The following is a 144,179-nucleotide window of genomic DNA, read 5'->3' on the forward strand; positions in this document are numbered from 1 at the left end:
CCTTTATTATTTCATTAAATACATTTTTAAACCCAGTTTCTCTTTTTGCACCTTCTGTGAATCCCATAACTCTTACATTTGGCCTTTTAATAGTGTCTTTCAATTCTTCAATTTTTTTTTAAATTTTTTTTTTTGGTGGTGGTTGGGGCTGATCCAGCTCTGCTTCCAGCTTTTTGTTTGGTTCCCCATGGTGACAGCAAATATCTTCTAATTTTCAATACTTTCTTCTGCCTCCTTCATTCTATTTTGGAAACTCTCCATTGTACTTTTAATTTGCTCCACTGTTTTCTTCATTTCTGATATGCCAGCCTTCATTTGATTTATAGCCAGCACGACATATTCCTTGAATTCCTTGAATGCCTACTTTACATGCTTCTCATTGTTGACAAGCTTTATAACAAGTGTTTTGAATTCTGTATCTCCCAGTTTCTGGATGTCTTCCTCAGTTAATGCTGAGGTTGGCAAAGGGTTTTACTCCATTGCAGGGGGGTTTTCAGTAGCATTCATTGTGCCTCTGTCTCTTCCCTGGCTTTTGGTCATTGTACTTCTGGTTATCAGATTCTTCTCCTTGGGGCAGGTTTCTAAGCTGTGTCATCCACAGGTCTACAGTTTGATTTTGCTTATTACAGTTGGTACATGGCTCTTTGTTTGCAGTCACTTGTGTCACTCCCTCCAGTGAATTCAAGGTCTGGGTTCTTATGTTAAGATTTTCACAATGTTCCACCATGTCCCACCAGCTCCTGGCTCACCACTTTCTACCCCCTGTGATACTGTTCTGAGGCTGCACTATTGTCTGTATAACCTTTCTTGCACTTCAGGTTGAAGCAGGTCCCAGGATTAGGGAGACACCAGGTGTCCTATAAAGCTAGCTTGTTAGTGGTGCTGATCTTGCTAGAACCTGTTGGCTGTTAGGTCTAAGGGCCACACGGATCTATTTTGACCAGTGTGATGCCATAGTCTATTATTTTCCTGTGGGACGAGTGCAATACACTGAACTTAGTGAGTACTCACTGAGCTCAGCTCATGCACAGCTCACTGTTGTCCCCTTCAGTCTATTATTGTTATTAATTACATTGCATTATGTGAAACAGTTTTATAGGTACTGGGATTCCCCCCACCCCTCCCCAAATCCCCCTCCCATGGTGGGTTCCTCTACCTTGTTGCAGTACCACAGTTCAAGTTCACTTGAGATTCTTTCATTGCAAGCATCTTCCAAGCATAGAGTCCAGCATCTTATTGAACTTAAGTTCAATGGCTTGTTGGAGAGACCATCTCTGGTTTGAAAGTAGAGCCAGCAGAGTATCATCCCGATCAATTAAAAGCCCCAACATAACATCAGCAACAATTTATAACGTTATGGAATTAATTGACATAGTATTGAGTAACCAACATGCTGAAAAAAATGCAAGTTCTTAACCACATTCTGCGACTCCTTCATTAACATTTCAAGTTTAGTTTATATACAACCTGGTTCTATAGATCTTAAAATGGCTATAGATTGCTATTCAGCCGTCTCTTGTCTATTTTCATTATAGTATTTAGCATTTTATAGCGTTGAAGCATAATTTTGCTGAACCTGGCTTTTTTTTTCCAGGTACTCTAGACTGACTTATAACTCTAACAGGACATACGTCAACAGTTTATGTGCAGAACAGTTTTAGGAGGGGTGTGCAGAGAAATCCTCACTACCTTAGTGAGCAGTATCTAATCCTTCTTTGTCACACTGTAAGAAATGGTGCGTGATGTGCCACTACTAGAGTTCTTGATCTGCTGGCCGTCAGGTATGAAGGCATCCTGGACCTGTCTTGATTAGAACCTCTAGGATGCCAAGTTGTTGCAGTTCACTGAGCCAGAAAGGAGTTCACTCCCAGCTCTGTGCATGCGCAGTGCTGCCCCACAGCCCTTGCCTGCTTAAACAAAATGAGGCACGGTTTGACTGTAGGAGGAGGACTGGACCCTGAAATCTACCCTGTTCTTGCACTGTCCATCTGGGATCTGCTGCTCTGTCTCTGCTCCTGGTCAAATCAAACAGATCAGCAGGATGGGCAGTTCTTTGGGTTTACCTCCAGAGCTCCCAGTAAACGTCCCTTCCTACCTTATTGCTGGTTGAGTTGCGGCTGCTGATGGAGTTCAGATCATTGTTCGCTGAATGCCGTTGCAGCATCAGTCACTCAGTCACTCTAACACCACACTGTTGCTTTTGCTGCTTTTCTGTGTCTGGCAGTCTCTAGGTACACCTCTGCTGTCATTTGTCCTCTCCTATTTCCTGGAATGTGCCCTTTCTGCTTCACACTGGCTAACATTTCTCTGTCTGTTTATATGTATCCTTACCCTATTCTGCCATCTTGATTATACATACACAGGCGTGTGCGCACACACACACACACACACACACACACATATATATTATATATATATATAATATATATATATATATATATATAACTCATCACAGAGCATTAAAACTATAAATGATATCAACCTGGCACAAAAGCTTCTGTGGCTAAATTCTAGCCTTGCATATGCCAGGATCTCATATGGGCACCAGTTCATATCCAGGCAGCTCCATATACTTCCAGCCTCCTGCTTGTGGCCTGGGGAAGCAGTCAAGGATGCCTTGGTACCCTGCATCTGCATGGGAAACTCAAAGAAGCTCCTGGCTCCTGGGTTTGGATTGACTCAGCTCTATCCATTGCAGTCACTTGGGGAGTGAGCCAGGAGATGAAAGATCTTTCCCTATATATCTCCTTCTCTCTGTATATCTGCCTTTCCAATCAAAATCTTAAAAAAAAGATTTTTTAAAAGATTTTCTGTATTTGGATAAAATGGTCATTTTTCTTTTCAGCTGTTTTTTTGTAGTTCTTGCCTATATTTGCACTAAATTGGACTCTTTTGTTTTTAACTGATTAAACTTCTTATTTGCTGGATACTTAAGTCATTTTACTTTAATGCAAGTTTAAAATATATTATTCGAACGATGAAAGAAAAATGAGATAAGAGGAAGGGAGTGAGAAATGGATAAAAACAAGAAGGAAGGGAATATCATAATATTTTAAAAATTGTATCTATAAACCATGTTAAATCTGTAAAATTTAAATAAGATTTAAAAATTCTAAAAATGTAAAAGTGTATCCTATCATCAACCTAAAAGAAATATGTAATCGTAATACCCCTGTCAGGAAGGAGTGGGTGTTGGCTGACCATTATCCCATAAATCTGCTGCTTTTTTCATCTCATAAATTTGCATCAATGGCTTCTCGACTAGAGAACCATTTCTAGAACCAGCTAGAAACCAGGATACAGGGAATTGTGAGAAGTGCAGCTGGACAGAACTCAGTACCTCTTCCCTACATTTCTTTGGTTTCTCCCTCCAATTCAGAGACAAACAAGGCCAAATTGGCCAGAAGAGCCTCTTGGTGGAAATGGAGCTAGGAAAGGCTACAATTGCCAGATAAACCATACCTACTACACGTTATGTATCCCTTCTGTGTTGATTCTTCATTATACACAACCATGTGGAATGTGGCCACAAAGTACCAGATTTCTGATACTTTTTTTGTTTAAATGCTTCTTAAAATTAATTTTCAAGAAAACGATATATTAAAAGCCTTTCACCCCCCCCCCCCAGAAAGCTCTTCGCATAAATCCATCATTCAACTACATTTTTTACTGGAGCAATAATCCGTCTGACTGGCTGCAAAGTCAGAGTGAGTCATGGTGCTCAGCCTAAAACCAGCAACTAACGGGAAAAACAGAGCGTGACAGGGCTTTGAACTTTGTACTATTTACTTCTGTAAGTGCAGGCACATTTTATATTCATATTGTTTGATTACCAGCTCTTGGTTAATAGCATTATAAACACTAAAAAGAATTCATAAGCATTTTGCTTTTCTTAATTTCCTTTTTATTCGACTTGAAAAACTGCATATCTAATTCATTGGCAACTGGACCTTACAACTGAAGGAATAATTTATAAATATGATGGACAAAATCCATATAATACAGGATGTGGGTATGGGTTAGGTCAGTTTGATTTAGTGTTTAAAATCACAGCAAGTACAAATAAAACAATAGTTCTAACCATAGCTTAGTTAATTTTTTTTTTAAAGTACATTGTTAAAACACAAGAACTTTTCATGATTTGCCAGGGGTCATGAAGAGAATGAGAGGAGATAAAGGCTTTTAATTCTCTAATTGAAGCAAGTATATTAAAGCTTAGTTTATCTCATCTCTCATAATTACCTCAGTGAACAGATATCAAAATTAGATATATTATTAAAGAATGTGCATTTCACCTAAAATGTGTGTTGGAATAAAACTTAACTCTAGGGATCCATATTACATTCACATATTATCATAAATTTACAAATAAAATATATTCTTTTTTTTATCCTGTTAGACATGAAATAGGTTACTTGATTAATTATCCAGAACTGATTGTAAAAACAAAATTGATGATGCAATTTTAAACAAATTCTCAGAAAAATACTTATTAGCATAATTCTTTTTTTTTTAATGATCTTATCTGGTTGATTAGAGTACAAAGGGTCAAGGGCTATAGGAAAAGTGGTAATACCATTGTTTCCACACTAATGTCATTTTTTCCCTGTATCTGGGGTCAGGAGAGAAAGGGAAAAGCCCAACCCAACCTACCACGCATCCCAGGTCCCCAATGTGAGGCATGCTCCAGGGGTCCTGATCAAGCAGTTTTGATAGTTCAACAGTTCTGAATCACTGCCATTGTTGCCATTCCAATCGCGATGAAACCTATTCAGAATCCACTGGCTGACATAATCTCTTCATGGTTGGGGTTCTGAGATCAGAAGTTCAGTTGGAGGGATCCCAAAGAAACTTCATTTGAGATGATCCCAAACCTGATTCTTGTGTGAATTTGCCAGTACAGGGTCTGAAACTGCCCGTTATCCCAATCAGCTTATGCACATGCTGGTCATTGCAGTTGCTGGGTCAGTTCTGTTTTCAGCCCTGTCATCCACTTGAATCAGTGGGTGTTGTAGTCCAGCTCGATCCTACCCACTTCATACTCGGTCCTCACACACCAGTGGGAGCTGCAACCTAGTCGGGGTGACTCTCCCATAACCCCCACTAGCCCTGCCCCCTACCCTGGTTCCCATGTTTGACAGTATGTACGCAGACTTGTTCAGTCTGTCCCACATCCCATTTAGCTCTGGTAGATGTCAATGGACATTGAAGCCTAATACAACCCAACCAACCCTACTATCCAGCCCACACACATACTGGCTGGTGCCTTTCTGTCTAGCCATCCCTGCCCTTGTCCTGGTTTTTATGCTCTCCAGTGGGAGTGGCAACTCAAGAGGGAGGTGCCCACAATCTCCCTGCTAGGCCACTCCAACTTCTGGATTGTGCACTCTCCAGGTGGTTCTGGCATTTAACTTGACAGAATTGGCCCCCAGTGCCAGCCTCTGCCCTCTGATGATGTGGCAAAGCCCAACCAACCCTCCCCCACTCTAAGTTTTGCTTCCACCAGTCGAAACAATCAGCCCAATCTGGCCCTTCCCCAATCTGGCCCTTCTAGCTCCCATGAGGCCCACAGGTGTTGTCGCCCTGCCTGGTCTGTTCTGCCCCCATCCCAACTCATGGCTTCCAGTGGAAGTGGTTGTCCAGCAGGGGAGCCCACAATTTCCCCTGCCAGCTTTGCCTCCTCCCTCCTTGGTTCTCATGTGTGCTGTTTAGGCACTGCAAACCACATCTGGTATGGCTTAATTCACCTTTGGATGTCTTAATGTGCACTGGTATGTGTTGTTACCAAAACTAGCCTGACCCATACTCTGTGCTGGTGCTTGGATTCTCCAGTGGTTGATGTGAACGGGTTCAGCCTGGTCAGCCCCCAACCGATGCGATATGTATGATGGTGTGTATCTTCCTCTGGCCTGGTCTGAGTTGCTCTATGTGGTGGTTCTTGCGCTTACCTGTAGGGGCTGTGTTCCGACAGAGGAGTTTCCCAAGCTCCTCCTTCACGACTTATCCCTATGCCAGGTCTTGCGCATACTGGTAGTTCCATGGGCCAGCCCTCCTTGCTGGCCTTCAGTCCATTCCAGTTCATACTGTTGGATGTTTCAGCCCAGCCAAGGCTTGTGCATACCAAGACACTGCTCACACACGGCTCAGTAGGGGCAGAAATCCAGCCTAGTCCATCCTACATCTACCTAGGTTCTCCAGAGCACCATATGGTGCTGGAGTCTAGCCCAACTTGGTGTATCCAGCCCCAATTCAGTCTCGTGCCAAGGCAGATTGCAGCCATATCCAGGTATATCCCCCGCACCCTCCCGTGGGAATCCCAACCCAGCAAGGGTGTACTCTCACAGCTCCCAACCAGACCTATTCCCAGCCCTAGATTGCACATATTGCAGTGGTTGCTGTGACCCATTTGGCTTAGGCCCTCACCTGTTTTAGCCTTTGCCTTTGATGCTATGGCTTAGCATCTCTGCCTCATGCAGACCAGTCAGTGTAGAGCCTAGATCGGAATGACATGTGCTCCATCCTGGTTTCTGTTCTTTTTTTGCGAGTTGAGGAGTGCTCAGTGCTACCTAGTCTTCCCCCTTCCAGTTGCAGCTCGGCCCACCCAACATCCTGTTTTAGGATGCACATTTGGGCACTGCTGCCTTGACCTGCCCAGACTGTTGTTAGTTCCTTTACCCGTAAGTGATGGCAGGTGCTATGGTCACACCTAGCTCAGCCCATCACCATCCCAGCTTGTGAGCTCACCAGTGGGACTTATATTTCCACATGGTTGGACCCACACTTCCCCCATAGAGTTTACCCCCAGACCAAATTCTTTTGCGTGCTGGTTAGTGTCTTGACCCTGCCAAGTGTGACCCGTCTACTGTTCCACCACCCAGTCAAGTAATGGTACCCTAGCCCTGACAGACAGGCCCCTATCCATAGCTTTGGTGTGGACTGGTGTGTGATAGTCAGTGATGCTCTATGCTAACAGCCCATCTCAGGATTCCTAATTTGGCTGGTGAATCAGTCTGGCCCAATAGATCTTATGGACAATCCCCTCCAAACCATCATGTCTCAGTTCCCATGCTTGCCCGAAAGTTTCATGACTCTCTTACTGGGAATCACCCAGGATTCACCTCAGCAACACTAAAGCTGGCCTTATTCATGGGTGTCCCTAAAGAGCAATTACATATCCTAAAAACCCCAGAGTTCCCCTCTGTGTGGCCAGCAGGTAAAGCCTGGCACCCTTTGGTGCACTAGCCACACAAAGCCAAGGACTTAGTCACTGCTTTTTGGCAGAGGCTTTGGCCTGAGTCCCCAGCCTTGGATCCGGCCAGGCAGGGCACCCCCCACAGCCTCCACACTGCAGGGACATGCAAGCCGCCCCTAACCCCAAGGCCTGGACGTCTCCCAGACTTGTCCTGTTATAATGTTTCTGTGGCAGGGTGTAGCTAGGACTTTAATCCAGTTCCCAAGTTCCCCCCATGGTGTACTCACCCTGAGGGAAGATTCCTCTTTGGCTTGGAGAAAGCCAAGGAATCAGTCACTGCCTTTTGGCAGTGACTTTGGCCTGAGTCCCCAGCCTTGGATCCGGCCCGGCAGGGGCACCCCCCACAGCCGCCACACTCCAGGGAGCTGCAAGCCGCCCCCAACCATAAGGCCTGGGCTCCTCCCAGACTCCATGATTCTTAAAAAAAAAACTAATCTCTTAAGTGTAACCCTAAATAGCAGAATGAAGGACTTGTGATTGTTTATGAAGGACTATACTATTGCAGAAATATGGGGGAAATCAGAGAAGGCAGTGGATCTGGGGGGGAGGAAACCCCAGAGCCTGTGGGATCACATTGTAAAACAATGATTATCATCATCATCATCATAAAATATAGTAAAACGCACTAATCACAGGGCCTATAACACTTAGGAGACAGTATGATAGATGCATGTGTATTAACATAAATATATTATTATTTTCTTCTTGACCTTCTGTTCATGAAAACTTTTAAACAGTGTACTCATGTTGTGTCCTGGAGTTCTTCAGTGCTTACCAATCAAACTTTGAACAATAACAACAACAACAAAAACACCATTCTTCATCTTTTCCGATAATTCTTCTGTTGTTGCCTTTGGATCATATGAAATAGTTTTACCTGATTAAGTTTTTAACTTCAGCTGATAACCTACATACACTGGAGCAAGTGGATTGCAGAATTTTTCATAAAGCCACCTAAGTAACCTTTTTCTTCAAAGTGAGCTAAATTTTTCTAATATGTTTTGTGTGAACATGTGTATAATGGGCACTTCTGCATCAATCATGACCTGAGCAAAGCCGTTACAATTACTTCATAGATGTTCCAGGTGTATTCTCTAATGAAAGCTGCTGGAGCTGTGCCTTTTGAGACAACTAAGAAATGACCACTCTGAATCCCAACACATTTTTTCTCCTGGTCCATGTAGAGCACAAAATGCATAAAGTAACAAAGTAAATGTTGAAATTTTAAAGACAAGGCGATCAGCCACTATTTGGTGAGTTCTACCTTTGTGAATAAAAAAACATAACTAAGAAGTAATAAAAACGTATGGGGATAGCTCCAGGACAAAATATTACTTGTGCTGATCCTTCTTCTGATAGTTTCTTTCTTTTTTTTTTTTTTTTTTTTTTTTTTTAATTATTTATTATTTAACTTCAGTAATTACATTGTATTATGTGACACAGTTACATAGATACTTGGGTTCTCCCCACCCCTCCCCAAACCCTCCCACCATGGTGGATTCCTCCACCTTATTGCATAACCACAGCTCAAGTTCAGTTGAGATTTCCCCATTGCAAGCGTATACCAAACATAGAGTCCAGCATCTTATTGTCCCGTCAAGTTCAACGGTTTCTTAGGTATACCCTCTCTGGTCTGATGACAGAGCCAGCAGAGTATCATCCCAGTCAATTGAAAGCTCCAACATACCATCAGCAAAAATTTACATCATTATGGAATTAATTGACATAGTAATGAGTAACCAATATGTTAAAAGTAAATGCGGGTTCCCAGCCACCTTCTGTGACCACCTCACCTATACTTCAATTTTAGTTTATACACAACATATAACATTCAAAACATAACATGTTATACATAACATCATATCATCTTAAATTAAGGCAAACATGTGGTATTTAACCTTTTGGGATTGGCTCATTTCCCTTAGCATTATGGTTTCCAGTTTGGCCCATTTGGCCACAAAGAACTGCATTTTGTTTTTTTTAATAGCTGAGTAGTATTCCATGGAGTAGATGAACCATAGCTTTCTTATCCAATCCTCTGTTGATGGGCATTTTGGTTGTTTCCATGTTTTTGCAATTACTGATTGTGCTGCTATGAACATAGGAGTACATGTTGGTTTCTCATAGAACAAGTGTTCTGGATATATTCCTAGGAGTGCTATTGCTGGATCATACGGTATGTTGAATTTGAGTTGTTTGAATATTCTCCATACTGATTTCCATAGAGGCTGTACCAGCCTGCAGCCCCACCAGCAGTGGAGTAGGGTTCCCTTTTCCCCGCAACCTCGCCAACAAGTGTCGTTGGTGCTTTTATTCATGTGGGCCAGTCTTACTGGCGTTAGGTGGTACCTCATTGATGTTTTAATTTGGATTTCCCTTATTGCCAGGGAACTTGAGCATTTTTTCATATGTTTATTTGCCATTTGGGTTTGTTCCTTTGTGAAGTGTCTGCCCATTTCCCGTGCCCATTTCTTGAGTGGCTTGTTTGTTTTGACATTTTGGTTGTTTTGTAGCTCTTTGTATATATTCTGGATATTAGCCCTCTATCACCTATGTCGTGTGCGAAGATCTTCTCCCATTCTGTGGGTTGCCTTTTTACTTTGTTGATTGTTTCTCTAGCTGTACAGAAGCTTCTTAGTTTGATGAGGTCCCAATTGTTTATTTTGGTCTTGATTTCTACTGCATCTGGAGTCTTTTTTAGGAAGTGAGGGCCTACCCCTAAGTGTTCCAGTGTGTTTCCAACATTTTCTTCCAAAAGTTTGAAGGTTTCTGGATGTAGGTTTAGATCTGTTATCCATTTAGATCTGATCTTAGTGTATGGTGAGAGATGTGGATCTATTTTTTTGTTTCTGCAGGCTATCAACCAGTTGTCCCAGCAGCATTTATTGAACAGACCTTCCCATTTGCCTGGGTTGTCGTTTGTCTTTTTGTCAAAGATTATTTGGCTGTATCTGTGTGGGTTTCCTTCTGGCGTTTCTATTCTGCTCCATTGATCTTCCTCTCTATCTTTGTGCCAGTACCACGCTGTTTTGATAACCACTGCCCTATAGTATGTCCAGAGGTCCGGAACTGTGATTCCCCCTGCTAACTTCCTGTTCTTCAGGATAGTTCTAGCTATCCGTGGTTTTTTGTGCTTCCAGATGAACCTTTGGATCATTGTTTCCAGATCTGTGAAGAATGTTTTGGGCAATTTGATTGGGATTGCGTTGAATGTATATATTGCTTTTGGCAGTATAGACATTTTAATGATATTGATTTTACCTATCCAGGAGCATGGGATATTACTCCATCTTTTGAGGTCTTGTTCAATTTCTTTTTTAAGCAGATTGTAGTTTTCTTCAAATAAGTCTTCTACATTTTTGGTTAGATTTATTCCCAGATATTTCATACTTTTCTCTGTTATTTTGAATGGTATCTTGCTGGTTAAGTCTTTTTCCATCTTGGGGCTGTTCGCATACACTATGGCTGTTGATTTTTGTTCATTAATTTTGTACCCTGCCACTCTACCAAACTCTCGTACAAGTTCTAGCAGTCTCTGTATTGAGTCTCTTGGCTCTTCTACATAAAGAATCATATCATCTGCGTATAGTGAGAGCTTGACTTCTTCGTTTCCCATTTGGATTCCTCTGATTTCTTTTTCTTGTCTTATGGCCTCAGCGAGTACCTCTAGGACTATGTTGAATAGTAGTGGAGAAAGTGGACATCCCTGTCTTGTTCCAGATCTCAGTGGGAAGGGTTCCAGCTTTTCTCCATTCAGTATGATGCTGGCGTTGGGTTTTTCATATATTGCTTTAATTATGTTGTGGATTTTTCCATCTATGCCTACCTTGGTTAGGGTTTTTAGTAGGAAGTGATGTTGGATTTTGTCGAAAGCTTTTTCCGCATCTATTGATACTATCATGTGATTCTTGTTTTTCAGTTTTTGGATGTGGTGTATCACATTTATAGATTTTCGAATGTTGAACCATCCCTGCATTCCAGGGATGAATCCTACTTGATCTGGATGAATGATCTGTCTGATGTGTTTTTGAATTCTGTTGGCTAGGATTTTGTTGAGAATCTTAGCATCAATGTTCATCAAAGAGATAGGTCTGTAGTTTTCCTTCTCTGTTAGTTCTCTGTCTGGTTTTGGGATTAAGGTAATGTTGGCTTCATAGAATGAGTTTGGAAGGGTTGCCTCTTTTTCTATTGTTTTGAAGAGTTTGTAGAGGATTGGGGTCAGCTCTGTTCGGAATGTTTTGTAGAATTCTGGAGTGAAGCCGTCTGGGCCTGGGCTTTTCCTTGTTGGGAGGTCTTTAATCACTGATTCAATCTCTACTTCAGTTATGGGTTTGTTCAGGTCGTTTGTTGCCTCTGGGCTAAGTTTTGGCAAGTGGTAGAAGTCTAAGAACTTTTCCATTTCTTGGTGATCTTCTGATTTGTTGGAGTACAGTGCTTTGTAGTAATTTCTGATTATGGCCTTAATGGATGCGGTGTCTGTTGTTATGTTGCCTTTTTCATCTTTGATGCTGTTAATTCTTGCCTTCTCTTGTTTTTTCTTTGTCAGTCGGGCCAGTGGAGTGTCTATCTTGTTTATCTTCTCAAAAAACCAGCTTTTTGATTCATTGATTTTGTGTATGGTTTTTTTTATTTCTATCTGGTTGATTTCCTCCCTTGTTTTGATGATTTCTTGTTTCCTATTGTGTGTGGGGCTCTTCTGCTGTTGTTTTTCCAGTTCCTGGAGGTGTGTGTTTAGTTCCTGTATTTGGCGCCTCTCTTGGGCCTTGACATGAGCTCCAATTGCGATGAGTTTACCCCGTAGCACTGCTTTGGCAGTGTCCCACAAATTTTGGAATGTTGTGTCAGAGTTTTCATTGGTTTCCATAAATTTTTTGATCTCATCTTTAATTTCTTCTCTGATCCATTGTTCGTTTAGTAGCATATTGTTCAGCCTCCAAGAGTTTCTGTATTTCCTGGGGCATTTTGAATTGCTGATTTCCAGCTTCATTCCGTGGTGGTCTGAGAGGGTACATGGTATGATTCCTATCTTTTTGAAGTTATTTAGGTTTGCTTTGTGTCCTATCATGTGGTCGATCCTGGAGAAGGTGCCATGTACTGCTGAAAAAAATGTATAATCTGTGGCCTTAGGGTAAAAAATTCTATAAATGTCAACCAAGTCCAGTTGTTCTAATGTTTGTATGAGTTCTGTTGTTTCTTTGTTGAGTTTTTGTTTTGTTGATCTGTCTATAGTTGTTAGTGGGGTGTTAAGATCACCCACTATTATTGTGTGCATATCTATGTCTCCCCTTAAGTCCGTGAGTAATTGCTTCACGTAGCTAGGTGCGTTTGAATTTGGTGCATATATGTTCACAATGGTAATTACTTCCTGATGGATCAGTCCCTTCACCAATATATAATGTCCTTCCCTGTCCTTTTTGATGTGTGTCAGATTGAAGTCCACATCATCTGAAATTAAGACAGCTACCCCAGCCTTTTTTTCTCGTCCATTGGCATGAAATATCTGTTTCCAACCTTTCACTTTCAGCTTCTTTGAATCTCTTCTGGTTAGATGTGTCTCTTGTAGGCAACAGATAGTTGGGTGCTGTTTGATAATCCATTCTGTTAATCTATGCCTTTTGATTGGTGAGTTCAGGCCATTTGTGTTGAGAGTTAAAATTGAGAGATTGTGATTTTGCCCTGCCATACTTGTTTTTGTGGGTGTTGATATCTGTGTTATTGCCCTTCCTTGTGTGGACTTTAGTGGGGAGACCTTCCTGTTTGCCATCTTTGCTTATGATTCACCTCCTTTTTTTCTGGAATTAGTGCATTTCTAAGGAGATTTTGTAGAGCTGGTTTTGTGCTGGCATATTCTTCTAATTTCTCTTTGCTGTGGAAGTATTTGATTTCGTTCTCAAATACGAATGAGATCTTTGCTGGGTACAATATTCTTGGTTGACAGTTGTTCTGATTCAGGATTTGGAAGATCTTTGTCCATTCTCTTCTTGCTTGTAAGGTCTCTTCAGAAAAGTCAGCCGTGATCCTGATTGGTTTTCCCCGGTATGTGATCTTTTCTCTGCTTCGTACTTGTCTCAGGATTCTTTCTTTGTCTTCGTTGGAGTGGAACTTGAGCACCATATGTCTGGGTGAAGATCGCTTTGGGTCATATCTGCTGGGAGTCCTCTGACCGTCCTGGATTTGAGCTGGATTCATGTTCCAAGTGTTTTGAAAGTTTTCCTGTATAATTTCGTCGAGCACCATTTGCATTCCTGATTCTTTTTCCGCTCCTTCAGGAAGGCCAATAATCCTAATATTTGATTTTCTGAGGTTGTCTTTCATTTCTTGTATGGTCTTATTGGCTTTGTTCAGACTTGTCTCCAGCTGTTTCATGAACTGGGTGTGTTCGTTTTGTGTGTCTTCCGTTTCAGAGATCCTCTCTTCTGCTGTATTTGTTCTGTTGGTTAGGCTCTCAATTTTGTGCTCTAAGTCAAGGATTTTACTTTTCATTTGTTGTATTTCTGAGGCTATGTGGTTCTTGAATTCCTTGAAGTCCTCCCAATTCTTCTCATTGTCTCTGACATATTTTAACATTATTTTTTTGAATTCCTTGTCTGGTAGACCTTCTATGTCTTCATCTCGCATCTCCGAAATAGACATTGGCTTTCGATCCTTTATTGGTAGGGTGTTGGCACTCTCATCTGGATCATTACCTTTTCTGGTGTTTCTTCCCATTGTGTTAGTGTTTCTTTTTTGAGAGACCTAGGCACCAGTGTGCTGAGGGGTCTCCAAGCACTATCCTGTAGAGATCGGAGTCTGCAGGCGTGGAGTAGCAGGGTGTGGGAATTTTCAAGGCACTTTTGGTGCGTCTCCAGAACACTGGACCTCAGGGCGCCTCTTCCAGGGCCCAGCGGATTCAAAGCACACTCTCAGCTCGTCCCCTACAGGTATGCTACCACAGGGCGTGGGGGAGTGAAGGCACTCTCTGTGCGCGCACCCTGTTTACTGGATCACAGGGCTCGGAGCAAGGGACTATAGGGCGTGTTCCAGGTGCTCTCTGGAAACGCCTCCTGCGCAGGTCCGCCCACCCCAGCACTTGCAGGGGACCGACCGCCCCTGCGCTAGCAGGGAACTGCCCAGCCCAGAGGCGTGCTTGGGTTCCTGTGGGATAGCACCGCCCAGCTGAGTGCCACACTGCAAAGGCACAGGGGAGTATCCAGTGTGCCTTTTGCCTTTCTCCCAGACACAGTTTTGGCAGTCTCAAGGCACTCGCCCTGTGTCTCTAGAGGCTGGAGCCTGGGGGGGGGGAGGGGCGGGGAGGCCAATTGTGTTCAGGCTCTGTCCGTGCCCCTGGGGGGCCAACTCCCGAAGCCTCCAACCCACCACTGTCCCCACCCAACTCACTCAAACCTCAGGTTCTTGCAGTCTGCCTCTTCCTCTGGTGGGAATCCTGGCCGCCAGTGCGTCTCCCGACTGCTGCGTCCGTTGCTGGTCTCCGCGCGGGTCGCGATGGAGCCTGGAGGCTGCGGCTGGTGCAGGTCCCCGGGGTTGGCGACCAGGGTGGGCAGATGCCGGCGGGTCCCGGTGATTCAGGGTCCTGGTGTCCGCAGCGGGGCAGGTCCTGGCGAGTCCTGGTGACCAGGGTGAGCAGATGCCAGCGGGTCCCAATCACCTCCGGTCCTCACGGCCACAGCGTCTTCAGGTCGGTCTTTGGGTGGGTTCGGCGGCTTTCAGCGTCTGCCCTCAGAGGTGACTCAGCAGGTCAGGAGCGGAAAGTCGTCTTCCCTGTCCTTTGCTTTGTTTTTCCCTGGTTGCTCTTCCGAGTTGTGTGGATTTTTTTGGCTCCACACTGTCCAGGGAACTTCACGTTCTTCTCCCTGTAGTTCTATGCTGCTCCACTTACGCTTTTGTCGCGTTCTAGCCCTCTCTGTCTGTGAGCTCTCTCACAGTCTTCCTCCTATGTCGGCCATCTTGCGAGTCTCTCTGATAGTTTCTTAATCGCATGCCATCCCACAAATTATGAGCATAGTTTCTTTTATACATTGTTCCTTTTACAAATATGCAAGAAAATCATGGTAAACTGGAAAATAAAGATGTAAAATATGGAAGTCTCAAAATTACTTTTGATGTAAAAACCCACAAGAAGTTTGCAAAATTCAAGTGGTCTTTCCATTGTTTTATACCAAACCATTCCTCAAGGATTTGAATCAAAGTTATATAGGATATAGATTTCTGTCCTGCACAGATTTGATTTTTATGTCATTTTTCTTAAAGTGAAACAGATAAATTCATTCATATTTAAATTTTCATAATTTTTTTAAAATTTGAGTGCAATTGTGATTTTAATATCTTTTTGCTGAAGAGAAGAAACTCACCTAAAATGGAAGCATAATGAAAGGCCATGAGCTCAAGCATAGAACATGGTTTTGCTGCTATAATAAACACAAGCAGAGAGGGGATATGGAAGTTTCACTACGGGAACTACAAGATGATGTAGTTTCTCTTTGAACTGGCTGGTATGACTACTTGGAAGGAAGACTTGCATATCTTACCTCTTTGCTCATGGCAAGAGTTGGACAGCAGAAGTATTGGAAACCAGCCTGCCCATGGGAACACAGCTTCACAAGACCCAACATTGCGTCAAAGGCTCAGGCTTCTTCTTGAGGCTGTCCGGGCTTCCTGAACTGGGGAAGTCTAACTTTATTAACCAACCCCTAAAGGAAGCTTCAGTCTGAGAAAAGGGTTCTAATAGTAGCCAGGTGGTCAGAGAGTGGTTCCAAGAATCCTCTATCCTGTTTACTGCCAACATCTGGCCTGAATCAATGACTCTCTGGGATGAGTCAAACAGAGAAATAAACTGAGATCTATGGAAATAGTTTTCAACATTAAACAGAACAGAGTATAAATGTCAATATATAGGAAAATATATACTTGAACAAGATTTCCTATAGGGAAATTGAAATGAAAGCCCCTTTCAGCCATGGATTGTGGGAAAGAGATGAGAGAGAAGTAGTGGAAACACCTGTTCACATAATTCTCCCAACTTCCCACCCCTGGGGCTTGAGGCTGAGGCGTTCTGAGAGTGAGACACAGTCAAAGAGAGTGTCCGCAGATGTATATTCCTGCATAAGCACAGCAGAGCAAGCATCGAGAGAAAACACAGGGCCACTATGACAGAAAGGGTGTAATGAAGAAGCCTACATTTCCCGACTCCTGAGTGACACAGAATCCATTTCCACTGTCCTGCAAGTCCTTTGGAGGTAGGCAAGTAGCTGAGATGAAAATGAGCTGGCCTTCCATTAGGTTGTAGGGTGAGTTCCGAGATGACATGTGGACAGAGGGCAATCCTTTTCCTAAAGAATGATTGTAAAGGTACAAAAATATTCAGATATCTATTTAGCTATAGATAGATCTATCTTTCTGTACCTTTATGTCTTTTATACTTGGAATGAATTTCATTCTCCTAGCTAAAAACCAATGAGTTTCTTTTGCGAAGTTGATAGTCTCTTTATGGTTGGATTCTGAGTAACTCCTATTGTGTTTTACTGTCCTTGAATCTCACCTGCGAAACAGGCATACACCTGGGACCCCTTTTGTTGCTCTCCTTGATTAGATCCAGAGTCTACTATTTTTTAAAACAGTGAGATCCTTAGATATTCTATCTAGAAAAGATATACTGGAAATAAATATTCTAATGTTTTTCACATCTCTGATCTTACTTAACTCTGCAGTGTGTATAGATGTAGAATCTGAGCTAAAAAACTGATTTTACATTTTTGAAATCATTGCCTTATTGTGCTCTACTTCTAGTAAATTAGATGGAAATTGAGATGCCCCAACACCACTGTGTCTCATCGCTTTTGACATAACCTGTTTTCTTCATTTTCTGGATTTTTATTGTACTTAAGTTACATATTGTCATAAACAATTATAGCTCTGCCTTAATTTGTGCTGTTAATGCTTTGCAGTTGCTCTCACTAGGAAGCCTTGCTTTGTTTTCAGCTTTGATAGAATGTCTTAAAAAAAGGCTTCATCTTCTCTTTTTTCTGGGTTTTAATTCATTTGTTTCATCTCTCCAATCTAGTGGCTCCAAACTGAGATTTTCTAGTTACCCAGCAACAGGCTGTGTGCCCACAGTAAAATTTGAACAGTGAAATTTAGTGGAATGTGATCCTATGGGATGAACTTCAGAAATAGAATGTTGAGTACAAAACAACATGAAAGAACACATACAATTCCAGTTAAATGAGATCAGATTTAAAACTTAATTGGCACTGTAAAGTCAGACTATGGGTTACCTTTGCAGAAAGAATAGGATTGGATGGAACAAAAGGTTTCTGGCTGCCTTGTTGCTGTATGTCTGTATGTCAGATGTGCTTTCTATGTAAAAAATTATCAAGATGTGTACTTTATAATCAGTGTTCTTATCTATAATCATATCAGAGTGAATAAAGGATTTCAAAGGATTACAGTATACTGCTAAAACATTTGGTAAATGACATGAAATACTAATTATTTAATAATAATACTCCTAAGATGAAGAGGAAACGATGAATACCATTTTGAAATATTTAAAGGACAAGAATGTTTAGAAACCATGCTAGTATATATAAATGACTAAAACTCATATTTAAAAGGTTAAATAAAATTCAGGGAAAAGTAAATAAATGCCGGGTAAAATAGTATAATACACTTGTACATCTTCAGTTGGTAAGAATGCTCACCAAGAAGTTTTGGGAACGTGAACATTCAGAAATTTGGCAGAAGAGATTAGTATCAGTGAGTCTCTTGAGGCTGAACTGACTTTGATGGCAAAAATCCAACAGGGAGGATTATCTGAGGCCTTCTATTACATTTTGTGAATTTATTTCAAGTAATTAATTCTGAATGTTCTTAAATATTCTATCACATGTATTGCCTTTCAAAACAAATTTATCATTTCTAAAAGTTTTCAACATATGGGTTGATCAACACACACTAAACTGTGGCAAGGAAATCCTGTGCATCCCTTTAAACATGACCCTGAGCTCTGTGTGGAGCAGCCCAGCAGCCAGCGAGCATGAGGGTGGAGGAGGCAAGAGCCCTGACGAAGGTCACAGTCCTTGTATGATCTTGCGTATGAGTGCAGGAGATCTCGAGCACCCTCAGCATGTGGGGCGGCAGAGACCGACTGTAGGTGATTTCTGATTTCTATATGACATTTTTATATAGATATTTGTTATTAATATAAAGAGAACAGATCGTATGTATGTCAAAGGTACAGCTCCAAGATGATATCTTTCTTTCCCTTAGTCTCTTGTACCCACAACCCACTCTACCTACCCTCTCTTCATTAGTTTTTACTAAGACATAATTTTTTACACATTTTTTTTAATTGGAAAGGCAGATTTACACAGAGAAGGAGAGACAAAGAAAAAGATCTTCCATCCACTGCTTCGCTCCCTATGTGGCCGCAATGGCCAGAGTTGAGCTGATTCAAAGCCAGGAGCCAGGAGCCTGTTCTCAGTCTCCTATGCAGGTATAGGATCCCAAGGCTTTGGGCCGTCCTAGACTGCCCTCCCAGGATACAAGCAGGGAGCTGGAAGGGAAGCGAAGCAGCTGGGTTACAAACCAGTGCCCATATGGGATCTTGGTGCATTTAAGCTGAGGATTTTAGGCACAAGGCTACCATGCTGGGCCAGCTAAAATATAATTTTAATCCACTCTATTTACCCCTGAAAGCATCGAAATTTAAATAGCAACATTTTTAGGAAAGTAAGTAACAAGACAGAAAATGTTGTCTCATATACTGGGAGAAAGTAAAAAAAAATATAATTAAAATATAGAAGCAATGAGAAAATGTAAATTTTTGGTCTTGATGCCATTTAAGCAGAAACAATAAATATTCCATTCAACTCCTAAGCCAAAGCGGCCAGACACAAGCCGTGTAACATGCAGATGGACACAAAGCAGGGCCAAGACTTTGCCAAAAGCTTTTGGGCCTCTGCTTCTTCCTTTAAATGATTGAGTGTTAATCAATGGCATAATTCAGGCCTTGGAGGGAATGAGGTTCTTAAATAAAAGCTGAAGATTGAAACAATCTTGACTACAGCAGAAAGTGTAGTATTTAAAAATAAGTATTTTAATTGGAAGTCTACTTACTTTAAGCCTTTTTGCATTATATACGTTTCACTCAACTTACTATTCATGTGCAATAAAGTCACTCATGTAAAAGTCATGTTGCTTCACAGAAACTTTTGGAGGTATGTTCTGCAAATGCATCAAAACCTGTTTCTAGTAGTGGTAAGGGAGAGAAAGCCTAGAAAGCAAAATTGTTAATGTCATCACTTAATTGGGAATTTCTATGTATTCCAAATTGGTTGAGAGCACTAAATGAATACAGGCAACTAAGTGGTCTTTCTCCAAAATTCTCTTTTTGTCTCTAATTTTGTCAAGTATAACAGTTATGTAAGGATAGTTAAATTTACTCCAAATTCCAAAGAGTTAGCCTAACAATCTGAATTTACATTAGTAGATATGACTCTACAGAATTCTTGGCTTTTAATATTGCTTAAATTGGGAGTGGTACAGCCAGGGGTCAAACTGGCACTCTGATATGAGATGCCAGTGTCACAAGCAAACTTGAACACAGATTAGAGGGAAAAAAAGAAAAATAATGAATAGAGGAGCTCACATTGTAGCAGAGTGTTTTAAGGTGCTGTGTGTGAGGTCAGCACTGCATGTAGACACCTGCTTTTATCCTACCTGCTCCACTTCTTTTATAGCTCCCTTGTTAATGTGACCGGGTAAACAGTGGAAGATGGCCCTAATCCTTGGGCCCTGCACCTGAGTTGGGGCCTGGATGGAGACCTAGGTTCCTGGTTTTGGCCTGGTCCAATATGGTCTCTTCAGGAATCTGGGTAGTAAATCAGTGGATGGAAAATCTTTCCCCATCTCCTTCCCTCTTTCCTTCTCTCCCTCCATTCCTCTGTCACTCTGATTTTCAAATAAATCTTTAAAAAAGAATGGATATGAAAGTGCTGAGTGGACAATTTATAACCCAGATTTCATTTAAAAAGTGTAAAAGTTTAAGTTAGTAAGGTAAAATCTTATTTAAACTATCTGGAAAATTAAAAGAAAAACCAAAATGAATAGAAAGAAGAACTTGAAAAAGATAAATAAATAACATATTGAAGTTTTAATATGCATCTTGTAAGTATTCACACCAGGAGTTCTGGCTCAATTATTTTTTCTTTAGTATCTTGAAGCAAATAAGCATGTTTTGCCCTTTTCCACTTTTTTGCCATTGTCTTTACAACATGTGGAAAAAAATCAGGTAAATTGCTGTGCAAGCATGGATGAATATTAAACAGTTGAGAGGCAAGGCAAAATGATTTCGTACTGTTGCATAAAAAAGAGAAAGAAGCAACTGTTCTTTTTGTTTGGAAGAGTATCCTGTCCTCCTTACTCCATCTACAAGTTATATAGCCCCATTTGTGTCAGATTTATTGATGCCTGCAAGGTTCTCGCTCCATTCCTCCCTGAAATGTATATACCTGTATAAACAGTGTTCCTAACTTAGACTTTATAACATTAATATTTCTATAATCACAAATATCGGCATGTGCATGTGTGTGCATGTGTGTGCATGTGGATGCGTACACACCTACACACTGTGCACTTCAGGACAATGTCTCATTGTTGTAGGTGTCATCTGTAAGATGTTAATATGCAGCAGTGATAAGGTCGGAAATGACAAGGCAAACAGTTTTAAAATCCCCTTTTACATTAGGACAAGAAGAATTCTTGCAAAATGGTGAACATCAACTTTTCAGAGCTACAGAAATCCATAGTTTTATAACTGTGGAGAAATTAAAGAAAAATGATTGAACCTTGTTTGAAGATTTTTCACATTTTAGTTTTCATAGTTACATCTTCCTCTCATCCCAGTTCTGTCCTAACAACCAACAACCACACTCACAGTGAAAACGGTCTGTCAATAAAGGCCTGAAGCAACTGGAGCTCTTTCAAAGCCTTTTCTCAGTCATCATTTGACTAGTCTGGAAGTTATGTGCAAATAAACCTTATTTGCAAATCACTTTATTTAACTTATTTTACTGATATGAACAGTTTTTTTCTTAACAACATTTGGTAAAACATAATTAATGACATCCTTTAATTGCTCTTCCTAGTGGAGTGGCAATGGGAGTTTTGAGGATAAATAGCAAAATAATGAAGAAGCTTCTAATACTGATTGGAAAATTTTTCATAGGAATTCCAAAAAGTCCTGACCTATTCCTGGGACTATAGAAAACCGCACATATGTGTAGGGCTCTGCATATGCTCTGGGCAGACCTAGGCAATTCCTAAGCCGCTTTTGATGATTATGAGGCTCTATGGAAAGTTAAGATTAAGCCAGAAGACTAAAAGAACCCCTTCTTAAAGATTTAGTAGTTCTGCACTCCCAAGGTTAGCTCACAAACTAACCAATTAAGATGCTTCAGTGTTCACGCACAACCAAGATAATATTCATTATAAGATTAATTAAAGGAAATAACTAAACAAGCAATAATTAACACAGGATAGGAAGGAGAAGCAAACCTGCAGAATTCCCACAGTCATTATTTTCAACAAAGAATTAGGATTATCAAGTAAAACAAGAAATCATGATTAACACAAGGGAAAAAATAGTCAAAAGAAAATGTGTCTGAGGAGCATAAATGTTCATCTAACTATTCAAGAACTGGGTCAACAAGTGAAAACAAGTGAATAGTGACTTCCCAAAGAGAATATTAATGAACAAGTGATGTTTGAAAGTAATAGACGATCAATTTGTCCTGTCCTCCATCCTCTGTTATGGTACCAGGTGTCCTCTGCAGGTTCTAATGTACTATTGTATCATCCATGTGCAACTGGCTATGCTGTACACTGCTTCATTTAATCCACTGATGAGGCCCATCTCTGACACAAGCACACCACAGTTGGACCATGGACTCTGCAATTTTCTTCTTGGTTGTAGTTCTAAGTCCAGTGCTTTAGTTGGGGGATCTCAAAAGAAACTTCATTTGAGGTGATCCCAGATCTGATTCTTGTGTGTGCTTGCTAATACAGGGCCTGGCACAGTCTGTCGCCCCTATTGGCTTGTGTGCACACTGGTGGTTGCAATTGCTGGGTCAGTTCTGTCTCCAGCCTTGTCCTCTATGCAAACCAATGGACGTTGCAGCCCAACCAGGTCTCACTCACCACACACTTGACCACGTAAACCAGTGGGAGCTGCATCCTAGTTGGGGAGACCAGCAGTAACCCCTACCAGGCACATCACTGCTCTGGTGCCCATGCTTGCCAATATGTACAGAGGCTGGTTCAGTCTGTCCCAAGTTCCATTCAGCTCTCTTGCATGTCAATGGACAGTGAAGCCTAGTTCAACCCTATCAGACATACTATCCAACCCACACACATGCCAGCAGGTGCCGCTCTCTGTCTAACCATGCCTGCCCCAGTCCTGGTTTTCATGTCCACCATTCGGAGTCACAACCTAAAAGGGAGGTACCCACTGTTTACCTAATGGGCCCACTCCAGATCTTGCACTCTCCAAATGGTTCTGCAGTGTAACTTCAAAGAATATGCCAACCACTCCCCCATGCCAACATCTGCCAGCTAATGCTGTGGCAAAGCCCAACCAACCCACACCCACTCTGGCTTATGCATGCACCAGTAGGAGCAGTCAACCCAGCCTGGCTTTCCCCTGATACAGCTCACATGAGGACAGCATCCCAGTTCTCATGCTCATCAGTGGAAGTGGTGGTAAAGCAGGGGAGCTCCATGCAGCACCCCTACTGTGTTTGCTCCCTACACCCAGGTTTCAAATATGCTGGTTGAACGCTGTGGTGTGGTATGACATGACCTGCCTCACCTTGACATTTGCCAGTGGGTGTGGCAGCCCAGCCCAGCCTGGTGCTGCCTGAAGTTCCAGCTCATGCTGGTGGGAGCTAGCCTACGCTAGCCCAGGCATCCCCAGTCCTAGCACTAATATAAACTGGCTGGTATTGCAGCCTGGCTGGGCAAGACACAGACTCCATTCTGGTACTTGGATTTTCCAGCAGGCCATAAGAACTGGGCTAGCCTGCCTCACCCCAGATCTGAGCAAAATGTATGCCAGTGGTTATCATTACCTGGCCTGACCTGGGCTGCTTCCTATCTTGGTTGTTGTGTTAACTTGCAGTGACTGTGTCTCAACAGAGGAGTTGCCAAGCTCCTCCATCAGAACCTCTCCCACTGCCAGATCTTGTGCACACTGGTGGGTCCATGAGTCAGCCCTACTTAGTCCACTTTCTGCCCTAGCAGGAATAGTGGCCTTTCCTGACTGGCCTTCATCCATTCTGGTTCTTACTATTGGGTGTTATAGCCCAGCCAAGTCTGGTCCACACCCAGACACAGCTCATGCATGGCTTAGCAGAGACAGAGACCTAGCCCAGCGCTTCCTATACATGTCCTGGTTCTCATGAGCTCCAGTGGGTGCTGGAGCCTAACCCAGTCTTACACATTCCAGACTCAGTCCACAGCCATGCCAAGGGAGACTGCAGCCATGTTCAGACCATGCTGCAGCCCTGACTCTGGACCTCGCACCAACAAGTGAGAACCACAACCCAGCCAGGGTGTCCCGTTAGTTCCCCAACCAGGCCTATTCCCAGCCACAGATTTTGCATGTGCCAGTGGCTGCTCTGACCCAACTTGACATAGCCTGCACCTGTCTTGATCATTGCCTTTGGATGCTACAGCCTGGCTTGATCCAATCAGCCAGCAGTCCCAACTCTTACTGGTGGGTGCTGGCACCTGGACCTGCTCAATCAGCTCCCATCCCTGGCTCTTGCAAGCCAGCAGGTATGGTAGCCTAGCTCAGATTGATCTGCACTCCAATTTTGTTTCTGCACTTGCCAGTGGGCTAAAGTCTGCTTGGCTCTGCCAGGTCTGTCCCCTTCCAAAACAAGCCCACACATTTGCCAATGGATAGAGCTACCTTGCCCAGTCTGCCCAACACCCAGGCCTGGCCCATGTGCTCACCAGTGGGAGCTATGACCCAGTGAGGGAGTTGCCCAGTTTTCCCAACTTGGCTCACTCCCAGACCCAGATCTCACACATGCCAGTGGGTTCCAGACCCCCACCTACCCCCTCTGTCCTAACCTTTATATGTGCTGGTGGATGATGCAACCCAGCCGACCCCATATCCTGTTTCAGCGTACGCATGTGGGTGCTGCGGTCTGAGCCTGTCCAGTCTGTTCCCAGCCCCAGTACTTGTGAGTGCTGGCAGATTCCATGGTCTTGCCTAGCTCAGCCCACCACCACCCCAACTCTTAAACTAACCAGCAGGACTTGTATTTTCACAAGGTTGGGCCCACATATCCCCTATAGAATCTGCCCCTGGAACTTGTTCTCTTGCATGCTGTTTGGTGTCATGGCCCAGCCTAATGTGACCTGTCCACTGTTCTGACACACACTGACTTTCAGGTACTGGGCTCTAGTGCTGCTCTACAGGCCCCCAGCCCTAGCTTTCATGTGGGCTGGTATGTGGTGGTCAGCAGTGTTCCAGGCTAACAAGCCCAGCTCAGAACTTCCATGTGGGTTGGTTCATCGGTCCAACCCATAAAGGTCTTCCAGCATATCCCCTTCAAACCACCAGGTCTCAGTCCTCTCGCTTACCTGCAAGCACAGTGGCCCTGCTGTTTGCGGTGCTTCTGGAGTCATTCCTCACTTACATTTACCCTAGCCATGTGTTGGCAGTGAATGTCTGGGCAAACGGAAACACTAAGTTGGACTATATCAACCTATGGACTGTGGAGAGATTTTTATCATGCTTGGAGTGGCAAGATTGGCAGCAATTCAAAACTGTTGGACTATCAAAACCATTTGAGCAGATCCCTCGGAACATGCCCCACATTGGAGACCCTGGGATGGTTGGGAGGTTGGGTGTGGTTTCTCCCTTTATTTACTCCCTTCCTCCAAATACTGAAGGAATAAAGTGAATGTGGAAGCTATGTTCGTACCCACTTTCCTCAAGCCCTTGACCCTTTGCACCCAAATCAAGTATGCAAAGATCATCAAAAATTAAAAAAAAAAATAAATAGAAAGGAATAATATAAATAAAGCTTAAAAAAGGTTATAAAAAGAAAAAGTATTAGAGGAGGGCAGATTTGGTATGGTAATTAGACTACCTGTGGATGCCTATATCTGAGATTGGATAGGCAGGTTTAGATCCTGGATTTTCTACCTCAGACCCAGATTCTTATGAAAAGTGCATCCTGGGAGACACGTGATGACCCAGATCGTTTTTCTGCTTAAGCCTGGTTCAGTCCTGGCTATTGTAGTCATTTAGGAAGTGAACCAACATGTGGAAGATCTCTTCCTCTCCATCTTAAAATAAAAATGATGATTAAAAAAAGGATATTATCGAACTAAAAAGTGCCATCTAAAATGAAGATTTTTCTGAAATGGCTGCACAACAAATGTGAACTAGCAGAAGACAAAACTCAGAAAACTAAAAGATAAGGCTACTAAAACTATCCATTCATATGAAAGTATATAGAATAATTAAGAGTTACTCAGGTATTTGTATAACACCATCAAAAATGCTAGAAAAGGATGATAGCAGTGAAGACAAGGAGAGAAAGGGGCTTAAAAAAAATCTTCAGTTATTACTGTGGACACCTTCCAAAATCTGATAACATTACTCTGAATAAAACGCTCTATGCCCAAATGGCAAATAAACATATGAAAAAATTCTCAAGCTCCCTGGCAATAAGGGAAATCGAAATAAAAACATTAATGAGATACCACCTAACGCCAGTAAGAGTGGCCCACATGAAAAACACCAACAACACTTGCTGGCGAGGTTGTGGGGAAAAGGGAACCCTACTCCACTGCTGGTGGGGCTGCAGGTTGGTACAGCCTCTATGGAAATCAGTATGGAGAACATTCAAACAACTCAAAATCAACATTCCGTATGATCCAGCAATAGCACTCCTAGGAATATATCCAAAACACTTGTTTTATGAGAAGCCAACATGCACTCCTATGTTCATAGCAGCACAATCAGTAATTGCAAAAACATGGAAGCAGCCAAAATGCCCATCAGCAGACGACTGGATAAGAAAGCTATGGTTCATCTACTCCATGGAATACTACTCAGCTATTAAAAAAAACAAAATGCAGTTCTTTGTGGCCAAATGGGCCAAACTGGAAACCATAATGCTAAGGGAAATGAACCAATCCCAAAAGGTTAGATACCACATGTTTGCCTTAATTTAAGATGATATGATGTTAAGCATAACATGTTATGTTATGGATGTTATGTCATATGTCGTATATAAACTAAAATTGAAATGTGAATGGGGGGGTCACAGAAAGTGGTTAAGAAATCGCATTTATTTTTTAACATGTTGACTGCTCAATACTATGTCAATTAATTCCATAACGATGTTAATTGTTGCAGATGGTATGTTAGTGCTTTTATTTAACTGGGATGATACTCTGCTGTCTCTGCCCTCAGACCAGAGAGGGTCTACCCAATAAGTAGTTGGACTTGACTGGACTATAAGATGTTGGACTCTATGCTTGACATATTCTTGCAAAGAGGGAATTTCAACTGAACTTGAACTATGGTTATGCAACAAGGTGGAGGAACCCACCATGGGGGGAGGGTGGGGGAGAATCCCAGATTCTATGTAATTACAACAAAATGTAATAAATGAATAAATTTAATTTAAAAAAACGCTCTATGAACTTAAAGTAGATTAAAGATGAAGTAATCTACATCCGCTGTAATGAATTACTGAAAGTTAAAACCAAAAATATACTCATGAGAAAGGCAACCCATCAAAAATAAATAATTCAGCAAGGCAAAGAACTATTTTAAAGATTGATGTGTATTTATGTGAAAGTCAGAGTTACAGAGAGAGACAGAAATCTTCATTGTACTGAATCAGTCCCAGATGGCCACAATGTCCAGAGCTGAGGCAGGCAGAACCCAGGAGCCAGGTGATTCATCTGGGTCTCCCAGCTGACTTGCAAGGGTCCATCCCCTTGGATCATCTTGTGCTGCATTTTCAGGTCATTAGCAAGGAGCAGGACCATGACTAGAGCAGCTGGGACACTAACCCCTACTCATATAGGATGTCAACATGGAAGGCAGCAACCTTGTCTGCTACACCAAAAGGCCAGCCCTAAGATGGAGAACTATTTTATAATCAGCATTTTTGGAAGGCAAAGGGTATCAGAATGCATATTCAAAGTGTTGGTAGCTGTGATGATTACATGAAACTCCCCATTTGATAAAATTCCGGATAGCTACACCTATTTCTTTACTACTCCTTCCCATGCAAAAGCTACAAGTGCATGTACCTGTTTCGTTGGAAAGATATAAATTTTGTGGCTTGTACTAACATTAATTTCTTGGTTTTGATATTGAACTAGAATTATACAAGACATGAGAGGCTGAATAAGTGGTGTATGGGTTCTAACTGTATATTTCTTACAATTTTATGTATATCTGCTCCAAAATCGAAAATTCCAAAAAAGAGTAACTCTTAATCTCATGAATACCACGAAAAAATTGCTATGACATCCAAGCTTCTGTTTCTGAAACAAGTCTTTGAAGCTCATATTAATAGTTATAATTTTGCTTTTTCTATTTCACAAAGCACCCTGTGTCACCTGATGTCATGATGAGCACTGTTGCCTTCTGAAATCTCTCCTGGAATTATGTTGTGACCACAGCAACTCATGTAATTAGCGTACTTCTGAGACTCTTCAACTACTGCCTGATAAAGGTATTTAATACACAACATTTAGCAACACATATTTTAATTCTTTGGAAAGTAAGTGGCATTGTGTAAGAAATCCAAAACATTTTCTTTTTAAATTTCAGATTGCTAATGAGTACATTTAAAAATAGCCAAACGATCTACACATTAAGTAAAGATTTTATGAACTAATATATCCCAAGATGCTTCTGTTCACTACAGAAATTGCATGAATTTCACATCATATTAAACGAAGTGCTTGTACTTTACTGGTTGTTTTCCAACTTATCAATACCAAGTCAAATCAAAAGAAAAGCTGTAGTTTTTGTGTAATACTCTGGACAGCATTAAAAATTATGACACATGCACTTGGGTTGGTGATTATGCAGCTCTCATCATCTGGATTCCCAGATCCAGCACCTGACTCCACCTTCCCACTAATGGAATCAGTGATGGTTTATATATTTGGGTTCCTGCTACCCAGTGGGAGACTGGAATTCAATTCATGTCTGTCTCAGTCAGCCCAGCTATGACTTGTAGGTATTTGGTCCTCTCTCTTTCTCTCTCTGTCTTTCTCTCTCCTACTGTTCACCCAAGTTATGGATGGTGTTTCATGGTTTACACTGACTTGCAGATTGTTTGATTTTGGGGATTTGGGGATTTTGTGATTTATTTACATTATGAAGATATATGATTGTTATGGTTCGTATGATTGGCTCTGATATTGGTCCTATGATTTTCTCCTGAGAACTGAAACTTCAATATGATAACATATTTTGAAATCCAACAAGTAATATACCTCTGTTACATCACTCTGATCACAATTAAGGTGGAGTCCAAGCAACAGCATTCAAACAATGGCAGACTAAACTGTTAGGGGTCAATTCTCCAATGCCTTCTCCCTTGTGATTTTTTTTATTAATTATTTTGCATTATGTGACAGTTTCATAGGCTCTGGGAATCCCCCCACCCCTCCCCACGCGCCTCCCCCCTGGTGGATTCCTACACCTTGATGTAGTATTACAGTTCAAATTCAATCAAGATTCTTTCCTTGCAAACGTATACCAAGCATAGAGTCCAGCTACTTATTGTCCAGATGGGTTGAACAGTTTCTTGGGGAGACCATTTCTGGTCTGAAGTTAGAGCTGGTAGAATATCATCCCAGTCAATTAAGAGTCCCAATATAACATCAACAGCAACTTGCAACATTATGGAATTGACATTTTCCCTTGTGATTTAACAGGCTTTTCTCTTCCTCCTAAGAACCTGAACTTTGGATTTTCAGTTACTCAGAAATCTTGAGGAAATGGCTGTTGTAAGTCAACTTTGAGCTTCAGAATCAGAAAAGTAAAGGATAAAAAGCCAGCACTGATGGCCTTCAGAATTTTAATAAAGAAAATTCAACATAGATTTTATGTTTTCTTGGAGAAAAGCTTCTGAGAAAATGCTTAATTTCATGTATTTTAGATTTTTTTGTCTCCTTTAGATGTGATTCATTTCTCTGGCTACATCACATAAATAGCTCAAAAACAGTCATTTGTGGTAAATATAGGATTGAGACTTAGGGCAAAATCCAGGGGCTCTGATAGGTGGTCCTCACAGGAAGTCAACTGTGCAGACATTTGTGGTTAGGCTCTAGCTTTGGTGAGCACAAGGTTTGGTTCAGCTGAAAACAAAATGGATCTTTAGCACAGAAGGATCTTTAGAAACCAAAGGAGACCACTTTCAGCAGAATTCACACAGCAAGTTGTGGATCCTTGCAAAAAAAGGATTTGTGATGCATTTTTCTCCCCTATGATGACATTTTGTTACAGTCCAAAAATGTGACTAGAATTCCACTCACAGAAGGCACCAGCAGCACATTATCTTTTGACATGTCACTGTGAAGATTTTATGAAGTGCTAGGTTTTCATTAGGTGACAATATCTCATCACATTATTTAATATGATCTGCATATTCATTTTCTTCGTGGTTAAAATCAGGTCAAATAGGTAAACTCTCTGGAAATATGGAGGAATCACCATGTGTTGCATCTTTTCATCTGAAATTCCTTTGGAAATGAGGAACTGCTTTTGGATTACTGTTTGCTGAGTAGAAGCACTGCCCATAGCTTCCACTGGACCTTTCCTATTTCAAAGCCCTCACTTTGCAGAGTAATAAATCAATGAAGTCTGAAACTTGTAGGGGCTTTGATTGTCTTCCTTCCTGCAAGATAAGTCATCTATCCTTTGAATTAATGAAATGATACTAATTGAGCCTTATTAGTAACAGATAGCAAATACTCTAAACATCAGAAAAGCATTTGTGTATAGAAGATTGGAAAGATAGTAAAAAAAACTTCAATATACTTTCACTTCACTGAAATTCCTAGGAGTCCAGTGACATGAACATGTGAAAATTTTCTTTAGTTTTCTAAAATGTTTACTAAAGAAGCAGAATTACAGAGAGAGAGAGAAAGAGAGAGAGACAGAGAGAGAGACAGAGAGAGAGAGAGAAACTCTATCTGGCTCACTCCCCAAAAGGCTGCAATAGCAAGATCTGGGCCAGGTTGAAACTAAGGGCCAGGAACTCCGGCTGGATTTCTAGTATAAGTGGCAGGAGCCCAAGACATGATCTACTACTTTTAGGGACATTAGAAAAGAGCTGGATTGGAAGTGGAGCAGCTAGGGCCTGAGCCAGTACTAATATAGAATGATGATATTACAGGCAGCAACTTAACCCTCTGCACCAGAAAACCGGGTCATAGAGATACTCTTTTTTAAGGTGAGGGATGAGTTGTAGCATTTGATCTCTTCCACAAGTAAGGGGGCTGGAGAGGGAGAGAGAATTTCCAGGCCTTTACATTTTAGAAGGAACTTGTTTCTCTTTTGGATATATTTATTTACTGATTAACCAAAAATCTGCTAGCTTTGGCAGAAGTATAGGAAAAGGGAGGGTTTCACAACAGGTGCAGAGTTCTTGGAATGTTGCCTTGTCACTCAGGACACACAATGTTACTTCTCATGACAGTAGCAGACACAGCTACTTTTCGAAGTCTTTGGTAAGCATATGTAGGTATGTGTTGGTGCAGGTTTTCAGGATTTTGGAGTGAACATCTTCCATTTTTTGTGCATAACCATGGTTGTCTTGAGAAATGTCTCTTGGACTGCTTCTTGAACTTAGTGGAGACTGAACACTTGATCTGGACCTCAGAGTTACTGTGTGATGCAAGCTGCTCATCATGAACTGGATATACCAAGACATAAGCTGGGCATGCACCACAGCACTCCATCCTCAAGTGGAAGTGGGTTATATGAGATCAGTCTAAGCAAGACAAGGTCAGACACAAGTAAGTCACATGAAGAACTAACACAATGGCCACTGCTCTTGCTCCAGCTACATCACTGTCACTTTCAGTTCTTATCAGAGCTATAGTGGAAACTTCATGTCATCACCTGCTGGAGGAACTTGTGCCTTTGAAAGTCCTTTGAGAGATTAGAATTCACAGATATTTAGTTGCTATTTGGAAATTTTGCCTCCCATACTGGAGCTCTTGGGTTCAATTACAGGCTCTGTTTTTCACTCCAGTTTCTTGCTCATGCATTCTCAGAAGAAGTAGGTAAGGATTCAAGTACTTGATCCCTGTCACCTGTGGGGCTCAGATTTGGTGTTGTGGGAATTTGGGACATGAATTGGTTCATGGAAGATCTATGTCTGCTTATCATTATTTCTATATTTCTCTATTTCTGTGTGGGGCTTTTTTGGACTTCAAATAAAGTTAATTTAAAAACTTATTTAAATTGACATAGATGTCCCTTTGATAAATCCCCGTTATCATGTTTATTTTAGGCAGTTAACTTCCTGACATCATAATGTGCTCCAAGCTCAATGTGAATGCTCCCCATACCACTTCTCTTGTCAGCCATTTCTTCAAGGATCCCTTTCACTGGAGAAGGGTATCAAGATCCAAGATTTGGACTTTAGGAATATTGTGAAAATTTTGGCCTTTGAGGCAGAGCAATTATTACAGAACTTACAAAGAATGATATGATTTATAATTTTTAAGGTTTCTTCTGGGAGCAGGTTTCAAACTAGCAGCCAAGATGTCAACATCCACATTGAAATACTGAGGTTTGATTTCCAGATTCAACATCTTGCTAATGAAGAGGCAAGAGGCTAATGTGAGGCAGGAGTGGTGATGCCAGTGACTGGTTCCTACCATTCACCCATCTGAGAGTCCTGGATTGCGTTCCAAAACTTGTCAAGTCCAGCCATAGACTCTCTGTAGGCATTTGGGTAGTAATCAAGTAAATGGGCTTTCTCTCTTCTCTCTCTCTCTCTTCTCTCTCTCATTTGTTCATCTGGTAATCTTGTATTTGAGAAAGTGAGACCGTAACAACTACATTATAGGACTCATTATGGGAATCCAGATTCTTTTGGCTTCTGGAATAATTGTTTTTGGAGCTACTTCCTATTCAAGCATGGACTTACACAAGGTTACTTTTGGAATCTGTCTTGTGTAAGTGGGGCTCAAATTCACCAATGATGAGACAAGAAATGTAAAGATGGTAAATCAGCCATCAGACAGGAAGAAAAGTTAGCACCTCAATTTTTCTCGAGTGGTCTGTGTTTGACAAAGCCAAATACAGTGCAAATTATGTATATGGATTGATAATTCTCCAAAATGGGTAGGAACTGAGAATATTTGACCTCTAAATGGCATGCCATTTACAAAATTTGGCACAAAGACTTCTACTCTATTGAAGGTTCGCTCTTTTACCAATGACTTTGTTGTTATTTTGCATTTTCATGTCACCTGTGTTATTTCTGAAATTAATATCAGCATCTTTTTGATCTTTGCTTGAGCTGCAGCAAGATTTCATCAGCTAGGTGGGGGGAAAACTTACTAATAAGGATGACATTTTTTTCCAGTTACTTTTTCTCCCTTTCTCTTCCCAACTTCTAGGGTAGAGATAAATGAGATTTCTTTAGACTGTGTTGTGCAAGCTGAGTGCTGTGGAACACAAATTTGGTCCTAAGATATTTTGTGTTATGTTAACAGAACTGCTCCTCCATATAAACACATCAGAAAACACAAATGTGTATAAATTGACATCTACATAGAACTTAAAAACACACTCTTATAACACTATGCAAAAATTAAATTAAGAAGTGCTCTGCCTATGTACGTATTTATTATTGCTGCTTTTGCATTATCATTATTTCTTATTGATTGTCAATTTGTTTTCTGTGGCTTTGTCATACTAAGGATTGATTCTGTTTTGGGGTCTAATTAGTCAAGCTTTTCCCAATTACATTTTCAATGCTTTTTTTTCTAAGTTGCCTGCAACCCTATGGCACTTCCCCAAATTACTTGTTCATCTGAATTGCTGTCTCAGCAAATCTCTACATGAGCATGTCACCTTCAATGAAGTCTCATTTTCCCTACAGAATATTTTTTATTTGCATTTACATATGTCAGCCAAATCCTGTCCTTCCTTTGCACTTGATATTTTAATGGAAAATTCTTTACCTTGAAGTGGCTATAATTTATAGAGTTGGTCAGAAAATACAGAGAGGAAATTAATATGAAAACATACTTTAATGCATAGTCAAGGTTTTTCAAGTCTTTTCTACTTGACGATACAAATAATGTTTTTCACCCTATAATTTTATGTTATTTCTTAGTAAATGTGTCTGTACTTGGAGTACTCCTAAGTTAAATGACACATTTAAAAATTCTTTAATCAAAAAGAGTGATGGATATGCCTGGTGTTATAATGCAGTAGGTTAAGTCACCACTTGCAGCGCCAGCATCCCAGATGGGCACAGGTTCAAGTCTAGCCTGCTCTACTGCTGATCCAGCTCTCTGTGCATGTGCTTGGAAAGCAGTAACAGCATGTGAGAGATCCAGAAGAAGCTCCTGGCTCCTGGCTTTGGCATGACTCAGCCCTGACTTTTATAGTCATTTGGAGATTGAAGCAGCAGCTGAAAGACTGTTCTCTCTGTCTCTCCTGATCTCTCTCTGGATCCCTGACTTTCAAATAAGCAAATAAATCCTGAATAAGGGAATCCGGAAAAAGAGCATAGAATGAATAATTATAAAAACTGAATTAAAAGTATCAGAAAGGAACAAAAAGATAAATAATATATATATAGATTGACAAAAGATTGCAAAATGGAAAACATCAAGGATTGTCAGTGATGTTGGCAAGGAGGATCCTCATTCACATATGACAAGATGATACCCTGTAAGGAACTGCTAAAGAGCCATTTGACAGTGATTTAGTGAAGTTAGATATTCACAGAACTTGCAGTTATAACTTTAATGTAAACTTTAAGAACTGCAGATTATTTTTATAATATTACTTAGTTGATTAGGATACAAAGGGTCAAGGTCTACAGGAAAGTGGGTAATACCAGTGTTTCCACACATATCATTTTCCCCTGTATCTGGGGTTGGGGAGAAACAAAGAGAAAAGCCTCACCCAGCCTCACACGCATCCCAGATCCCCAATGTGGGGAATACTCCGAGGGTCCTGATCAAGCGGTTTTGATAGTTCAACAGTTCTGAATCACTGCCAATCTCGCTGTTCCAAGCATGATGAAATCTATTCAGAATCCACTGGCTGACATAATCTCTTCATGGTTGGGGTTCTGAGATCAGAAGTTCAGTTAGAGGGATCCCAAAGAAACTTCATTTGAGATGATCCCAAACCTGATTCTTGTGTGAATTTGCCAGTACAGGGTCTGAAACTGCCCGTTATCCCAATCAGCTTATGCACATGCTGGTCATTGCAGTTGCTGGGTCAGTTCTGTTTTCAGCCCTGTCATCCACTTGAATCAGTGGGTGTTGTAGTCCAGCTCGATCCTACCCACTTCATACTCGGTCCTCACACACCAGTGGGAGCTGCAACCTAGTCGGGGTGACTCTCCCATAACCCCCATTAGCCCTGCCCCCTACCCTGGTTCCCATGCTTGACAGTATGTACGCAGACTTGTTCAGTCTGTCCCACATCCCGTTTAGCTCTGGTAGATGTCAATGGACATTGAAGCCTAATACAACCCAACCAACCCTACTATCCAGCCCACACACATACTGGCTGGTGCCTTCCTGTCTAGCCACCCATGCCCTTGTCCTGGTTTTCATGCTCTCCAGTGGGAGTGACAACTCAAGAGGGAGGTGCCCACAATCTCCCTGCTAGGCCACTCCAACTTCTGGATTGTGCACTCTCCAGGTGATTCTGGAGTTTACTTGACAAAATTGACCCCCAGTGCCAGCCTCTGCCCTCTGATGATGTGGCAAAGCCCAACCAACCCTCCCCCACTCTAAGTTTTGCTTCCACCAGTCGAAACAGTCAGCCCAATCTGGCCCTTCCCCAATCTAGCTCCCATGAGGCCCACAGGTGTTGTCGCCCTGCCTGGTCTGTTCTACCCCCATCCCAACTCATGCCTTCCAGTGGGAGTGGTTGTCCAGCAGGGGAGCCCACAATTTCCCCTGCCAGCTTTGCCTCCTCCCTCCTTGGTTCTCATGTGTGCTGTTTGGGCACTGCAACAACATTCACCTTGGCATTCTGTAATTTACACTGGTTTGTGTCGCAACCGAACCTGGCCTGACCCATACTCTGTGCTGGTGCTTGGATTCTCCAGTCATTAATGTGAACGGGTTCAGCCTGGTCAGCCCCCAACCAATGCGATATGTATGATGGTGTGTATCTTTCTCTGGCCTGGTCTGGGTTACTCCCTATCGTGGTTCTTGTGCTCACCTGCAGGAACAGTACCCTAAAGAGGAGTTTCCCAAGCTCCTCCTTCATCAGCTTTCCCTATGCCAGGTCTTGTGCATACTGGTAGTTCCATGGGCCAGCCCTCCTTGCTGGCCTTCAATCAGTTCCGGTTTTTACTGTTGGCTGTTTCAGCCCAGTCAAGGCTTGTGCATACCAAGACACTGCTCACACACGGCTCAGTAGGGGCAGAGATAAAGCCTAGTCTGTCCTACATCTACCTAGGTTCTCCAGAGCACCAGATGGTGAAGGCATCTAGCCCAGCTAAGTATATCCAGCCCCAATTCAGTCTCGTGCCAAGGCAGATTGCAGCCATATCCAGACCAGAATGCAGCCCCCACTCCAGCCCCCGCACCCTCCCGTGGGAATCCCAACCCAGCAAGGGTATACTCTCACAGCTCCCAACCAGACCTATTCCCAGCCCTAGATTGCACGCTTGCCAGTAGTTGCTGTGACCCAGTTGGCTTAGGCCCTCACCTGTTTCAGCCTTTGCCTTCAGTGCTATGGCCTAGCATCCCTGCCTCATGCAGACCAGTGTAAGAGTCTAATTTGGCATGACCTGTGCCCCATCCTGATTTCTTTTCTTTTTTGTGAGTTGAGGAGTGCTCAGTGCTACCTAGTCTGCCCCCTTCCAGTTGCAGCTTGGCCCACCCAACATCCTATTTTAGGATGCACATTCGGGTGCTGCTGCTGTGACCTGCCAAGACTGTTGTCAGTTCCTTTACCAGTAAGTGATGGCAGGTTCCATGGTCACACCTAGCTCAGCCCATCACCACCCCAGCTTGCGAGCTCACCAGTGGGACTTGTATTTCCACTGAGTTAGGCCCACACTTCCCCATAGAATCTACTCTCGGTCCTGGTTTTCTCGCGTGCTGGTTAGTGTCTTGACCCTGCCAAGTGTGACCTGTCCACTGTTCCATCACTCAGTCAGGTACTGGTTCCTAGTCCTGCCAGACAGGTCCCCATCCATAGCTTTGGTGTGGACTTGTGTGTGGCAGTCAGTTATGCTCTATGCTGACAGCTTATCTCAGGATTCCCATTTTGGCTTATGAATCAGTCTGACCCAATCGATCTTATGGACTCTCCCCTCCAAACCACCAGGTCTCAGGTCCCCACAGCCCACAGCAGAGTGGAGCCAGGTCATTAATCCAGTTCCCAAGTTTCCCTCATGGTGTACTTACCCTTGGGGAAGAGATAGCTCAGGCCTGGAGAAAACCTAGGACTCGGTCACCGCCTGTCGCCTGTCAGCAGTGTCTTTGGCCTGAGTCCCCAGCATTGGGTTCAGCCTAGCTGGGGCACTCACCACCCCCTCCCCCACAGCCACCACACTGCAGGTAGCTGCTTTTGCCCCCACCCCACAGCCCAACACCAAAAACTGCAGATCTTTACAATAATACATACTGATAAATGTGAAGGAATGTTCATTGCATTGTTTTTCATAAACACAAGATTTGGATGATATGGCAACAAAAGACTTCTGTGCCTAAAACCAAATGTAGGAAAACACCTATAGTTGTTTGAACATGGATTAGAAATTGTATTTCTGAATTAATCAATGAACTTAAATATAACATTGACTCAAAGTAGATTAAAGTTCATTTCTTAAAACTCAGTGGGGAGTAGTTTTATGCTGACTAAACAACTTTGCCATTAGCACATGGCTTTCGAGGCCATTCTGCATGCTCTTTGATATCAGTGTAAGTGTATACACCTTCACAAACCTACGAAAGCTGGAATGCTTCCAACACCTTCCAGCAGGACCCATAAGTTTGTTTTTCTTAAGTTATTATTTATATCTATAATGCATTGTGATGATTAAATCAATCTCAGCAATGACTATCTGAGTATAATTCATTTCTTCCTTATTTTTCTTTCTTAAATAATTTTAATCTACAAAACTTTGGTGAATTTGCATACATTAATTCATTTAGTTTGAGAAAAATGAATGTGAATCCCTTTTAATACCTATGTCATAATTAATACTAGAAAAAACTACCTGCTAGTTAGGTTTCGCCAACTAATACACTCAGTCCTTCCAGTAAATAATCTTCTTGCTGAGGTGCATGTTTATCTTCATAGAACAGGCATCACTTGGATAGAATTAAAAATTGTCTTGGAGTCTTATACTTGTCAAACAGACATATGCCCAGAAATCCCGCTTTCAACAGACAAATTCTTTGTTTCTGGTAGCATCTATTCTTTTGTGCAACAGTGCATGAGAGAAAGTGACAAGAATCAAGTCCACACTGGACCTGTCAACTCATCTATCCATAATGGACTGCATATCCCACTGGTGGAGGATATAGTAGGTTGATGGTGTTACATGCTCCATGTCTTCCCAAGGTTTAAATACATTATTTAAATGTGAGGGGACACAGAAAAATAGGGGGCAGATGTTCCAGGGAATTCTTATGTGTGAGAAGCATTCAAATAAAGTATTTACAAGTATGCAAAATCAACTCAACTGAAGATAATTATACTCAGTGAAATAGGCCAATCCCAAAAGTTTAACTATGATATAAGACAATAATCATGCAAAATACAAACAGATGTATAAGCAAACATGTATATAAATATATTCTCATAGATAAATGGTATAGCATATTGGGAGGTGAGGATACATTGCATTATGCATCTCTACTTCCAGATAAAAGGAGGATTCCCAATGAAACTGTCAGATATATCTTGACAATATGATACTAGATTTTCCACTATTGCCAGTGCCTACAATGCCATGATACACTTAAATAGCAGTATGTTGGACTTGACTGCTGCTGACGGACTATACTATTGTAAAAATATGGGGAGGATGGGAATGGGAAAATTGTGGTGTGAGTGGAGGGGAGAATCCCTTTACCTACAAAACTGCTTCATGGAAAATAACAACAAAGAATACCGAAAAAAAGTTTGAAAGTGTTTTAAAATGTCTTTAAGACTAAAAGAATGTTTACCTATGGCACTGCCTTTCATGTGAGCTGTTTAAGTTATTCAAATCACTTGTGGGACCTGCACAATGGCCTAGTGGCTAAATCAACATCTTGCACACACAGGGATCCCATATACCAGTTCATGTTCTGGCTAATCTACTTCCCTTCCAGCTTCTTGCTTGTGGCCTGGGAAAGAAGTAGAGGATGGCCCAATGCCTTGGGACCCTGCACCTACATGAGATACCCAGAAGAATTTCTTGGGTCCTGGCTATGGATCAGCTCAGCTCTGGCTGTTACAGCCACTTGGGGAGTGAACCAGTGGATGGATTATCTTCAATGTGAGAAACCAAAATGGAATTCCAGTCTTCTTACTTTAGCCTGGCACATCCTTTTGTTTTAGTCATTTGGAGAGTTAACTAGTTGATGGAAGACTCTCATTATTCCTTTAATTAAATAAACATATCATAAAAATAAATGGAATTTAAAAGGTTATAAAAGGAATAGAATCCCAGGATCTTTTGTGTGTTACTGCTTTCTTAGTAAGGAAATTTGTTCCAGTAATACAGTGCTGCAAAGGTGGATGGGACACAGATGAGGCTACTGCACAGGGTGTGTGGTCAGCCAGAGGAGCATTGCTATTGGTACACCTTTGTCACTTATTTTATATCTGGGTACAGTGTAACTGTACTGCCACAGGCAATAGGGTGACCTGAATATTTGCCAGGCTTCCCGTTAATTCTTGGATGTTGAAACCCACTGTGAAAACACAAAATTCTTCATTTGTCAAAGGATTTAGATAATATGATTTAGAGGAGGTTTAGCCTATTTGTGTTTCACAGAACACTGAATTGGACATAAAGTACATTCCTTTGCTAATGCGGACAGTGAGACCTTTTGCTACAGAAAGTATTTTTTTTCCAATTTCCATAAACAGAAACAACCCTCCCTCTTCTGCTCATAGTAGAGTCCTTCAGAAGGGAGACAGTCTCATTTATGTTATTGTCCCCTTCTACCCCCTAAACATTGAGTTTATCCAGAAGTGGCACCTTAAGGGTTTCATCTTGATTATATTTGTGCCAACCAGGATAGTGAGCATATAAGCACATATAATTGTACTTGCTATTGTTTAAAAAAATTTTCCACTTAACATGTTTTTCCAGATGTGAGGAAATGGACAGGGCTTGAGCTCTGTCAAGGTATTGGAGTATGACAGTACAGGCATAGGTGGTGGCAGGCTGGTGCTTCCAGAGTCTTGTGATCAGAGGGACAGGGTTGGCAGGAGAAGGAGTGTTGCTGTCAGCACTCTGTGGATGGGCTTGAATAAGGGGATAGTGGACTTGTTGATAAATTACATGAGTAGCCTGCTGATGATGGATGGAGAATCCACATCAGGCAGACCTGACAGGAAATAGTTGTTTGAAATCTGAGTAGACACAACTTCTGCATCCAGCACTTCTGGCCAGAAAGAGCAGGGATTTGGTCTGAGAGACAGCAAGCAGCAGAGGAAAGTGGGGCATGCATCAGGCTTGCCAAGGATTCGCCGGAATGACCAAGGTGAAGCCTTTTGCTGCTGCAGAATAGAAGATTTAATCTGTGCCTGTGCAAAGCAAGAATGGAACAAGACAGCTAGATTGGTTAATCAAACACTCATTATGTGAGTCTATGAAGAATCAAAATCAGTCTTCTTGATTAGAATTTAGAAAGTTTTCAAGTGTCAGTATGGGGAAGGCAGTAAGGAGATAAGGCTACAAGCTTCTCTCTCTGCACCTGGACTTTGAGCTAAGCGCCTCACTTTGCTGTGTTACAGAGGTTAGTGATGCAGACATCACCGAGCATATGACCATCTACATGTTTATCAGCAATGTTTTACTGCTCCCAGGGTACCGTTCTTAAAATTATCAGCCAATGTTTAGGATCTGAAGAATCTGGCATCACTATTGATTGTCAAGCTGAACCTCTTCCTGAGCAGGTGTATTCTGTTTGTAGTTGTTATCTCTAGCTTCCTAGTTTGTGTCTCCTAACCTGTCCCAGACAGGAAAATGATTGTACCAACTGTCCGTGACATGTCAATTGGAGACATTCCAAGGACTGTTCAGTGGGGCCTTAACATGTCAAAACAACTACTGATCTGCACTATGTAGGGAGGGAATAGTTTCTGTTCAAACTATTTTAAATTATGAAAAATTGTTTTAGCTGCCAAAATAAATCTGAGAAAGAACATGTCCCAAGTCTTCTGCCTATTCTGATAGGCTTAGGCTTCTGTCCAGATTTCACTCAAATTTACATTTGACCTTCTATTTTTGTTCCTTTGGCTCAAATCCATAGAGTGGAAAATTTCAGAACTAGAAAATTACTAATCAGAATATTTTTCAAAAGAATTTCTTCCAAGGTGTTTAGCATCTAGGCTAACTTAAAATTAATAACATCAATTGCCTCCAGAAGTTTTCTCTGACTAATGCTGAATCTGCAGTGGGTGCTATTGAAGTGTAGAATGACAACAAAGTCACCCATAGGCATAGCATGTTCTTTGTGGCTTGCAAATTTTTATGTTCCAGCCAAAAAGAAACAGAAAAAAAGAGCGATGATTAATAAGAGAAGTATTAGCACAGGAATGTATGAGATTAAGCATAAAACTACATAATTAACAGGTTTAAATGTTTCCTGTCATTTGTTTTCCCACCCTTTCCAAGTTATGACTCCCCTGGTCTGTTTTGTTCTTACTTGTTTTCTCCTTCCTTATATGTTCATCTTTCAAATTTCCAATCTCCCTCTCTCTTGTCTTCTAAATCACACATTTCTTTGTACGTACTTCTACCACTATTTTATTTTATCCCATCCTAAGTATAATAAAATATTACATTGCAGTGGCTTCTTAGTCATAGCTTTTCACAAGCTACATGAAAGATCAAAATGATTTAAAGTTGAAAAATAGTATTTTAAAACTTTTAGCCTCAAGGAGTTATTTTACATAAATAGATTTGCAACCTGACCTCAAAGTGAGCCAAGTGGGCATTTTCCCTAGCTGAGGGAGGCAGAAATGTGGAGACTGGAAGTTTTGGAGGCTCATAGTTCCTCTGCAGGCATCTGTCTGTGTTCTTTCACCCCAGAGGTGGCAATTGAAGAGGATGGGGGTAAGACCATTAAGAAGGGGCTGGTGAAATTGTTGTAAATAATAGTTATAGACATAGACTGATAAAAGCATATATCTACAGCCAAAATTCATCGTATCCATAACTGGTATTGCTGCTACTTATAACGATTAGCATTCTGTGACAGCGAGGTTTATTTTTTATTTATTTTTTATTGGAAAGACAGATATACAGAGAGAAAAAGATACAGATATCTCAGTCCAATCGTTCACTCCCCACGTGGCTGCAATGGCTAATGCTGTGCCAATCCGAAGACAGGAGCCAGGAGCTCTTCCAGGTCTCCCACATGGGGGCAGGGTCCCAAAGCTTTGGGCCTTCCTCGACTGCATTCCCAGGCCACAGGCAGGGAGCTGGACGGGAAGCAGGGCTGCCGGGATTAGAACCGGTGCCCATGTGGTATCCCGGCGCACTCAAGGTGAGGACTTTAATGGCTACGCTGTTGCACCAGGCCCGACAGCTAGGTTTAAATTCACAGGGATTAATTTTACTTGTATATTTTAAATTACACTTACATTACTCAAACTGTATTTTCAATCAGTAAATGACATTAGTATAAAACATGCCTTTTTATAGTTGTGAAATTGATTTTGGTTGGAGAAAAAGTGGTATTAGAGTGAACAGTCCAGACAACTAAAACATATTATTATTTTTTCTAAAATATGTTCTTAAGGTCGTTTCCTCCCTATCCTGAATAGGAAAAGTTTGTTGCATTGTCAATCAAAAATCATCATTCAAAAATATCAATAATATTGCTGTTGCAGGTGCCAGCGATGGTTATGTAACAATAATGGTTGAAACTCATCTGTTTGCATTTTTATTAGCATGTGGATTTCCTCTTTTTACAATATCTAGCAGGATTTGCTGAAACATCAAAATGGTACTTTCCATAATGAAGGTATCAAACATAATTGAAAAGACAATGAAATGATGTTTCTTTCTGTCTTAACTAAGAATATTGGTTATTAAAAATTCCTCAAATTGCCTTTAAATGTCATTATACACTTAAATAGAAAAGTGATGGATTTGTGACTGTTGCTGAAGGATTATACTATTGTGTTAACATAGAGGAGAGTAGCAGTGGTGGGATAAATGGGGGAGGGTAGAAGGGGAAATTCTTGAGCCTATGGAACTTTATCATGAAAAATAAAAATAAAAAATAAACAATTTAATGACAGGGGGCCCAGTGCTATCTCTGGCACTGACTATCCTTTGTGAAGGCTAACAAAGTCTTCCACCTAATAAACTGGAGTGGATTGGGGCCTGGCACAGTGGCCTAATGGCTAAAGTCCTCACCTTAAACACGCCAGGATCCCATATGGGCACCAGTTCTAATCCCGGCAGTCCCACTTCCCATCCAGCTCCCTGCTTGTGGCCTGGGAAAACAGTTGAGGACAGCCCAAAGCTTTGGGATCCTGCACCTGTGTGCGAGACCTGGAGGAGGTTCCTGGCTCCTGGCTTTGGACTGGCACAGCACCGGCCGTTGCGGCCACCTGGGAAGTGAACCATTGGACGGAGGATCTTTCTGTCTGTCTCTCCTCCTCTCTGTATATCTGACTTTGCAATAAAAATAAATAAATCTTTTTTTTTAAAAAAGGGGGAGTGTATTGTAACAGATATTTGCAGAGGTTATTTTTCATGTACTATTCTGTGACTTGCATGCAGCCAGGAGAGTAGCAAAGAGTAAGTCTTTTTTAAAGTGCTTTTGTTTACATAGTGTAATGATCTTTTGACTGATACTATTACATTATTTATACTTCATATTTGCTCGTTTTTCCAAAATTTTTCTGATTTGTTAGATGCTGAGAAAGTTGAGGTAAAGTATCTGATTTTTAATACCCTATTTAATTTATTTAACATTTATTTTTAATCTAGTCATTTATTTATTTAAAATTTATTTGTCTAATACCCTGTTTTGCATTTCCAAAATTGTTCACATAATTAAATTTTATCAGATGAATAGTCCCAATCTGTGAATTTTGCCATCTGCTGTTAATAGAGTTGTCGCTTGTTTTGTTTAGTGTTGTGTGTGTCAGTTTCTTCATTAACTAATAATAATTTATCAGCCTACTTTGTTTTGCCTTTGTTGTCACCTGTAAGCCATTTTTATTTAAACCTTGTAAGTTTTTTGTTTTGACATTTATCCCTTAAACACAGTTTACTGTTATGTAATAGCTTTAGGTCCAATCTATTTTTCATTATAGTCTAATTTATTCCTTTGTATTAATTTATGTGATCGGTATGTCTGATTGGTCTTAATTCTAGTATCTTTCTATTCTTGATAAGAATGGGGGAACTGATAAACCCAGAAGTCGTATCCTTACTAAATATCTAGATCTGTGGAGATGCCTTTCATCTTTTCTATCTTCTCTACTCTGATGATGTTTCTTATCTTCACTCCCTTGACTCTTGCAAATGCACAGAAAAACTAGGGTAAAATGCTTCTTTTTTTAAATTATCCATGTTATCAGTTTATTCACACTTCCTTAGGATTATGGGAGGAGATTGATTTCATTTTTCAATCTGAACTCAGAAATCTGAACCATACAAATTTTCATCAGATTTGTGGCATATCCTCTCATGTATAATCTAAGTTTAGTTGAAACATGCCACATATAAGTTATTTATAATTTGTCATATTATAGGCAATACAGATTGGATGTCATATACCCATATATTGGTGCAATTTTGTGAATATTCAGGAATATATTTTTGGGCTATCAAATAGTTATGCCAACCTGCTCTATCTGCTGTTCTGGTAGTTTGTGAGGAAGGCTATCTCCCAACAATCTAATAAACTTTGAATTTAATGATATGTAAATCAGATTTATGCCATTTGAGAAGCATAAAATGCTGTTTGGTTTCTATTTCTTTTCCCTTACTGATGTGTGTGTGTGTGTGTGTGTGTGTGTGTGTGTGTGTGTGGCCCAGGTTGTTTTTACACAATTTTTCCATGACTTTTTTTCCTTTGAATATGTAATAAAAGAACAAAGATCATTTGCTATACATTGGGTATTCTAGATTTTTCTGACATATACAGCAAAATTTCTCCTTGCTTTTCTCTCTCTTTTTAAAACATTTAATGAGCTATTGGATAGTATTTAACTTGCAATATTAAGACTGTTAAATGTTTTTCATTTTTGAGATTTTGTTAACAACTTCATAGTGTTGTAAATTTCTGTTTTTCTTCCTATTGTTGATTTTGTATTGTGGCTTTTCATTTAAGGGGATATATAGTAACTGTGTAATGGAGACTATCATATCCAGATGTGAGGATACAATGTAGTATGCATCTGTACTTCCAGATCAAAGATGGACTCCCAATGAAACTGTTTACTATATCTTGACAATAGGATGCTGGACTCTGTGTCATTGTCCATGCCAGGAATGATGGAATTTTGATTGTGTATGCAGAACTATACTATAGTAATGATATAGGGGAACTCAGTGTGAGGGGAGGGAATTGGGGACGGAATAAGGGGAATCCCAGGGCCTACGGAACTGTATCATATAATGATAATAATAAAAATAAGTGAAAAAATAAGAAAACAGCAGAAGACTGTTCAAGTCCTTGGGACCCTTCACTCATGTGGGAGACCTGGAGGAAGCTCCTGGCTCCTGGCTTTGGATTGGCTCAGCTCCAGCAGTTGTAGCCATTTGGAGAGTGAACCAGCAAATGGAAGATTATGCTGTCACTTCTTCTCTCCATAAAATCTGCCTTTGTATTAAAATAATAATAAAAAAGATTTTGTTAACAAAAAGATTGTCAGGAACTACCAGAGATTAAGATCAATTGAGATGGCAAAGCAAATTAAAAGCAGCAATGAACCCTACATTAGCTTGCCTACTGCCATCACCTGGGAAGCAGTCCCACCAAAACCAGAGAAGCCTGGTTCCCTTAGTGTTACATCTGTCCCCTCAGAATGGCAGCAGCTGAGGGGTAGTTGGCTTTTTTGTGAGAATGAGCAGATGGAAAATCTGTATCTTACGCCTTTCTCTTGCTCTGTAAACTCTGATTTTCATGTAATATAAATATTTAGAAGTTTCAATAAATACATTCAAAATTGTTGTAGATAAAAAAAATTTTTTTTGAACACCAAGTGGCATCCATAGAGCAAAAAATAGTAGAAGACATGAATGGCAGAGAAGACGGGGGACTGATATAGGGCTTCCAAAAAAGAGGCAGAAATAACTGTGCAAGAGGAAACAATCACACAGATGATGAGAAAAAAATCATTCCCTAGTGACAGAAAAATTTCAAATTGCAGCTAGAAAGACTCACCGAGTTCAATGTCAGAGTACTTTAGAAAGATATACCCAGGGACTGACTGACATAGATACTGACTGACAGAGTTAACGAAAAAATATTTTGTAAGCCTGCTGATATAGAATAAATGATTTATAAAAGAAAGACTTTCAAAATATAATTGAACCTTCAATATCCAAGCAAATATATTTACAAAGAGAAGAAGCTTTAAGAACTATGCTCATAATAATGTTTATTGCTTACAAAAGGCAGAGATTGGAAGACACCCAATGAGACTAAAACTTCACTACTTTCATCTGGGTGATTAGGAAAGTTCAGCAGACAGAAAATTATCATGACAAAGATTTCTTTTTATCAGAGTAAGACACAGTAATACATGTTCTGATGTCCCATCCAGCAGGACAGTCAATGGAGGTCGCAACCACCTAGAAGAGAATGACTGGACAAGAGACACAAAGAATGGATAGCAAGACAGTAGGTCTGATCAAGCTGTCAGTTTATTGATTTCAACTGAGGGTTTTTATATTTTTTCAGTAACTAAGGCTCAGGGAGGGAAGGAGAAACTGGGATGCAAGCCATGGTCTCAAGACCGGATGTTCTTGAGCAGCCACCATATCAACAATAGTAACCACTATATTAATAATAGTGTAGGTACAAGATGTTGGCAGGTACAGCATAAATCACATTCTAAAACAGTTGCTAGAAACAATTGAAACTAAGCGTGTGATTAGTTTCATAACCTCTTTCCCAAGCATCTAGCCAACCAGGGATTTTCCACTGTCCCATAGGTCTATATTCAGAATGGCTTCAGTGTGACTATAGTACATGGCTCCTGACATTCTGATACTCTACCCCATGCTACCAGCCCTTCTTCACTTAGCTTCAGTTGGTGAGCTTTCTTGAGTTAACTTTTTATTTCAACATAGCATGACCTGTTTTGTTACCAAAACCACAATGTAGGCAACTGAGCTAACTGGCTACCACGTTGTTTTGTTTAATTTAAGAAGACTTCACATCAAGTTTCTTAGATTTATGACAGTTGCAAAAACAGTGGGATCTTTCTACAATGGATCCCACTCTAGGCTGCTAGAGTGAAGCAGTGGAGAAGAGTGCATTCTTTGTAATGTCACTGTTTTTAGCACTCTGGTATACTTCCTTCCTGGAATATTCACCTGCATATTTTTGTTTCTCAATTTCCAGGGTTCTATATTCCAGTTGGGTTGCAGAAAACCAATGTCTTCTAGAAAATAAATAATTTCATAGAGTATCAAGTGCAGACTTCATTTTAAAACTAGCGTGGGCTTATACCTTACTGAGTTAAAAGGAAAATTTTGTATGGATGTTGTCTCTGTCTGTATATTTTCACAGGTGAAGCAAAACTTCATTGCAAACAGAGTCCTACAATAGGGGAAAGCTTATACACCTGTGGATAGGAGGTAGGGGAAATTCAGAACCTCACCATACTTCCCAGAGCTACCATATAGTAGATGACTACTCACCCTCTTTGCTGGAAGTCCCATTGGTGTTGAAATATCATGAAGAATACTGTATCTCTGAAATTGCAGAAATGCAATTAGTGCACTATAGTGATTTGCTCTTGGCTATCAAGAGCATTGAGCTGAGGCACAAGATAGTGATGGGTTACCTCAAAAGTTATAGCAGTGTTCAGGAAGTCACTCACAATGCTGCATGGACGTAACTCCCGTAGGATAACCTTGCACTCCAAAGCCCTACCTTTATTGTGCTGCCACTCTCTCCATGGTACTCACTAGGTTATAGTCTCCCTTATCATCCCATCATTTTCCACTTCATTAGCATAGGGCTCCCAGAGACCCTGTCTGAAGGCTAGGTAATAGGCCCATCTACATAAGGCAGTCTGAGAAGGTTGTGGGATGGATCAACACCTGCTCATCTCAGGGGTTATCTAGGAGCTGAGCTTCTGGCATGGGCTACAATAGCTTTGGAAGTTATCCCCCAAAAGCCACCAAATTTTGTAACAGATGAGAGAAAACAGGTAATTCAAAAATTGGTTGGAATGGATTTCACTGTGAAGAATCAAAATCCAAGATGTTCAAATTCAAATGCTCAATGGGAAGGAATAATTGATTGGCAGTCATGCTAACCAGTTGTGTTTTGGAGTATTTGATAGAATATTTAAAAAGAGAATTATATCCAAGTGGAAAGGGTGTGTGTTTGGGTAATCAGCCAAGCCACCAGCTGAATGTATTTATAATGTAGAAGTTCAAAATCTACTGAGGACAGTGTTGATTTGGCTAAATTTGGCCAAAAGTGAAAGTATTAATTATTTTCCTAAAAAATTCATTTCTCCATTTGGGCTAATGAGTTCTTAATGTTCAAGCGAAATATTAACTCCAGAATATAAAATGGAGAGAGAATAACAAATATCACATGTGGAAGAATAAGGGATACTGTGAAGTTCTTTTTATAAATTAAAAAATAATGTGTTAATAAAATTTTAATGAATTGGCAGAACAAAAGAATTAGTCATGATTGCCTCAGCTCCAGGCATGCTGCCATTTGAGGGGTGTACCAGCAGACAGAAGATCTTTCTATCTATCCTGCTCTCTGTAAATCTGCCTTTCTAATAAAAATAAAATAAATATTAGAATTTTTTTGATTGTGATTAGTGTTCATGATGATGTGAGGAAAAAATACATTTATACACTGAATGGGACATTAAATTAATATAAATTTTTGAGAGAAACATGGCAACAATTACATTTTCAGAAATAACCTCATTATAACATTTTGGTTTATGCAAATTTAAATTTGCATTGCGTTTAACCCAAAAAGGAACAATTTAAATATCTATCTGGAAAAGATGAAATTATAATGATATCAGTTCTACCTAAAATTATTGTTAGATTTAGTGAGATAATGATCACCAACATTTGTGTAAAAGTAGACAATTTCAGATCTATTTAGGAAACCTGCCCAGCGTTCCATATGAAAGTGTCACTTTGTAATATTAACAGTTTTCATATTCTCTCATTGTATATGATACCATCAACCTTGACATGAACCTAGTTATGCATAAGGATCTGCTTTTCATACAGAGTGGCCATAATTCTCAGTGTTTGAATATTGAGATTTTACCATAGATTGTCTTTGTTTAAAATGATTGGCCTTGTAAGATCTATGCTATTTCATTAAATAGCAAAAACATGGGCTATAAGTTTGTGTCAGTGGAAATAGTAAAGTTAGGTTACAAAGGGGGATGTTTGAGAAGTGAAGAAGTGTCAAATGTGATTTATTCGGGGTGGAAGATGAGTGATGCTAGGCCCGGGAGTCACAAGCCCAGCGACTTCTATTGCGTCGTGGGAAATGTTCCTAAAGTAGTCAGATTTTCAGCAAAATTCTTGTATTACTTGATAGTAAATTCTCCCTTTTCATTACATACTGAGCATACTTTGGCTTGGCCCAAGAGGATCAACTTATGTAAGCAGGGAAAATGTCCTCACAGTTGAAGAGTACTGATTCTAGAGCATGACTGGTTGCCAACATCTTCAGAGATGGGGTATCTTGGGAGGAAGGCTATTGATGAATTTTTAAAAGGGCATTTCTGGACATACATACAAAAAAGAATGTACAGATAAAGAAGTGCTGTGCAAGATTACTCCAGATGGCTAAGAAGAAAACAGATGTTGTGCTGCACATCATTTAAGGCAAAGTGACTTGGTTGATGGGATTAATAGTTTCCTTTATAATATTCCTTGGACTATCTGGGCAGACATTTTCCTTTAATGCTTCCAAGATTTTAGGGGTAGTTTGTTCTCACCTGTAGTGGTTTTATAGTCTTAATGCATGAAAAATTGAAACATATGGGCCATAATTCTAGCATAAGGTATTAACAGTGTCCACCTAGTGACTGACTCATTTTCAAAATGATTTATTTATTTATTTATTTGAAAAGTAGAGTTACAGAGAAGGAAAGAGACAGAGACACACAGAGAAAAATCTTCTGCCTGCTGTTTCATTCTTCAAGTAGCTGTAATGGGCTGAGTTGGGCTGGTTCAAAGCCAGGAGCCAAGAGCCTCTTCCAGGTCTGCAACATGCATGTAATGGTCTAAACTCTTGTGCCATTCACTGCTACTTTCCCAGGCATATTAGCAGGGGGTTGGTGCAGAACTGGTGCATCTGGGATTTTGGTTTCTTACGAAGTGGCTTTACTTACTACCTAACGCCTGCCTCGTGACTAATTCTTCCCTTTTAACAGAAAAGATTGATTTATTTTTACTGCAAAGGCAAATCTTCCATCTGCTGGTTCTTTTTGCAAGTGGCGGCAGTGACTGGAGCTGAGCAGATCTGAAGTCAGAAATTAGGAGCTTCTTCTGGGTCTCACATGAGTGCAGGGTCCCAAGTCTTTGGACCATCCTCTGCTGTTCTCCCAATCCACAAGCTAGGAGTTTGATGGGAAGTGGGTCAGCCATCATACAAACCGGCACCCACTGGGATCCCAGGTCATGCAAGGCAAGGATTTATACTCTAGTCTATCATTCAAGGCCCAGCGACTGATTTTTTGACTTGTAATTTTATACCCTGAAAATAAACAGTCTTGTGCATATAGGCTTAGGCTGAACACACAAACCAACACAAAGGACTTACACAGTCTTGGAAACTTCTAAATATTAGCACTGTAAGGTGGAGCAACTACCATCATGCTTACTAATGACTGGCAGGTGCACAGCATCAACAAATGATATTGAAAATCACAGGCCAGTGTTGAAATACAGCTGCTTCTTGGTTTATGTCCCTGGATCTGCTTCCAATCCATCTCCTTTCTCATAGTCTTGAAAAGCACATTGCAGAGTGGCTCATGTATTTGCGCCCCTGCCACCATGCTGGAGACCCAGAAGAAGCTCCTGGCTGTTTGCCTTTGCCTGACCCACTCTGACCATTGCGGTCATCTGGGAATAGAACTGCAGGTGGAAAACCTTTGTCTTTCTCTGTATCTCTCTGCAAGATTTTAAAATAAATACTTTCTTTAAAGTAGTTCACAGATAATCGAACAATCTCCTGATCCTTAAAATCAGTGGGCTTTGGCAAATTAATTTCTTATAAAAAAAGGCAGTATCATTTCCACTATTACTACTACCACTAGCTAACTATTTATCTACTATATGTTCCGAGCAGTTTGATAAACACATTACCATGTGAATTCTCCATAAACTTCTAGAGGGGGATTTTAGAGACGTCACTCATAGGCAGATGTGAAATGGACTCTTGTACTCCCCTTATCAATAGCCTGGAGCCCCAGATCTGCCTGGCTCCAAAGTTTGCTTCCTGTCAGTCTTCTGTGCATCTACACCTGTGCCTTGTGTGCTCATTCATCTGGGGACCATGAAGACATACTGGATAATTCTATCAAATGAGCTCACCAAGAATCAAACTGGCATTGAAAGAAGGGTAGTGAATAGGTAATTTACTTGCATAACTTGGGATTTCAGCTATGTTACACACATTAAAGTAAAAGCTCCCTTCCCTTCAATAACTTTTTAAAAAAATCACAGAGTTGAATTAAGTCATGGTTCTTATTCCTGGATTTAGACAGCACTGAAATTATTTACAAATTTTATTTGCACATGTGTGCATGCATTTTTCTATTAAGAAAATGTACTCACAACATATCAGGAATGTTCACAAAGTTCATGAGGAATGTGTACTATGTTTTGATTTTGTTTCTCCATGAACCTTTAGAAATATACCTTGGTATCTATTTCTCAAAGAGTTTGTAACAATTGAGAAAAATGATAAGGGTACCAACTGAATTAGTGTTAGAATATCTTGTGCTAAAAATATTAGGGCTCTGAGTAGCCTGAGGAGACTAAGATAGTAGAAAAGTTCCAGAAAATGCAAGAACAAATGAAGTTCCTAACATTGTATTTAAGTAATATTTAGCTAAAATTAATTTAAAAATTTATTTATGTAGTCATTCAAAAGAGTTACAGAGATGGAGAAAAAGACAGAGACAGGCAAGGTTTTCCACTTGTGGGTTTATACTCATGTGACCACAAGCCAGGGCCAGGCCAGGCTGAAACTCGGAGCCAGAAGCTTCATCGAGGTCTTCTGCCAGGGTGCCCGTGCACTTGGACTACCCTCTACTACTGGATGTGGAGCAGCCGGGACTCCACATGGGATGCAAGGACTGTAGACCGTGGCTTAACTCATCTGCTATGGCAACAGCCCTTGAAGTTTAATTTCTAAACCTGATGCTTGAACAGAAATTCTACAGAGAAATTTTTAATCATGATCCAAATCTACATCTTTTTAAATAACAGGAAAAATGACAGTATGTTTTGACCAAGATTCAAAGATGTCGTTTTAACAGTGCTCTATGAATTACAATTTAGTTTTGGAGAAAAAGTAAAAAGAAAAAAAAATTAAAAGAGAGCTCCTTAGCTATTTTCCTCTTGGATTAGTTAGTAGGTGCCTATATTTTGAGGAATAAGTGGAGAACTATCTATGGAATTGCATTAGCTGTCCCTAAAACTTGTACTCACTTAACTTTAGAGCTTACATATGCAATCACTAAAAGGTAATTTTATTTTCTCTTTCAAATAAGTAACTGAAAACTTTGAATTTTCTGATCATGTGGAGTTATGGAATTTTAGGGGAAAGAAAGAAATTGTGGTTCAATTCTGCGTATTTAAAAATAATGATTTCCTGGGGGGCTAATAATGAATACATGGATCCTGATGTATTGAGGTGCCCAGCAGCATGGGGCAGCAGAGGGGACTTTGTTTTAAACTCATCTCCTTGATTGTATTTTAAAGTCATAGAGCTAAAATGTGTGAGGTCATTTGCTGTTTCTTATTAATTTTCTCACCACTAAAATTTTATGGAAAGAAATTTAAAGGATTCTAGATAATGCATAATGCCATTTCTTGCATAGCCAGCCTAATTGTGTGTGGCATCTCAGCATGAAATATAGTTGTGGCATTTTACTGTAGTTATAAATGAAAATAAACTGTAGGTCCAAACTTAAGGATGGTATTACAATGAATCTGAAGAAATTAAACTACTTTATAAATACTACTTAATTCATCATCCCATTATTTTAAGGCTTGTTATATTTTGGCGCTTTAACCTCTAGCATTCCATCTGTATTCTTCCGTCTCCAAACTTGCTTTCTTTCCATGTTCAGCAAATTAGCTAGACATAAATTATAATGCTTATTTTTTTAGTGATTGCACTTACAGATTTCTGATTAATCTCTTCAGAATGTACTGCTGTTTTTCATTTTTGGAACTGTATCCATCATTTTCTTTTTTTGTAAATATCATATTAGGTTTATTTATAATAATGAAATATTAGAAATAAATGTCATTTAATAAAGGCATGGTTGAGCAACCTTTAGAACATAATACAATCTTAGCCATAAAAAGACAGGAACTACTGATAGAGGTAACAAACTTGATACTTACCAAGGGCATTAGTGTTAGTGGGGAAAAGTTGCATGCTGTAGTATTCCACCCATACAACATTGTCTAAATGACAAAATGATCAGAATGGAGAGCAAATCAGTAGCTGCTAAACAATAGAAGTGAAGGGACGGTCACACACATTTCTGCATGTCATTTTTTTCTGTTTCTTTTCTCTCTTCTGCTACTTACCCATCTTCCTTAACATCTTTCTTCTACACTCTACAAATGTTGATTTCATTACAATTATGAGTTTATTCCGCCTTTTATTCTCGCTAAACTTCCTTCTGGAATACTCTGCTTCCTAAGGGTTAATTGCAGGTAAAACACAATCAGTGTGCTCATGTGGGTTTAGTGAAATTATAAAATAATAGTCATTGAAGTGAAAAGCTATGTGAAACTTATTAATAAAATGGAACTAAGGTGGTGAAGCAATTTGCCCAGAATGCAAATAGTGAAAACAGAAAATGAAACTAGATTCACATATTCAGTCTAAAATAATCCTTGTCTATCACACCAGGAGCTAGGAGCCAACAGTTCAGAGAAGCAAGGATGGAAAAGGAAGCCAAACAGCTAAATGTGACTGCTCAGCAAATTGCGGCTGAAAGTCATTATGTGGAAAAGTGGTGGAAAATTTGCCTAAATGATGAGTTGCCCTCTATGATTATAAACAACACTCTGTATGACCATTTGATTTGTTTTCCCATCCACCTTAGCATTTACTATGGCCCACTTCTTGAAACACTCTAGTGACCTTTGTTTATTCCTGGTTTCCTTATTTGCTCATTTTCAGGATTTAAGCTTGTTTTAAAGTTTGTGTCACCTGTGACAAAGGAAACTAGGCGAAGATATATGCATTTGGGCATAAGTGGAACAAAATAACTTATCACCTCATTTATATATTCAACTTATTCCAATACAACTACTAATAAGTATACTATATTAGGCCAGTTTAAAAAGCTTCAACTTGAAATTGTTACTAAATGACTGTGATGTTTCCTTTCATAAATAATAAAACAGCCCCTCATTCCAGGTTCTGGTTCTAGGTTGACCTTTCCAGTTCCTGTCATGAACAACTAGCCCAGTTTTTGTCAGTTTTGATGAGTTTCAGTTTGTCACATCACCTTCCAGGTCTACCATTCCCCTATCCTGCTTAACCTATTGAAAAGATTGTGATCCTTATGTCTTCAGCCGCCAGGATAAAGTGGGGTGACTCATTGCGTCACAGATAAAAGAAAGAACATGCTGCCCATTCTGTCCTTGCCTGGTGAATGAGCCCTTTTCCAGAAATGAAGGTCACCTTGATGAGAGATTGTCTCTTGTGGTCTTTACTGAGGGTATCAGAAGGTCTTTTCTACAATTTCCTGTCTTTGGAATTTGCATTCTACTTACTAAAAGCATACTCTATTTTTAACTTTTTTTTCCCACACAGCTCCTTTCCCCTTTAAACTGTAAACTCCTGGTAGACAGACTTGCTGTTCACTCTGTTCACAGTGGAAGAAAAATTCTGAATCCTGTCATTTGTTCACTGCACCTGCATCAACTCTTTTTTACGCAGTGGGATCACAGATAATTTCTTGGATTCATTTTCCAGGCAGGCAGAAAGACATTCAAGTTTCTGGAAGCTGTCACAAATCCTACCCATTGCTTCTTAGAACAGAGTTGGAGGATGAGGTCGGTTGGTAACTTTTTCTCTTTTATCCCATGTTTTTTTTTCTATACATTTTCAGAGAAATTTTTTTAAAAAGTCTTTCTTCTTTGTAATATGCACTGTAAAAATGTTCAAAGCAAGGAAGGATTATCAGGATTGTCTCGCTTGAATCAGAACACAATTGTTGAGGCAGGTTTTTATCTCAGAAAACAAGGCATTTCTGGCATCTGTGTTTTTGGACCCACACTCCTTTTCCTTGTCTTGTGTAGTGATTAGGAGTACAAACTTCAATGGTCTACATATTGTTTCAATCTCAACTGCAAAGCCACATTCCCTAAGGAATTAATTTTATTCATTTAATTTTTTTTTCTATTTCATAAATTTCCCCTAAAAGCTTTCAGGGGACTCTTATATATGTTAAATAAGATAAGTTATTGGAGTGGTGTGACATAAAACAGGCAAGTAGTTAAAACTGCTAGACCTTCCTCTAAAACACATATATACACACACAGATAGCCCCTCACAAACACTCTTCTTGTTTTCTACTACAAATTAATTTCATTTATCCACTAATTTATGCGAGTATTATCTAAGGTTTCATATATATATGAAAGATTAATAGGAAAAGAAAGGGAGAGACAGATATTTTCAATCACTTGTTCAGCCAGGCTGAGGCCAGGAGATAGGAGCTTCAGCCACATCTCCCACAAGGGCTCAGGTGCCCAAGTACTTACACCAACTTCCACTGCTTTCCCAAGTGCATCAGTCAGGAGCTGGAAGAAGCGGTGCAGCTGCAGCTCTAACTGATGTCCACACAGTGCTGGCATTGCAAGTAGTTGCTTCCCTTGCAATGCCACAATGTTGGCTGTATTTTGGTAATTTAAAAAGAATAATGTCAAGGAATTTAAACTGAAAATGTTCTAGCCCTGTGCTATTTTCTTAAAATAGGTGTCCAGGCAATCTACTGATAATGGAAAAAGTAGGTCTGACATATCTTTAAAGGGTTTTTGTAAGTAAAGTTGCTCATACTGTGACCAACAAACCTAATCAGTATTCCTTGATTATTTTCTGGGGCCAAGTGTTAAAATCGAAACATGATTTTCTGTGTCACTGATGGTTTTCCAAGCCATCATTATCTCGGAAAGTCAAATTTGATATGATTAGAAATAATATCATTCACATTGCTGCTATATTTATTAGGGTAAATTACTTAGCTACTAGATCTGATTTTGAGTAAAAATGTTGTGCTCCATTTAGTATAATTTTCCACCAAAAAAAAAGTAAATTGCTCAAGAAAGCTGTATTTCCTATCTACTTTCTTAGTTTTCTGCAAGTGAAAATGTAATTGCTGTAAACCTCAGCCATTTGAACATAAGTCATATGTAATCTTTTTTTTCTTTTGAAATATTGATTTATTTTTCTTGGAAAAGCAGATTTACAGGGAGGAGAAACAGAGACAGAAAAAATTTCCATCCACTGGTTCACTTTCCAAATGGCCACAATAGCCAAACTTGAGCTGATCCGAAGCCAGGAGCTAGAAGTTTCTTCTGGGTTTCCCATGTGGGTGCAGGGTCCCTAGGCCTTGGGCCATCCTCTGCTGTTTTCCCAGGTCATAGAGAGCTGCATGGGAAGTAGAGCAGCCAGAACCTGAACCGGCATCCATATGGAGTACCAGTGTTTATCGGTGGAGGATTAGCCAGTTGAGTTATTGACCTGGAGCCTTTTACAGAATTTCTGATTAGAACAGATAACAGCAGATGGTTCTTGCTTAATCCATTTATTATTGTTTCTTATATAATTATTTAAATAAATGTTTAAAAAGCATAAGAGGTAATGCATCTTCTACATTTATAATTATTTAGGTAAATCACTTGTCATGGGCTGAGCAACTGTTATGCTGAGGAGTGTGTTCCTTCATTTGTCAAATTTCTGTTTCCTTAGGAGGAAAAAAGACTTCGCCTTGAAAGGATTAAGCTTTAGTTATTCATTACTATCCTTGTCATGCTGTCAGGCAGTTACTAAAATAGTAACGCAAAAATGATAGAGGCAGACAGAGAGCAAAAATCTTTAAGTATTTATCAATTCAAAAATAAAGATGCATGCAGATTGTTTCAGACAACAGATGGTGGCTAGTTTTAGCCTAGAAAAGGTCTTGCAGATACCCAGTCTCTATGCCCCTCTGTCCATGGTATCTGTTCTACACTTTCCCTGCAGCTGGAATGCACAGGTGAGGGGTAGTGGACACTGATACTTTTCCACAGAGGTGCCCCCCCCCCCGTCCTCCTATCCAGCTGTGTGCACCTGTTGCTCTGTTCTGGGTGCTCACTTGCTTGCCACTCTGCCTGTGACGCTCAGAGAATTGCGCTTAGCCAGGTGACGTGCTCACCTGCTGTGATTCTGGAAGCGCAGAGAGATCTTAGGCCAACTTCCCTGCCCTGCTCTGATCCCTGTCATAAATCAGCAACTGGCGCAGGAATCCAAAACCCCGCTTTTTCTCCATTGATGTGAGTAGTTTGAAGGTGCAATTCGCCTTCTAGAGCTTCTGATATGAGGCAGTCTGTGAAATTGATTGTTCCTTGAAGCACATAATATTCTTCCACTGAGCTCTGCATCAGAGTGGGATTCCAGAAGAACTCACTCTATGACATCCCTCCCAAAATGTTACAAACAAAAGTACCGATAGGGCCCGGTGGCATGGCCTAGCGGCTAAAGTCCTCACCTTGAACGCCCCGGGATCCTATATGGGCGCCGGTTCTAATCCCGGCAGTTCCACTTCCCATCCAGCTCCCTGCTTGTGGCCTGGGAAAGCAGTCGAAGACGGCCCAATGCATTGGGACACTGCACCCATGTGGGAGACCTGGAAGAGGTTCCTGGTTCCCAGCATCGGATTGGCGCGCACCAGCCCATTGCGGCTCACTTGGGGAGTGAAACATCGGATGGAGGATCTTCCTCTCTGTCTCTCCTCCTCTCTGTATATCCGGCTTTCCAATAATAATAAAAAATCTTAAAAAAAAAAGGTACCGATAGCCAATGTATTAAACATCTTAAGTTACTGGACTTAGGAAATTTACAGAGTGGGAGGAGAAGGCAGATAGCCTCACATTTTTAATTGGCAGCAAGATCATCCAGAACCATCTGGGGATCTTAACAAAAACGCTAATGGGGAAGTCACATTGTTTACAGATTAAATAAGAACATCTGGGGACAGGTAGAGACATAGCCGTGATGTTTTTAATGCACTCAAACTGTCTGTTCTGTGCAGCCAGGGTTGAAAACCTGTGTTCACCACTTGCTCCTAGACAGGGATTTAACCCAAGTGTGAAGCAGAATGAATGGTTGGGTAAGGGATAGCAAGTGGGTAGAGTTTGAATTTGCCAGGGTGTTCCACTTATAGCTCCTGAATTCATGAGAAAAAAAGCAGATTTGTTTCTTAAAGTACACGATTCAACATGTTGTGGAGACTAGGCATGGATAAACATGAACATCCCACTTTTTAAACTCTAGTCTGTAAAAATATTATGTTTGCACTCATTAATGAGCACTGGGACTTCTCTATAGTCCCACAGAAGTGATAGGAAGTTCCAAGTGCCTTAAAACCATGAGGATATATTTTATATTTGTTTCCTATTTTAAGGAATAATTTGCATTTGATTTAGTAGATGAAGATGACAGAATAGGGCAAGGACATATTTAAACACATGGAGAATGATTAGCCAGGGTGAAGCAGAGAGGACACATTCCATGAAATAGCAGAGGACAGGCTTATGGCAGAGAGGTACCTGGAGATTGACAGATACAGGAAAGAGGCGGTTACAACACTATGGTATTCCAGTGACCAGATATTCCAGTGGCAGTCAGTGAGTGGTGATCTGAGCTTCATAGGCAGCAGGAGTTCCATCAGCATCCAGGGGGGAACGAGAGTTCACCAAGAGCTCAGCAGGTGAACCCAGCAAAGAAGTGCAGATCCTGCTTATTTGTTTGATTTGACCAGGAGCAGAGATAGAGCAGCAAATCCCAAACAGGCTGTGTAGGAACAGAGTGAATTTTACAGTCCAGACTCCCAACCAGAGCTGCATTGGGCACCATTTTGTTTATGGAGGCAAAGGCTTTGTGACAGAACTGTGCATGCACTAAATTAGAAGGGAACTCATTTCTGGCTCAGTGCAGCAGACATGGCAACCTACAGGTTCCACCTAAAATAGGTCTGGGTAGCCCCAGACCTAAGGGTCATCAGATCTAGACATCCACCAGTGACACATCAGTCATAACTCTGTACAGTGTGGCAGTGGATCAGTTGCAGGCACAACATTGAGCTGCAAGTATGCTGAGCTGGGAACACTCACTTCCAGCTCAGTGCATTACACTGGTCCCACATAGAAAATGATACTGACTTTGGCATCCTACAGGTTAAATTAGGTATGGATGGCCCTCAGACCTAATTATCAGCAGGTTCCAGCGTGATCATTACCCAAACAACCTAGGTATGTAGGACACCTGGTTTCTCCCTAATCCTGGGAACTACTCAAACTGGAAGTGGTCACAGGAGCTGGAGAGTGGTGAGTCAGCAGCTGGGGCTCTGGAAACTATAGTGGAATCCTAACACAAATGCCTAGACCTGAAACTCACTGGAGGGAGTGGCACAAGTGACTACAAACAAAGAACTGTGTACCAACCGCAATAAGTAAAATTGAACTGTAGACCTGCTGGGTGACATAGCTTAGAAACCTGCCCCAAGGAGAAGAATCTGCTAACCAAAAGTAAAATATCCAAGAGCAAAATAAGAGACAGACACAATGAATATTACTGAAGACTCCCCTGCAAAGGAGCAAAAGCCTTTGTCAACCTCAGAGTTAACTGAGGAATATATCAAGGAAATGGGGGATACAGAATTCAGAAAACTTGTGATAAAGCTTCTTATCAACAATGAGAAGCATATACAGCAGTCAAGGAAATGGCAACACTGAAACAAAATCAAGCCAAATTATTGGAAATGAAGTATGCAACACAGGAAATAAAAAACTCTGCAGAAAATCTCCATACTAGAGTAAATAAGGCAGAAGAAAGAATCTCATAATTGGAATATATTTCTTGTCACAAAGGGGAAACAATCTAAAAGCTCAAGCAGACCTTAGTCAATTGGAAAAAATCATTAAAGAATTAGGAGACACTATTAAGAGGCCAAATATAAAAGTTATGGGAGTTCCAGAAGATGCAGAAGGAGAAGCTGACTTTACAACTCTAGTCAAGGATATAATATGTAGAAAGAATTGGGAAATAAAATACAGGAGGAATACAGAACTCCCAATAGTGTTGAGCAAAAGCAATCTTCACCACAACACATGATAATCAAGCTCTCTTCAATTAAATATAAGGAAAAGATCCTTAAATGTGCCTATGGAAAAAACCAGTTGACCACTGGAGGGATGGCCTTCAGACTCACAGCTGATCTCTCAGGGGAAACTCTGCAGGCCAGAAGAGATTGGAGAAACATATTCCAGATTCTAAACGGCAAAAAATGTTGGACCAAAATAACAAAGCTTTCCTTTGTCTTTGAAAATGAAATAAAATTAGTTCACAGCAAAGAAAAGCTCAAAGAATGTCTCTTCCAGAGGTGCCCTACAAGTGATACTTAAAGATGTTCTCCTGACAGAGAAAATAGTGCCCATCAATACCAAAGGCAAATGTGAAGTACATCCCAATAAAATAACAACAGAAGACTAAATCAAACAATGAACAACCCCTGCTGGAGTGCGTCCGTTTACTTCTCAATTCTGTGTCATAGTTCCAGCTTTTTACTCAAGTGGATTCTGGAATGCTCAGGCAATAGCTCATTTATTTGAGTTCCTAGCACCTGTTTGGAAGCTCAGGACTGAATTCTGAGCTCTAGTTTCAGTCCCAGCCCACTTATGGACAATGTGGGAATTTGGGAAATGTATCACTGGATGAGTGCTGTATTTCACTAACTCTATCTACCTCACAAATAAATAAGCAACCGAAAACTTTAATGTATCTGGAATTGATTCGTAATTTTTTAATTATTATTTTATTTTTTTTTATTCATTGATTACATTGTATTATGTGATACAGTTTCATTGGAACTGGGAATCACCCCACCCCACCCCCCTCCCCCCATGTGGAATGTTCCACCTTGTTGCATATCCACTGATCAAGTACAGTTGAGAGTCCCTCTTTGCAAGCATAAACTAAACATAGAGTCCAACATCTTATAGTCCAATCTAGTTGAATTGATTCATAATTTACATAGAGCAAAGATTTACAATTTTTTCTAGGTAAAAGTCAATAGTTGTGTCAGTATTTATTATACAAATTAACTTTTTGCTAACTGAATTGACTGACAATAGATTTAATTTAAACTGTCATGTTTATATGTTCACTTTTATACTCCCATGTTTATGTACGCTGTTTTTCTCCATAAAAGATTTTAGCTTCATAATGAAGCTATTAAAATGCAAAATGCATTTGAAATTATAATTAGATTTCTGCATAACGTATACATTATTTGAAGTGAAACAGAAATATTCACAATTGAGAAAGTAAAGTGTTCTTTATCACTTTCTGTGTCTCAAAAAGATTTCATCATAAGCTTGACATATTCCTTTATGCCAATTGTGGGATGCATATCTAAATATTTTATTGTTGTGAGTGAAATTTTTAAATTATGATATAGATATTACACCTTTACCAAAAAGCCAATAGTTTCTTTAAATGCTTCCCTGTATGGAAAAATCTCTGTACATTTCCCTGTTTGGCTTGATAGTTTAGATTTCTGTTGAACTGTTTTTCATAGAAATAATTTGCATTTTTAAGTGTAAAGCCAAGATATGCTTGCCTGCAAGAAACAAAAACAAAATCCTAACTCAAAAACTTTAAACCGTGAGAGAAATTAGTGTTCTCACAGCAAAGTGCTTCCTACAATGAACATTTTTTTCATGTTGGTAAGAGAAAAGACCATTGAGTAAAATTCAAAATTAAATTTAAAATTAAATTTTAATTTTAAATAATTAAGAAAGATATTAATCACAAGGACATCTGTGGATTAACGTAAATATATGACAAAGGGCCTTGAGTCTTCATTAAGAAATAATAATAGTATGTGTTTGGCCATGAGTTAGTTAGTTTAAGCTTTATTGAATCTTCTTATATGAGGTATTATAAGATGGGAATTGCTATTGAATGCATACAATAAACATGATTCCTTTTTGCCTGGCTAGCTCCTACTTACCATTCCTTCAAGAGTCACCTTAATCATCATCTCTAATACATATCAACATGCTCTCATTGTTGTAGGAAGAGATGAATAAATAATTCCAATAACAAGTGCTGGGTACTTGGTAGACATCTAAGGGACCTGATATTTGGATGATTGAACAGATGATAATCATCCAGATAAAAACAGAAGGGCCAATGATCAGTAAGAGCAAGGGAAATAAAATGCACAAAGCCTCTAGGATTTGAGGAAACATAAAAATTTAAGGTAACAGCAAATAGCTATTGTTGGAAACAAACCAAATGTGAGCATGAAGAGAGCGCTGCTCATATGTTGCTCAATAGTGTCTTTGGATTTTAACTAGTTCACAAAGAAAAGGCATTCTTTGCATGGAAGAATGCATAGCTAAATAAAGCAGTATCACTCTCTTCAAATTCCTGTACCGTAGGATTTCCCAAACCTCACTTCACCAAATACTAGTGCTTTAATAGATTACGTTAGGTGAATTACAAAGCATAACTGTTTTGCATTTGAATAATAGGATATTAGATTGCATGAACTGTGGGATTCCTATGTTGTTTCAGTTTCCACAGAACTTCGTTAACATTAACCATGACATCATTCATCCAAAAATATATGCTCCCACATGATGACTTAGGGAGTTCAGTATAGCTTCAGCTACAGCTTATAAGAATAAAAATAATAATAGTGATGTTAATAATAATAATAATAATAATAATATAACAGAATGCAAAATTTCACCAACTCTTACACTGATGTGTGGTCTCTCTTAGTTGCTAACTTACAGGGTTGCCTTCTACCAGGGAACTTCCATCCTGGTCACGTGACTTAACAGCTGTTCTCTTATTTTTCTTTTCTATCCTGTAAATGTTACAGCACTATGGAGACATGCCACAATCCCATGCTATGTGGGTGAGCATGAATTACGCAGTATGTGCAATCTATTGGCTCAAATGTCTTTGAACTGTTACTAATAAATAGAGAGGTCTGGTGTGTACATATCTGGGTACCTTGTACCTCTGTACTCTTGAGCTCTCAGAAGTTATATGCATCCATAAATAAGTCACTCCCTCTTTTATATACAAGTCACTCTTCTCTAAGTCCTAGTAATTCTATATTAGCAGTCTTAAATTTTATAGTGAATTGGAATCAGCAGTTTCTGGTTTAATGGCCTGTGTAGGCTGGGAAGCAAGAATTTGCATTTTTAGTACATGCTGAAGTGATGCTGCTTTTTTTCTGCTGACCACACGTTTGGAACTTTTCTATACTACAATAGAAACCTTTGTTATCTTGACACATTGGCCATTCACTAATGTCACTTCCCATCTTCCTCTGCTAGAATAGCTTCTAATGTCTGATCTCTAGTGTCCCCTCAAGGATCAGTCTACTTTCAGGATCAGATTTATGGCTTTGTCCATTTGCTGTTGACTCCAGCATTTTCTAAAAACAAAAAGCAAAACAAAAACAAACAAACCAAAAGAACTATTTTCCGTGTAAACAGTTGCGCACTCCTTAAGCCATAACCATCTCAAGAACTTATTAAGTTAAGCTGTTAGCCTCAATTGTTTCGATCAAGACAAAACTTAAGATGATTTATAAGTCAAGAAAAATATTGTCTGGCAATTAAATACACCATCTTAAAGGAGACCTTCAGAAGATGAATGCAGAGTCTATATCATTATTATTGCCCATACATTACGTTATACACAAGGAATTTCTAGGCTAACAGAAAGCAACACATTCCATACAACTTCAACATCCCATACTATCTTTCCTCTCTCCTAGTACAACTCCATGAGCATTCCCTGCACATATACTCTAATTATTTTGACATATCCTGTTTATAAAAATTTGTAACATCATCTGTGGTTTAAATGTTTTCCAGTTTTTGGAAATTTTTTGGGTCAAGCTGCACTAACAGAAACAGTCACTTAGCAAAATTAAGATGTGGTTATTCAAACATACCTATTTGACAGTGTAATTCTTCTTGCTGAATAGAAGTAATCATCTTTTTTGTAAGGAAAAGCAATATGTGTCTCTAAAAGCTCATTCTAATTGCAAAGGATTTTGAAGATGCATTGTCACATTCTTAGGTTGAAGGAACCCTAATGTGACTAACAAGTTGCCGCATAAAGGAAGGAATAAAATTATAATCATAGCTATTAATCATCTTCAGAATTCCTCATTCTTTAGCAAGTCTAAATGCTAATATGCATGATGTTCATACTTAACTTGTTTTATATATTAAGCAAGTCTCTTAAAATCATTTGTAAGCTGATTCATTGGAAAGAAAGAATCATAAAGTCTAATAATTGTAAGATTTATTTTCAATAAAATTATTATTTTTGTTCATATTGGTATTTGTAAAAATTGCAAGATGATTCTGATTATTGATTGTCAAAAAGATTTTAGCTGTATGAACAAATCCTCAATTGGTCTGTGATGTGTCCATTTGCTTTAGGAAAAAACTGACACTTTTATTTTAAACTCCTGTTAGTTTAGGAGCTGTTAATTACCAAAGCATGACTTTATCTGTCCTCACTGAATTGATAGGTGTATTTTGCAGATCTGACTATGGGTACTTCCTTTTGAGATTTCTATTTCTCTAAATTTAAAGTATTATGATTTGCATCTAATCAATAAAATATGGAGAAGGTAGCAGGATGTGCATGATGATGTTACGTACAATGACCTTTCTCATCTTGCTTGGACATTTTTTTCTTTTGCTGGCATTGAGGAAACTACCTCTGAATTTCTAAGATGTAATTTGAGCAGAGCTGCAGCAAAACAAGAGGCTAGGGACAGCCTTCGCCAAAAAGAACCAGGCCTGTAGTCAGGCTAACTGTAAGAAATTAAATTCTGCCAACAACTTCATGAGCTTGAAAGAGCTTCTTTTCCAATTGACTCCCAATGGGAACCCAGTGCTTTCTGCCACTTTGCAAATTTGCATAGTATCAAGCAAACCTGAATCATTCCTGGACTCTGGACCCAAAGGCACTGTGAAATAATATTCAAAATATTAATGTATGTATGAGTATGTAACTAATACTATTCAGGGTATAATTTTGCAATGTTTTTCTACTTTAAAAGGAAGGAAAAGTTTCATTGGCCTTACTGTAGTAAACTAAAAAAAAATAGTAAATGAGACAGAAATAGATTATGAAATCAAGTGTCCTGAAGGCTCAGTGGAATTTCAACCACTTAATATGCTTTACACAGACTTATTGAGATGATAAAGAAGACTGGATGTGTTTGATTCTTTAAATATTAAATGTATAATACTTACGTCTTATTTGGTGATGTATTCAGTGAAGAATATTTTAGACTATTTGATTTCTTCCAAAGCTCACTATATTTCTTTGATGACTTTATGAAATAAGTCTTTTTAATCTTTTTTTTTTTAAAGATTTATTCATTTTATTACAGCCAGATATATACAGAGGAGAGACAGAGAGGAAGATCTTCCATCCGATGTTTCACTCCCCAAGTGAGCCGCAACGGGCCGATGCGCGCCAATCCGATGCTGGGAACCTGGAACCTCTTCCGGGTCTCCCACGCGGGTGCAGTGTCCCAATGCATTGGGCCATCCTCAACTGCTTTCCCAGGCCACAAGCAGGGAGCTGGATGGGAAGTGGAGCTGCCGGGATTAGAACCGGCGCCCATATGGGATCCCGGGGCTTTCAAGGCGAGGACTTTAGCCGCTAGGCCACGCCGCCGGGCCCAAGTCTTTTTAATCTTTAATAAAATGTAGGACATATAGTTAAAAGTCAAAAAATCACATTGTTTATCTGTTTCTTCTTAGGATTATAAATACATGCATATGGAATAAATAGTATCAATATGGTTTTTGATACTACCACAATTTTATTCCATAGCCTAGTGGTTTCAGGACCTGATTGAAATGTCAACATCCGAAATGAGATTGCTTGGGTTCAAATCACAACTCTAATTATTAACTCCCATTTCCTGTTAACATAGATCATATGGGAAGATGGCAACAGGTCAAGAAAATGGGTTCCTGCTCTCCATGTGGGAGACCTGGATTGGGAAAGGAAAACAATTAAAATCACAGATGAAAGAGTCTAAAATTGCATGTTTTTCTCTCTTGAAAGTATTTTATTTTCCAGTTGTTCTAGTTCACACTGAATCTTAAAGTTCAAATCTATTGTTTCAATTTAATCCTTTGACCTAGTGTGGTATTAGTTTAGGTTAACAAGGTACTTAAGAGGATGGTCTTACTATTATTCTCCACAATCTGTACGCATGAATAACCTATCATTGATTAAATATGTTATATATAATCTTTTCAACCATCTAGCAATCCAAATATAACACATTGCTGGAGAATCACTGAATCACTTCTTATTATAGAAATTGGACATTTTGCTACACATCCTGTTGCTCTGCTCAGTCTGATGCATGAGTACACAGATCTTCCCACAGTTCACAGCCAAAGGCTAACTGTACAGTGCATTATTTCAGGGTACTGGAAAAAAGCACATGAATCTATATCTACAGATCATTGATCTGAAGTCTTCATGTCTAGTTCTCTGAGACATATTATTAACCTCAGTTGAACCATAAGTTGGTGATTGTGCCATTGCCCTGGATGATCATAACTGATGATACTATTGGTGGGTTTGCAGCAATAAAGAAGTTGACTCATTTCTAGACTTTGAATCCGTGGCTATGGAATAGAATGGAATGGGGGATATTCACAGAGATTAGGGAATTCTTTATTGAACATGGAACACAGGAAGTAGGTAACTTGGAATCCTCAAATATGCTCTCTGAAAATCTCTAGTCCTGAAGAGTATTAATTCTCCTCCACCCTTCTATCATTTGTCTCCATAATATACAGAGTGATTTTGAATCTCTAGATATCCTTAAGGCACATTTTGTGCCTCAATCATTCACTGCACTTTCTGGAGTCTCCCTTTCTTGCTTTCTTGGATTTTGTTTAAGAATTATTCATGTCAACCGAGTGAGTGAGAACTGAGCATTTTCTATCTATAATCTTTAAGCAGCTTAGCAGCAGGATAATTTGTATATTTGGAAGATAATATTTAGATGTATTTTATCATTCTTATTCATTTAAAACATATTAAGCCTGATTGCCATATTATGCACCACGTTGACCTTTATAAGTTTCATTTTTCTCTTCCACTCTTTATTAATATATTTTCTAAAGATTGTCTTATTTTTATCAGAAAGTCAGATATATAAGGAGAATCAGAGACAGAGAGCAAGATCTTCCATCTGCTGATTCACTCCCCAAGTGACTGCAATGGCCAGAGCTGAGCTGAGCTGAAGCTAGGAGCCAGGAGCTTCTTCTGGGTCTCCCATTTGGGTGTAGGGTCCAAAGGCTTTGGGCCATCCTCAACTACTTTGCCAGGCCACAAGCAGGGAGCTGGATGGGAAGTGGGGTGGCCAGGAAAAGAACCAGCACCCATATGGAATCCCAGTTCTTGCAAGGCAGGGACTTTGGCAAATAGGCTACAGTGCTAGGCCCTTTATTAATATATTTTTGAAAAATTTAACCTGTAATAGGTGGATTCATTCACCATACTCACTTGCAGAATTTTAGCGGAAGGAAACATCACAAAAAGATTCCATTTTCACAAGCATCCTTACACTCACTGGAAGGAATAATGAGGAGGATTGTTGGAATGAAACCAAGCTTCCAGCCTTATCTTGCATGTCCTTTAATAGAAAGGAATACAAAGATGATCTGTTCTGCATATCTTCTAGGGAGAATTGGAGTGTTGAGGACTTAGAGAACTCTAAACCAAGAAAAATTTCAGGGAATGGCATTATGGCACAATGGGTTTAACCACCATTTGTGATACCAGTTTCCTATATTGGAACAACAGTTTGAGTTCCTGCCATTCTGCTTATGATTCAACTTGTTAATATGCCTGGAAAAGTAGAAGATGATGGCATAGAAACTTAGTCCCCTGACACCCATGTGAGAAGCCGAGAAGGGTTAAAGTCTCCTTGATTTGACCTGGCACCAGCCCTAGCCTTTGAGGCCGTTTAAGGAGTTACCCAGGGGATAGAAAATTCTCCTCTTTTTCTCTATGTCCCTGCTATCCAATATGTTTTTAAGGAATTAAGAAAAAGTCCAAACAAACATTCAATTCTAGAGTGAACAGGGCAATGCGGTATTACTTACAGAAATTTTTAACCAGAAAAAAAAAAGATTTTTAAACTGTAACTTAGTCTATAGCAAAGACTTTAAAACTGGAAGATCAGTATGACTCATGGAAAGATAAATAATTATCGATATTCTCTCTTAGTGATTAGCTTAGCTTATGATGCATGTTTCAAACTAACTAAAGGACAGTTTCTTCTGTGAAATCACTGGACTGCACAGTCCATGGGGAAGAAGCTACAAGGCAGAACTGTATACCAGGGATCTTAGGAAGCCTGCAGACCCAGTAGAGGCATTTGTGATTAAGCCATGGACTTGGGGGCAATGCCAAGGTGCTTGCCACCCAAACCTAGGACTGTTTCAAAAAGTAAACACATGCATTGAAATTCATGAAAAACTATCTCCAGGGCCCTGAATAAAGTCTTTCCTGCTACCCTTTAATTAATGTTACTGGATTTCTTTTCTTTTAACTTAAACAATGGAAAGCAGGATTGCCCTACAGTGAATTATGATATACATGGGTGTGCAATGACAGACTCAAGCTTTAGTCTTATTGTTATAAAGAATTGTAGATACTCCTGTAGCATAGCTAAAATGGGCCTGGTGCGGTAGCCAAGGTGCTGAAGTCCTCGCCTTAAATGCACCGGGATCCTATACGGGTGCTGGTTCTAATCCCGGCCACCCAGCTTTCCATCCAGGTCCCTGCTTGTGGCCTGGGAAACAGCCGAGGGATGGCACAAAGCCATGGGACTCTGCACCCCTGTGAGATATCCAGAAGAGAATCTGGCTCCTGGCGTTGATTTGGCTCAGCAGCAGCTGGTGTGGCCACTTGGGGAGTGACTCAACGGATGTAGATGTTCCTCTATGTCTCGCCTCCTCTCTATATATCTGACTTTCCAATAAAGATAAAATAGTCTTAAAAAAAGAATAGTTCAATTAGGAAATGTGTGCCAAGAAGTGGATGAGATGAAGAAAAAGGGATGATATTGGCAGGGTGATTTCTAAAACAACCTTACAAACTGTTGGCAGGGTTCATGAATTGCCTAAGTGAACGAGTCAAAGTAACAGGGCATGAATATTAATTTTTATTTTTGCTTGTTTATTCCTTTATAAAATTCAGTAATTGAATTAGTTGTAATAAAAATTTGGCTCTTTCCTGGATATTTACAACAGTGGAAAATAATGACCAGTTGTTTCCAAGGAAAGAATTTAAACAGAATTTAATGTAATGCAGCTATCATTGTAAATGTTAGTGTCTGTGGTTGAATTCAATCAGTCTTTATAATACTAATTTTTAAAAAGTGATCGATGTAAGCATTATGTTGATCACCAAATGATGGCCCCTTAAAGATGGCCACAACCTATCTCTGGAACCTACAACAATGGATATAACCTTATGTAATAAAAGGGGTCTGTGAGTATGTAATTAAGTAAGTATGTAGTTGTCAGATGACATTAAAATTAGATAACCCTAAATTATGAGGGCATCCCCAGTATAATCGCATTGTTCTTCAAAATTATTTCACAAAAGCAGAAGACAGACAGAGAGAGAGAGAGAGATGAGGAGGAGGAGGAAAGAAGAGATTTGTAGCATCAAAAGGGTTTGACCTACCATTGCTGGCTGTGAAGATGGAGCCGATGATTCATGAACCAGGGAACTCAAGCAGTATCTAATAGATACCAATTGAATGGAGATATCAGTTCTATAATCCAATATATACCAGAATTCTCTCAATAACATCAATAAACAAAGAGGATTCTCACCTAGCCTCCAATTAGGAATATTCCTGAGGTCCTTCAATTTGACCTTCCTATCTGGAAGTTAATAAATGTAGGATGTTTTTAACTACTAAATCTACAACAGTTTGTTTTATTAACAATAAAAGCTAATATATTCAGCCTGTTATAAAACATTTAAATATTTGTAACCCATGACACAATCTACTTCTGAAGGGCAAGATATTTAGTATTCCGATTTAAGAAAGACGGTCCACATATTAAGTGAGAATAGAAATCCCTCCCCATGCATGAAAACGTAACCTCTAAAATGCTCACAGAGCTATAAAGACACTGTGTGTCCTGACAATCATTCCTGAAGCAAGCAGCTTTTTAAGTTAGGGTCCCAGCTGGCAATATATTCAGAGGTATGACAGATGAGTGCTAAGACTGGAGGTGTTTGCAGATGAAAATGTACAGGAAAAGGAGGAAGGAGACCCACAACATAATTTGAAATGGGAATTTGATGAGTGAACCATTTACTAGATCAAACAGGTATGTTTCTGAGAATTACTGCAGCTTTGGTTAGAAATGGTATTGAGACTGCTTTTGCCTTCCATGCCATTTATTTAGACTCAGATATCCTTCTATTTGATTTGGCTGCCCTTGTTGCTGCCCTCATTTCAATACATCTTTGACTTTGCTAGCTTGCTATCTCCATTCTGACCACAGCTGGAAATACCTGTGGGATCTCAGCTGAGTGGCACACTAGGTATGCCTGTTGCATATCCAGGCAGTCGTTGGTTGGAGCACGTGTAGTGTGACCTCAATTCATGCTTACTCTGCATATATGCCATTTGGCAAACACCTTTGTACTTTAGAGTGTCTTTGTCTCTGTATTTAAAGATAATCCCTTAAGAAGAAACAGCAGCACAAACAGATATTGATTCTCAAAAAATGAATACAGATATATGTATACACACACATATATAGACATATATACGTACATACATATATACGTACATACATATATATACAAGGTGCAAGTAATGGCCTAAGCTATAGTGTGGAAATTTCGTATGATTACACATTAGTAAAAAGAGGCTCTTTTAATTATTACGATCATAACTCCTTTCTTTTATAATCACTTCAAAAATTCCTGTTTCTGGAAGGAAACAGTCCATTTTAAACAAACTTCACATAATTTTTTTCAAAGCTCAAAAACAGGAGTGTTTTGGTTATAGGCAGGAAAGAAATTCACCATTGCTTATCATGAATGGGATTTACTGATTGTCCTGCTTCCAAAATAGGATTTTTCTGAAGTAAGAGAGATACTTTGTGTTTAAGACATTTAGAACAGTTTGGGTACTTTGGCAATTCTATTTTAATATTGTCTCATGGCAATATTAAATACTTTAGAAGAATTCTTCATTGTAATGTAATAAAGAATAAGAAATGTTCAGCTAAAATGACAGAGGTTAACAGTGGTTAAAACGTAAATGTGGATCTTACATGCTTACCTAAAGGGGAGCATGGGAATGAGAGTTACTTCAAGTCATTTTAGCCACCATGTTGAGAATACTAATAAGAGAAACAATCAGAAAGCATCAAAGATGAAAACTGGACAAAAGGAAATGTACAAGTTTCTGTGCAACGATGGTTAATTCCATAGATCCAGCTGTGCCTGAGTTAAGAACCTCTCCTTGATTTTCTTTTGCAGCCGAGACATACTGACAGTTGCACAAATCAATCCAAGCATTTGTTGTTGCAATTAAAGAAATGATGCTTAATATAATCCAAGACCAAATGGAGCCTGTGATTTTGAACTACATGTTTAGCACATGTCTGTTGTGTTTCTTCATTTTCCCAAGGATGGCCTGTTGTAGGACACAGATGGTTGATCCTTCCTCACTCTCCCTCAGGGCGGAGAGGGGGCCTCAGGTCAACCAGTATAAGCTTGCTCTCCAAAGGGGCTGAACACAGTTTATTTATGTAAGAAGATTTGTTTGTGATCTTTAGGCCGTTCCACAAGGGCCTATGTCTCTGTCTTCTCCTGAGGTACTTGAGCATGTTAAGTATCTCTGTCCTTCTGCCCTACCTTGTCTACTGTAATAAACCTTCGTATACTGTGAAAAACCTGAGCCACTTAGACATTGCCCATGCAATGTTTAAGAAAGCACTCTTCTTGAGATGTGCAGTGCTTTGACTACCAGCAATATGCAAACCTAGCCTATCAATAAAAGCAGGAGCAAATAAGCCAAATTCAGAAATTTTTGGTGCAGTCCAGAGGATAATTCCAAGGGTAAAATTACATGTCTTCTTAATTAAATATACTAAAAAATGAATAAATTGTGCTAAGAATCCAACTGTTCATATGAATTCCAGTATTAGGAATAACAAATACAGTTAATACTGCTTTGCCTAGTTTAATTAATTTGTTAAGTATGGAAATTATTTGGTTTTCTAATTATAATTATTTTTTACTTAAATTTCTAATCAGAAAATAAAATGAATTATTATTAATATACTACAGTTTAGATAAGCATTAGGTGCAGTAATTAAGCATTTGCCTGGAATGCTTGCATCCCATATTGGAATTTGGGTCTGAGTCTTGATTTCATTCCTGACTCCAGCTTACTGCTAATATGTATCTGAGCAGACAGCAGGTGATGGCTCATATTGTTGGTTCCTCGTCATGTCACGGTAGACCCAGGTTAAGCTCCTATCTCCCAGTTTTGGTATGTCTCAGAGGCATTTAGAGGGTAAAACAGCAGCTGGAAGATATTTCTTTCTCGTTTTATTTCTGTCTCTCCCTCTTTTGCCTTTTAAAAAAGTAAATAAATTGACAAGAAACACTATGATTCTAAATAAAGGTCTTTGTATAAGCATCTGGGCTGTCATCCACATTAGCCTATGCCGATTGTTTGGTTGAAATTATGTTATATAATTTTGAATAAATGAAAAATACCTATAACACATGTGCGATGCGTTCTCTCTATTGTTCCTTGCTTTTGTATTCTCCTCCCCATCAGAAGGGAGCAAATATATTGTTGTTGTGGTACAGCATCCCATCTGAACACAATTCAATCCGAGCTGTTCCATTTTTCATCCAATTTTCTTCCTTCTTGTTTATGGTTAACTACCTCTCTCAGCATAATTTATTAAATACTCATTTCTTCCTTAGAGTGTAGTTTTAATCACATACTGTATCTACAGATATATGGAATACACATATTGCTGGATTTTTTTTTTTTGTCTAGAGAGAGCTTGGTTTGGTTGAAGACTGTACTTCATTTGTAGTCTTCACTTTAGCATTATTGTGCTTGTCTTCCATCTCTGCATTCCAGAAGCCTTTGTCTAGGATTTAATTTGGTAAAAATAATGTTGTTTTCAATTATAATTTTTACTAAACAGAATAAAAGATGAGTTTGACTGTTTTTCTTTTGCTTTACCGTTTTTGTTGCTGTGCACTTTTGTGCTTTGCTGGTACTACTGCATGTTCAAGAAGTGCGTCACACTCCCATGAAAATGCATTCCATCAACACCTGAAAATCTATAGTCAATTATGCCTGTTTCTTTCTCAACACTGCACATCACTTTCTATTTCTTCCCTTTTTCAATTTTAATTTTGTAGTATTTTAATTTTTTTTTGAGAGATGGGGAGAGAGAGAAAGTGCTCTTCTATCCACTCTTTCACTCCTCAAATGCAGCGGTGGCTGGGGACGAAATCTGGAAATTGGAAGCTCAATCCAGATTTCCCAAAAGTGGTGGTAGAGACTCTATCATGAAAGCTTTCAACTCTTTCCTCAGAGGAAAAAAAAAAAAAAACATTGGAAGGAGGCTGGAATCAGAAATAGAGCCAGAACTCTGATATATCAGTGTGTCAAATACCTGCCGCTAAACATGTTTCCTGTCCACTCGTTTGCCCATATTTCCTTTCTTGCTTCCTACCTCCTCCTCTTCCCCTTCTCTTTTCCTTCCTTCCTCCTCCCCTACCCTCTTCTTCTTCATCATTTTCGTCTTAAAGATTTACTTAATTCATTTGAAAGCCATAGTGACATAGAGAGACAGAAAGAGATCTTCAGTCTCTTGGTTCACTCCCCAAATGGCCATAATTAAGGCTGGGGCAGATGAAACCAGGGATCTGGAAGGTCATTAGGGTCTTCCACCTGGTTGGCAGAGGCCCAAGTACTTTGATTATCTTCTGCTGCTTTCTGGAGTATTAACATTAGGAAGATGGAATGGTAGCAGAACAGCAGGAATTTAATCCAGCATTCGCACATAGGATGCCAGTGTTGTAGGTGGAAGCTTAATCCGTTGTGCCAAAGCACAGGCCCAGCTGATCGTGTTTGTAAGAATTGTGAATTTTAGACTTGATCTTGGAGTTAAACAGAAATAAACTTTTTTTTTATTGTGTTGTTGTTGACAATCTTTACATAGTTAATTACAGTTAAAGAAAGAAAAAGAAAAGAAAAAAAGAGGTTCAAGGGGATAGGGAAGTGGGTAATACTATTATGTCCATATTGTTTCCATCATGTATCTGAGGTAAAGGGGGATATTGAGGGAGAAGTCCCACCCAGTTTCCCGCCCACTCCGAGTCCCGGATGTGGGGCATGCTCTGAGATATGTGCTCGAGTGGTGTTAATAGTTCTCCGGTTCTGAATCGCTGCCAGTTTCGCTCGATGAGGTCGTCCACTGATTGATATGGTCTTTTGTGCCTAGTGTTTTTCCTAGGACATTCTCCTTGACTCTTCAGGAGTCTTCATAAATTATTTCTATCTTCTAAGATACATGCTTCCCTGGATGTGGCAGCTGGAGCAAAAAATAAGTGGTAGAGAGGGAATTATTGTGGAAAACATTGCTACAAATTGACAACTGATTTATAGGAACCATGTGGCTTAAATATTCATTAACAAGAACCTACAATTTCTGACAGAATATTAAGGTTGTTATTGTACTGAACACTGTAGTTTGGAAAAAAAATTCATTTAGACAAGTGTCTGTTGTTTACTTCTCTAACCTTTCTTTACAATGGCTCTCTGAAAACCATACAAAGTAGCACTATAAGTATTTAACATAAATAAAACATTTGCAAGTGAACATTGGACCGAATGTTAATTCAAGCATGAACCAGTACAAGAATGTGTTATGGTTGGCATCACCCAAGTTCTCTGGGATTTCGTAACTTTAGAGTGCTAACTAATATTGCCCTGTTTCTAAAGAACCAGGAAAGATTTCTTGGATTGGTCCCAGCATGATTCAAGCCATGAGTACATAAAGAATATTCACAACTAATAGCCCACAATTCAGATTTAATCTTAACAGTCCGTGTGCTTCTCTCACTTGCTACATTCATTCTATTTCGTTCCTTGAAGCTCAGGAAAGCTCACTAAAATGTCCTTAAATACACATCCTCTCTAAAACTCGACATTATTATGCAGAAATATAGTCTTTCATCCCAACTTACTTTTGAATTTGTATTTAATAATTATACTGTTATCTGACTATGCTGTGTTATCATTTTACCTCAGATAACTAGTGTCAAGAACACCTTCATTCAGGCATTATTTGACCGAAGCTGCATTCATATCATCTGTGGCTCTTCCATTATTTTATGTTGATATCTTTCCATAACTCACACATATGACTCTGATTTTTGACCTCACCAACCTCTCAGTGTACTCAGCATATTAATAGCACAAAGCAAAATCATTTCTGCTAAAATGATTTTCCAGATATGTTAAGTAGGAAGATCGTTTTGTGACTAAGCTCAAAATTAGAACTGATAAATGCATAGATTATTATCCACATAAGCTGAAAATCAAAACCTCATAATGGTGCATTTCACTTAACATAACTAGAGAACTAAGTATTACCAAAGGTCAGAAGGAAAGAGAAGTAAAATGAAGAACCAGGCTTCTACAAAGCAGAAACTTTGTCAATATTTTAGCTTCTCTTAGTAAGCAACTCCTAACTCATTATTGAATTTTACATGATCATTATGAAATTTTACAGGTAATTTATGATACTGAAAATAAAATGTATGTTAAGGAAATAATAATGTAACATATAAAACAAACAAAAATAAGAATGGATTGAATGAAAAGTATGATTTAAAACTGCATGTGTATATGTAAAGACTGATCTAATTTGTGTTAAGAAAAAGTGCTCTGAAATGGAGAAATAATTGGGAGAAAAATAACCAAAATTTGCAAGCAGCTCTTCTTGTTGACTCTTTTATTCACTATTGTTTTATTTTGATTTGCTAAATTGCTTTTAACATATACTATATAGGTCAAGTCACATATACTACAATATAAAATTGTTTTATTTTTCTTATACAGGTAAAATACAATGTCAATATAACAAAAATATTTTAAAATTGCACATCATGGATTTTCATTATTGTTCAAAATGATAAAAGTCACTAAATATGACTGAAGGTTGTTATTATAAACCGCTTAGATTACCCACTGCTGCACAAAATAACAATGTTTGCTAATACAACAAAATATATAAGTGTTAATTTTTATTTTTGTTTTGTATGTATTGGAATGTTTAAAATCTCCGTAGAATATACTTGAGGAGTGAAAAGTCAATTTTATTGTGAATAAAATGCATTAAATTTGATAGTATTTTAAGTGTGTGACCAAAGCTGAAGTGCTTTCTATAAAATACTCACAACACACACAGTACAAAAAATTTTCAAAGGGTTATATATAGTCATCATGTGGATAATGTTATGTGCTTTATCAAAATAAGTTTTTCAAAGACTTCAATGGATAAATTAAACTTTAAATGGATTTGTGTTTAATTAAACAGATTTAATTGTAATGAAACAGAGCCTGATTTAAACAGGATCATAAAAGGTTTAATTGTGTTTTAAGTGGAAGACTAATCGAAAGAAAAATCAACAAAAAGGAAAAATCAATGGATAATGTTAATAAGTTGTGACATCTAGTACATGTGGATCAGTCAGTGGGCAGAAAACACCCAGGATTCAGAGTGAGGAGCTGAACAGACCACTGTATACACTCCAGGATGAGTTTAATATGATAAAGAGTAAAGTGTACAATATTCATCTACTTATGCCATGCAGACCTTAAAATGTACTAGACACAGTAGGCATTCGTGATTGAACAGTTACTGGATTTGAAACTTTTTTTCTACACAGTGGACATGAGTAAAACGGCAACAAAAATGTGCCTGTTGTTATGGACTTTATGAACTATACTAAATGTGAGATAAATTTAACGATGAATAAAGATTTGGAACAAGTGAATTCAGCGGAGAGTAGAATTTAATTTATCAGGTAAAGCAGAGAGAAGGCTGAAGAGAAAGCATTTTACATAGGCTGCAGGACTGAAGTAAATATAATGATAGGGAAGTAGACAGATCCATGACCTTGCTCGTCTTAGTAACTGATGTCAATGAATGATTAATTAAGATTCTTTGGATATTGTGAGTTTCTGCAAACGTAAGTGCAGGGAAATAAGTTGAAAGATACTTGGAATAAATTGCTACTTTAGGAAGAGAGACAAATTTCCTATTTTTTTAATCTTTTAGTTTTGACTGTAAAAAATTGATCAAACATTAATTAACAATTTTTTTGTAAAATTAAGTTTCAGTTTATTCTACAAATAGGCATTTTTCTTCTCTTATCTTTCTGTCTATGTGGATATTGCTCTTTCCTATCTCTGCAATGGGAGTTCCTCTCTTGGTCTGGTCAGTTTGGGGGCCCAGCCTTACTATCATTTCCATCACCCTGTCTTGGTGACATGGCTATCCTTGTGGTTTCAGATGGAGGATTCAAATATAAATTGAATTCAGTTTAAGAACATAATTAAGGTGTGTTACACATGCCATTTTGCGGATACAAATTCATATCCACTATACTAAGCATTAAAATTATTAAGGGATGTGGAGAAATTGAAGGGGATGTAAAAGTGCAAGTGAGTTTCCATGTTTTTCAAAAGAAGAACGTTATTGAGAGGTCCTGCAAGCAATTTGGGAAATAGAGTGACTTATTTGTGGACACTCATTTTGAACTTTTAATATTGAATTAGGGCCACTCTTGCAGTGAAGCTGGTTAAGCCACTACCTACGACATCAACCACCTACATGGACATGGATTAATGTCCCAGCTGCTCCAGTTCTGATCCAGCCTGAGAAACCTATCAGAGCATTTTTGAACACCTGTCACTCACGTGTGGAATATGGGGATGTAGTTTGTGGCTACTAGATTTGGCATGACCTGGACCTGGTCATTGTGATTATCTGGGGAATGAAGCAGTGGATGAGATCTCTCTCTCTTTCTTTACCTCCCTTCCTCTCTCTCTCTTTCTCTATGGGTGTGTGTATGTTATGTTATGTGTCTGTTGCTCCCAGTCTCTATGCCTTTCTCTGTAACTGTGACTTTCAAATAAATAAATAAACACTTTTAAATACCAAATTAAGGTTGACTTGTTTCAGTGTATTTATTAAGTGCTTGAAGTTGTGAGGATTATACAGATGAGTTTATCTTAAATAAATGGGAAGGCTTATTATAATGACTTAAGAGGTATGAGATATCATAATGATACATGAAAAATGAAAACAAGAACCTAAATGTACAAGATCAGACTTAAAGTTAACCCTAACCAGTTGCACAAATTGATCCAACTAGGATAGGGACTTATTTTACTTAAGACTATTTAGTTATCAGCATAGTTTCAATGTTACTTCCTTGGTGTCTTTTATATAATCTGGATAACATTAAGACACTATCGGTGGGGTAGTAAGAAAATGAACATAGAATTAAAAATGTAATTAGTGTGGATTATTTAAATGTAATGTTTATATTTATATCTAAATATGTCTAAATTTCAAGATAATGGTGTTACGGTATGAAAAAGTTGAAAAAATGTATGCTATACTTTCTATGTGCCAGTATAAAACAATATCACTTCTAATCTTATAGCAGTTCCTTTGAAGAACTGAGAAAACCAGTAAAATCATGTTTCTTATTTGTCCAGCTTTGCACCTTCTGGTGAAATTGGTTGAGAAATTTACCATTGTATTGGCAGCATTAAATTGCCATGTATCCGTGATTAAAAGTATCCAAATTTTAATTTCCAAAAAGCTTTCAGTTTAGTGTTCTCAAAGACTATAACAATTGGGCCCGGCGGCGTGGCCTAGCGGCTAAAGTCCTCACCTTGAATGCCCCTGGATCCCATATGGGCGCCGGTTCTAATCCTGGCAGCTCCACTTCCCATCCAGCTCCCTGCTTGTGGCCTGGGAAGCAGTCGAGGACGGCCCAAAGCTTTGGGACCCTGCACCCAAGTGGGAGACCCGGAAGAGGTTCCTGTTTCCCGGCTTCGGATCGGCGCGCATCAGCCCGTTGCAGCTCACTTGGGGAGTGAATCATCGGATGGAAGATCTTCCTCTCTGTCTCTCCTCCTCTCTCTGTATATCTGACTTTGTAATAAAATAAATAAATCTTTAAAAAAAAAACAATAACAATTTTTATAGGTGTCTTCTTTAAGAAAATCTGAATTTTCAGAAATTTTATTCCTAACTCCATTTCAACTATATATTTCTTTTAGAAATGTCAGTGCTCTTCATACTAAGACAGGTAATCATTAGCGCTGGTCTAATGGTTTACAAAATTCATGTTTTCTAGTCATGGCGTTCATCCCAGTCACTAAAAGCCTTCAAACACTGAGTCTATTTTCCATGACAGCTGCTCGTCAGCTAATGTCTAACCTCAGTGAAGGCTCATCTGGATCAGGACTCAGGAGATTTGGCATGTGGACTTCAGGCTCTCTGACCACCCGGCACGTCTCCATTTCCAGCGCTTGTTTGTTACCACACGAGACATTTCTGTATGGAGTGCTTAGATTAATAATTATCAACAGGAAATAGGGATTGTCTGTGGTTACTTCAGATTGTAAAGTTTAGCTTAGTATTAAGGTAGTCCTAGGTCAGTTCCAACTTCCACTCTCATCTCATAGCCTAAGCAAGAGCAGCAGTACAATTCTCAAGTTTCCCCACCAACATGACATTAAACTTCATCTCCTTTCACTCTTTATCCTTCTCCCATCTTAAAATAATGCTACATGCATGTGATTCATGGATGAGGGCATGGCTACTATCTCTAATGATGATGTTTTCTCTGAAATCTAACCAACTTATTTCTGATGGGGATTTTTTTTAAACTGACACATATCAAAGCATAATAGCTACCTCAAATTTCCTAGTTCAAATGAGAGGTGACAAAATTTCATGGTCTTCTAACCAAATTCCTGCCCTCTTTGTTATCTCCATGTGCTACTCAATTAAAAAATAAAGCAAAACAAACAAAACATCCTTGGCACATAGCCAGTGTCTTGTCCTTCACACTGCTCTCAGGGAGTGCTGTCATCCTGACACTCACTATGGTCAGGTTGCTCTCATTTGGCCTAAAACTTTTTCAACCAATAGTCTAGTAACTGAAAATTTTAAATTGTAAATGATTTAACTCCAAGCCACCTTCCTGATCTGTTTTCGCATCCTATAATGAATTCCTATTTTTGGCAAATTTAATTTCTCAATATTTTCTCAAATGTAATTTTTGCCTTTATGTCACATTAAATGGCCAAAATTCCTTTATATTACCATTTTCATGTGATCAGATTCTAGTGCATTTTTGGATTCTCAGAAACCACATAATTTCTCTCAAAAAACCAACTCTCTCTCTCTCTCTCTCTTTCTCTCTCTCTCTCTCTCTCTCTCTCTCTCACACACACACACACACAGATACACGTGTCCATACTACCTCAGTTCTTTCCTTACACTTTTCTTTGGCACTTATTTTCCATCTTCTTTCATACTTGATTTAAGCTCAAATGACCTCTGCTTTCACTTGTGTTTTAATTTATTAAAATATAAACAATTTCTGCACCAATTCTTATGTCCTTACGTAAGCAGTAACAAAATCATAACATAATTAGTAAATGTTTTTGGTGAAAGTTATTAACCTATATTCATCCATTCCTTCAGAACTTGTGTTTCTATCACAACATATCCCTAGGAGAAGATTTGGAGAAAGTTTTATTTTACTAATGTCAGTTTTATCATTGGGTACACTTGTCCATGTTCTCACACAGATATACACACATGCATTCTACATGAATGTGTGCACATCATAACAGAACATATGAAGGATGATTTTGGTTTTAAATAGCATCAAACAAGTCAGTTGTTTAGTTTGGGGATTTGAAGAAAATTGGGAAGAAAGGACTATAGTTTTTCAGTTGCTCATTTGCTTTAACTTGGCGGAGTTAGCAGTGAACTTCAATACAGCATCTTAAGTATTCAGTGTTCAGGCCAGCTACAATCATTTAATTTTACTACCGAGCATGCTGGAGGTTTCTAGAGTTTAGCATTGTCAGTCAGTTCATCAATGTGACATTGAAGTAGCAATGTGCAATGTTTTTAGGGCATCTTAATTTCAATGTTGTTTCAGTTGACTTAAGTAAGCCATTTCTTCACTCACAAAATGGTAGTGAACAGTACTTTCACTTAAGTTGCCTATTAAACTTGTCCCATTAAGCTTAAAAGAATTAACGTGGGTAAGGTGAAAGTAAAAAACTTTTTTTAAAAAAAATAATGCATGTGCTATTTCAATTCCTTAAATTGGATATGTAATATGAAACTCATGAAATTAAAAGATGATTTTCAGAATTGAGAGAAAGAAGGTCTTTGTAGAGAAAAGAAATGAAGCCTATGGAAATCAAGAAGAGACAAAATGACAGAATTGGCATAGCATTAGTCAATAAAATAAGTAACAATGTGATGCTATCAAAGCATTCAAAAGACAGCAAAAAGAAGAAAGTAAATAAGTGAATAATGTAAATAGAAAAGGCACTAATGTGGAAAAAATAAAGCATGTGCTTTAATTGACTTCAAGTAGGATCAGAAAAACTATGCAAGATTTAAAACTCATGGGATGAAGTTAGCTGTTTTCTTTTTGGTTTTGGACATTTATTTATTTATTTATAGAAAAGAAAATAGATTGTTCCTTTCTTAAATCATCAAGAAATAAATCACTAAAAATTGGGGTGCATATAATAGCCTTATATGCACAGGCATGGATCAACAGTTTTTGAAAGTCTCCTTGCTCCAAACACATAAGCTCCAGAGAATCTACACGACAGAGTATGAAAATTAGAAGCAATCTGCCAATTCAATTTCTGTTTAAATATTTTACAAATAAATTTTTTTGTTGTCTCTTTGTAATTGTTATTTGTCCTATTCTATTCTGCATGGTTAAATTCAAAATACAGAAACATAAATTGTGGTAAGAACCGTTTATGAAGTCTAGTAGTTATAGATTTTCTTTATTATTTTGCCTTGTGAAACTTATTGGATTTTTCCATTATTCTCTTCATAAAGAAAAGGATGATGAGAAAGATAATTTTACCATATTTAACAGATGGATGAAAATAATTTAGTTATATTGAATGTTTTATGTACTATCTAATCTAGTAAAAAGAATGGAATTTAATATATGGCCTAAGGGGTATTTTGTTATTTCATTGCTTTTGTCTATGGAAACTGTTGAAAAGAGGTCAAAGTTACCATTAAGAAGATTTCTGTCTATCCAGTTTTATTTCATGCCATCAAACCATTTTTCACTGATTTTAGTATAATTTGGTATGTTGCACTTATAAATTTAAACCATATTGCCTGACAAGGAAAACTACTGTTTACTTAATAAATGACTACAACAAATTAATATAACTGCACTGGGTTACAATTACCTAGGATAACTATTTCTCTTTTTGGTATTAAAATAAAAGAACAAAATGAAATATTTCTTGGGAACTCATTTTTCTTTAGTCACACGTCTCCTGTGAAAGTTTAACTTGTCTTGCAAAGTTATTCCTGAAACAGGCTGACTCAGAGGGCAGTGATTTACAATATTTTTAGCTTGTATAAACAGTTCTATCTCATGAGTAATGCTGAGATCATGATTTTTAATTACCTAGGATTTTGCTTCAACTGAACAAGGTAAACAAAATACACTTCATGAAGAAATCATGTTAACATGCTATATTAAACAGGGTTGAAACTTCTTTTTTGTATCCATAGATTGCATATTTTGCTAATTTTATGGCTTTAGTGAGTAAAAAAAATGAGAAACTTAAGTCTACTGATAATATACAGGACCTTTTTGAAAGAAAGTATATCCAGTGATGCAAGTGTTTGGGCGTATGCATCTAATGTTGGAGACCAGGATGGAGTTCTTAGCCTCTGATTTTGATCTGGTCATGCTCAGGCGTTAGAATCATTTAGGTAGTACATCAGTGAACTGAATCTTTCTCAGACTCTTTCTGCATCTTTCTTCCTCTGTGTGTTAGTAAATCTTTAAGAAGGAAGAACAACAAAGCATATTGTGAAATCTAATATGGAAGGTTTCATATCACATATTACAGGAGATGCATATGAATTAATTTTATACCGTTTCCACCCAATAAAATGAGAGTTTCAGATAGCCAAAATTCTGAGTAAATACCTTAAGAAATTCTGCTGAAGTCATAGGAGGATTACAAGAGTAGATTTCTTTGTTAGTGTAGCATCAATCAAATTACATTTAAAAATGAACAGATGACTCAACATTTTAGCAAACTATAAAATTGAGTTTCATATTACATACTATTAAAAATTTGAAGCATTTACATGGTAGATCTATGAGATGGTGTTATAATATATCTGGCTCTAAATATGTCAACATCTTTTCTGTTAATCTGCTTTTTCCATGAATCTTAAATGATTTCAATTTTATGGATGCATCACTAAATTTTTTCTGCAAAAAAATTACTAATTATTTTGTTTTGGGAATTTTTCTACTGTACATGAAATGGGTATTTTAGCATTATACTGATGATAAATTTTCTCTATTCTACCCACATTTTCAGTCAACCCGTGTTATTTTTACTCAATTGCATATTTAAAACTTTTAGTTTTGTATTAAGATCTTTGTAAAAAAATAAAATAGTGCTGATGATAACCCTAATTTTGTAGGGCAAAATAGGAGTTGGACTCAGAAATATTATCCTTTGAGGGTAGAGATTATTATACAGTGTGCATTAATGGATTCTCAATGGTATGATCTCAATTGTAGCATCACCATCACTATGGAGTTGTTTAGAAATTGAAAATCTTAGCTCTCACCCCAGAAAGACTAAAATTAAAGCCCTTGAATTTAATACAGCAATATCTACTTTATAAAAATTCCCGAGGAATCTGATCCTCCTAAAATTTGAGGACTCTTTGGTGGTAGGGAATCCTAACATAAACAGTTCCCAAGACTTAAAAGCACAAGTGCATTAATGTTACTTTACACTGCGTCTTCATCTCCTGAGTCTTGTTCTCTTTCCCGTTCATATTTTCACTCTTCACTATCATTTCAATTAAATCTGCTTCTTTTTCTTTTAATGCGGCCATTGGTAACATTTACTACAACTAACATAAAAACTCAGCATGAATTCATCTATCAAAAGTTTATTTTTAATTGTGGAAAAAATTAATAATTATAACCTAATTATATTAAAAATGCTCATCTTGCCTCTGATTAAATCTTTTCAAAGGTATATTACAGCCAATAAGGGGAAAAGAAATTGGAAAGATAATTAATGTACTTTTTAATAATTCAAGGTTCATTGAAATGTAGAATTTATTACATACTGTTAAATATGGGATTATGTACTGTTACTGTTATGATTACTGTTCAAAGGAGAAAATTATTATTGCTTTTAAATTTCTCTCATATTAAGTGTAACATGGGGAGGAAGATAGGACAAATTAAAAAAAAAGCATAAGAAGAAATCTAATGGGGAAAGAAAATAACATAAAAGAAAAAACAATATGAAGAGTGTGGTGGGATAAAAACATGTTAAGTAGAATTGGAGAGACTTCCCCTGACTGAACAAAAAGGGAAAAAAGGCCATATCCGTGAAAATCAATAATGTGTATAGTAAAAGATTTGCACTCACGATTAATGATATCCTATTTCTGTTATTGATTAAATGATTTTGTTTTAATTCTGTGCTATTTGTTCCATGAAGAGCAAGTATTTCAAATATTGACAATTCCCATTACACAGTTTCAGTGAAATAACTCAATCCCCAAAGGACAAATATCATATGCTCTCTCTGATATAGGGCAACCTTCATTGCAAAACACAGGATCAGTAGATACAGAGGTAAATATACATGCACATAGTTACCCAAAGAGAGTGTATAATAAAAACTATCATATGGAGAAGTGAAGATATATTGCAATATGAGTCTCTTCTGAGTCAGAGATGACTCTTAGTGAAACTCTTTAAAATATCTTGACAATAAGATGTTGGACTTTCTGACATTGTCTATATTTATAATGTCATGACATGCTTAAGTATCAAAATTATGGACCTATGACTGGCTTTGAAGGACTACCATTGTAACAATATAGGGCAAATTGGTGGGGGAAGGAGCATGGGGAGGGAAATCCCTGAACCTACGAGACTGTATCATAAACTAAATTAATTTTAAAACAAGCATAGTAGAAAATGTAACTTACATATATTTCCTTGTTTAAAGCTAAAGATGGACTTGACGGGCTTCCTCAACTTCTGCTCCCCATTTTTAAACTGTACTTTGTGAACGTAAAATGTTATTATAAGAAAATGAAAAAAAATTAATTTCAGGAGATTGTATCTAACAATAGAACTTTCCTAGGTCTTTAATAGCACTCTGCTTTTGGCAAACTTTATTGTTTTGAAAAAAATGAAAGGAAAACAATAATCTACTTAGCCATGAATCTTGTTTTCCTTTTTAAGATTATCAATATAATGTTTGGGATTAAAATTGAAAGGCAACACCAGTGTCTCTGAAAAATACATTTAGAATATCCTGGAATTTATTTAACCAAAGGTCAATTGAAAATTGTTACACTCAACTGTGCTGGCCTGCGTAAGTGATATAGGACACCATCATAGTAATATGTTTTCCCAAAATAATCAAAGGTATAAAACATTGAATATGAAGTAGAGCTTAGATCCACTCAGTTGAAAAACGATGTGTTGAGGAGCGGGTGTTTGGCATAATGCAGCTTGGAATGGCTCTGCTCCATGTTGAAGAACTTAAGTGTAAGTATTGTCTGCACTCTTGATTTCAATTTTTAGGTAATTCCTACCTGGGGAGGCAGCAGTGATTGCTCAAGTGGCTGGATTTCTGCTATTCACTTTGGAGATCTGGATTGAGTTCCTGGCTTGAAGTTGGCTCAGTTTTGGTTGTTGCAGATTAGTGGAGAGCAAACAGAGGATGGAGGATTTTCTTGGGTAAGTATCTCTGCCTCTCACATAAATAAAAATAAACAAAATTAAAATTTTGAAACTATGTCTTGAGTATTCACGGTCTTTTCTGAAGAAAATTCTATATTCTGGGTAATCTAAAGTGAATGAGTTATGCCATTTATTCATAAGAAGCCTAGTTGCATTAGGAAAGTATGAATGTATAAAACTAGTCATAACACAAGTAAAAATATAATGGATGTTGAAATTAAAAGTTATATAAATGAATTATATATGTACATATTCATCATTTATGTTTAAAATTAGCATATCCCATAAGAAATGGTAAAGGAAATTTTATATCTAAATTCAGCAACAGTGGAAATTATATATCATTATGGAAGACAATGATTAATAATCTGTCATTCTAACTTTTGAAATTTTGACAACTTTTTCCACAAAATCCAGCAAAGTCTACAGGAGAGGTCTTAGACTTTTTCAATCAGGTCTTGGTCCAAATGCCTCATGGGTTTCAGAAAAACAGAAAGCCTGCATGAAGGCTAACTATACAAATTAAATGACTACTTTTTGCATGTTCTTGGGAAACATAGAATCATACAGTGAAATATACTTCTTCTACATGCTTTCTAGAGAAAAAGCCATTTTATTTTATTTTATTTTTTTTATATATTTATTATTTAACTTCAGTAATTACATTGTATTATGTGACACAGTTACATAGATACTTGGGTTCTCCCACCCCTCCCCAAACCCTCCCACCATGGTGGATTCCTCCACCTTGTTGCATAACCACAGCTCAAGTTCAGTTGAGATTCCCCCATTGCAAGCGTATACCAAACATAGAGTCCAGCATCTTATTGTCCAGTCAAGTCCAACGGCTTCTTAGGTATACCCTCTCTGGTCTGAAGACAGAGCCAGCAGAGCATCATCCCAGTCAATTGAAAGCTCCAACATACCATCAGCAAAAATTTACATCATTATGGAATTAATTGACATAGTAATGAGTAACCAACATGTTAAAAGTAAATGCGAGTTCAATAAGTCAGTTATGACTTCATAGATAAAAGCAACAACTGTACCTAGATATTAATTGGGGATGATTTGTTTTTTTATGTTTTCCTTTGGTCATAACTGAAACATAGTCACATATCCTTCCAGCATGACTTCTAACGGAAAAGTTTTTGTAATTTTTTTAATGCTAGCTCTAAAGATTTACTTCTCTAACTACCACATGTTTAGTATTAAGTCTGGCTACCACAACAAAATGTGTGTCCTTTTAAGAAATTCTGGATTCTTTCCATATTTCCACATATAGTGGTAACAGAAACAAATATTCCATTTTCATTTTGTTGTGTATGGGAAATGTCTTTTTGGGATCTTTCTAAGAAGCCATGCCAAGAAACTGTACTATTTGGCCTGGACAGTTCAATGCATTCATCTGCCAATTCCTGCTACTGATATGAGGCCATTGCTAAGAATTTTATAAGGTGCTTATGACAAGAATCTATCTGTGCTGTAATGAACAGGCTTTTCTATGAAGTGGATTTGGAACTACTTTCTCTCTAGTTGGTTCCAAACATCTAGAATGATTAGTCAATGTGTTATGTAAGCCACATACCATATATATGTATGTATGTATATATGTATGTATACTCTATTTGTTCAAGTTCCTACATAAACCTGGTATTCAAATAGACTTTGAAAAACATAATGTAGTATACCTTCATTCAGTATAATTTCAAACATAATGTTTGAAATAGGTAGAAATAAATATAGCTGCTTTGCAGCATATTCCTATAGTTGGTGGACTACGGATAATTGAGGGCACTGGTTTAGAACACAAGTGGTGAAGATGGTCATGAGACTCTAGGGACACAACAGGATGATTTTTTACCAATCTGAACATTTAATACAATCCAATATTTTATTAACTTACACTTACTGGGTGAATTTCATTCCTGAAAATCTGAACCAAGCTTAAGAAGCCTTCTTACCACTTGTGACCCTAATGTATGTCCCTAATTGATCATGGCACCTGCTCAGTCTGAACAAGGTGTGAGATTCCAACAAATCTTCTTCAGAACCTCACTGTTAATTGAAGAAAATTCTCTATTTTGAGAAAACAACTACTCTCGTTGATGAACAGAAAGAATTATACAAAAATGAGAATTGAAAATTCGTTTTAATGTTAGTCATTCTTCATAGTCAATACCATAAAAAAATCGTTTCTAGGTCTTCCAAACACATTTTCCTCCTTTGGAAAGGAGGCTTATCCAGTTCTATGGTGTTACATTGAAAGTCCAACATAACTTTGAAATATTATATTATTTTTGTGAATCACATGCATTAGCAGTTAGTTGCATGTAACATATATTATCTTCTAATCTATCATGTTTACAAGCCTTAATCCCTTTACCAAAGTGAACCTTGGTTTAAAGATCATATGTTGTACTGATTTATATTCTCTTCCCACTGTACAATCTGTATAGTCAAAGATCAAATCTGCAACAAATGATAGGCTAGAAAAATATGTGACAAAGCCATATTACAAATTTTTCAGAAAGTGCGGTTTGTTGTGAGCTGAGGGTGAGCCTGTAGTTTCTCTTAAAAATTTCTATGAAGAGTGGACCATCGTGGCAAGAGTCTTCACCTTGCTCACGCAGTGATCCCATATGGGCGCCGGTTCTAATTCCAGTGGCCCGGCTTCCCATCCAGCTCCCTTCTTGTGACCTGGGAAAGCAGTCAAGAATGACCAAAGCCTTGGGACCCTGCACCAGCACTGGAGACCTGAAAGAGGCTCTGGCCATTGCAGTCATTTGGGCAGTGAATCAATGAACAGAAGATCTTCCTCTCTGATTCCCCTCCTCTGTGTGTATCTGACTTTCCAACAACAACAACAAGAAATTTTCTATGAAGAGCAAACAATTCTGGGACCTCCCAATCTTCCACCTTGCCAAATCATCCTATAAGCAGTGTCTATTTTTAAAATAAATATTAATTTAAATTGCTGCTACTGTTTTACAAAGAACATGCCTCGAAGTGCTACTGTGTGTGTGTGTGTGTGTGTGTGATTTTCCTGAGTATGTTCAAAGTGATAATTTCTTTTGAAAGCAGATTTATGCAAGCTCAACTATACAGTTCCTAAATAAGTCTTAGTTGGTTTCCTGCAGGTATACAAATGTGTAATCTCCTTCCACCATCATTGTCATTGCCTCCATTGCTAGAACACTGAGCTAAAGGCAGCATCAACTTTCCTCTGTTTCATCTTCTATATCTAACTATCTTAAGGGTTTTTTTTAATCTTATAGTAGTTTCTCTTATATAAACAGATAATAGAAACAGAAATAGAAGAGTTGTGACATAATTTTTCTTGGTCATTGAGTCCTCATTTTAATGATCTTGGTTTCCTATCTATTTTCATACTATACTTATTCTATTTAAGCAAAAGCATATATTTACTTACTATGATCAAACTTTGGGCAACAAATTAACTACTCTACCATTACAAACATGATAACCCTTCATTTTGACCCCACAGAACTATGAGATTGTGTGAGATTATGTAATAATAATAGGACTTGCTGTGAACATGTTACCTATGCATTGCCTGACCCAATGCCAATGAAAAAGGAAAATAGGAAATGAGGTTATCAAAGTCAGGGTTGTGAGGAATTGTTGGTAACTGCATGTAAGAATGAAGAGGTAGCTTTTTTTAGAGAATTCTAATGTTTTTCAAAATAATTAAATATTTTTGAAATTTTACTGCATATAAAATCTATTTACAAAAATACACTTGTGTGCCTACATAGAAATGTGCACAATAATGTGCTTCTGTACAAAAATAAATAATACATAGCTCAAAAAGCATACTTTAGAAGAGCTGACATTAAGGCAGCATACTAGAACTCTTAAATTTCCATTTCCATACAGTATCTTACATAAGAAGAACATAAAGTTTAGCAATGCATTCCCATCACCTTGCACTTCAAAATTCTTCAGGAAAGTTATTAATATAATAAAGACCACTACCTTAAGTTCTTAATGACCATCAACAGAAAAACCTATCCTGCCTTTATTCAGCTATGAATGCAAGAAAAAAAAACTTTAATTGGGAATTTTGGATGTTCACATATCAAAACTTTTATAATTGCACAAAATCAGGAATCCTTACAGACTCATTAATACTGGTTGATTGGCCTTATTTCATCCTCATTGGGATATATTATATCCAAAGCCACAAATTAAGGACTAGGGATGTGACTGGCTGAGTTTCTACTGTATAATTAAAAGACCAGCCTGACACATTGCAGAAACTCAACTAATTAATATTTTTTTCTTGGGTTACCTTGCTCTTAAGTTAAAAAAAGACTTCTGAAAATCCATCTGATCATATTTTTCATTTTTTTAAAATTATTTTGAAGGACATAAGAAGAAATATCAAATGCTTGCATTGGCAGATGCTAGACAGGATTGAAGAAACAGCTGGAAACTTAATCGAGGTTTCCCACGTAGGTGGTGGACACCCAACAACAAGTGTCAGCACAGCTACCTCCCACAATCTGAGTCAGGAGTCAAAAGTGGGCATCAAATCCAATCACTCTGATACCAGCTGCAAGCATCCTACCTGGAATCTCAACAAGCTTCACAGACAGCATTTCCAATACTGTTGATAATATTCTGTATCTCATATAATATGTAGTACTTCACGTCATTCCCTAAATTTCAAACATCACAGAAGTGACACAAGCTGGTGCCATGCTACTGACGCAATAATTGTGTTGTGCAGGACAAGTTGGCCTTGGAATTAGTTCTATCTTGCGTTTTCCAGTTGTGAGGCACACTCTTTATGGTTAAAACCCACATACTGAAAGTTTTGGGTGTGAAAGACTTCCTGGCCTTGAGTTACATTAAGCAAAGGCTGTATGGAATGAATATGCTCAACAGTGCTGTTGCTCTGCCTGTCTGTGACCCTTATGCCAAGACATGAGCATGATAATTTCTCCTAATGCCATTTGTCTATGATTCCAGTGCATTAATATCCCCTTCAAGTGCCCTTGCTTCTGGGTAAAATAAAGCATCATGTTTATTTTTCACAAACCTGCTTTTCTTTTCTTTTATCTAATATTTTAGCAATAACAACCACCTAGCATTGAGTAGTCCATATGAGTCAAGGCCTAATTTGAACACTTCGAAAGTAATGAAGCTACATCACAGCCTGACAATATAAACTCTGTTATTAAACATGTTTTCTTTTTTTTAAAGAATTATTTATTTTTATTACAAAGTCAGATATACAGAGAGGAGGAGAGACAGAGAAGAAGATCTTCCATCCAATGATTCACTCCCCAAGTGACAGCAATGGATGGTACTGCATTGATCTGAAGCCAGGAAACAGGAACTTCTGTCTGGGTCTCCCACATGGATGCAGGGTCCCAATGCTCTGGGGTGTCCTTGACTGCTTTCCCAGGCCACAAGCAGGGAGCTGGATGGGAGGTGGAGCTGCCGGGACTAGAACTGGTGTTCATATGGGATCCCGGTATATTCAAGATGAGGACTTTAACTGCATGGCCATGCCGCCAGGCCTAAAGCCTATGTTTTCAATGAACGGCTAGATCATTTCATGGGTCATAACACTGTGAGAGGCAGCTGAATGGTTCTAATCCAAACGTGACCAATTCTTTAATGTCTTATCACTATATTCTCCTGTCACCTATTTATTACATTACTTAGTCACAGATCTCTGTAGTTACTTTAAAAATGTGAATATTTTGATCATCCATACTTCCTTCCAGCCATTTTAGGTTGAATTATTTAAAAATATATAATCATATCTTTTCATACTGGTGTTACCTTGCAATATGGCACATGAATAAATTAGCTTCAGTCAATAAATCTTTCAATGATAAAGAAAATGCTATATTGGACAGAGAAAAGTCATGAATAATGGTATGATTAAAATCATGGGAAAGTCAGTCATATTTTCAAAGGTAAAGAACCTTGTCCCTAAAGGAGCTGTCAAAGAATTTATGTCTAGTTAACAATATGTGGATATAGATCTCAAAACAAGCATTTTTATTATGCAGTATAGCTGCTTCTGTCTGAAATGCGTATTTTTGGTGAATTATTCACCTCAAAGCAGAAAATCCATTTCTAGTTGGGTGTATATCTATGGCTATGCACTCTTCTCTATCCCCTTGGCTCCAAGACTGTGTTAATATTTGTTTCTGATAAAATTGAACTGCATAATATTAGCCCTTAGAATACCATTAAGGCCATTAATTAAATCTTAATTTACAGATCAAGTAAATCAATTCTATAGTGATAAAATGTTTATGTGTGCATAGGGCTACACCGAATAAAGACATTGCCGAATTTCGCTGCAACAGCCTTGCTGGTGTGACTGAAACCAACGAAAGTGATGAAAGCAGAAATATATGTAGTAGTTTCCATTGCCCTTTTTAAGTTTTTTTCTTTATTTTGTTGCTAGAGTTCAGAGGTTATCTGTTTATGCCTAAAACATGAATATACAGTGAAGGAATTCTGCAATAATCTACATCAAATAGAAATTTGTGTGTTAGAACTTCCTGACCTGGGCCCAGCATGATGGCTCAGTGGCTAAATCCCCCCTTGCATGTTCCAGGATTCCATATAGGTGCCAGTTCACATCCTGGCTGCCCCACTTCCCATCCAGCTCTCTGCTTCTGGCCTGGCAAAGCACTATAGGATATCCTCTGCACCCATGCACAGGAGGAAGCTCCTGGCTCATCTGTGGCTGTTGTGCCCAGTTAGAGAATGAATCAGCAGGTGGAAGATCTTTCTCTGTGTCTTTCCTTCTCTATGTAAAAATGTCTTTCCAATAATAAATAAGCAAATCTTTAAAAAGTGGGGAGTTTCTGGATCTGTCCAGGACAGCTTATGTGCAGCCCTGGTTTACACAGAGCAGAAATTAATTTTTCTTAGCCAGTTGTTTTTTTTATCACTCACAGGTAAACTTAATCTCAGTTAATACAATTGCATTGAGAAAGGTGAACAGAGTATTCATCTCAGATGTGTGGTTTAAAGGAGTACCATAAAAGAAGGCACCAGTATAAACATAATCAAATTAATAAGCGCACATGTAGTCCATTATCTATTTGTAAATATTTTTACAGAGATTGCTGGCAAAACTTCTGTTCCTGTCTTTGGTGGTGAGGCAAAACAGTGAAGACCAAACGCAAGGGTAAAGGAAAGAAATTGTGAAAGCTATGCATAGGTGGGGATCATAATAGACATAGGGGTCTCAAAAAACACCAGCCTGTTTCTTGAGAACAGTCTGTGATTTCTATTGAGACTTACGGCCTGCATGGTGGTACAATAGGCTAATCATTAGCTTGCAAGCGCTGGCATTCATATTGGTGCCAGTTCTTTTTATGGCTGTTTTACTTCCCATCCATTCTATGTTTATGGCCTGGGAAGGCAGAGAAGGATGTTCCAAGGTCTTAGGACTGTGCACCCACGTGGGAAATCAAGAGGAAGCCCTTGGATTCTAGCTTCAAATCAATCTTAGCTTAGTTCTAACTCTTGCAGCTATTTGGGGAGTGAGCCAACAGATGAGAGTCTGGGTGTGTGTGTGTGTGTGTGCCACACATGCCAGAGGAATAGCAGGTCTCCAAGGTAGCTGTGACAAGAGCCAAACCTAATCAACAAGACATCGTACTACTTGTCACAAGAATAATACTGAGACTTGGAGGAGGCCTGCAGATGGAGAGATTAACACTGTCAGGGGGTTACTCTGCTGTAGCTGCCTGTGAGAGAGGTCAAGTTAAGAATTAAAACATTTTTAGGGCCTGGACAACCTAGTGTAATAGAGTATTTTATAAGTGGCTCACAAAACACCACTTGGCTAAGATTAGTGAGAGTAAGGTCACTCACTTCAGATCTTTACCATCTTGCATCTAATTATGGCAAGAACTGGTTCCTGCAATTTTTATATCATTTTGCACCTAGTTACAAAACCATGGTTTGAAATAGGATAAGTTGAATAAACAGGATTCTGCTATATTTTGCCCTTATAAAAAATACTCATCAAGTTTTTGAAAGAAGTTTGAATTTAAAAATAATATTGCAGAAATGACAGGAACATTTAGGCGTCAGTTTAACTATCACTTAGGATGCCCACATCCCATATTTTGGAGTACTGATTCAAGTCTTAAAATCTGTGCTTCTCATATAACTTCTTGCTAATACATGTTGGTAACTCCGGTGATGACTTATGCCTTAAGCACTTAGGTTCTTGTCATCCATGTGAGAGACACAGGATTTCTTGGCTGCTGCCTTTGGCCTGGCCCAGCCCTGATTATTACAGCCATTTGGGTTGTGAACTGGCAAAAGATATCTCTCTCTCTCTCTCTCTCTATTCTCTGTGTGTGTGTGTGTTGTGTGTGTGTGACTCCAGCTTTCAATCATTTGGTCAATGTTATTTAAAAGTTGTGTGAAATGCCATTTGTCTTGATTGAGTGCTTGTGTCCTTACCTCCACCTACTTAAATTTGCACTTATTCACCTCATCTTCATTCCAGCCCTGATATAACTGTGTGAACTTGTCACTGCAATCAAAACATTAAACATATTTATCGTTCCAAAACATTCCTCTTGCCCCCTTTTTAATTCCTTCCTTCAGCCCCTTTCTATCCAGAGCCCTCCCAGTTATGAGAGAACCACTGATTTTTCCTATCCTTGCATGCTAATTTTTACTTCCCAGAATTTTACCTAAGTGAGTAAGTATGATTTTTCTTTATTGGCTTCATTTCGACTGTATAGTTATTACCATGTTCAGTCTTTTTTTATTGCTTGTAGTGTAATTTCCTTTCAGGCATTGATGGATATTGGGTTGTTTCTGCTTTGAGAGTTTTGCAGAAAAGCCATTTAAATGTTCATGTATGAGTCTTTTTATGTATAAATGTTTTAATTTCTTACATAAATGTCTAGGCATAGAATGGCAGTATTGAACAGTAGGCTTGGGTGTCACATTTTATGACCTGTAAAACTTTCCAAATGCTTGAATAATTTTACAGCTCATCAGTAATACATAAGAATTTTAGATTCAACACTTTGCCAGTGATATTTAGTTTGCAGTGGAGTAGTGATGATAGAATCTGGCAAAAAGTAGAAACTTGGGAAGAGTTATAAACTACCTTTATGTCAAGTAGTTCTCCAACATTGATTTATTGGATGAAAGTGGAAGACTTACTAGCTTAAAGTGGTTAAATATAACTTCTGACAAATTATTAGGTGAACAATAATACATGTTTATAATAGTGCAATTGCTCAGAAACTAGTCTTAGAAATAAAACTAAGAAAAAAAATAATACAAATTGAGTAGTAATGCTTCCGGAATTATCACCAATATACTCCTGCCTTAATTCTTCATGTTAAATCTAGTTACATTAGCCCTACAATTGCTACAAAGATATTGAGAAATATGCTTTGTAATATGTGGCTATACGCAAACATAAAAAGGTTACAGAATGGCATTGATATTTACCTCACCTCTAAAGCAAATGGATTTACTTCATAACACTGTGTTTAATGTTATGTCTTTTAATCCAATCTGAGACGAAAGGAAACATCATTTGTAAGATAAACTACATCCTATAGAATTAAATTGAAGACACTGAATAAAAATCAAGAAACATAAACAATAGCAATCTTTCTCACAAATGACTACAGATTAATGACTTAAAACAATATATATTACCTCATTTTCTATAGGTCAAGCGTCTGGGCCTGATTTAACTGAGTCATTTGCTCCCTGTCTCATAAGGCTACAGTTGAGACTTCAGAAGGAAGAGCACCCTTATCTGAAACCTAGGTTTGCTAAACTCACTTACATGTTGGCAGAGGAGAGAGTGCTATTTCAAGTCTCTGCTCTCCTAAACAACACTGAAGTCCTCTTCTACAGATGGCAAATGGAGTTGCAGTTAAGGCACTATGTGTGGTGCCTGCCCTACATCTCAAAAGTGTCTGAGTTTGATTCCAACTACTCACAGTCCCAATCTTCTCACTCTCTAGAAAATAGATAAAAATTCAAAAAACATTCTCTAATGAGTCAGATCTGTAGAGCATAATCCCCTTAATTAAATCAAAGTCAATTGGTTAAGAACTATGCCACTTGCAAAAATGCCTTCATTTTAGTCTGTAGTATGAACTCACCACAGGAATGACACCCACCAGGTTCACAAGTCCACTGCAAAATCAAGAGATTACTCAAGATCTGTTCATCCAAAATTAAAAATTCTATCACCTTCCTTAGAAATTTGCAAAAATTATGATTTATTTTTGACATCTAAAAATACAGTAATAATAACTTTTCAAAGATTCAAATTAAGCTGTTTTTTAAAACATCAAGGCATAATCACAATTACTAATTGAATACAGATTAAACTAGATAGTAATTAATCATTAAAAGGATGCTCTGAGTCCAAAAAACAAGGTTGTATAAATAAATACTTCACCAGAGAGGTTCCAGGTTGCTTGAAGTGACAGAATAAACAGTCTGTATACATGGAGATAGAGCAATAATTAGGCAATACAAAGTATCAATGAAAGAAAAGTGAAGTAAAATGAATACAACCCTAGAGATTTGTGGGATATTAATAAGTGAGCTAATGTACATGTGTATGTGGTGGTAACCCCAGAAGAAAGACACTAGGAAGCGAAAAAAAAGATTAACAAAATAAGGATTAACACTTGAGTAATTGGCTCTGTGTAGTGGTATAGCAAGATAATCTGTGCTGCCAGCATTCCATCATGCTGCCAGTTCATGTTCTAGACACTCCACTTTTGAGGCAATTCTCTGCTTATGACCTGAGAAAACGGCAGAGGATGGTCCAAGGCCATTGGCTCTTGCATCCCATGTGGGCAACTTGGAGAAAAGGCTCTTAGCTCCCAGTTTTGAAATAGCCCAATTCAGTTCTGGCTATTGCAGCCACTGGGAAGTAAACTAGCTGATGGAAGAATTCTCTCTTTCTCTGTAAAAATATGTCTTTGAAATAAAAATACATTTTTGTTAAATTTTTAATTTTGAATTTCTGAATTTTGTGGTACAATTTCATATAGACCGGGACTCCACCCCCTAAACTCCCACCCTCCTACAGACTTTCCCCATGTTGCTACAATAGTATAGTCTTTCATAAAGAGTCATAATTTCATCAATCTCTTATTTAATTGTGCCCAGACATTGCTGGTACAGACAAGGTCAGACAGTCCAGCATCCTATTGTCTACACATTTCCAACAATTTCATTGGAAGTCCATCTTTTGTTTGGAAGCAGGGATGCATGTTGCATTGTATCCCCACATCTGGATATGGTAGACCCCAGGATTCCATCACTATACATTTCCATAAATAAGAAAGCAGGAAACAAGGTCAACAACTTGTACAAATTAGAACAACAGCCACAACAACAACAACAAATTGCAGTACCATGAAATAACATGCTACTGAGTAACCAAACATGGGTGGAAAAAAGGAAACATGAAAGTCTCTTGGGAAAAATGATGCCACCATGTAATCCATGGGCCGGCAATGAATTCGACAAGAGAAAACAAAGTATTTGAAATAAATGAAACTGATATAAAAAAAACATCAAAATACATGGGATGCAGGCAAAAAAAGAAATCGATCGGATTACTGAAGTTACACTTTCCATGATGTCTTCCTTATATTAGAGAGAACATATGGTGTTTGTTCTTTTGCTATTCACTCATTTCACTGAACATAATGGTCTCTAGTTGGGACCATCTAGTTGTAAATGGTGTATTTTCATTCTTTTGTTTAAAGATTTATTTATTTTTACTGCAAAGTCAGATATACAGAGTGGAGGAGAGACAGAGAGGAAGATCTTCATCCGGTGATTCACTCCCCAAGTGACAGGAACGGCTAGAGCTGTGCCAATCCGAAGCCAGGAAACAGAAACTTCTTCCAGGTCTCCCACGTGGGTGCAGGGTTCCAAGGGGTTGGGTCGTCCTTGACTGCTTTCCCAAGCCACCTGACCTTAACAGGGAGCTGGATGCGGAGTGGAGCTGCCAGGATTAGAACCGGTGCTCATATGGGATCCTGGCACATTCAAGGCGAGGACTTTAGCCACTAGGCCACCACACCAGGCCCAATTTCATTATTAATAGCTGAATAATATTCTGTAGTTAGATGTACCACAGTTTCTTTAACCACTCTTCTTTGGATGCACATCTGGATTGTTTCCATATCTTTGCTATTGCAGATTATAAAAATAAATCTTAAAAAAAACTCAACTACTTGATTGGAAATATTCATCTATGTCTCTAACAAATCTAAAAAAATTAAATGGGATACACTCAAAGACATACTATGGTCAAACCACTTAAAGTTAAAAAAAATTTGAAAGCGATACAAAGGAAATGACTTAAAATATACTATGCCACAAAAGTGAAGGGGGCTACAAAAATCAATAGAGGTCAAAAATCATTGGGATTATGTAATTAAATTATTGAACAAAATTATAAAAACAAAGACAGAATTTTTCCCTTCTTTGCAGTAAACATTTAATTAAATCCTTCAGAATAAAGAAAAAGAACACTAACTGAAATACTTTTAAGAAACAACATGCATGATAAGGGTAAAATGAAAACAGCGTGTGTGTGTCTGTGTAATTCAAATCCATGCAATGCTTTCTCTGCAATATACATTTTTTCCATAAAATTCTGTAAGATCCCTCATATGCATTATCTTTAAAAAAAATTTCACCAAAACCTTATTTTTTAGCTTTAGTTACCACAAACTTCTAAAATATTCTCATATAATGTATGCTAAAAATATAATTGAACTGTACACTTAGGGTAGGTATTTTTACGGTATAAAAATAATATCTTCGTAAATCTGGTAAAAATATATTATAGCAAAGTTTCTGCCTGTACTTCATCCTAGCATCATAAAAATATTTTATCTGGAGTTCTAGCTATTTTCTTATGGCTCATAAGGGAGCTATAAAGGAATGTATACAAAATATGTTCCTCCATAACAACTTCGTGTAATTAGTTTCAGTGAAATAGAACTGAGTCCAAAGTCAAGGTTGGGTCATGAGTGGGCAGTGAAAAACTATACAGTAACTCCTGCCTATGAAGGCAGGAAGAGTGGAGAATGGAAGTCCAATTAGGGTACTACTGGGTATTGAGTGCTATCTAAGAACTCATTACCTTATTGAAGACTGGGCATCAGGATATCCAGCTCTGTTTCTGACTGCCCTCAGGGGAAGGTCACGCCACACTTCTGTACTAAACATCTTCTTGGGCTAACACACAGCTTATCACTAGGAAAAAACAGTTCCATTGCACAAAATGTTAGAATGTGGTTTCACTCTTTTATATATATATATATATTTTTTTATTAATTATTTTGCATTATTTGACAGTTTCATAGGCTCTGGGAATTCCCCCACCCCTCCCCCTCCCCTCCCCCCTGGTGGATTCCTCCACCTTGATGCAGTATTACAGTTCAAATTCAATCAAGATTCTTTCCTTGCAAACATATACCAAGCATAGAGTCCAGCTACTTATTGTCCAGATGGGTTGAACAGTTTCTTGGGGAGACCATTTCTGGTCTGAAGTTAGAGCTGGTAGAATATCATCACAGTCAATTAAGAGTCCCAATATAACATCAACAGCAATTTCACTCTTAGGCAGATGTTTGTTAGTAGAACTTAGGCAGGAAATACATTCTATTTTTTTTTTTTTACAGAACCATGCATAAAAAAATTATTAGGTGGAACTGCATCTTGGAGTATTATAAGATATTAATTCTAACCTCTGCTTATATAGTGAGCATAAAAGCAAGATAATAAAATAAATATAGTAAAATCAGGAAATATCTGATTTAAGCTGCACATATAAACAGACATGAATATATATATATATATATATATATATATATATATATATATATATATCAAAACCACAAAAACTTATTGACTCAGTCATGAAAAAAGTGTATCCAAAATCCTTGGGCTCATTTTCAAAAGGATGTGTGTTGAACAGTAAGGGAGAACAACTTTGAGTTAAATCTGAAATCAAAGCCATATTTGCTTTACACATATTCATCTTGAGAATTCTACATTGGGTCAAAGAAGCATAGCACTGTGATCTTTGCTAGACTTGGGATAAAGAAGAATATGTTGCAAAGAACACAAAGAGACTGTTCTATTGACAGCTTCCCTGTTACCTGACAGTGCCTTAGGAATTGCTTGGATATACACAATACATGGTAATCAAGGCATTGAGGTCCTTGAGCATTCATTTATTCTTTAAGAAATTGATCTCTGCGGGAGACGGCATGTAAGTTTATCACTCCAAGGATTTACTCTTTAGTTTAGACTTTCTTTTTACTTTTTGCAATGACCTTTTCTCTTCTTATATTTCCCAATTTGATTCTTTGATTCAGGAATGCAAACAATGATGAGATGAGAAAGGGAGACAAACGTAATATGGCATTTTTTACTCTGGTAGCCCACTATTGATTGATTATGGAAAGTGGACAAATTTCATTTATATCATAATATAGATTTAGGAGCCTCTGATAGTTCCCACCCTATTATCCTCCCCCACTCCTGCCCTCATCCCTCGCCCATGCTCCTCATTCCTTTTGTTTTATTTGTAGTTTTTACACCAATATGGTTCTATTTCATTTCTCAGTCACAGGTTTAACACTTCATTAGGTAAAGATATCAATGCCTAATAAGCAGAAAATAATAATAAAGATAAAAAAAATCAGAAAACTATTTTAAAAAAAACAAACTATACTCAAGAATCAAGTACCAGAACGTCACTCTAAGATATGGAATTAACCTACATGCCCATCAAATGATAATGAATAAAGAAAATATGGTCTGCTTGCACTATGGAATACTACAGAGCCATAACAAAGAATGATGTCTTATCTTTTGCACCTAAATAATGCATTTGAAAACCATTAAGCTTAGTGAAATAAAGCCAGATTCCCTCCAAAAACCAGGTATTATATTTTTCCCTAATCTTATTAAAATATATATATATGTGTGTGTATATTTGGGAAGTTAGATATACAAAGAAAAGGAGAGACAGAAAGGAAGAGCCTCCATCCATGGATTTACTCCCCAAGCAGCTGCAGAGGACAGAGCTAGCCAATCCGAAGCCATGAGCTTCTTCCTGAGTCTACCATGTGGGTGCAGGCTCCCAAGGCCCCAGGCCATCCCTGACCTATCCCCCAGGCCACATGCAGGGAACAGGATGGGAAGTGGGGCCGCCAGGACCAGAACTGATGCCCACATGGGATCACAGTGCAATCAAGGCGAGGGCTTTAGCTGCTAGGTCACCGTGCTGGACCCTGTTTTCTCTAATCTTATGATATTTAATAGAGCATGAAAATGCATTTCTGAATGAATGAGAATGTTCTCATACATTAAAAGATGTGTACAGAAATATGATTTATTTTTCCGTTGCTATTTTTAGTTTACAGTTAATCCCCTGTGTAGTCATCATTGAATCTATACTGGCCAATTATACACCACATATGCTGCAGTAGTTGTCTTATATTCCTTAGAGTCTACATAGTAAAGATGTAATAGAAAAGCAGAAATAAATAATCCTGTTTCCTCTAGTCAACACCAACCCCCACACTCAATGGCAGGTGAACTGGACTGCTTATTTAGTCCTACCCACACCTTGAAGAAACAGACAATCTGCTCTCAGTAGTTGGTTAGTGACCGAGGAGTCATGAGGTTGATAAGTACCTGGAATAACACAACTGCCTAGTCCTTAAATATCCTTCTCCATATTTTTTTCCACCACTTGGTTCTACTACTGAAAACTGTCAACATACAGATCCAAGAAACAAAATAAGTTCCACATAAGATATTGATTAAAAATAAAGATCATATGCAAATTTCTGAAAATTTAGTGATAAGAAGAAACTTTACAAACAGCCATGAAATGGAACTGAGGATGGAAAAGGAATTCTGGCACAGATGGGGCCTCCCACAAACCAGAACCACCAACTTCATACATCCAAGCCCTTATGACCTGTACCTCAGAATACGGCTGTGCTTGGAACTAGAACTATTGAAGAGGGAATTACACTTAAATGTGATCAAGTCTATACTTTCAGCAATCATTTCTATAGTTTCTGACAATTAAATGTGACTACATGGTGGGCTCTAAGCAATCTGATAGCATGCATATCAGAAGAGGAAATTTGGCCCCGGCACAGTGGCCTAGTGGCTAGAGTCCTCACCTTGAAAACCCCGGGATCCCATATGGGCTCCAGTTCTAATCCCGGCAGCTCCACTTCCCATCCAGCTCCCTGCTTGTGGCCTGGGAAAGCAGTTGAGGACAGCCCAAGGCTTTGGGACCCTGCACCCATGTGGGAGACCCGGAAGAGGTTCCTGGTTCCTGGCTTTGGATCGGCACAGCACCGGCCTGTTGCGGCTCACTTGGGGAGTGAAACATCGAATGGAAGATCTTCCTCTCTGTCTCTCCTCTTCTCTGTATATCCGGCTTTCCAATAATAATAAATCTTTAAAAAAAAAAAAAAGAAGAGGAAATTTGGGAACAAAGAGATAGCAGAGAATTGCACACGGAGAGGAAGGGCCAATGAGAGGACCCAGTGAGAAGATGACCAACTTCAATGCGACAGTTAGCCTCACAGGAAACTCCCTGCCAACACCTTCATCTCGGATTTCCAGGGACCAGAATTGAGAGAACACCTTTCTGCAGTTTGAACTCCAAGGCTGTGGTATTTTGTAATGGAAATCCTAGCATACTAATGTACACTTAATGAGCAGGAAAATTTATCTTCAAAATAAAGAAATGTCTCAAAGGCTCCATCACTATTAATAGCATAGGACGTTATGAGAGCATGGAAAAAGCTGAACATAAATCATTGGTGGTTTTCTTTAATATCATGCGGAAGAGGAGCTTGCAATTTTATAAGTTAAACCTATCCAGTGTTTTATGAAGTATACTCCTTTTTTTTTTTAAACTCTTCACTACATTTATTTTTACCTTTATCAAGGACACAGTTAATGAAGGAATTCAAAATCCACCTGTAAAATTGTAAGAAACAAAAGTCACTAAACCTGAGGGAACTAAACGAATTTAATCCAAGCATTTCACCTACTCTTGTATTTAAATTTTCTATGTGAATTCAATAAAAATCATAAGCACAGCACTACCACAATAAAATCTAACTATCCTTTCATAGGTTTCAAATGTTTCAGATTCTTTTTCTATATATATCAATTTTGGAACACACGACATAAAAGATTCCATACAGTACTCAGATCATAATAGGAACTGAAGATTCCTCTGAAAACAAATCACAAAGTACCGGGAAGACAACACCAAAACATTCTAAACATCTGGTGGCTGGCTTCATGAACCCTATGAAATACATGCTTAGTTTCTGTCCAGGCCTATAGTAGGAAGGGAGTACAAAAGAGAGAAGGGTACATTATTTAAGCAATCATACACGCACAGACACATATACCCTGTTACAGGAAGAGAAACGAGTATGGAATAGATCTAAATGATTATATGATTTATTTAAAAATTTTTTGAGAGGTAGAAAGAGAGAGCATGCTTCTATCCACTGGTTCATGCCCCAAATATCCACCCTGGCCTCTTAAAAACACCAATTCAATAGAACACTGATAGGTTTTCTGTGGAAAATAAAAGAATTTTAGGAAATATTACTATCTCCCATAAACCAAAAATTCAATGCTTTATTTTAAAAGCAGACAAAGACAGACACACGCATGCCTCATTGGGGGGGGGGGGGAGACCAAAAAGCCAACAGCATGTAACTCATTTCAATATTATTATTATTTCAATACTTCAAAGTCAGGAAACCAACTTCTTAGGCTATCAGTGCTATCTCCTAGGATGGTTGTTAGTAGGAAACTAACTCAGAAACAAATTCTGAACCAGCCAAGCAGCATCTTAATCAGTATACTAAAAGCTAGTCCAAACCAAATAGTTTTGTATCTTCTAAACTGGACAATGAAATTTTACTGGATAACCTAAAAGCAAACAATGCTATTCATCTAATCAAAACTTGGTAAATGCTTACTGGTTATATAAAAAAAGAAGCAGGGAGGGAATATATCTTCCTCCTATGCATGCTCAAATAAAGCAGTCTAAGCAAAAGAGCAAATCATCTCAAATTAAATATCTGAGATTTGTGTAGTAAATTTTAACTGATTGTCTTTAGAGGCTTGTTTAATTGTTACTGTGTGTATGATGTTTTGGGAAAACAAGAATAATGCTTCTAACTTAGATTTCTCTATGCAATGAAATTTACTTTGAATCACTCTTTTTTAAACAAGGAAACCAATTCTGGAAGATTCCTGTACTCCCAATTTTACTTCTTAAAGAAATATCAGGTTTTACTGAACACTTTATAAAACTGTTCCATGAGCAGATTCACAGAATAAATACAGTGAATTTTGAGTGAGGATATAGGATGAATAAATTTATTTTTTCTAGAAGCAGGTGATGTAACTATCTTCTAGTTGACATTCTAGTATATGTTCTTATGGTGAGGAACAGCCAGTTATGTTTCTATTTTCTTCAATTATTATTTGATCAAGTATTCCTAAAGATCCGAGTTAAGTTTAAATTCTGTGGGTTTTGCTTTGCTGGGTTTGTTGGTCAGTTCTTCTGAGTTTAACATGCTGGAATTCACTGAAGTGTTCATGACTTGGATGACTCCCTGCTGGCACTGGATGGCATTTGTTTGTTCCAAGTGACCTACATCGCTTGGTAAAGAATCAGATACAGCTGACAGCAGGATAGTTTTTAAGGCTCCCATGCTGCTAATTGTTGACAAAAAAAGATTCAGACTGGCATATTTACTTTACAAAACAAAATGTAAACAGTTTTAGTTTCGTAAGTGTTATGCTCTCCAACTCATTTAAACATGAATAAAAGCAAATTCATTTAAGATTGCTACAAAGTAAACGTTTGATTTAATAACCAGACTTAGGACCAGACTTTTCCCTTAGAAAAATAAATGGCTGGCAGAGGGGCATAGAAGTGAGAGAAAGTTGAAGTAAAAATATATCTTTAAAAAGTCAACTTAAAAAAAAGCTTAAAAAGACTGTCAGAAATACCAGTTTCCATAGAAACTTGGTTTTCAGATAAATGTACTGATAACAAGATAGTTGACATGGCTGGCTGAAGATCATGCAATAGATTCTGTGGGATAACATCTGAACTTGAACAATTGTGTGTCGAATTTGAACAATTGCATGCTGAATAAACACCATTTTGTAAATGGCTTCATGTGAAGTCGACCTTGGCCTTTAGGAGGGGGGCTGGGAAACTTTCAAGAGCTTGTTCCTCGAGACTAAGTGTGGGAAACTCATGCTAATGCCAATGCCATTACTAGTCATTTTTGCATGAATGATCACCTGAGCCAACAACAAACTCTCTCCATGCAACAACTGTCTTAGGAACTGTCTCTTTCAGTTACAATCAGGAATTTTCCTGCTGTTCTCTAAGCTGCACAACCTTTTGCTACTAAATAAAACTCTGCTAGATTCAGTTTCTCTGTGAAGTGGGAAATGAAAACATAGAACTCCAGGTACAGAGCCATTTTTAAAACAAATCAAGCAGGCAGAGATGAAGGGACAGGGAATGGACATTTGGCAAAGTGGTTAAGATGTCAACTGGGGTAGATATAATTCTCATTGGATTGTCTGCGATTGAGTCCTGGCACCACTTACAACCCAGCTTCGTTCTGATGTGTACCCTTGGAGGTTGCAGGCATCGGGAATCTCAGGCATTCATGTACTTGCTATACAAATAGAGGCTTTGAGTGGAGTTCTGAGCTCCTAGCTTCTTGGTAGCTCAGCCCTGTTTGTTTCAGGCATTTGAAGGCAGGTATAATATATCTTTCTAATTTGCTGCCATTTAAATGAAAAACAAAATAAAATATAATCTTTAAAAATATTTTATTTTTTAAGATTTATTTATTTTTATTAGAAAGGCAGATATACAGAGAGGAGGAGAGACAGAGAAGATCTTCTGTCTGATGATTCACTCCCCAAGTGACTGCAATGGCTTGAGCTGAGCTGATGCAAACCCAGGAGCTAGGAGCTTCTTCCAGGTCTCCCACGCTTTGGCATTCCTCAACTGCTTTCCCAGGCCACAAGCAGGGAGCTGGATGGGAAGCAGGGCTGCTGCGATTAGAACCGGCGCCCAAATGGGATGGTGTGTGTGCAAGGCGAGAACTTTAGCCATTAGGCCACTCTGCTGGACCAAATTATGATCTTCTAAAAAATTACTTATTATTTATTTGAAAAGCAGACACAGAGAGAAAGACAAATAGAATCTCCATTTGTTGCTTCACTCCCCAAATACCTGACGCTGGCATTACGTCAGGCTGAATCTTGGAAGCCACGGCCCCATCCAGGTCTCCCATGTGGATGACAGCTGCCCAAGCCTTTATGCTGTCATCCACTGCCTTCTCAGACCCAGTAGCTGGAAGCTGGATCAGAAGGAGAGTAGCCAGGACCTGAACCAGGCACCAAAACAATAGCTTAGCTTGCTGTACAACAAATAGCAGTCTTGCACTATCATCTCAGAAAAGATAAAATCTCAAAATGTTTGCTCTTAATTCAAGGGATGTCTTTATTTATAAAGCAAATTAATTATGTTAAAAATCTCTCGCCTAGAATTTATTATTTCTACTAGTAGCTGAGGGAAGTAAGAAATAGCAGGCAATCAGAATTTTGTCAGTTGGCTTTGTTCTGATAGTATTCTTGCCGTTAATATCTATTTAACTGGGCTTTTTAACAAATATATTTTGGTGGTATCGCAGCACATAAAACATCAGATTCTTATGTCAAATATGAAAGTTCCTTTTCTGTTAACTGTTGATGGCTTTTTTATGCTAGAAGCAGCACTATTAGTGCTGTACGAAAATCTAGTTACTATGGTGATGTGTTTGCTGTCATCTTTTCTCTTTATAAATTTTTCCCAAAACATTTTTTTTCCAAATTTCTACTTCTATTTGCTTGACAAAATAATTATCCCAAATAATGGGATAGGAATTATGTAACTACCAAGTAGAACACATTACACCTTCCAAATTGATGATGTTATTATAAATAACTCTCAACTTCTTGACTTTATACAATGTACTTGTATAAAACTGAGAAAGGAGAAAATATTGGGCTAAAATTTGACATTTAATCTCTTGATTTTGAACTTCAGTATGAAATCTGGTGCTAGAGCGATGCAGAACACGTGGTGAAACAACTGAGCCTCTCTTGGGAACGGGGATCTAATATTGTATCTGATTCAAGACCTGGTTACTCTGCTTTCAAACAAACTCTCCACTAATCCAGGAGGCAAATGGTGCTTTCAAAGTCTTGCGCTGGGTTAGAGCAAAGCAAAAGTAGCCTCATAGGCTATCAATTCAGGTCCTCACTGAATCCAGCATCTTAATGAATTGTCTTCCACGTTGCTCCCCTTTACTGGGAATGTGGCTTAAATCGCGTAGTGTACTTGCTTAAAAATCATTGAAAGGGTATAAAATTTTCTTAGGAACTAACTCTTGGAGGAGAGTCCTGTTACCAGTACTTAATCTAAAACTAATACAATGTCCCTGGGGTAACAAAGCAATCCTAATGAGAATAATTTCCTGCTAGCTTAGCTATTAAATAACAAAATATAACTGTGAAAACATGTACTTTTGTCACACACTGTTTTAAATTAAATACAATGTCTAATTACAGACCTAAATGTTTAATAAGAGTTGAGCATTATTCCTTTATAACACCGAGTTTAATATAAGCACTCACATTTTTCACCACACACCTATGGAATAAAATTTAGGTAGGTACCATAACTACAGACTTGGATAACACAAATGCCATGTTAGCATACCTCTTTAGATTCAGTACCTACAAGCTGGCCACCACATAACCCACAGTATAACAGAGGAACTTTCCACATGCACAAAGCACCCTAATTTGAGCATTCTGACACCATAAGGTTATTCAAGGCAACCCCAGTTCCTACTTCCTCAATTTCAAGTGTGGAATTATTCTAGCATTTGGGAATAAATCACTGTTTAAAGAAGCTAAGGATTTGGAGGAAATAAATAGCAGCTGTTGTTGTTTGCAAAAAAAAAAAAAAAAAAAAAAAAAGAAAAAGAAAAAGAAAAAAAGTTTCCATTGGCCACAAAACAGGCTTGTTTGGCATCTTCCAGTGAGAAAAGAGAGATCCCATCTTGGTAAAAAGATCAACATTTATAATATTAATCCTTCAGGGACTTTGGAGAGGAGAAGGAATGATTTTGCTAGTGACTAGTTATGCTCACTATAAAAACTTTTCTTTAAAAGCATTTTAAAACTTTTCCCCCTTAACCATGGTTACCAGCACCAGAGAAACCTACAGTAGATACTAAGTCTTTTTTTACGCTTTTTTTTTAATATTTTATTTTATTTTTTTATTACAAAGTCAGATATACTGAGAGGAGGAGAGATAGAGAGGAAGTGGAGCCACCGGGGTTAGAACCAGTGGCCATATGGGATCAAGGCAAGGACCTTAGCCACTAGGCCACGCTGCCAAGCCCGATACTAAGTCTTAAAAGGATTTTGTATTGTTAGTTCCTAAAATTGGTGTGTGACCAGGAGTAGATGGCTCAAAATCTGTAGTCTGTAGCTTTCTCCTTTCAATGTTTATATGTCTTTTTCCTCTGTTTTTCTTCCCTTTCTTACTAGAGGCTAAGAAATGTCTTGATTCTTTGTGGAGAGCCAGGCCCTATTATAGGCAGCAACAATAAGGAAACAAGGCTATCATGATGCCTCCAGAAAATTTCTGTTAAGAGAAAAAGTAGTATTTGAGGACTAACATATGACCCAGTGTGGCTTCTAACTCATAGGTTTCAGAAACATTAACCATCACTTCTCGGCCTTTTGGCTAAGATCAAGTGCAGGAACATTAACCACAGCAGACAGTACTAAGCAAATGACTTGACTACCATGAGATTTGGAAAAAAGCACATGCCAGAGATGATGTCAGTTTTTGCTGGGTTATGGGAGGCAGACTCAACAACACAAAACAGAACAATAAAAAGATGTCATTCTGTAGGGCGTGTGCAAAGCTTATGAAACAATAAAATTATTTAACAGAAATTCACCCTAAAATTGAATTCAGGCTATGAAATCTGAACAATGGATATGTATAGATTAAAACCCTGGACAATGTTAAATTAAGAAGACTAGGATATGTGCAGAGGAACAGCAAGCTAATTCTGTGATTGCAGCACCAGCATCCCATAGGGCACTGGTTCTAGTCCTGGCTGCTCTGCTTCCAATCCAGTTCCCTACTTATGACTTGGAGAAGCTTTAAAGGATGGCCCAAGTCAATGAACCCCTGCACTCCCATGGGAGACAATATAGGAAGCTCGTGGTTTCTGACTGCAAATGAGTCATTGTTACCATTTGGGAAGTGAACCAGCAGAATGATCTCTGTTTCTCTCTCTGTAAACCTTCCTCTCAAATAAAAAAAAAAATAATAGTAAGTCTAAATCAAGTAGACTTTGTCTTTTGTTGCTGTCTGTTACTCCATTTTCCTGGATGATATGCTCTCTGCTATCTTTGATGTGCTTGTGGCATCATATATCAAACCAACTAGTTTATGTTTTAGAAAGTTTTTCTTTAGCTCTTAGAACAAACCCCTTTCTGTGGAAAGCTATCTTTACTAAATATGCAAATTTGAGCTACTGTGTTAAAGGCTTGCTTATGGATGAAGCCCACACAGAGGAAGTTAGAGGCTCTTGAAAGACAAAGCAGAGGGAGGGAGATGTTTGCAAACACAGTTTGCACTCCCAAGCAGGAGGCAGCATAGACTACTTTGCTATATGGGACTGTGCGTTTATACTCTGTTAGAGTTGAAATGTTGGCTGACACCATTGTGCTGTTTTTTTTTTTTTTAAAGATTTATTTATTTTATTACAAAGTCAGATATACAGAGAGGAGGAGAGACAGAGAGGAAGATCTTCCGTCCGATGATTCACTCCCCAAGTGAGCCGCAACAGGCCGGTGCTGTGCCGATCCAAAGCCAGGAAACAGGAACCTCTTCTGGGTCTCCCACGTGGGTGCAGGGTCCCAACGCATTGGGCCGTCCTCGACTGCTTTCCCAGGCCACAAGCAGGGAGCTGGATGGGAAGTGGAGCTGCCGGTATTAGAACCGGTGCCCATATGGGATCCCGGTGCGTTCAAGGTGAGGACTTTAGCCACTAGGCCACGCCGCCGGGCCCCATTGTGCTGTTTTAAAGAACTTATTTAAGAGCATGAAATTTTGTCATAAATGTCTCAGGTACAGAAGTAGCTTTGCAGTGGTTCTATGGTTTCTGTTAACCAATTTAGAGTTTGAAGAATGGGAAAATATAAGTTGTGAAATTTAATTAATTTAACCATGGGAATGTTACAGATGCTGATTGATGATTCTGGAGATCCATACTAGGAAATAAAAAACTTTTACCAAGTTTCCTATATTACAATCTGCTGAGAATAAGAAAAAAATGGAAGGGGAACAATTTTAGATATTTATTTCTTTTTAATACAATCTGAAAAAATCATTATAAATTTCTTTCCAAAAGATGAGTATTCCAATGTGATGGCATTTTTATTTAACTGGCATTTTGGATGAGCTAAACTGCCTTGTGGTACTAATTGAGAAATCTCCCCTAGTGAATGTGGTTAAATAACGTGGGTAGGCAGACTTTGCAATTCATAAGAGATTCAGGGGTGATTTTTCAGTCAAGGATATATTACAATCTTGGGGATAATTAAGTGTGTCTGCTCACATACACTTACTAAGTAAAGGCTATATTGCCTTTTTGTTTTTCCAGAAAGTTACAATAGATGCAATTATAGATAGGAGGGGAATAGATCCAAGACAATGAGTTTAAAATCATTTTGATAAACTTCAGGATTTCAAAAGTGTAGGAGAGTTGAAATTATCAAACTTTTTCCATATCTGATCACATCCTATTTTTCAGCTTTCTGTAGTAATGATAAAGGTAAGATAAAACACACAGTATTAATCTATGTATCAGCATGATCTAAGTATTTTTATGTACTTATTAACCCTCACAAAATCCGTAAGAGGCTGGTAATTTTATTCTTCAAAGTTTATGCACGAGGAAAGGCTATGGAAAGTAATATGTCAAATCCATACATCTCACAAAAGCATAGATGGTCTACTCTGCAAACATCTGGCTCCCTGAAAGAAAAAAGGACATGCTCATAATGTTTACTTAGGCTCTATTTAATCAGAAAGCGACTTACAAACTCTCTTTAGTTGTCTTTCATATGCTGCAACTAGATCAGGGAATGAATATAGGTTTTAACTTGGGGCCAAGCTTTTACACAATCTCTCTCCTTCTCCCTCCATCTCACTCATATTATTTTACCTCTGCTTTCTTTTTGCTAACTCCCACTTCCATGACTTCTTTTAATCATTATGGCGTATCTGAGCATGCCAGTCTGTCTCATTGTGTGTATTTAAGCTTCCAGTGTAGGCTGTATTGGCATTGTGTACCAGTTAAGCCTCAACAAAACATCTGTGGAGATACCTATTCAGATGTGAATGAAAAGCCATTTGATCTCCCATCTACTCACATTCTTTGTACATTATTGTTTACAAACCAGGTGAGATTGAACGTGAGTAATTGACATGGCATAATTTGGGCGCTCTATGTTGCTGGAGCTAATAACATCAAACAATACCAACAACCCACTTGATTTATATGTCACTAGCTTGTCTTTAATTAGCCTTTACTAAAAATGTATAATACAAGGTGAATAGCTGCATTCATTGATCACAAAATGCAATCGCAGTTGAATTTGGAAAATGCTACAAAGTAGCTCAGTTTAAATGTATGCATATTTTAAAATGACATAGTGAAGGATATCTTGATTCCTTTCCATCATTTTGCAGCTGTTTCTTGATCGTTAATTAGTACTTTAAAAATTGATTCAATTACTTAATGTTTAGACACAGTTGCTTGTTAGCAGTTCAAAATGAACTAGTTTATATGTAATACCTTGTCAAAAACGAAGCCGTATAATAGCTGTCTTTGAAATTTAAGTACTTAAATCTGCATGTAAAATATGATTTTCATGAACAACATTTTGGTACAGCACATTAAGCTGCTGCTTGATGCTGGTAACCCATACGGGCACCAGTTTGAGACTCAGCTACTCCACTTGAGTTCAGCTCTCTGTTACTGTGTTTGAGAAGGCAGCAAAAGATGACCTAGTGTTTGAACCTTTGAACCCAGGTGGAAGACATAGATAGAATTCCAGGCTCCTAAGTTCAGCATAGACCAGCTCCAACTATTGCACCCACTTGAGGAATGAACCAATGGATGGACAGTTTGTCTTTCCCTCTCTGTTTTAATATTTTTAACCCTCTTTCCTTTAAAGATTTGTTTAGTTTTATTGGAAAGGTAGATTAACAGAGAGGAGACACAAAGAGAAATACCTTCATCCTCTGATTCATTCCCAAAGTAGTTGCAATGTGGATTCAGGGGCCCAAGACCTTAGGCATCCCCTGTCGCTGTCACCAGCCATTATCAGAGAGCAGCACTGCAAGTAGAACAACTGGGACATGAACTGGCACCCATATAGGTTGCCAGCACCACAGGCAGAGCCCTACCCTACAATGCTATGGCTCCAGTCCTTTGCCCATTTCTTGACTAATTATGTTGCAGTTGTTGAAACTTTTAAGTTGCTAATAATTCTGGATATTAATCTTTTGTCAGGTAGCTTGCCAATATATATGTATTTTTTCATCTCATCTCTTCACTCTATGATCATGTCTTTGCAAAGCAAGAGCTTCTGAGTTGATGATGTAGTTCCATTTGCTTAGTTTTGCTTTTGTTACTGGTGCTTTGAGGACCTTGTCCAATAAGTTGTCCCCTGCACCAACATGTTGGAACATTTCATGGTGTCAGGTCTTAATTTTATGTCTTTATCTATCTTGAGTTGATGTTTGTATGAAGTAAGAGAAGTATGTAGTAAGAGATACTCATCTAATTTCATTCCTCTCCATTCCTCTTTTAAATGTTCTAAGTATATTTATTTCCATCTTAAAATTTTATCTTGAGATTCAGTAGGGAAAATGCATAATTTTCCTAAATTTCATATAGCTAAGTGATGGTCTAAAGCTTTGTTTTGAAGATTTCCTCCAAAATATTGTTTTTATGAATTATAGATTTACATCATATTCAGAATGGCTGAAATCTATTATAATAACCTTAACATAGGATTCTTCCATTAAAGTTTATTTAAATATCCACCTTGGATATCTTAGGAACTAAAAAGCAAAAAGAAATCCCACTCATATAAATGGACTATTAGTTGTCATATTTTACACAAGTAATACAAAGGGTTTTTTAGATGAGTCCCTATTCAATAAATAGGATTTGGAACATTGTGATTATTACCATATAATCATTTCAATGTGTTACAATTTTTCTCCAGATTATAATTAATCTCTCTGCAAAGGCAGCAGATAAAATGATTATCTGATTCCTGCCAGCCTGCTGTACTCACAGCAGTCAGGGTCTATAGGTGAAGAAAATAAAAATTCCTGTAAGAAAAAGAAGTCCTTGAAATTCAAGAGAATCTTCACCTTGTCCAAACAAAATTACTAATTTTCCTTTTTGGTGTAATTATTCATTTGAGTATTTAGGGGTTTGCTTTTTAAGCATTTGTTGCCGCCGCCCATCAGTGGCAACACTAAAACGAGGTGGCAAACTCTTGATTGTCCGGGAAAAGCCAGCAGCCGGACCTTTCACTGTCAAAAGCGGCTGCGTTTAAAACCTTCTCTTCGCTGCGCCTGTACCCATTGGTCTAAGCTTTCCTATCTGCTTTTTCCACCTCCCTTCTTCCCACATTCACCCACTCTAATTTGTGCTTTCACCAGTCAGAACAGTAAGCCCAACCTGGCTGTTCCCTGATCTAACTCACATGAGGTGCACAGGTGTTGTAGCCCTGCCTGGTCTGGTCTGCCTCCGTGTCACCCCCCAGTCTCTTCATTGCCCCCCAGTCTTTATTCGTGGTCGTCGTCTGTTCCATCTGTCCATCCGTCCATCCTCTGTCTGTCTTTGTCCGTCTGAGCTCCCACTAGCTTTTACCTGCTACTTTTATATAGTTCTCCACCAATCTCTTCTCCCCGTGGGTCCACTTGGCGCTACGTGATAGGCCAGTAATCACCGCGGGGGAACTAGCCTATCCTGTTTACCTGCTGGCAAGACCAGCTCCGCCTCCTGGCCCTGGGCCAGCCGCCATCTTGCAATGGCCCCTCCCAGTCCCAGGAGTGGCATTAGCACCATGCTCCCCACAAGCAGTAACACTGAATCCTTAATAAAATACTGAATTTTAAGAAGCTTATTTATTAGAGGTTCAAGAACAAAGCTATTTACAAGTGAACTCCCAGAAGAAATTCTTTGATTTAGCCAGAAGTGATCTGCACTATGGTTCATACTCTATTTCTACACTTGGAATTGATCAATTCGGATAACAATGTTGTACAATTTTGCCTTATTAAGTGTCAGATATTTTCCTGCATTGGAAAGTCATTTTTATCTTCTCGTTTTAATTTAAATACAATCCAAGATTAACTATGCAAAAGCACATGTGAGAAGTTTTGAGACTTTTCATAAAAAATACTCAAATTGTAATCATTAGTACTTTAAAAATTTTTAATTTTTATTTTTGATGATGTTTACATAGTTGATCAGGGTGGAAAGGATCAAGGGTGAGGGAAAAGTGAGTGTGATTATTGTTTTCAAGTTTTTAATTTTTCTTCCTGCATTCGAGGGAAGGGGAAACCCTTTCCATTGTTTGGCATAGTTGAACTTAAGAGTCTCCATTCGCCCAGATATTTGCTGCCATCATTTGGCTGGGACAGCTGTCCAATTTTTTTCTGTCCTCTTTCCTCTGCTATGGTACCAGATGTTCTCTCCAGGCCCCAGTTGGCTGCCATTTCTCTTGGGCCAGCCATCCACTGCTCCACTGAGATCTAGTTCTGACACATTAACTACACAGTCAGACCATCAGTTCCAAATGTGAGACCCCAGGCCCTGGTACGCCCCTACCTATGCCATCTCCAGACCCCTGCAAGTCCACACATCACATCACAAGCATGCCCATGCGTAGCCAGTGAGCTTCCCACTGTGCCGTTGGTGCTTCAGAAAAACCAATCAGGGCCCTGCTGGATCACCTGCCCCCAGGTCTCATAGACAGACATACTGAACCATCACAACTACAGAAAACATAAATTATTTTTTTTAAAGATTTGTCTATTTTATTAGAAAGGTAGAATTACGGAGAGAAGGAAAGACAGAGAGAATGATCTTCAATCCACTGGTTCAGTCTCCAAGTGGCTGCAATGGCTAAAGCTGAACCGATCTAAAACCAGGAACCAGGAGTAGTTCTTCCTGATCTCCTATGTGGATCCCAAGGCTTTGGGCCACTGTCTGCTGCATTTCCAGGCCATAAACAGGGAGTTAGATGGAAAGTGGAACAGCCAGGACACAAGCTGATGCCCATATGGGATCCTGGCACTTTGCAAAGGATGGATTGACCAACTGAGCTGTGCGCCAGGCCCAACATAAATTACTGCTGAGACTAGGCTTGACCACAGTCCCATGAAAATGGACTGTGGCTGTTCAGTCTGTATATGTTTTAGCTTTATCGAAGCATGTTAGATATACAACAGATTTCACCTACGTGATTTGTATAACTTGCCTATTTTAACATAAAGTACAATCATCATTCATATGATCAAGATAAGTTTTCCATTACCTCTGAAAGTTTTCTCATGTCCTTGTGTAATCTTCTTGTCATCCCACACCTCAATAGACAGGCATATATTATATTCCCATCTTGATTAAGCCATTAATATGGTTTCTGCAACTACAGATGGGTTAAAGTTTTCTAAAATGTTGAATTATTGAAATTAAACAGTGTATCTGTTTTGGTGGCCTGGAAATCACAGTTTATTTTTTTCCATGTTACAAATCCCAGTGTATTGTCAACTTCTTTGTATTGCTAGCATTCCATTAAATGAATATATCAATGTGTTTAAGAATTTACACTGCAGGGCTTGGCAGCGTGGCCTAGTGGCTAAGGTCCTTGCCTTGATTCCATATGGCCGCTGGTTCTAATCCCGGCAGCTCCACTTCCTCTCTATCTCTCCTCCTCTCAGTATATCTGATTTTGTAATAAAAATAAAATAAATCTTTAAAAAAAAAAAAGAATTTACACTGCAATGTTAATTTGCATCATATGTAGTGAGTGTTTTTTTATGATACTTAAAGTATTCCACTCATGTGCAACCTTTGCTAGACTTATCTTTTCACATCTCTTGGGTAAATACTTATGAATTAAATACCTGGGTCACATGATGAATGTTTAATTTTTGGAACTGAAAAACTTCTTCCATAGAAAGCTGTACAATCTTCCAGTCATACTAAGGATACATGACAATTATGGTTACTCCATATTGGTTACTCCATATTGGTTACTCCATATTCGTGATAATCGTATCAGTTTGTCTAAGTTAATTGTACTAGTGTCTCATTATGGTTGTAATTTGCCTGCCATAATGAATAATATTGTTGGGAATTCCCTCAAGCCTCATGTATCTGAAGTCTAAATATCTTCTTTCCACCTAATAATTTAATTTAGGTTGTTGTTTACTTTTATCATTGACTTTTGAGAATTCTATATATATATTTTAAACTTGAATCCTTATCAGAGATATAATTTTTAAGTTTTTTCTTCCACTGTGTAATTTTCCCCTACATTTTTGATGATATTTCTGAAAAAGGCTATTCTTTCCCTAATGAATTATTTTGTTACCTTTGTCAAGTTGATTAGACATATATGTGTGATTCTGTTTCCAGATATACTGATCTACTTTTCCACTTTTGGGCCAATAGCTAACTGCTTTAGCAACCTTTCAATAAGTTTTGAAATTAGGTTTTTAACTCTCTGAATTAGATTTTAAATTAACCTAAGATTTTACACATGAAATTTCTCCTTTTTTTTTTTTTTTAAAAAAGGATTCCTTTATTTTTATTGAAAAAGAAGATACAAAGAGAGAAGGAGATACAGAGAGGAAGAGCTTCCATCCACTGATTCACTCCTAAAGTGGCCACAATGGGCAGAGCTGAGTCATTTCAAAGCTAGCAGCCAGGAGCTTCTTGCAAGTCTCCCACTTGGGTGCAGGGTCACAAGGCTTTGGGCTATCGACAACTGCCTTCCCAGGCTAGGGCAGGGAGCTGAATGGGAAGTGGAGTAGTTAGGATTAGAACAGGCAACCCATGAAATTTATTTCTATATGATTTTTATAATCAGTATGTCAACATCTATAAAAATACAATATGTTCATATTTTTTAGAGAATAGGTAGAAATTACATTTTATTTTGGATTCAAATGAAGAATTGACACATTAACAATTCTGAGCTTTGCAATCCTGAATATGACTAAATGTGACATATGTATCCATTTAAATGGTTATTTTGCTATAACTTTCCATATGGACTGAATATATATTGAAAATGATCAGAATATTTTCCATAATATTATGTTGTATATAATGAATAGATATCAAACATACACATTTGTTTTGCTATACAGAGTGATATTTTCAGTATAGTGTTGAATAGAAATAATTAGGGTAAACATTTTTTCGTAGTTCCTGTTCAGTTTGTCTTTGGTGATGAGTTTTTCTCCTCCTTCTCATTTTTTGATAATTTTGTCAAATGGCATTCCTGCATCTGATAAAGTAACTGTATTGAGGGGATAGGTGAACTTAATGAAATACAGTGATTGATATTTGAATCATAAGCAGCATTTACATTCCTATTATAAACCTTACTTCGCCATAGTATTTTAGCCTTTTAAAAAGCTATTATAAGAGATGTGTTAACGTGTTATGAACTGGGACATCTGTTTCTGTGGAGTATCACAGGTCCAAAACTTCCTTTGCTTTGTTGTAGAGAAATGTTGATCCTGTGGAGCTGTTAAGGGCTGTCATTTCCTAAATTCCCTGTAAGAATTTGTGTTGAATTTGTATGGTTTATTTTTATTTATTTTTTTTTTTACTTAAATGTTTAGTGAAATTAACGCTGAAACCATTTGGACCTTCTGCCTTCTGTGTGGGAAGATTGTCACCTATACATCCAACATCGTTAACAAGTGTCCGGTTACTTATCTTAAATGTTTCAATCTAATAAACTCTGGTCTTGCATTTTGATTAATGGGTTTCATCTACCGATGTAACGTTATTATCATTAAGTGTTCACAATATTTGATTTTTGTTATTCAGTCATCTGCCAGAGCCACAATTATGCCACTTTTAACATTCTTGACATTGATCATTTTTGTCTTTTTTACGTTCTTTTTGACAAATGTGACAAGACATTTGCTGATTTTCTGAAAGAACAAATTTTTTGTTCCACTGCTATTCTTTATTGCTTTTCTGTGTTGCTTTGTGGACTTCCCTTCACTTTATTGTTTATTCTCTATCATGTGTTTATTTTTAGCTTGTTCTTCTTTTTCTAAAGTTTCTAAATGCAAATTGAAGTCATTTATTTTCATTTTTCTTTTTTAATACAATACACCAGTCTATAAATTTCCAAGTAAGACTTGGTCTACATTCCACAAATTATTGTATTTTAGGATTTCATTTTCATTCAGACACAAAGACTTTCTAATTTGCATTTCAGTGTCTCCTCTGACCCATTTTTCAGTTTTAAGGGTGTTATTTAGTATCTAAATGCTTGCAGAATTTCCAAATATTGGTTTAATTTTATTGTTGGTGTTTTAAGCCATTAACTTTTTATGTCTTACATAGCTTTAGCTATTTGATATAGAATTTACTACAATTATCTTAGCAAAGCAACATAGTGTCTTAATCCAAACCTTGCCAAAACAAAAGTGAAAAGACTGCATTAGAAAAACTGCAGAAGTGAAGATCAACAAAGGTACCACCAACTTCCAAGAACTCTCACAGTTGCTAATAATGGAAAAGGAAGTTTAAGGAAGTTTAAGTAGTACAGACATACCAGTTACCTGCAACAAGGAAGCAGGTGACCCACAGAACATTTGAAGTCCTTGGAGAAAACATCTTATTCTTTTTTTTTTTTCTCTCTCTTACATCTGCCTACTACTGCCAGAGTGTAATGGCTTTGATTCTTTCGCCTTCCAAATAGTGTGTGGTACCTCTCAATGATGGAGCCTGCTCAGAAGAGGTTTCTGGGAAACGTAGCATCTGAATTGTTTGAATTCTGGAGACACAAAAGGGTAAGACAGTTCTTAAATCCACTTTGGCTAAATCATGAATCAAAGTGAAGATTGTCCAGGTGCTTCTCATCTAGTCAGAGTTTATCCTCCTCCTAAGTTTTTCCAGAGTGGTAACCATCACTGCTGAGAATGATCTGATCAAAGCTGGTAGAGAAGGTGCAAACACCAATGCCACATGCCTAACATGCACACAAAAGAACAAGTCCTGGCTGTGTTCCCCTCCCAGTTTGTGTAAATGCAGCTGCATGCTAGAAAAGGCATACAGTATTCCATAATTCACAAACAGCAATTGCGCCCTTGTAAAGTACTTTCATCTCGTTAGATACTTATCATGCTGTCCAAGTTGGGCAGGAAAAGAATAACAGAGTACTTTGAGATTTTCTTGTGGAATGAGCATTTAGCATAATAGGCTGGTTACTGCTTCATCTAACTGTATCTCATATCAGATTGGGTGGCTTCAAATTCTGGCTCCACCCTCTCCCCGCCATCTAGTCTTGGTAAATGGAAATCAGTAGTTTGCTTCCTATCTTTAGTTTTGATGGAAGCAATGTACTTGTGAGCAGGGAAATTACTTCACAAAAGCCTCTTTGCCCCATTGTAACAACTCGTAGTCTAGGAAATGAAAAACAGGAAAACTGTGGTTCTTAATTTTCCTAAACAACACTGACTTTTAGATTATTATCACAATATTAATTAATTGATCAGTCAAGAAGTGAATAGATCAAAGGAGTAAGTGTAAGGGAATTAAATGGAATAACTAGAAATAAAAAAAATGCTTTATTATAAAATATAAAAAATTATACTGTAAGGCCCTACAACTTCATCAGGTCATTTTTTTCTTTGCAAATTCTCAACTTTAATTGTAATTTTATCACTTGGAAATTAATAAGCAGTGAGTAAAGCAAAATTTTTAAATTAAAAGCAAGCACTCTAGGCTGAGTGGAAAGCAGCATTGCCAGACTGTTTTAGTCAGCTCTGGCATCATGAAGTTACAGAATTTGTCAATAGTTCTGACGGTTACCCAGGCTGTGACAGTTTTCTTCCTCTGGTAACTTCAGATTTCACTGTTCTCTAGTGATGCAGTGCAAGCTAGTCGGGAGCTAACACTGACAAAACAAGACTGAAACTCAGCAGGGAAACAATAAATAGTGGTTGATGGTGACACTGAGAGTAAACATTAAGAAAACTTTCAGTAGATTGATGGTGTTCACAGTTTTCTGTTTTAGAAGTGAAAGAGAAGCTTTTTTTTTTTTAGCAATACTCTTTAACAAGAATGTAATGCTTCCTCATGAGCCCAAGCTTTATTAAAATGATCTGAGAAGGAGGTCATTATAAAGACAGTGTTGTGATTAATAATTATTTAAATATGTTTGTTTTATAGCTAGTTCATTCTGAACATGTTTTGAAACAGCCAAATGGTGTTTACTCATAGGAAGCATGGGTTACTTCATTCTTCCATTCTTCCAATGATTAATTCGTTGAAAGTCAGATGCTGGGATCTAAGGTAACTAAGATAAATTCTCCAAGTGAAGCAATTATAATATAGTGGAGAACAAAAAGCTCAAGATAGATTTTAAGAAATACAGGTCAAATAGTCATCCAAAGAAAAATAAAAAAGGATAAGGCTTTGGAGACGGCTGAAGAGAGGAGGGGTGCTGTTGTCCACAAGTGGTCAGGCATCACTGTCTTAAAAGAGGATGGTTAAGAAGAGGATGAAGGAAGTAAAGTGAGTTGGTGGGCCTTAGGATTACATTGCAAACTGAGGGGAGAGGAAATTCATCATTGCGTGACAGCTTACAATGGAATTCTGTAATGGTGAAATCTGCACCCACAGCTCAGCCAAGCATGGATCCACATATACAAATATGTTCAAAAATTGCATCTGAACACAAACAGAATTTTTTCTTGTCATCATTTCCTAAACAATACAGTGTAGTAACTATTTGCATAGCTCTTACATTATATTAGGTATTATAATTGGAGTGAAATTAAAATGTATGAGAGGATATGCAATAACTATATACAAACATGAATACTACACCATGTTATGTAAGGAATCTGAATACCTGTGGAGTTTGGTCCTTGAGGGATTTTAGCATGAATCCCACTAATGTCTTGAAGGATGATGATCTTTGATCTGATGTAGCAATGGTGAGGAGGTCAGCATCTCTGGGACTGAGTACAGAGGACACTGTACAGAGTATGTTCACAGCACAATGGAGAAGGATGGGAGAACATGGGGATAAGGTGACACCCTTCGCAGGGACCTTGGTTGTTATCAGATGATTGGCATAGCAGAAGAAACGAATCTACAAATTCGTGGAAGGATTCACATAGCTTCTTTGTTAAAAGTGAATTACAGTTTCCCAAAAGTGAAAGCAAAAAGACCAGCAGGAAAACTGTAACAGTTACTGTGAGGGACATTTGTTTATGGGATGTAGTTGTAAACAGTGGCTATGGACAAGAGTAGAAAGATATTGAAAAGGTTTTCAAGGGAAATAATGATGATAGGTTAAATGTGAAATATGAAAGAGAAGGTTGAGGAAGAAGTTGAGTTTTCTTTTTTTTTTGGATAAAAACTGCAAGGATGAAGTAGTCTTTCACAAAGATAGAAAAAGAGATGCAGAACTTAAGAGTAAACTTGGAGAGCAAAGAGCTTAAAACAGGGCTTATTAGGTTTGAGGCATCTGGTAAACATCGTGAGGACTATTGAGTAGACAGTAAGGCATAGAATAAAATTATACAGCCATAGTGTAGAAGATGTTACAAAATGATTGCAGCCTATTTGGGAAGTAAACTTTTAAAGATTTATTTGTTTTTTTATTGCAAAGTCAGATATACAGAGAGGAGGAAAGACCGAGAGGAAGATTTTCCGTCCAATGATTCACTCCCCAAGTGGCCGCAACAGCTGGTGCTGTGCCGATCCAAAGCCAGAAGCCAGAAACTTCTCTCCGGGTCTCCCACGCGGGTGCAGGGTTCCAGTGCTCTGGTGTGTCCTTGATTGTTTTCCCAGGCCACAAGCCGGGAGCTGGATGGGAAGTGGAGCTGCCGGGATTAGAACCTGGCACATTCAAGGCAAGGACTTCAGCAGCCAGGCCACAGCGCTGGGCCCGGAAGTAATTTTTTGATAAGAAAAAAGAAGCACACAAGAAAGAATTTGGAAGTATTACAATGCAATTAAAATATATAAAAAATCAAATTTATAAGTACTCAAATATTTTCCTTGGTTTTAATATAGCTCTAAAATACCCAGTTAAAAGAACACTTAAAAGTCTTATTTATTTATTTTTTATCAGAATTAGAGAAAGAAGGGGGTAAAGACAGAGAGAAAGACACAGAGGAAGAGAAAAAGATCTTACTTCTGCTGATAAACTTCCCAGAGGGCCACAATAGCCAAAGCCAGGAACCTGGATTTTCTCCCTGACTTTCAATGAGTTGCCCAAGTACCTGGGCCATCTTCCACTGCTTTCACAGACTGTAAGCAGGGAATTTGATCAGAAGTTGAACAGCCAGGTCACAAACTGATGCCACTATTGTACATGGTGGCTTGACCCATTTTGCCACAATGCCAGCCTCAAATTTTTAATTTTTTAAATGAAAAAAGATCCATTGCTTGTAAGAGAAACCTGTGTCAAAAAAAAAAAAAAAAAAAAAAAAAAACACCCTTTAACAATAAACTAAAAAAATTACAGAGGTTTGGGATTTCTGTTTAAGAAAATTATAGGAAAATGAAGCCATGCCTTGCCTTGGAGCCATCAGTTCATTAGTCTTCCTAATGCATTATGGAATTAAGGTTGCTTACATGAGTGTGCTGCTTTGGAAGCTAAAGGTCCGTAGATTAAATTAAATCATCAGGTTGGAAATTGTTCCCCTGTTTTAGCACTTTCATAGAATTTTACCTGAACATTTCCAGAAAGCTTTACAAAATGCATTCGTGGGCAATTAAAGGAAAATGTTATTCTTCTCAACTTGAAAGAAACTAGTGTTAGAACCACAAGGGAGAGCCTGTCCAATGTTTGGTTGAATAATATTTGTAGAAAAAGAGATTTTTTTGTAAAAGAAGCATGGTAAAATGATTACAGGAACATACATGGAATTTCTTTGCTACTGAAAAGGAAGAAAATGAATAAGTATCAAATTTATGGACCTCTGCACAAATAATCAAGTACATGAAATGGTCCAAAACATGGAAACATTATCTTCTCTTAAATAGAGGCTTATTTTGGGAAATAGGGTTAGAAAATAGTTCTATTAAGAGTGTATATTTAAGGTATTAAATATTTTGAGTGGATATTTACTGTGATAAGAGTGAACATATATGAAAAAATTAACATGAACAGTAAGTACTATGATTTCTCTATCAGAGTCCTAAGGAGAGAAATGAATCACTTATACTATTTTGTATGAATATTTAACCCAAATTAATCCAGTGCAATCATCAATAGTTTAGTTACAGACACTAATATAAGTATTGTCAGTTAGTGTGTCTCTCATTCAGGATTGTGTGTATTTGTTGATTTTAGAGCAGTCTTCAATTTAGCTGCAGAAGATGTTAGAAAGCTGGATACCATGAACTAGAAATCAATTTGTACTCCAGCACAAAAAAATAACTCATCCTTTTATCAAAGAAGCAAGAATTCCAGGATGCTATGCAAAATGATTCATTTTAGAGTTCCATTTACGTAAATGTGTACTAGTGGAACATGGACAACTGTTGAATCAGATGACTAACATTATTTGGAACAGCATCATGGAATTCCAAAAGGCTAAATGTACCCATTATTTATCAGGCAGACAAGCATATATTCCCGTGTTCATATGCAGGGGTTTAACAAACTTTGCCAATTCTTTTGGTACCAACATAGAAATGCTTTTGAAGAAATCTCTGTAAATTAGGATCATGGATGAAATACTGGTATCCCTCCCTCCTCTTCTTTATCAGAAGCTAACCTAAGCCAGGGTCTAATATTCCAAATGGAACCACAAAGCCTCTGTGATTTATTCCAATTATTCACTTACTTTGTCTTGTTGTTCAACACATTTTTGCTAAGTCATAACATGCTCTGATGTAAGTGAACAGCATCACTAGAATCACTGTTGCTGGAAATGGTAGTTGACAGTTGTCCCTGATAAATGAGAGTCATTTACAAGCATTTATATTCAAAGCACCTCCATAATGTATGTAATTCTTAGATTGTGGTATACACAATCTAAACTACTTGTGGTAAAACACAAGTAGTTTCGTAACTAGTTGGTAAAAGATAACATTGCTGAGAATTTTCTTGTTGACTTGGCTTAAAAATTTGACTTAAACTGAGAAAATGCTTATTTTTACTAAATGACAATTTACTAGTGAAAACCAAAAGGAAAGCAATTAGGGAACTGAAGAGAAAGCAATTACTTACTGCTGTTCTGGTCACAGCAAACTTTTCTTGGTAAAAACAATGGCACATTCAAAAAATGCTCACTAACTGATGAAGATTTTTTAAGTGGGTCTAAAATATTTCAAGAGATGAGGGGCAGTTAATCTGTGACAAATTTTGATTCATGAATTGATTTCATTGCATAGCTAATTGGAAACATCTTCTCTTCTGTAACACCATGAAAAAATAACCAAAGAGCTTTTTACAATAAGATACTCAAGAAGTGAAGGCGTAAAAAAATTAAAGGCAGCACCAGTGAGCTGCAACCTTGTAACTAGGTACAATCCCAAAATGAAAAAAAAGTTGGTAATGTCAATTTCTGTGGAGTGCAGTTTTGTCTGCTGTATTACCTGCATGGAAAACCTAAGAAAATCACATGGATTCTTTTAATTTTTAATTTTAATCACATGGATCAATTGGATAAGAATGATTTCCTCTGATTTTTGAGTGAGATAATTATTTTTCTTTTTCCTGTGTGGATTATATTAATTATACTATTTTAAATATCAGTAAGTAGAACATATGATCCAAAGTTATCCTGTCATGTTCGCTTTCTACAACGCAAGTAAATGACAGTGTTAAAATCACACTAAAGAAAAATTTATAGTGAATATGATTTGAATAGTTACTATGAGTTAAGTAGTGTGCCAGGTGTTTGAAACAGGTTTTCTTGCCTCACAGGTTTGAATGTATCTTCCTTCTTCTCCTTTGTTTTTTAAAAATTGGAAAGTCAGATATGCAGAGAGGAGGATAGAGAGGAGGATCTTTCATCCATTGGTTCATTCGCAAAGTGGTCGCAACTGCCAGAGCTCTGCCAATCCAAAGCTAGGAGTCTGGACCTTCTTCTGGGTCTCCCATGTGGGTGCAGCGTCCCAAGGCTTTGGGCCATCCCTGACTGCTTTCCCAGGCCACAAGCAGGGAGCTGGATGGGAAGCGGGGGCTGCCGGGATTAGAACCAGCACCCATATGGGATCCTTGCACGTGCAAGACGAAGACTTTAGTCATTAGGCTATCGTGCCGGACCCCTTCTCCTTTTTAATGATGTTGGAAACAAGGACAAAGCCCATTTTGTCAACAGCTAGTAACAGGCCAGTAGTGAGATTGACATTTAATTTTAAGTTTGAATGTTCAACTTTATTTTGAACTATTGTGTTAACTTATTTTCAGTAAAGAGGTTGGGAGAAGTGAAATGTCAAGGAATCCCTACAAATGAAACATAAAATAAATATTTATAGAAGCATTATTCTCTTCTTGGCTTGAATCTCCAGCTTCTAATTGGAAAATGATCCTATTCATTTATTTAGATCTTTCACTGAATCTAAAACTATACTCTAAGTATAATAAGGAAACATCTAGATTTCATTATTGAACTTTTATTATGTTTGAATATAAAAATTATTGATGTTAACCTACCCTTCTGTTCTAGACTAAGTAAATCTTAATTCTAGATTAAGTATTATTAGTTAATTTTTCTTAATCTCAGAAGGCCATGGCTTCCAGTGCTATTTCTGTGATAACTGAAATGTTTTTTTCTTTCAGATTTTCACACTTAAGTGATTCAAGGAAGTCCTGATTTATTGGTGAATTTTATTTAAATGTCTATTTATAAGTCAGTTAGAACCTTGGACACATACATCTGTATAAGCAAAGTTTTAGATGAGATCTTGAATCCCTAGGCATTCATAAAAGTATTAAGAATTCATAATGAAAAGCGAACCAAGTGTTTGTATTATTATCTCAAATTCCTCTTCATCAGATTAGATCACTGATGATACAGGAAATTTAGTGTAGGACAAAGAGATTCAGCTAAACATAAATATTTGATAATAGTTTCTGTATTTACAATAGGAAATAATCTATAAAAGCCAACTATAGTATACTCTAGCTAATTATGTAAAAAACACTAGTTATTCATGTCAGTAAACGTAGACATCTATTTCTAACATACCGTTCCTGAGGGAGGTGGATCCCAGAAGATGAGCTATTCCAAGAATAGAGGGATAAATTTTGAAGGTTGGGTAAGGCCATCAATACTCAGTTTTCCGAGTCTCTTAAATTCATCAGTCATCTCCCATGAAGAGTAAATCCTTCACAGCAAATGTTCAGAGCAAGGCATGGAAAGAAATAAACTGTAAAACCGCTTATCAATCTATCTATGTAGAGATATTTAAACTTTTACCAAAACTGCTTTAAATTAAATTCTTAACTTTTACCTAAGTGTTTGATAATTTTATTGTCTCTGAATTAATCTATATGATCTCAGATAAGAACCTTTAAAACAAAATGTGTTAAAGTTTTTTTTTTTATTTTCATCTACTGGAAAGATAGAACCAGAAAGGGAAAAATGAAGAGCCCAATGTGTGTGTGAATGTGTTTAAGGGCAGGGGGAAGGTCTTCCATGCAATGGTTCACTCCGTAAATACTTACAATAGTCAGAGCTTGGCCAGGCCAAAGACAGGAACCAATAATTCCATCTGAGTTTCTCAGGTGGTAGGAAGGGACCCATACATTTCATCCAGCGTCTGTGATCTCCCAGGATGAATTAGCAGGAACTTGGATCTGGGACAAGGCAGCCAGAACTGAAGTGAGGCACTCCCACTATGGAACACAGGTGGTTGAATGTGCTGTGTTACAAGCCCACTCTAAAATGTTGGTGTTTTATTTACTCTGGTTCATGTTGCCATCCAGTCATGTAACATAATAAATGATCCTTTTGGGTAGGAAAATTGTCTTGTTCTTGAAATATGTTTGTCTGATGAATTACTATTTAATACTTTTTATAGTTTTAAATTAAATCAGCACTATATTAATTTACATTTTAATTATTAACAGTTACATAGTTACATTATTATTCCTAAATAATTATGCAGATGAGACACTTTTTAAAAATCTAATGTACTTTATAAAATCCATTTTCATTTAATTTTGTGTTTGGGTCTTCCACTTCTGGACTGCACTAGAATAACATAACTCCACCTCCTGCATCTGGCTTTCAGCATGCTTCCCAGTGCAGACAGAACAGAGACCTGCTGACTATAAAAAGCTTTTTGATACATTAAGTATCAAACCACTAGCTGTATCAGTCCTGTCACTAGTTACCTGACACAGAAATTCTCAAATTTTCCTACATCTCAGCTTGCTCAACTACAAAAGGCAGAAAATTTTCCCCCTTAAATTTCAATGTTGGTATGAAGATGTTAATTTGAAAGGGCTTTGTTTGAAACTGGTGAAACTTGAGCTGGCACAGTGGCATATCAGGTCAATTCTCTGTCTTTGCATCAGTATCCCATGTGGGTTTGGGTTCTAGTCCTGGCTGTTCCACTTCTGATCTAGGCCCCTGATAATAACATGGACATACAGAGCTAATAAGCAAAATCCTTGGACCCTTACATTCAAGTGTTAGACCAGGAAGAAGCTCATGACTCTGGCTTCAGACCAGCCCCACTCGCCATTGCGACCATTTTGGGGAGTGATCTCTCTCTCTCTCTCTCTCTCTCTGTGTCTTTCCCTCTCTCTGTAACACTTTAAATAAAATAAAATAAAACTTTTTTAAATAAATGGAAAAAATTCATACTGTATTGTTACTGATAACAGAATGTAGTTGTTGCATAATGAGAAAAGTTTTTTCCATCATTGTCTTACCATAATTAATCTAACATGATAGGTGTGGGTAAAAATACAGTTTCTGAATTCTGATTGATGACTTGGGATTTAATCCTACAGTGATACAGTAGTAATTTTTAGAGGTGATATCTGGATTTCCTAATCCATAGTTTTCCCTATTTCTCTTTTCCTGTTTCTGGCTATTAGGTATATTTTTATTTTTATTATTATTATTATTTTAAAGGTTTATTTGAAAGGCAAAGTAAGAAACAGAGGGCGAGAATAAGAGATAGCTCCTGTCCCTGGTTCACTAGCCAAATGGCCACAGCAGCAAGATCTTGTTCTGGTCTTCAGCAGCTCGGACTGTTGTGGGCATTTGGGGAGCAAACCATCTCATGAGGTACCAGTATGGTTGTATTCATGAAAATACAGTAGAAATCATACTTTCAGAATAAAGAATTTCAAAGTTTTTGGGTAATAACTGCTGGTTTCACTCATTTTTATATAAGGCAATAATAATGGATGGACTGGAAATGGAGTAAAATGTTTTCCTAGGCGTTGGTTTTCTAGAGTTTTGCATTTCAAGTCATACTCTGTTAAAAGGTTGTTCTCAAAGTGTGATCACCGAAACAACAGGGACAATAATTTTGAAGTTGTATGAAATCCAGCATGTGAGGCTTCATCTGTTACCAACCAAAAAAGAAGGTGCAAACTTGAGGCTGGGGGATTGTGATGTACACTAAGTGTTTTCATTCTTGATTTCCTGTTAGGATCACTGGGGATCTTGAAATGTGCCTGATGTCCTGCATCCACCTCCCACTGATTCTGCTAGTTTAGGGATGGGCCGGAGGATCAGATCTGTAAATTTTCAAAGCTGTTTAGGAAATTCTAATGTGCTTCCAGTTCTAAAACCGCTTCCCTAGGAGTCACATTCAAAAAATACCATAGGAAATAATCCTCAAACTATAAAGCACAAGCCAGTTGTGTGGGACTGTTCATAAAAATGTAGGTTGGATACAGGATATCTGCTTGTGGCTTGAGAGTTCATGTAAACTTGACTATAGACCACACTTCAAAGAGTGAAACTCTTAGAACTTTTTTCTCAGGCAGATTTCCCAAACCTTCTGCAAAAACATGCAGGCCCCGAAGGCGTGGCCTAGTGGCTCAAGTCCTCGCCTTGAACGCACCCCGGGATCCCATATGGGCGCCAGTTCTAATACCGGCAGCTCCATTTCCCATCCAGCTCCCTGCTTGTGGCCTGGGAAAGCAGTCGAGGACGGCCCAAAGCTTTGGGACCCTGCACCTGCGTGGGAGACCTGGAAGAGGTTCCTGGTTCCCAACTTCCGATAGGCACGCACCGGCCCATTGCAGTCACTTGGAGAGTGAATCATCGGACGGAAGATCTTCCTCTCTGTCTCTCCTCCTCTCTGTATATCTGACTTTATAAAAAAATAAATAAATCTTTAAAAAAAAATGCAGGCAACAGAGGGATGAGCTGTCTTGAATGTTCATTGGTTGCTCAGGAAGATATCAGAGGTGAGATAGACTTGGAGCTGAATAAATGACAAGCATTTTCAACTTTCACAAACTGTTACTGATTCATGTTATCCAAAAGAAAATATGCTTTAAAATTTAACCCTTCAGATCGGAGTGATGGACGGTGGCAGGCACTGTGCTTACTAGTAGTACATGTAGGAGCCTGGACTGGGAATGCCTCAAAGTTTTTTTTAGGGGGATTCCCCTGAACAAAATGGAGGAATCAAAGCATTAATCAAAAAAAGATGGAAAATGGAGTAGATGAATCAACCACCTCAGCTTTATGCTTCCAGCGGAAAACTGGACAAGGGGAAACCCTAAGATGGACTATGTCAATCAGTGGACTCTGCACCAGCCTCATCATACCTGGACTGTTGCTGATGATATGTTGGAGCTTCTAATTGATCGAGGTGACGCTCTGCTGGCTCTGCCTACAGACCTGAGAGGGCCTCCCTAAGAGGCCGTTGAACTTGAACTGGACAAGTGGGATGCTGGACTCTGTATGGTGTAAACTTTTAATTAGGGAATCTCAACGGAACTTGAGCTGTGGTTATGCATCAAGGTGAAGGAATTCATGATGGGGGAAGGGTTTGGGGTGAAGGGGGGGAATCCCAGTACCTATGAAATTGTGTCATGTAATGCAATGTAATTAATGAATAAATGAATATTAAAAAAAAAGAAAATAGTTAAAAAAAATTTAACCCTTCAAAAAATTAATCCTTTGAAATGAAATACCAAGATATAGTGTGGTACAGTGGTTACATTAGGACACTCAAGACTCACATTAGAGCACCTTCTTTGAGTTCTAGCAAGTCTGCTTCCCACCCAGCTTCATGCTGGCGCATATTCTGGATAGCAACCAAACATGGCTTAGTTGGTTAGGTCTTTGTCACCATGGGAGACATATGGAAGGATATTGGCTTTGGAATTATGCAGCTTCAGCTGTTTGTAAAAATTTGGGGAGTGAATCAAAGGTGGAAAATTCCTTTCTGCCTGAGTGTCATCGCATCTCAAATGAAATGAAAACAAATAAAACTTACTAAGAAATACTGGACCAAACTAGCTGCAACAATAAAAGTCAAATTTTTGCAGGTACAGGATTATTGAATTACTTTGTTTCTGACCATATTCGGAGGGGGGAAGACATTAAAATACTAAAAAAATATCCTGATGAAATTTGGACCTATGGATATGAGTCCCTGTCAGTTATCTCACAAGTAAACAGGAAAGTGTCTATATGTGAGTATCTTTAGTAATTATGAGGACAATACGAAAAACTCTGGAAAATTTGCATTATCAATGAACAATGAATGAATTTCAAAATTTTTGTGTGTCAATATTAGCTTGTCATTTTATCCCATTTCCCCACAAAGTGTTTAAACTACTATTATATTTTCAAAGGAAAAATATCTTTTATTTGAGGACTGCCAGTAGCGATGTCAGGGTTGAATTCATGGAAATTTTACTATTGTTTTGATGCATTCCATATTATTAGCCACCACTGCCGAATCTTACCTTCAATTCTACTTGTGTATGTATATTTATATACACCCAAATAAAATGTAATTATAATATATATAACTATACATATATAATATATGGAATTATAGGCACGTATTTATGCAATCCAACACATTTTTCTAATGATATTCAGATATTAATTTTAAAAATGTGCTATGCACACTCTCTTTGGATATATCAAAGTCATTGTAGGATATATTTCTCCTTTTGCTGTAAGACCCCTTTTACTGTGAGGATTCAATTTTTGGAGAAAGTATCTGAAAGTAAAATTTATTCAACAAGAAACTTTTAATCTCAACAGTTTTCCCTTGCCACCAATTCCTAACTTAGTAATTGCTAAATTTGACGATGCTTTAAAAAACTTGTGACTACCTGTGTAGAAGCCATCATCTACTGTGCCAACACATAGATGAAACATTTCACTGGCTTTCCAAAGGACACATTTTTATTGTGACTGGACATTGTGCCGTGTGTTCTGGGCTCCAGGAGAATTAATGTTATTCCATGAGTCTGGCAGCTGCTGGGTTCCTTCTGATGGAGCTTCATATCTGACGTGGTTTTCTCAAAGCAGAAGTGTCCAGTGGGAATAGAGCCATCACAAGCCAGGCATTCAATACTTCTGTTAGAAGTGTGTGGCACACTCACTGGCACTCTGCTGGCCAAGTCAAGCCATGTTGCAAATCCTGATGTGTCTGAGGCTGAGGGCTATTGCTTACCCAAGAGGAATTATGACACAGTTAGAAAACAAGTAATTGTGAGCAAATCATAAATTAATAACTTAGTTTCCTGAGAGTCATATAATTTATACAATATCCTTAGAATTAAAGTTAATTCAAACCTGAATGACTTGCTACCATGTTCACAACTGCTGTGAACATGGATGAAGACCAATGTGAAAAGTGAGAGAACTTATTAAGCCTATTTTCTAATGTACTTGTAATTTCTTGTGATGCCATTAACAATGATTTCTTTATGCCTTTTAATTCTGAGCAAATTTCCAGTCTGGGTCCTGGTTGGGAGATTTTCTCTCCTGTATAATTTCTGTCAATGCAGTATGCAAGTCTGGTTTCCCAAATCTCCTAGCTATTCCAGGAAATATTTCATTTCCTTATGATTTCTGTGAAACTAGCTAGATTAAATGCATACATGGTAAAGTTTGTGACTCTCTCTCCATATATATATATATATATATATATATATATATATAAAATACCATATCATATCATATTCACATCATATAAAATGGATATGTAGCACCAAGGGATTAATGTGTGTAAAAAGGAACCTAGCATATGTGTGCACTAAAAAAAGCTACATACTTTACACCCTTTTTTCACTCCAGAAAAAATGTTGGTACATTGGCTTCCTTCTGTTTCGCTTTCAAAGATTTATTTATGTGTTTAGTATTTGAAAAGCAGAGTGTCAGAGGCTGAGTAAAAGAAATAATGAGACACACAAGGATGGAGAGAGAGTGATCTACCATCTGCTGGTTCACTCCCCAAATGGCTCCAACAGCTCAGTCTGGCTAGGCTGAATCCAGGATCAATTACTCCATCTGTGTCTACTAAATGGAATGGAAGGGCTCAAGGGCCTGGGTCAATTTTCACTGTTTTAGCAGGTTTTTTTTAGCAGAAAGTTGGATTGAAAGCAGAATGGTCAGAACTTGAACACACCCTGACATGTGATGCTAGCTCAATAACAGCAGCTTAACTTGCTGCCCCATACATTCCTGAGAACCACTTACACTATTTTTTTAATAATTTTCTCTGAAAAGATTGGAGATGTCAATGAATGTAAGAACAAAAGAAATTTTCCTGTCATTTTCTGAGGACATCTCTAAAGCAATTAAAATCTCAGGTTATCTGGGAGCAAATTTAAGATAAAATATGCTAATTTCTATATACACACATTTCATTTTTGAGTTCATAAACTGTGATATTATCAAATATGACTACTTTGGGCATAACAGAACTCTGACTCCAAACTTTGTCACTCTGTTAATTAGTTATCCAAATTGTTTGGTTGATATGTGAATATCTTTGCTAAAGCTACATGTTGAAGAAATTAATGAACCCAAATATTGAAGAACTATATAACCACAGGAAAGAAATCATTATCTTCCCTATCAGAGGTGACAGAATCCCTGAGTTCTGTTCTGAGGAAAAGAAGGGGAGTGGCAGAAATGATAGAGAAACTAGCATGTTTGAAATCCCTGACGTCTGCTGTCCTCAGATGTTCTCTTCAGTGGGAAAGAAAGAGTATTTCATTTTTTTTACAGCTGCAAGTTTACCCATTTTATATAAAATATGGAATATTTTTGAAGAATTGGAAGTTTTTTTTTCTTGTTTTGTAATACAGTTCCTTAGGGTCTTGGATTTCCCGTCCCCCACCCCAAGTCCCCTCTCGCCCTGTTGGTTGCTCCTCTAGTATTACAATGGGTGGTCCTTTGTGAGCAATCATAAGCCCATCATGCTGCTATTGAGGTGTTTTGTGACATTGTAGGCATGGACAATGTTGGAGAGTCCAGCATTCTACTGTCAGATATTTTCAACTATTTTACTGAAGTCCATCTGTTGTCTGGATGCAGAGAGACGTACTGCACTTTGTCTCCACATCTGGACGTGTCAGTCTACACTACATGTCTGTTATACATCCCCTTAAATACAGAGTAAAAAAAAAGGTCACAACAGGGAGAAAAAAGGAAATTTTTCATCAACATGAAATTAAACAACATGCTACAGAATTATCAATGTGTTGCTAAAATGATGAAAAAGAAAATCAAAAACCTTCTTGTAGAAATTGATGCTACTGCATGACCCAGGTGGTGCTGAAGAAATTACAATAAAAACTAGAATATCATTGCCAATGAGATGTAACAAAAATAGTGGTGAGGGGTACATTTACAACCTCAGTGCTTAAAAGGAATCAAAAAGTCTCTTAGGAATGATCAGTTAATGAATCACAAGGATTCACTGAAAGGTGTACAAATGACTTGGAAGTGTGAAAAGGTAAAATTTACAACAAAAATAATTAGAAAAATTGCAAAAACTACAAATTGAAGCAAGAAAAAGCCATTTTCTAAGAAAATGAGCACCACAACCTCTCGACCATATTAACAATGAGCATTACAAGGAGATAATCACTTAAAATTAGAGATAAAGGAGAAATGGTTCCAACTTTTTGCTATTTATGTGGGGTCATGACACTGATGGCATGGGCTATAGTAGAGACTAGGAGTTAAGTGGAACCTTGGTGTTTTAGTATTCGAATTTTCTTTATTGCTAGGGATCTTAAGCATTTTTCACATGTCTATTAGCCGTTTGGATTTGTTCCTTTGAAAAGTGTCTGCTCATTTCCTTCACCCATTCCTTGATTAGTTTGTTTGTTTTGTTGTTATGGTTATTCTGGAGTTCTTTCTGTATTCTGGATATTAGCCCTCTGTCTGTTGTGTAGTGTGCAGATTTTCTCCCACTCTACTGGGTGTGTGGATCAGAGTCAGTGGTGCATCCAGTGTGCACATACTGACAGCCAGGGCTCAAGTGAGTGGCTAATTAGCAAGCCTATTTTTCTACTCTCTTATTGACAGTGGAATAGTACCATTCTCTTTCATCTTGCCTGACCTAAGACTTTTATAATAATGATTTATATCTTAATTTGTATTTTTGTCGTACACTCTCTCACATGTATTCTTGTTCTATAAATTCTCACTTGATGTATTCCAACTTTCCTTTTAGGTCTTTCACATATTTAGTGGCAGCATTAATATTTTAAACAATCATTGTTAATGACTTTTAAAAATATTTATTTGAAAGGGGTTACAGACAGGAACATATGCGTGAGAGTCTCTGTGTGTGTGTGTGTGTGTGTGTGAGAGAGAGAGAGAGAGAGAGAGAGAGAGAGAGAGAGAGAGAGAGAGAGAGAAAGAGAGAGTATCTTCCATTTATTTACTCCCCAAATGACTGCAATAGCTAGGGGTGTGCCAGGATGAAACCCGGAGCCTGGAACTTCTAACAGGTCTCCCATGTCATGGTAGAGGAACCCAAACATTTGGACCAACTTCTGTTGCTTTTTTAGGCTCGTTTTCATGATCAGAAGTAGCAAGACAAGGATTTGAATCTGTGCTCCTATGGGATGCCAGCATTGTAGGTGATGGATTAAGTTGCTGAGCCACAATGTTGGCTTCTGTATCACATCTTTGATAAGTACTTAGAAATGACCCAACTCATGTTTCAGTAGATTTATAATTTAATTAATATTTGTGCTACCAGGCAGTAGTAATCAGGTGAAGATTTATTGTCTTTGCTATAGCTCCAAGACCATGTTCCTCCTCTTCTAAGTTGGTCCAGGATCACAGGTCAGTGGTTACAGTTCTCTATTACACAAGATTTCAGTATCCAGTCTGATTCAGTTCTTGCCTTTTGCTGAGAATCAACAGTTATCCCCTTGTATAAGTTCAAATTCAACACATACATGGAAACATGGACAAATGTAACTGGCTTAGCTTAGTAGAATCCTGGTAGAGAACTACTGAATGATCAGATTCAAGTAGTTATAGGCTAGAGATATGTAGATGATTTTATGAGAATGGGGACACATTGTGGAGAACATGACTTCAGAGAGCATAGTAATGCCCATTGGAGACCTTCTACCATGGAGGAAGCACTACCCAGCCATACAGATCAAAGTGAATTAGCTGGTTGATATGAATCAGCCTCTGCTACCAGACTTCTCAGTATTGGCACGATGGACACATAAAAGAAGTAGTCATGATAACAAGATGGAGGCTATATACAGGCAAACAAAGTCACAAACTGGCCAACTTGTCAACAACAGAGATGATTGCCAAGTCCTCCAGTGCAATACTATCCTATGAGGCCATCTGGCCGCCTTGGAAGGCACAGTCATCCATTATGATAAGGATTGACACAGTACAATTATGGTTATGGTTTTTACAGTCAGAGCCTGGGGGAAGAGTGCCATTTTAAGACTGTTAGTTTAGGTGTGGCCCCCAGTTACTGGGGACAGTTGGGGAATGAAATAGCAAATTAGCACTCTCTCCTACGGAGACATTTCTATATCATGTCTCTGACTTTAAAATTAAACAAACAAACCAAATATACTAAAGCTGTTACCTCAGACACACCTGATAGCTTTTTTAAAAATCATGATTAGCCGAAATCTCATTTACAAGATTGTGGACCAGTGTTTATAGAATATAATCATTCTAATAAGGAATACAGTCTAAAAAATTGAAATTTGCTTTTTTGTTTGTTTGCCTGGCAGTACTTCACTCTTTGAGCCATCTTTTTCACTTGCAAACTTTAGTCTTCCTCTGCCACTGTTTTACTTGAGAATTTTGCGTAGGCCTATTCTCCAAGATTCTTTCTTTTTTATTGGAAAGGTAAATATATATATAGAATGAGAGACAGAAAGATCTTCCGTCCACTGGTTCACACCCCAGTTGGTCACAATGGTTGGAGCTAGCCAATCCAAAGCTAGCTCTAGGGCTTCCTCTAAGTTTTCCACATGAGCGTAGGTTACAAAGTCTTTGGAACTGTCCTCTACTGCTTTCCCAGGCCACACACAGGGAGCTGGAAGGGAATTGGAGCAGCTGGAACCCTCTGCCCAAAGCCTTGGGACCCTGCACTTTAAGATCTGGAGGAAGCTCCTGGCTTTGGATTGGATAGCTCTGACTGTTGTGACCCTGTGGGGCATAAACCAGCAGATGGAAGATCTTTTTCTCTCTCTCCTCTGTCTGTAAATCTGCTTTTCCAATAAAAATAAATAAAACTGTAAAAATATATATAAGCAATTTACCCTCTCTTAATAGCCCCAGAACATATAAAGTTCTGTCACTACATTACAGAAAATGACACAGCAAATAGTGATTAAGATTATACATTTCTCCAAAGATTGCTTTCATGTAAACATAATAGGTTTTCAATTGTTATTGCCTGCATTATAGCTCCATCAAGCGGCAAAACTGACATAAAGCATTTCAGGCTTACCCCCAGATGCATTTTGTTTAATTTCCATACTAGAATTTATGAAAGCAACACTTGCCATTAAGTATCTTTTTTATTGCACAACCTGAGATTTTTTTTTAATGTAAAAGTTCTAATGATTTTGTTCACAGAGGCCGGCTATTTAGATTTTAAAGTGTGGTAATAGGAGACTCACATTGTTCTACTGTTTAGGTTTAGATTGCTTGAATATCTTTGAAATGTGATTGCTGATGGCAGGGGCTATTGTCATGTCACAGGTCTTCAGTAAGAACTTGTCAGAGGCATGAGTTCCAGTGGAGTAAAGGGAGTGAAAGAATGAGATGAAGAGAGAAAAAGGGAGAGGGAGAGTGCAAAGTGGAAGCAATATCTTTTATGGCTTAATCTAAGTCACCAGGTCTTGCCCACACCCAGGGGCTGCATTTATTACAGTCCAAATACCAAGGGCAGGGACTCTTGGGGGCCATCAGGGACCACTATTCAAAAGCTGCTTTTGCACACCCACGAAATTCTCATGTCTTTATAAAAATTCAATGAGCTGTTGGAAATAAATGATCAATTATTGATAATATGGTGTTCATTCAATATTGTCTCTATTCCTTATAAATCATGTATAATATATAATGTGATAGTACTATTTCTACTTTTCACTTATAAATGAGGAAATACATGAGGTAGAGAAAACTAATTTGTCAGTATCCGAAACTAAGCCTCTAGGTTCCAAGCAGTATGAGGTTTAAAGCAATTTCTACTTGCCAAGTGATAGAAACTGTAAGTTGAAGCTGAGGAACCCTTTAAAAATGAAACTTCAAGCAGAATTTTAGCTCCGATCCTCAATTAACCATTACTTCAAGTGATACACAGATTTTGCAATAAAAATACAGAAATCCAAATAAATTTCACCTTCAGTACCCTCTCCACATGCTGCTATTCTGGCATAAATGTTAGTACTCATCCTTTCAACTTCAAAAAAGCGTGTGTTGGATGATATATTACAGTTCACCCTAAATATTAGGCCATCAAAGTGTTCCATCATTTTGTAAAGAAAAACAGAGACTTTTATTATTGAATAAAGGTTACTCACTCCACCAACTCTAAGTGACTCTAACGCAGTTCTAAGGGCTTACAATCACTTTTCTAAGTGGTGACATTGGATTTTCAGGATATAGTCATTCCTAGTCTTGACTGTAAATTCCATCTCTAAATCACTCTATACAAGCACTGTGGCAAAGCTTGGAAACATTTCAGTGAAAATTGTGAGAACAGAAATGATAAAGTCTCAGTGAAGCGTTCCATTAAGGAATGATTCACATATAAGTGTCGGCAGGGACTCAAATGCTAGCTGTAGTAACACTGCTTTAGAATACAGTAGTTATTTTGTCCTTTTAAAGATGCAATGGAAAAAGCGGAAATCTGTTCATTCTATTGGTGAAACGTCTCAACCACACAGATTAGAGTCCAAAATTTGGCCAGAGAAACTTCATATCGAAATAGCTAGATATTTAATCTACTTATACATACTAAACTAATTGTTAAGCAGGTGAAAATCTAGATAGCCAACAATACACATGCTTTTTAAAGTGTTAATAAATAAACCTTGAAATTACTGAAACAAATATTGTAAGGAAAATATATAAGAAGAACTAATAGAACACAATTTTCTGCTTAACACCAAGGTATGGAGAAAGGTTGCGCTTTTCGCTACAGCCAGAAGGGGGCATTACAGGACTGTTATATCCTGGTGTGTGATTTCATATTTTTAAAATCTAGAAGAAATTTATCCTGGTGGGGAGAAGGATTAAGTACCTCAGAATAATTAATTATAAAGTTCACAGAATTACACATTGAGATTTTCTAGAAGATTTAGTTGAAAGAGTTACAAGAGAGGACAGAGAGTCTTTCATCTACTTGATCACTCTTCAAATGGCTGCAAAGTCCAGATGTGGGCTGATCTAAATGCAGGACCTGAAAGTTTCGTCCAGGGACAGGGACCCAAGGACTTGAACCATCCTCTACTGCTTTCCCAGGGAAAGCAAGGAACTGGATTGGAAGTGGATCAGCCAGGACATGAACCTGCACCCAATATGGGGTGCCAGCACAAGCAGAGGCATCAGCCTACAATGCCACAGCGCTGTCGGCCTTTTCATTTTAAAAGATTTATTTTGTTTCTAGCTGAAAGGTAGATTTAGCAGAGAAAGAAAGACAGAGGGAGTTACTTCAAAATATTTGTTGAAGTCATTTTCCAGATAGGACTATTTAAGGCACTGGACTTTATCTCATTTAACATATGATACTTGTCTATCTAATTTAACACATGATACATATGTTAATATAATAAATAAATATTATACTGAGAGTTCAGGTTGAAAGAGGATGGTTCGTTGCTAAAAATGAAAGGCCCTGACAAGGCTCCTAGTTGACTTCTTCGCTATATAGATAATACAACTGAAGTTCAGAGATGTTATCTCATGTGCTTGAGCTCCCTGGGCACTGCCAGCCATTTGAGCTCCTACCCAGGTAGAGTTCTCCTCAGACTTCCCGTTTGGGAACACCTTTCCCTATCTTCCAGTGCACCTCAAATCAGAGCACTTCCCTGGGGCTCCCTGAGTCTTGTCAGAAGTCCCATCAGAATTCTCATTTCCAAAGGAAGAACTAACAATTCCTGGGCTGGCCCTTTCATACAGTGAGTTCATCAACTGACTGTTGGAATCTCTGCTCTCTGCTCTCATTGTGTCAATCCCGATGCCAGTATCTGCTGTCAGTCCAGAGCAGAGCGTGGGGGTCCTCGCTGCTCTGCTTCTGATCCGGCTGCCGCAAATGAACCTGCGAAAGCAGCACGTGATGGTCTAAGTACTTGGGTTCCAGCCACCATGTGGGAGATCATATTGAAGTTACAGGCTCAAATAAGCCCAGCCCAGGCTTTTGTGATCATCTGGGGAGGAAGCTGGAGATTGAAGTTCTTTTTCTCTCTCTCCCTCTCCTTGTAATTCTTTCTATCTCTCTTCTAACCTTCTCGCTCTTCTTTCTGACACATTCCTAACTGTTTTTAATTCTATCTCTTTTTCCATCTAACCCATCTCTCTCTCTACCTGTGTCACTCTGCCTTTAAACTAAATAAAATAAATCTTTTACAACAACAAACAAATAAAAGCATGTCAGAAAATCTTAAAAATAAAAGCTGGGGGAGCTCCTAAATGTTGAAGTTAAGGCAATATTCCAGTATTCTCAATAAACATTTCTAACAGAACACAATTCTCTCCTTTATCAAATGAAATTCAGATATTTTTTGGTGAAACTTGGCATTCACAAGAGCATACCACAAACCACTACACTCTTCCTCATGCTAGCCTGAGGACCATTAGCCTCAGGTCACAAAATGATGGAATTGCATAACCAAAACATCAACCATCCTTTTAGCTCTCATATTAAAAAGGCTTTAGAAATGAAAAATCTAAGTTCTGTGGAAGTGAAATGAGCTCCAGGATACAGATCTAGCAGGCAACAGAAGGGATGGATCACAAAGGGACGGTAACAGACAATTCTGTGATGGCCTTCTCCACTGGTGTTACTCCCATAATTGTTTCCATTCATGGCAAAGGGGGTTTTACACATGCATTTAATGTTACTAATCACTTCATCCTAAAATAGGCAGATTTATTGATGTGCCTGACGTACTCTCATGAACATTGTGGAAGAGAGTAGCTTTCCCCAGCTGTGAGCAGAAGACTTCAGAGTTCTTTTTAGACAAGGACTCCATGGAATGAACATTTTCCATTGCTGGGATGGAGGAGTCTATTTTCATCCATTGTTTTACCTTTTCTCTGTCAAACTCTCCTCTTTTATTGGCTGCAGTGGCTGTCCAAGCAAGATCCCTAGTCTCTGGTCCAAGGAGTGCTTATCAAATCATTCAATCCATGACCTCTCTCTCTGGCACTGCTGAATGCTTCTCATGGTTCTTCATTCCTTTCTGATTTTAAAATGTACATTCAATTTTAATTTTAAAATATCCTTGATAATACCTTAGTCAATATATTATGTGGATAAAATACTTTAGTGCAAAACTGGATTAACGAGCCCAGAGTGAGGACTCAATGGCTGAATCCTGACCTTACACATGCTAATATCCACAGGGCACTGGTTTTTGTCCTGGCTGCTCCATTGCCCATCCAGCTCCCTATCTGTCACCTGGAAAAAGCAGCAGAGGATTGCTTAGAGTCTTGGGACCCTGCGCCTTCATGGGAGACCTGGAAGAGGCTTCTTGCTTCAGATCGGCTCAGCTCTAGCCATTGCAGGCAGTTGGGGAGTGAACCAGGCGATAGAAGATCTCTCTCTCTCTCTCTCTCTCCTTTTTTTCTGTAAATTTGCCTTTCAAAAAAAAAGAAAGAAAATATTTTTAAGTGAAATAATTACTAAGGGTCAAATAACAGCCATTTCAATAAATAAACATATATGAAGATTTTGATACATACATTCTATTTTAAGGTAATACTTTACTTACACACTGTTCGTAGCTGGTAGCTTTATCTATGTATGACAAGTCTATCCAAGTGAAGATCAGGCGATCAATCATAGGGAAACCAAAGACAAGGAACAGGTCAAGTAAGCAGGAGTTTATCATCCACTGTTTGTGACAGAGTCACCCAAGAAGAGCTGCGTTTAAAAGGTAACTCAAGGTTGCCCCTCCATCATTCCAACAGGTGAGATTCATCATAATATGAAAGATGACATCAAACAAGGCTGCAACACAACATTGGGAAGTTTAGCAGACATCAGTTTGGGAAACACTCGTGCAGGATCTAATCTTTCCATCGTCACAGGTCTGAATACCTTTTACATCCAGACCGGAAGAGCAGATTCTCATGAGATTCTCCTAAGCGCCCTGCCCCAGCACAGCATGCAATTCTGTCTTCTGCTATTCCGACTTCCTACCCTCATACACACAAATACAACCACGTTCACACCCTCCAAATACACACATACATTTTGGATTGGAACAATAGCAGGTCAATAATCCAAAATGCAAACATCGCATAAGACGAATCAGGAAGAAGCAATATGATTGAAAGAGTGGGATTTGTGGAAGAAAAGCAATAGTGGAAATAATATTGCCAATCATCAGTGGGTGGCTAGGGGAATTTAATAAGCAGTAAATGCTGAAGTCCTATCTACCTTGCATAAACTTTAGTAGAATAGAAGACCACTCCCATAATTCTATGTTAATAGACACAAAACCAATGTATATGTCTCTCTGCAGGTGTGTTTCAGTTTTCCTGGTTGATTTCAACATATAGTTAATGATAATTTTTCTCTCCTTCCCTTAATAAGCACATAAATTCTATAATGATAAGAAGCAAGGGAGAAGACATCACTGTCCAAGATTGTTAGGCATGAGATATACTTATATCTATAAAAGAAACAAAGTCTTCATTATTCTGAGGGAATAAATATCTCATCACATCATCTAAATTGTTAACAGAATGGTGCCAATGAGGTTAAAAAAAACTTAACACAAATTCTAATTTAATGTAGAAATTGTTTTCAGGTAAAGGAACCAGGGTGGGTGGTAGGCCTGGTGGGGGTTATGGAGATTCGCCCCAACCAGGCTGCAGCTTCCACTGGTTTCTGTGAGGACCGAGTATGAAGTGGGTAGGATTGAGCTGGACTACCATACCCATTGGTTCAAGTGGAAGACAGGGCTGGAAACAGAACTGACCCAGCAATTACAACAACCAGCATGTGCATAAGCTGATTAGGGTGACGGACTGTGCCAGACCCTGTACTGGCAAACTCACACAAGAATCAGGTCTGGGATCATCTCAGATGAAGTTTCTTTGGAAATGCCTCCAACTGTACTGCTGATTTCAGAACCCCAACCATGAAGAGACTATGTCAGCCAGTGGATTCTGAAGAGATTTCATCGCACTTGGAGTGGCAAGATTGGCAGCAATTCAGACCTGTTGAACTATCAAAACTGCTTGAGCAGGACCCTTGGAGCATGCCTTACATCGGGGGCCTGGGATGGGTGGGAGGCTGGGTGGGGCTTTTCCCTTTGTTTCTCCCCTGACCCCAGATACAGGGAA

At 38.2% G+C, this 144,179-nt stretch overlaps 1 long non-coding RNA gene and 1 pseudogene across 1 annotated transcript; one reads left to right on the plus strand and one right to left on the minus strand.

The window, feature by feature from the left end:
- Positions 1 to 7,929: 7,929 nt before the first annotated feature.
- On the minus strand, positions 7,930 to 8,611 carry LOC131480872 (monoacylglycerol/Diacylglycerol O-acyltransferase-like; annotated as a pseudogene).
- A 13,711-nt stretch (positions 8,612 to 22,322) lies between these two features.
- On the plus strand, positions 22,323 to 86,655 carry LOC131480762 (uncharacterized). The gene is made up of 3 exons (XR_009245792.1): positions 22,323 to 22,462; positions 27,898 to 28,026; positions 86,501 to 86,655. It is a non-coding gene; the product is annotated as an uncharacterized LOC131480762 (long non-coding RNA).
- Positions 86,656 to 144,179: the final 57,524 nt, after the last annotated feature.

This window comes from Ochotona princeps, chromosome 7 (assembly GCF_030435755.1).
Source record: "Ochotona princeps isolate mOchPri1 chromosome 7, mOchPri1.hap1, whole genome shotgun sequence".
NCBI classification, from domain to species: Eukaryota; Metazoa; Chordata; class Mammalia; order Lagomorpha; family Ochotonidae; genus Ochotona; species Ochotona princeps.